Source organism: Toxorhynchites rutilus, chromosome 1, assembly GCF_029784135.1.
Source record: "Toxorhynchites rutilus septentrionalis strain SRP chromosome 1, ASM2978413v1, whole genome shotgun sequence".
Classification (NCBI taxonomy): domain Eukaryota; kingdom Metazoa; phylum Arthropoda; class Insecta; order Diptera; family Culicidae; genus Toxorhynchites; species Toxorhynchites rutilus.
The window spans coordinates 78,123,608-78,267,786 of record NC_073744.1 but is presented as its reverse complement, the minus strand read 5'-3'; the positions used below and the strand labels follow the sequence as shown (position 1 = coordinate 78,267,786).

The 144,179-nt window shown below is 39.9% G+C and overlaps 8 protein-coding genes across 8 annotated transcripts; 6 read left to right on the top strand and 2 right to left on the bottom strand.

Annotated features, from left to right (window-relative positions):
• The first annotated feature begins 10,978 nt into the window (after positions 1-10,978).
• On the top strand, positions 10,979-11,815 carry LOC129761091 (omega-amidase NIT2-like). The gene has a single exon (XM_055758794.1). The coding sequence runs from the start codon at positions 10,979-10,981 to the stop codon at positions 11,813-11,815; it is 837 nt and encodes a 278-aa protein (XP_055614769.1).
• A 20,333-nt stretch (positions 11,816-32,148) lies between these two features.
• Positions 32,149-32,985, top strand: LOC129761090 (omega-amidase NIT2-like). Its single transcript, XM_055758793.1, has one exon. The coding sequence runs from the start codon at positions 32,149-32,151 to the stop codon at positions 32,983-32,985; it is 837 nt and encodes a 278-aa protein (XP_055614768.1).
• An 11,587-nt stretch (positions 32,986-44,572) lies between these two features.
• LOC129761089 (uncharacterized) lies at positions 44,573-46,321 on the bottom strand. Its single transcript, XM_055758792.1, has one exon. The coding sequence runs from the start codon at positions 46,319-46,321 to the stop codon at positions 44,573-44,575; it is 1,749 nt and encodes a 582-aa protein (XP_055614767.1).
• A 24,525-nt stretch (positions 46,322-70,846) lies between these two features.
• LOC129762033 (omega-amidase NIT2-like) lies at positions 70,847-71,810 on the top strand. Its single transcript, XM_055760001.1, has one exon. The coding sequence runs from the start codon at positions 71,206-71,208 to the stop codon at positions 71,695-71,697; it is 492 nt and encodes a 163-aa protein (XP_055615976.1). The 5' UTR covers positions 70,847-71,205; the 3' UTR covers positions 71,698-71,810.
• Positions 71,811-72,684: 874 nt separating this feature from the next.
• Positions 72,685-73,665, top strand: LOC129761751 (omega-amidase NIT2-like). The gene has a single exon (XM_055759501.1). It carries the CDS (start codon positions 72,734-72,736, stop codon positions 73,568-73,570), a length of 837 nt encoding a protein of 278 aa, XP_055615476.1. The 5' UTR covers positions 72,685-72,733; the 3' UTR covers positions 73,571-73,665.
• Positions 73,666-102,479: 28,814 nt separating this feature from the next.
• Positions 102,480-103,316, top strand: LOC129761088 (omega-amidase NIT2-like). The gene has a single exon (XM_055758791.1). The coding sequence runs from the start codon at positions 102,480-102,482 to the stop codon at positions 103,314-103,316; it is 837 nt and encodes a 278-aa protein (XP_055614766.1).
• A 6,493-nt stretch (positions 103,317-109,809) lies between these two features.
• Positions 109,810-111,097, top strand: LOC129777067 (omega-amidase NIT2-like). Its single transcript, XM_055783133.1, has 2 exons — positions 109,810-109,833; positions 110,167-111,097. Exon 2 carries the CDS (start codon positions 110,180-110,182, stop codon positions 111,014-111,016), a length of 837 nt encoding a protein of 278 aa, XP_055639108.1. The 5' UTR covers positions 109,810-109,833; positions 110,167-110,179; the 3' UTR covers positions 111,017-111,097.
• Positions 111,098-111,445: 348 nt separating this feature from the next.
• LOC129777060 (phytanoyl-CoA dioxygenase domain-containing protein 1 homolog) lies at positions 111,446-136,920 on the bottom strand. Its single transcript, XM_055783120.1, has 3 exons — positions 136,654-136,920; positions 126,725-127,278; positions 111,446-111,870 (listed from the first exon to the last, which is right to left on the bottom strand). The coding sequence occupies exons 1-3, from the start codon at positions 136,675-136,677 to the stop codon at positions 111,588-111,590; spliced, it is 861 nt and encodes a 286-aa protein (XP_055639095.1). The 5' UTR covers positions 136,678-136,920; the 3' UTR covers positions 111,446-111,587.
• Between the last annotated feature and the right edge of the window lie 7,259 nt (positions 136,921-144,179).

Here is a 144,179-nt window from a genome sequence, read left to right as displayed (position 1 = left end):
GTATTTACAATTTAACTTATTCTAATGTTAGTAGGAAGGGAACCGATAGCTCGCGAAGGACGAAAAGGAGGGGAATAGGATGTATGAACAATCACACTCGAAGATCGATAGCTTTAAGGAAAACATGTATTTGGGACATGTAATCAAGGTCTAACCGAGCCAACACATCTCTCACCGGCACATTGGACTGCTTTCCTCCAGCCCGAAGGGAGTTTTCTAAATTCGATCTGGCGACAAGATACAACTCGCACGACCAAACAACGTGTTCGATGTCGTGGTAACCATGGCCACAACCGCAGAGATTGCTGTCGGCAAGATTAAAACGAAAAAGCAGCGCGTCTAACGAACAGTGATTGGACATGAGTCGGGAGAAGGTGCGAATAAAGTCCCGACTCAAGTCCAGACTTTTGAACCACGGATTGAGGCTAACCTTAGGGATAATTGAGTGGAGCCACCGGCCCAATTCATCTTCGTTCCATTTGCGTTGCCAGTTAACGATGGTATTTTTACGAACTAAAGAATAAAATTCATTGAAGGCGATTTGACGCTGATAAATTTCGCCTTCAATTGCACCTACCTTTGCTAATGGGTCAGCCCTCTCATTACCCGGAATTGAGCAATGTGAAGGGACCCAGACAAAGGTATTGACATAACAGCGTCTGGTTAAAGCACTCAAAATTTTTCGTATTCTCTCAAGGAAGTACGGCGAGTGCTTTTCCGGCCTCACTGAACGGATAGCTTCGACAGAGCTAAGACTATCCGTTACAATGTAATAGTGTTCAACAGGTCGTGAGGCGACGCTGTCCAGCGCCCAGTGTATTGCTGCCAATTCAGCAATATACACTGAGCAAGGATACTGAAGACTGTGTGAGGTGCTAAAAATTTTTTTGAACACTCCAAATCCTGTGGACTCATTCATAGAGGACCCATCAGTAAAGTACATATTATCACAATTGACACGCCCATACTTTGCTTCGAAAATCGTAGGAACGGTCCCCGATCGATGATAATCTGGAATTCCATGGATATCCTGCTTCATGGACAGATCAAAATGCACAGAGGAATTGATGTAGTCAGGAAAACAAACACGGTTGGGAATATACGAAGAAGGATCAACCTGCATGGAGACGAATTCATGATATGAGCTCATGAATCCAGAATGAAAATTTAGCTCGATCAGCTGCTCAAAATTTCCGATCACCAATGGGTTCATAACCTTACACCGGATGAGGAACCGAAGAGATAATAAATTGAAGCGATCTTTTAGTGGGAGTACGCCTGCCAAAACCTCGAGGCTCATGGTATGCGTTGAGGGCATACATCCCAACGCAATACGGAGACAAAGATACTGAATTCGCTCGAGTTTGATGAGGTGTGTTTTGGCAGCTGAATATTCTAAAACTTGTGTGTTGAAGCTTAAAAATATTTTACATCTCATCTTCATGCATTAATTCTATGTACAAAAAAATTTGTTTTGTTTGTAATGATAAAAATCGACAATTACTTCACGGGCAACCTTATACACTGTGTTTCATAACTATATAACCACTCCATTTTTCCAGAGATAAGTAAGAAGTCGGTTGAATTGAAGTATATAGTGTAGGATATAATAACCATCTATAACTATAACGTCTATTTCACATGAATTACAATAAGTTTCTAATTCACAGGTCATCTTTAGTTTCCAATCAGTTCAAATAACCGATTCGGGGTGGTTTTAACCAAGCTGCGCCATGTTGTAGTGTGTATCTCGTTCTACACAAAGGATACTGCTCGTTTAAGCTTTTCACTGCTCGTAAACTGCATTTACTATTCGTACCATCACTCCTCATAAGTTCTTGTCAGGGTTTTGATTTGGTAAACAAGCTGACCAGTCCAGAATCTAAAGTCCCTATTCATTAAACTATGCCATGACCATCTGTATTTTATGAAACGATTATCACAGTGTTTTTGATGCAATAACAGAAGAAAATTATTCTGATGTACTTCATGGCACCTCTGACATTCTTGCTGGTGAAAAGTTATCTGAACCAGGCCTTTTCGAAAATATTTTCCTCAAACCATCATACTGTCGCCTACAAAGTTAAGAGGTAAAAAATTACATGACACGTTACATGACAAGTTCTTCCAGTAAGAAGAAATTCTATTGATTTCTTTTTATCAGAAAAGTTCTTCTGAAATATTGAAACCCATGGGATTAGCCTCCACGTTAGTTTTTGGACCCGCAGCTTTGGAGATGGAATTTGTATGGTTTGGGGAGAATTTTCTCAAAAATGCCTGGTTTAGATAGCTTACCATCAACACGGATGAACAGTTAGAAGTACAACAAAGTACAAGTCATTCACTGCTGTTTTTGCATCAAAAACACTGTGACAATTGAGTAATAGGACGAAATACACACTACAACATGGCACTGCTTAGTCGAAACCACCCCAAATTGGTTATTTGAACTGATTGAGAACTAAAGATGGCCTACGAATTAGAAACTTATTGTAATTCATGTGAAATTGACGTTAATTTTGTAAAGGAGTGAGACTTTCTCCATTTGGTTCTATAGTTATAAAACACTGGAAGTTCAGTTTTTTTTAGGGTTCTGGGATTGAACCCATGACCATTCGTTTGGTAACCGGACGCTCAGCCATATAGGCTACGAAGACCCCCTAGAATTAAATTGAGAATGAGATTTGTTCTATACTCGTTTGGTTAGCTACGATTCAATTTGAATTTCTTCTAATTTTTTTTCGTCAGAGAAATCTCCTTCGAGTTGCACTGTGGTCACGCGTACTCTAGAGCTTGCCCCTCGGAATACATTCAATGCGTGTTATTTGGCTTAAGAAATCTCAACTAAGTATTGATAAATGACGCTAGGTAATGCATACGTTGAGACGGCAAAAGTTCCACAGGGAACGTTAACGCCATTCAAGAAGATTTCGAACAGCATCTGAAGAAGCCACATGATATCTACGTTGGACTTTAAACTATACAAGCAGCATGAGAATGAATCCTAAAACCATCTGCTGAAATGAACCGTCAAACGGTTGAACAACTAATGTTCAAATATAGGTAAAAATATTGACTTATTCGTTGATATTGAGACAGGTTTTTTTGACGAAGGACTACGTCTTTCTTTTCTATACCGGGGTAAAAATTCAAAGTTTTGAAAACTAAAGCGTTACGCCGGAGAACGAGATTCTGAGCGTTAATAGCTCCTAAACAACTGAACGAAATGGTATGATAAACGCTTCATTCGAAAGATAAAATGTCTACGCGTTGTATCCGAGGGCGGTCCGATAAGTACTTAGCCTCATCGCCCGATGGTGTCAGTATCACAAGAGAGACTTATCGCGTAGTACATTTTTGTAAACGGCTACTGTAAAAGTTTCAGCCGAATCGGACTCGTAGTTCTGTTTTGACCGTGTGTGGAAGCGGGTGTGTACGCGGATTTTAGAAAAATGAAAAAAATGGAAATTCCGCATCGCTGGGTCAAGTGTATCAAGCTAAAAAGTTGTTGAAAAATAAAACGCCATTGTTGAAAAATAAAACGCCACTTTTCCAAAATTGTTTTGTTTTTTTTTCCAAAAATTTTGTAGGCTAAGTGCTTATCGGAGGTGAAGCTAAACTTATTGGGGTGAAGCTAATTTCGTTTATCATGGAAGCGCTGATGAACGGTGTCACTAAGAGCCTGTTCGTGCACCTTAGGCCAGAAGGGAATCCATCAGATGCCACTGAAAAGGCGACCAAGAAAGTACCAGCATCGAAAATTGGTTCCGCTTGAGGTTCCGCAACTCTTTTCGTTTGGTGGTTATCGAACATCGATAAGAATCCGGAAAGATGTCATCGTTGCTGAAAGTTCCTCTTGGAATTGAAAATTACATTCAAGCGAAAGAGTTTTCTATTCATATAATACTGCCATCAAATACATTTCGTTTTGTGATTTTTCAATCAAATGCAATTAACAGAAAAGCTTGTGAAGATTATTCTTCCCCATCAGTACAATATTTTCGTATCCAATTTGGATGTAAAAAACCATGTGCCTCCAACGTAACGCCCTCGTTTTCGAAGTCCTACCCCAAATATTAATTTATTCATTCATTCAGAATGGATACATAATCAACTTCGAACAAATGATCACTAAATCAACGATAGTCCTACGTCAACCTTGCGGTTATACCACAGATATTTTTTTTTCCTTTTTTTTGTTTTATTGTGACCTTATTACGCTACCTTTTAAGTCTTCACCACTATTTCATTCGTGTATGTGTCCCAGAATATGTTATAATGAGAGAATTTGAAGCTCAATGTATCATACCCCGGCAACTTCTGAACTTCCATTACACCTCAATGAAGCATTGCACAGTGTTTGCTGGCACTACATGAACACGATTAACAACGTCAAATCAATAATAACTATGCCAGACAATAATAATAAAGCTAAAATTATGGCTTATAAATTCAATACAGATATCACCACAGATTTTCTGGAAAAGAACTAAGATAAAAAGATTTTTTTTATCTCAAAAAAACACAGATTTTAATATGGCAATCCTGCAGTACCCCCAGAATAAGCTTTCATTTTTTTTTGGAAAATTAATATTTGTCGCATAACTTTTGAAAATGACCTATCTGCATGGATCTATTCTCTTCGTTAACATTTTCTTTCGTTAATAACTTAGCGGTAAAAGCTTTTCTTAACGTGTTCGATGATCAGGAGTGTAAGAGGAAACCTCGTTCAATAAACTATGTGGTAAAACTGGCCCAAAATCTGTTCAAACGTTTCGCGAAATTTCAATCATTTGAAGGTTCCCTGGATGGTCGGAATACATGCCGAAGCTTTATCACTGCTCTCAAGCACAAATCCAAAGCAAAAGAACGATATATGCAGGAGGAATAAAATGGAATCGTCATCATTATTTTTTTTTTCCCAAAATATATATTTTATTAAGGCACATGTGGCGTTAGCCTGACGGGGCCGGGAGTCCAATATTTTGACAATTTTTGTCTTACAACTATGTTAGTAATATGTAACCGATTACTCGCGGTTGGCTCGAGGTTAGTATTACAAGTGTTCTCATAATTGGTATGTTGCAGTCTTCGATGCTCTGTACGTGTGCCCGACACGGGATACTTCCTATTGGGATGCAGCTGACCATTAATCAGCAACGTCCCCTAGTCTGTACCCCATATCTAGCGTGGTGCGTCATTCTCGCCTCGAGGAATCCAGGATAGAATGGACACTAGCCGGCGCATTCATCAGCTCGTGTAGAGTTGTCATGAGCGGTACAACCTTTGGCTCTTGTTGAATGATCAGTGGACTGCACAACCTTTGGCCCGTGTATCTGTAAAGAGTGTGTGTATGTATTGCCGCGACTACGTAAAAGTTTATCGATCGGATAGGAGGGATATGAAACAGAGACACAACGAAGGAAACATCATTAAACGTTGACATCGGCGTTTCTGAGGAACAGGTATAGATGAAGCAGAAGATCAGGATCACGGTTACCTAAGATATCCCGGACGGGGATATCCGATTGTCTGCCTTGTGCTCTCAGTGCTCTAGAGAGCTGAGAGCGAGTAGCATGGAACCGGATACACGACCAGACAACATGCTCGATGTCGTGGTAGCCATCGCCACAATCACATAGATTGTTTGCTGCGAGCCCAATGCGATAGAGATGCGCGTTTAGGTTGTAGTGATTGGACATGAGCCGAGATATCACGCGAATGAAATCACGACCTACATTCAATCCCTTAAACTAAGCACTCGTCGAAACCTTAGGGATAATCGTGTGTAACCAACGACCGAACTCATCTTCACTCCACATGCGCTGCCAACTAACGAGTGTGTCTTGACGAGGAATGTGAAAAAATTCATTATAGGCAATTTGCCTTTCAAAAAGTGTGCCTTCTGAAGCGCCCACCTTAGCTAGCGAGTCCGCTTTCTCATTCCCCGGAATCGAGCAATGAGAGGGAACCCATGCTAAGGTAATCTTGAATAATTTTTCGACCAAAACACTCAATAGATGTCTTATTCTTGTTAGGAAATAAGATGAGCGTTTATCAACTTTCATTGAGCGGATTGCCTCTATTGAGCTGAGACTGTCTAAAAAAATAAAATAATGGTCGATGGGCAGTGTTTCAATGATCCCTAGAGCATAGTATATCGCACCCATTTTTGCGACATACACGGAACAAGGATCTTTGAGTTTGAAAGAGGCATTGGAATTTTCATTGAAGATGCCGAAGCCAGTGGACCCGTTTATGTATGAACCGTCAGTAAAGAACATTTTATCAGATCCAACTTTCCCATATTTTTCCGAAAATGTCGACGGAATAACATTGGAGCGTAGGTGATCTGGTATTCCATAGATTTTTCGTCGCATGGACAAATCAAAAATGACAGAGGAATTGCAAAAGTATGGGAAGCAAACTTGGTTGGAGATGCCTGGTGAAGGGTGCACGTCGTGGGTAAGGTACTCATGGTATAAAGACATAAAACTTGACTGAGGAGTCAGTTGTAGTAGATTTTCGAAGTTATCAATCACCAATGGATTCATGATCTTGCAACGGATGAGAAATCTGTAGGATAATTCTGTGAACCGAAGAGTAAGCGGGGGTACTCCTGCCAAAACTTCGAGACTCATCGTATGTGTCGAATGCAAACACCCCATGGCTATACGCAAGCAACGATATTGTATCCTCTCCAGCTTGAGAATATGAATCCTGGCAGCTGATCGGAAGCAAAAACTGCGATATTCTAACACTGACAATATCGTTGTTTTGTACAACTGAATGAGGTCTCCTGGATGGGCACCCCACCATGTTCCGGTTATTGTTTGGAGAAAATTGATTCTTTGCTGGCATCATTATACAGTGGTAGACATTCGTTTAGCCGCACTCTATTTTTCCTCAATATTTTTAAAACTAAGTCAATTCTTTGTACAGTTTTGCTCATAAAAGAGATGAATGTATCTTTCAATAAAATAAAATATAAAAATTGTTTATTTTCATCAAATACATTCTAAAAAAAGCATAAATTTACTTCTTGTTTTCTAAGTAATTCAAATATGTGGAATCAGGGTGGACATTCGTTTAGCCGCATACTAGAATTTCAATAAAAGAAAATTTGTGCGGCAAAACATCGGTAGCTAATATATAGTATGGCCACCTCCATTTCGGATCACTTTGAATACTCGATTTGGCATCGAGTCAGACGGCTTTTAAAGCGTTGCCATATTGATTATAGCCCAACATTCCTGAATTACTGCCTCGAGACTCGAAATGTCGTAAAATTGTCATCCGTTTGCATAGACCATCTCGGCCAGGATTCTCCATAGGATCTCTATGGGATTGCAATCGACTGCCACCAGGTCATTCAAGAAGCGGAATGTCCTTCTCGGCAAACCATGCTTCGATTGCTTGGAAACGTGGATCTATGCATAATCCTGCTGAAAAAACGACATCCTCGGCAGCGTTATTCTCAATATGGCCAATCAAAATGTCCTCCAGTAATTGAAGATACTTTTCGGAGTTCATTCGGGTGAAAATGAAACAAATGAGAAGCTTGCTATGATAGGAAACGGCTCCCACACTGTCAAACTTCCGCCCCCAAAGTTTCGCTTCGATCTCACGACATGCCGTTGACTTAAATTGTACCAATAGCAACTGTAACAGTCCGGACCATCCAAATTGAACTTTTTTCGCCGGAAAATACAACATTTCTCCATTCTAGTTTCCATTCCATGTATTGCCGGGTGAAAATGAGATGGTTCTGCTTATGGGTGGCGCCCAGTTTCGGCTTCCCTTGAGGTTTCTTCCACATGCGCAATATACCTCTTCGTTACTGGAACAACCGATTCTGCCTTAATGTATGAGCAGGACATCGTTTCCTGGTTGCTTCGTGTCTTATTCGACCTTTAAGACGCAAAGTAACTTTGATGTTCCCATTTGTTGGTGATTGTGACACACGTCCTTTCAATAAAAGAAACTTAAATATACTATCACTACACCAAATAAGTATCCCGGTAAAAAGAACTTTCCTAGTTGTTTTGTAAGTGTTTCAAGTTTTTTTTTTCAAGTGCGACTAAACGAATGTCTATCACTGTATTGACCCAACTTGCTTGTTTGGTTCTTTGTTTTCGAAAGGCTTTAAATTTTGAAGTTTACCCGCCGCCAAACCCACCTAAAAACATTTGGGCCTATATCAAAAACAGCTCGTGTTACAAATGTGATGTATTTGAATATTTTCCTAGAATATTTTGTTGAGTAGAATAGCATTCAAAAGTTATCCATAAAACCTGCGGCTTTCTACATTCCCACTTATTTACTCTGTATGCACCAACAAGCATATCCAGTACTCGAGAACAGTTGAGGTTCCACCGGGACAAAAAAAAACACCGTGCAATTATTCTAATGTAGTTTTCTTGTATTTGCCATTTTAACACGCTGCCCATCGTTTCACGATGCATGTTCCAGCTCATAACAATACTTGAATAATGTTTTTTTTTGCTTCGTTCCTACACCGGCGGATGATAATTGTCCAATTAAAATACTATTAGTTTCACTCGAGTGATACAATTGGATGTACAAAAAACAAAACTGATAGAATCCTACCAGAGCGAAAGGTTCGTTTTGCTGATCATGAGACTTGAAGTATAAATGTGAGATTTTTTGACGTGGAGCTACGTCTTTCAAAAAGGGTGCCAAATCAGAAAACAGGTCACGTCCTTATGAAATAAAGTTAACGTTAATAACTATTTGCACAGCGAATGAATTCTGATGATTTGCATACCAATCGTTTCGTAAAATTTCTAAGATTTGTTTGATACTTTGCAGTTACTCAATCCCTCGATGGTTGAAATTAATGAAAAGTAGAAGCATTACCATTTTTTCATACTTATTTTGCTGATTTGTGTACTTACTTAACCATACCATCAATAACGAGCAACTAATACATTCGTTTCTGCCTGTTTTCAACTTATTTGGTATAAATAAGCCATCCGCGACTTGTAACCACACGAGAGGCAAATGAACTGAAAAGTTTAAAGCCTCTATAATTCATCACGATCGTTCGTTGTAATCACACCACTTCTCGTTTGATGGTCGTCGAAGCGACATCTGCCGGCGAGCGTCGACATGTGAAGAAGGAGTATGGAGTAGAGTTCCTTTCCACAAGGGCCTTGAGGGGGGCTTGGAAGAATGAACGGAAGAGGTTTAAAGCCTTTAAAAAACGAAAATGGAATAGAAAGGAATGAAACCACAGTGGCGAGCGCTTTAGCAAGCCACCGAGCGGACATCATCGCACTCCTTCGCAGTCAAACAGTTAACATATTAAGGACCGCACGTTTTGGGGCAAACTTGAACGCTTCATTTGTTCGGATTCCACGAATGAGATCGTTTCCTTCGGTGTGGATGAGACGAAGGAGAGCCATCGGTAGTCCTTATTAGATTCTTGTCAGACCAAGGATTTAACCATCAAGTGTGGAATTTCGTAGTCTCGGACACAACCCTCTTTTTTCTATTTTTTTTAACTAACTCGGTCTCCTTCAGATCGAAAATATGTTTTGACATTTTCACCTAATGTCATCATTAAATATCCTTATTTAAATTCTTGCTAGAAAAATATGTTTTGGATCGAATGCTAGTGAAACCATTTGGCAAAATTATTAAGAACGTTGTTTTTGCCAGTAGTATCAATTTTTAAAATTAATTGATTACCATAGAGTTATTTTGTTGAAATTGAACGGAAAAATAGAATCCCGAAACTTCACACGGATTGACTACATATTCAATCTTAAATGATTCAGCCGAGAAGGTTCTGTTGTATTTATCGACATCAATCTTATTGACGGGACTATAAATTTTCCTCATTTGCACACTCTTTGAGCGCACACAAATCAACCTGAGCAACAAATATTCCTGATGTAGTAATGAAAATGATAATTCGAGACCTTGCACCCCTGCTGAAAAGTCTGTTGACTCTGAAAGGCTGATGCAATTCGTAGACTGTGTTGATAATAACCTGTGTAGACATTGTCATCACACTGTTGTGATTTTTTTAAAAGAAAGTTCACCGTTTCCCTTTTTTCCGGTGGGAATAATTCCTGGCGTAGAATTGGAGGATGCTGGAATGAAATGCTTCTTTTGCAATGCCTTGTAAGGTAGTGTGGTTCGATAGCATGGATATCGGAGGCAGCCACCTTAATATCTAGGTTAACTCGGTACGATTGCTGCTAACAACAACAAAAAACGCAGTATGAAAAACATTGATAATGAACTCACGGAAGCAAATTAATACTGATAAGGGTAATTCGCAACAACTCAAAAGATCTGTTTAGGATCGAATACAACATTGTAGCATATTCACATTCTACGGAGTATTGCAATGGAGCCAGTGAAATTTCGACAATTTTTTTTTAATTCTTCATTACAGAGACTTTCAGCCGTAGAAAATTTCGACTATTGTTGTTTATATCTAAATTAATGTTCTATATGGTCCGTGATCGGAATATCATAGGTGATGTTGTTTTTGTATTTTTGGCATGTTAGAGAGACTAGGGGAAAACAATCCGTCCTTTACCTACAAGTTCTATCCTCAAATATCGTCAAATGTGTAAATTTAATATTTTCAAAAACATTTGTTATTCTTGCGTGCTGTCTAGTGATTAGAACGGATGAAAATCAAAAGATACATTTGCTCTATAGGATCATGTCGTTGTGTGTCGTCTTCTCATTGTTTTGGAAATAAGAAAATGATAAAAAAGAAGAAGTATACCCGTATCAGCAGCCCATTAAAGCCAATTGATAGTTACACAATGTACTAAATTATATTACAACTGACCCATGTCGATAGTCCCTTGTTGAGGGAGACGCGCGGAGTCGCCCTATCGACGGTGATAAGCACACGTTTACCTATATAAGCAGCAGCACCTTCGAAAGGTCTTCACAGTTCTCGTCCTTTTCAAACCGCACACCGAACAAAATGGCTCATACGTTGAAGATCGCTGCTCTCCAGCTGGGAAACCACTCCAACAAGAGGGAAGCAATCAACAATGCAGTCAACCAGATCCACACGGCTGCAAAGGACCGGGGCGCCAAGTTGGTGATCCTGCCGGAGTGTTGGAATTCGCCGTACGACACTAAACAGTTTGCGCAGAATGCTGAGCATATTCCCAATGGAGAAACCAGCAAGGCTTTGGCGAAGGCAGCTGCTGACAATAATATTTACTTGGTTGGTGGAACGTATCCCGAAGAGGACGGCGGTAAAGTGTACAACACTTGTCCTGTGTGGGGACCGAAGGGCGAGTTCCTGGGAAAGTACCGGAAGATGCATCTGTTCGAGGTGAACATTCCCGGAAAGGTCAACTTCAATGAAAACAATGCTTTCACTCACGGAAATAATTTCTTGAACTTCAACATCGGTGATTTGAAGGCTGGCGTGGGTATTTGTTACGATCAGCGCTTTGCCGAATTCGCTGCTGCCCATCGCCAGCACGGTTGTGACTTGTTGATCTACCCGTCTCAGTTTGACACCTACACCGGTCCGATGCACTTCGAGGTGACTGGGCAGGCGAGAGCTCTGGACAACAGCATGTTCGTCGTGATGTGCTCTATGGCACGTGACACCTCGCAGGACTACGCCGCCTACGGGTACTCGGCCATCTGCGACCCTTGGGGCCGTGTAATGTGTCGCGCCAGAGAGGGCCCAGAGATGCTGATTGCTGACTTGGACTTGAGAATGCTGACGGATGTCAAGAAGCAGGTGCCGATTATCCACCAGAAGAGAAACGACATTTACGAGTTGAAGATCAAGAAGTGAGCAGCTTCGAGCGGTGAAACTAACAAACCAACGAACGAAATATGTGGCATAACGAATTATAAATTTGGAACAAATAAATTTTGATTGGAAACTAACGTGGTATTTGTTGATGATTCTTGAACATACGATTTCGGTTTTTTTTCTTTCTGCTTGCCTCAAAGATCAATCTTGTATTGACCATTTCCGCGTTCTTCGGAATACTTTGCTGAAGTCACAGCAAGGCTGTCCTTTGAGCATGGCTCTATTTAGTCTTTACGTCGTGTCATTGATTAAAATGACTTACTTGAACAATGATGGTTCCTCGTCGTCCCTCCCATACAAATGAAACACAAGTTTCTGCATAACTCGAGAACTAATCAAGCAAACGGAATCAAATTTGTCATGTGGAGGTTTTAGAGAGCACAATACGTTTCTATGGCACCAAATTTGGCATGTGAGGTTTTAAGGGGCAATAAATGTTTCAATGGTGGTTTGACACTCCTCCATCTCTCTAAAGTTGGGGGGAGGGTTGCCATACAAACGAAATACAAATTTCTGCATATCCCGCGAATTAATCAAGCCAAGGGGTAAGCGCAAAACTCGAGGAAAGAATCGTTCGATTTGAGATGTCATCATTTTATTATATTTTCTGTATCAAATATGTATTCCATGTGAGGGAGAAACATGTTATTTGCAAGTGATGACAAATCTTGAACGAGAATTTTGTCTGAAAATAATTTGATTTTACAATGACGAGTTTTGGTAGAAGTATAAGGAAATTTATAGTAAAAGGATTTTTTTTTACTTTATTTATTTAATTAGTCATCAAGCAGTACATTTTGAAACTATTTGAATATATTATAACTACATAATCATTAACTTAAGTCTAATTAGCTTAAACTACAGAACAATATAAAAAATATATAATTTATTTCTTCGTTGCCTCGTAGGTATTATCCTTGTCTGGAACAGTACCTGTGGTGGGTCGTAGCAACTACATCGCCAAGTCATGTAGCATTGGTATCCTTTGGTAGTGAGTGCCTCCTTGCTCCTGTAATGATCTCATCTCAATGGGTACTAAGTTCTGCTTATGTAATAGGAAAGGAAGAGAGAATGGACAAGTGGGAGTAGGAGATGCGACCTAAATAATAATATTAGCGCTTCTTACAAAGATTCCTACGAAGACATATATGGGGAACATAAAATTAAGGTCGCGAGTAGCTAAGATATCATATCGCGAACTGGCATGCGTGAGTGTACCCTTCGAGGCTCTAAATCGGCAACCAGATTGATTCATTCATTGCAAAATTCGTTACATGACCAAACAACGTGCTCGATGTCATGATATCCTTGACCACAATTGCATAAATTGTTAGTAGCAAGACCTATGCGGAAGAGATGCGCATTTAGCGCGGAATGATTGGACATCAATCTGGGCATAATTCTAATAAAATCTCTGTCAAGATCTAACCCTTTAAACCGGGCCTTCGTCGAAACTTTGGGGATAATAGACTATAGTCATCTTCCAAGCTCATTTCTGTTCCATTGGTTTTGCCAACTAGCGAGTGACTGCTGTCGGGAAATGGAGAAGAATTCCCGATACGCTAATTGTCTTTCAAAAACTGTGCCCTGCATACCTACCTATCTTTGCGAGTGTATCCGATTTCTCATTACCAGGAATAGAGCAATGGACAGGAATCCAATTGAAAGTGTTTCGAAAATTTCTATAAACAAGAAAATTCAATGCATCCCTAATTTTGATAAGAAAATATGATGCTCTTAAAGGAAATTATAAAGGGTTAATTAGAAGATCAATCAATGAACAGTTCTGCGATTCGACCCATAAGTGTTCACTTAGCAAGAAAACGTGAATGTTTGAAGTTATTGATAACAAAAAATCCATTATGGGTGGAACGAAGTTTGCCGGGTCAGCTTACATTCCGAGACGATCAAGTACAGGAGGAAGAAAGTAGTTAAGGTGAAGGTGGAAGGAAGCCACAAATGGCCGCCACAATGGCGCTCATTTCTTTCATCTGCCTCCCTCACCCCTCACCCAAAAATCAATAATTTTGCAAAACAGTGTGAAGAAAATGATCGTTTTCGCACACTAACCATCAAGTAAAAATAACCAAACTCTAATCGATTACTCACAAGATATTAAATTTTCATCTGCCGTCGCACTGTATAGTGAAAAACGTCGGAAAACTCGAGCTAGTGCTCTGAAAGTTAAATTTTAATTTCTCAATTTTCCGCAATGGTTTTGTTTGTATTGATGAAAGCATCGTTATTTTTTCGACACTGCACAATGGTCCAGGAGATGTATTTAAGTGGAAATTAGCGTTTAGAGCTCGACAGTTATTCTCTAGACAAAAACTGTCTTCGACAAAGTTGTTACGTATGATAAAGCGCTCATTTTCATGTTGCCAAAAATAGGGTGACCAACATTTTCGATGAAATAAAAATTCTAACTTTCTTATCTCTATAGATAGAGGTAAACATAGTTCGACAATATTGTAGTTCCAGCTATTTAACCCTCTACCGCCCAAGTTCTTTATTTATCTAAAAAACCTACTCCACTTTTATCTCGAATTTCCTACTTTCAACATAAAATACTCCTAGCAGAAAGCTGCCAGCATAAAAACAATGTGTATGTGTGATAGATGAAAAATTCTAAAGACGTTTTGGTGGGGGTGAACATTGAAAATAATGTCTGAATAATTTGAAAAAAGAATCCGTGAAGCCCGTCTAAAGGCGGGCTTGGGCTGTAGAGGGTTAAAACATCTACGTAGAAAAAAGTTTATATCTATCTCTTGCAATAATCGATATAGCGCCTTTTTCCTAATTTGCGTTGGGGTCACCATTAAAAAAATAGTTTTTCTGCTCTTACTTTTATATTTCAATTTCTACATACAAACTGTCTTCGAGTGGCTCTTAGATCATACTGTTACAAACATTTTGCGATACAGAACTTGTCAATATCTCAATTTCACTCAAAGTTATTAATATATCTTCCCAAAAAATACGCTCTATTAAATTGCTTGCCATTCTTTCTGGGGTAAACATAAAAAATGTTTGTTGACGGAATTCGACGGAATTCGTGATTTTCAAAGACATGTTATTTTTAGTATTTGAGTAAATTAAAATTGAAATCATGAGTTTTTGGGTGAAACCTCGTTAATAACTTTGAGCAGGATTAAGATATTGACGAATTATGCATCGACAAATGTTGGTATTGATAAACTCTAAAAGTCGTACGAAGACAATTTTGATGTAGAATTTCAAATTTAAAAGTTAGAGTAAAATAACCGGTTTTTAATGGTTATCCTAATGCAACTTAGTTAAAAAACAACTTTGTGGGAGATATTTATTCTTTAGACAAAAACTGTCTTCGACAAAGTTGTTACATATGATAGAGCGCTCATTTTTATGTTATCAAAAATAGGGTGACCGAAATTGTCGATGAAACAAATCTAACTTTCTTATCTCTATAGATAGAGATAAACATAGTTCGACAATAGTGTAGCCCCAATTATTTTAATTAACTTTGTAGAATAAAGCTTTTTTCTATCTTTTAATATAATCGATTTAGCGCTTTTTTCCTAAGTTGCATTAGGGTGACCATGCAAAAGCGGTTTTTTGCTCTAACGTTTATATTTCAAATTCTACATCAAAACTGTTTTCGTACGACTTTTAGAGCTTATGAAGACCAACCTTTTTCGGTGCAGAACTTGTCAATATCTTTTTTTTTTTTTTTTAATTCGTTTATTTTTACAGGCTCAGTTACTTAAGTTTAAAGGAGCCGAATTCTTAAATATATTTTTAAAACTATATATATATATAGAAACAATTTTCTTACATCTATGGTTAGTAAGGTGGAAACCCGATTACTCGCGGTGTACTCGAGTTTAGAAGGGTGACATATTTTTAGGAGAAGGATGGGATATAAGGAAATTGTAACAATGTTGATGAGCACTCAATTCTTAAATCTATTCGTATATCTATAGTTTATTTACATTTCAACTTATTCTACTATTTATAGCAAGGGGACGAATTACCCGCAAAGGAAGGAAAGGAGGGTATTAGGATGTAGGGACAATCACACACGAAGATCTATAGCTTTAAGGAAAACATATATATGGGACATGTAATCAAGGTCTAACCGAGCCAACACATCTCTCACCGGCACATTGGGCTGTCTTCCTCGGGCCCGAAGGGAGTTTTTTAAATTCGATCTGGCGACCAGATACACCTCGCACGACTAAACAATGTGCTCGATGTCGTGATAACCTTGGCCACAAACGCAGAGATTGCTGCTGGCAAGATTGAAACGAAAGAGTAGTGCATCTAACGAACAGTGATTGGACATGAGTCGGGAGAAGGTGCGGATAAAGTCCCGACTCAAGTCTAGACTTTTGAACCACGGTTTGAGGCTAACCTTAGGGATAATCGAGTGAAACCACCGGCCCAATTCATCTTCATTCCACTTGCGTTGCCAGTTAGCGATGGTATTTTTGCGAACTAAAGAATAAAATTCATTGAAGGCGATTTGACGCTGATAAATATCGCCTTCAATTGCACCTACCTTTGCCAATGAGTCAGCCCTCTCATTACCCGGAATTGAGCAATGTGAAGGGACCCAGACAAAGGTAATGACATAACAGCGTCTGGATAAAGCACTCAAAATTTCTCGTATTCTCTCAAGGAAGTACGGCGAGTGCTTTTCCGGCCTCACTGAACGGATAGCTTCGACAGAGCTAAGACTATCCGTTACAATGTAATAGTGTTCAACAGGTCGTGAGGCGACGCTGTCCAGCGCCCAGTATATCGCTGCCAATTCAGCAATATATACCGAGCAAGGATTCTGAAGACTGTGTGAGGTGCTAAAAAATACGTTGAACACTCCAAATCCTGTGGACTCATTCATAGAGGACCCATCAGTAAAGTATATATTATCACAATTGATACGCCCATACTTTGCATTGAAGATTGTAGGAACGAACCCCAATCTAAGATAATCTGGATTTTCATGGATTTTCTCCTTCATGAACAGATCGAAATGTACAGAGGAATTGATGTAGTCATGAAAACAAACACGGTTGGGAATATACGAAGAAGGAACAACCTGCATAGAGGTGAATTCATGATATGAATTCATGAATCCGGAATGAAAATTTAGCTCGATCAATTGCCAAAATTTCCGATCACCAATGGATTCATAACCTTACACCGGATGAGGAACCGAAGAGATAATAAATTGAAGCGATCTTTTAGTGGGAGTAGGCCTGCCAAAACCTCGAGACTCATGGTATGCGTTGAGGGCATACATCCCAACGCAATACGGAGACAAAGATACTGAATTCGCTCGAGTTTAATGAGGTGTGTTTTGGCAGCTGATTGAAAACAGAAACTGCCATACTCCATCACTGAGAGAATAGTTGTTCGATACAACATTATAAGATCTTCTGGGTGGGCTCCCCACCAGGTGCCGGTAATTGTACGGAGAAAGTTTATTCTTTGTTGGCATTTTTTACTCAGATACCTAATATGGGCCCCCCAAGTACATTTGGAGTCGAACCAGACCCCAAGATACTTGAATGACATAGCATGAGTGATCGGTTTACCCAAAAGTTGAAGCTTTGGTTTTGCTGGTCTATGCTTCCTAGAAAAAACCACCATCTCTGTTTTCTCCGTGGAGAATTCGATCCCTAGCCCAATGGCCCAGGTTGAAAAATTGTTCAAAGTATCTTGTAAGGGTCCTTGCAGGTCGGATTCGTTTGATCCTACGACAGACACCACTCCATCATCTGCAAGTTGTCTTAGGCTGCAATTTTGTGTAAGGCAATTGTCGATGTCGCTTACATAGAAGTTGTACAAAAGGGGGCTTAAACATGAGCCCTGGGGGAGGCCCATGTAAGAGACCCGACTTACTGCCGAATCTCCGTGAGAAAAGTTCAAATGCTTCTCACAAAGCAAGTTATATAACATATTATTCAATAGAGGTGGCAAACCCCGAGAGTGTAATTTGTCTGACAAAACCTCTATTGAAACAGAATCAAAGGCCCCCTTTATGTCCAAGAATACTGAAGCCATTTGTTTTTTTTCGGCGTAAGCCATTTGAATTTCTGAAGAAAGCAACGCAAGACAATCATTCGTCCCCTTGCCCCTGCGGAACCCATATTGTGTATCTGAGAGTAGGCCATTCGTTTCAACCCATCGATCAAGGCGAAACAAGATCATTTTCTCCAACAATTTCCGTATACAAGACAGCATTGCTATTGGGCGGTACGAATTGAAGTTGGACGCGGGTTTTCCGGGTTTTTGAATAGCTATAACTCGTACTTGTCTCCAATCATCTGGAACAATATTATGCTCCAGAAACCGATTGAATAAGTTCAACAAGCGATGTTTCGCTACATCAGGGAGATTTCTCAGCAAGTTGAACTTAATTCTATCCGATCCCAGAGCAGAATTGTTACATGAAAGGAGAGCAAGAGAGAATTCTACCATCGAAAACTCGGAATCAAGATCGCACCTATCTTGTGGTATATCTCGAACAATTTTTTGCACAGGAGCGGAATCAGGACAAACCTTCCGTGCAAAATTCAAAATCCATCGATGTGAATATTCTTTGCTTTCATTCGTTGAAGAGCGATTTCTCATGTTTCGAGCCACTTTCCATAATTTTTTCATTGACGTTTCTCGTGACAAACCTCCCACGAAATTTCGCCAATAAGCACGTTTTTTCCCTTTGATCAAGTTTTTAAATTGATTTTCAAGGTCCAAATACGTCTGAAAATTTTCAGGGGTTCCACGTTTCCGAAAAGCTTTAAATGCATTCGATTTTTCTACATAAAGCTTGGAACATATGCTATCCCACCATAGATTGGGAGGCCTTCGACGAATAGTGGAACCTGGGATGGGTTTCGTTTGAGCGCGAACCGCGCTGTCATAGATCAAACGAGAAAGGAAGTTATACTCCTCCAATGGAGGTAAACCATCTCTGGAATTGATGGCTAGAGCAACCGCGTCCGCATATTTTTTCCAGTCAATGTGTCTTGTGAGGTCATATGCCTTGTTTATAGATTCAGAAGAATTCGACCCAATGGTGATGGAAATTTTGATTGGCAAGTGATCACTACCGATGGGGTCCTGGATTACATTCCACTTGCAATCTAACGATAGTGAATTCGAGCAAAGCGAGAGGTCAAGAGCACTTGGGTTAGCAGGAGGTTTAGGCACACGTGTTGTTTCCCCAGTGTTCAAAACGGTCATATTGAAGTTGTTACAAAGGTCATATATCAACAATGAACGATTGTCGTCGTACTGTTCCCCCCAGGCAGTTCCATGAGAGTTGAAGTCTCCCAAGATCAATCGTGGCTCAGGAAGGAGTGAGCACATGTCATCAAGTTGTTTGCGGCTAACCGCAGCTCTCGGAGGCCAATACAAGCTGACAATACAGAGGTCTTTGCCTCTGATGTTTGCATGACAATTCGGTCAATTCGAAAAAATGAGTGGCACTTATTGATCCCCAAAAGCACCCCTCCGTATCTATCATCACGGTCCAAGCGTATAATATTAAAATCGTGGAAAGAGATATCATCTCGCGAAGAAAGCCAAGTTTCGGACAGAGCAAAAACATCACAATTGAAGTTATGAATTAAAAATTTGAATGTATCCAATTTAGGGATAAGACTACGACAATTCCACTGAAAAACAGTGATATCTCCGACCTCTCTATCTAAATTAGACATCAAGAGAGATAATCATTGCAAGGAGGGGCCATGTTTGCATCAATTGCTGTAAAATTGTCTTAAATACTGGAAGCATTGAGATGACAAGGGTTCTGATGGAGTCGGAAACATTAAAACACTTGAAGATTTGATCCAAAAGGTCAGACAACTTTATAAATCCTTGTCAATATCTTAATCCTACTCAAAGTTATTGATGGTTTTTCACAAAAAACTCATGATTTCAATTTTGATTTACTCAAACACGAAAAATAACATAGTTTTGAAAATCACACAGTATGTGGAGTGAACTCTGTTCTTTCAAATGCCGCCAATAAACTTTGAAAATCAACAAAATAAAATTGTGTTGATATCAATACAATTATCATTTTTACGTTTAATTAGTCTATAATGTATGGTTTAGGTTAAGAAAATTGTATTGCAGAGCTCGGAACCCTGCCACGGCTCCCTATGCTGTCAAAAATAGGAAACGGAAAAGAATTACATTCAATCAAAATGCCTCGGCCAACGAAGAGAAGAGTTACGGCTCTCCAACGTGAATATGCGAAAACAATACGATCAATGAAGGAAAATATTAAGGAATATTCAACATTGAGTTACTGTGCGGAAGAACTTGTTAATACCAAAAGAGCCCCAATTCCCATGTGTTAGTCAGCCGGTTAGTCAGCCGACTATCCTCAGTTGACTATCTGATTGACAATATCCATAGTCAGTTAGTAATGACTTTTGGTTTCTTCACGCAGTTTCTCCGCCAAAACGACTGAACAGTCAGTCGGACGTTTAGTCGCTATCTCTCTCTACCGACTCGACTATATCAATTCATTCTTCCCAGTCAAATTGTCCTCATTGCATTTTGAAATGACTTCCCCCAAAACGAATTCGTTCTTCTCTCTCTCTCTCTCTCTCTCTCTCTCTCTCCCTCTCTCTCTCTCTCTCTCTCTCTCTCTCTTTTTTTTATAGAGGTGAGGAACGCTCTTCCAGCCTTATCTGGGAAGGGATAACCCAGACGTCGGGTGAGGATCGCACCCACAAAAACCAAGCCCCCTCTACTCGTAGCCTCATTTCCCCCGGGACCACATCTAGGCGACTACTTCAGGGGGCGGCTGTGCTCATGCACTTCGCGAGTTTTCAACGCAAACTAGCGTTGATCCTTCCCTTTTTCTCTATATTCTTATTCACCATTCGTTGCTCTCCACTGCGCTTATGACCATTTTGCAGGCATCCATTTACCCGCCGAGACGTGCACCGATTAGGAAGCGCCCTCCAACTTAACGCGCGCCCCGTCACAGTCACCCTCGCAGGATTTCTCTTCCCAGCGGAGCGCCGATTAGGTAGTGCCCTCCAACATAACGCGCACTCCGTCACGGCCGCTCTCGTGGGGTACTCCGGTGCTTCAGATCTCACTGTGGTTCATCTTTTATAGTCAGGCGTTATCCGCACGCTGGTCGGTCCTCCACTTCCGCTGTAGCTCGGACATGACATGATGTGGATTGCACTGTTCACTGCGTTCCAGGTGCCCTCGTCACGACACATTTCCTCTACGATGTTCCCAGCATGAAGGGTAGGCAGCCCCTCGCGCCTTGTGGTGAATCTTGGAAATACAAATACGACGTGTTCCGGTGTTTCCTCCACATCTCCACACTCCGGACAAAGAGGCGATCTTGCTTGTCCAAACCGGTGCAGATACTGCCTGAAGCAGCCATGCCCAGACAAAAACTGCGTTAGGTGAAAATTCACCTCTCCATGTTTCCTGTTTACCCAGCCCATTAGTGTCGGTATGAGCCTGTGCGTCCATCTGCCGTTTTGAGCCGCACTCCACTATTGCTGCCACCTAGCCATCGACTCTGCCCTCATTAGCTTCCGGATTCCTCTGGTTCCCCTCCTCATATAGCACTCGCTGTCTTCCGCCAAGATGATGTTGATAGGGACCAACCTGGCTATGACGCAGACCGCTTCTGTTGATATGGTTCTGTACGCACTCGCGACTCGCATCGCCATGAGCCGGTACGTACTATTCAGCCTCCTCGTGTTCCGCTGAGTTTCTAACGCCGCGATCCAGGCTGGACCCCCGTATCGTAATGTCGATGAGGAGACACTAGCCAAAAGGTGCCTCTTGCTGCTGCTTGGGCCAAAGTTGTTGGACATGATTCGTGTCAGTGCATTGATTGTCTTCGTTGCTTTTTTACAAGCGTAGTCGACGTGACTGTTGAAGTTCAGTCGATCATCGATCTGCACCCCCAGGTATTTTAAATCTCGCTTCGAAGTTATCAAGTGCTCTCCGATGGTGATTTCTGCACGTTGCACCGCCCTGCGGTTGCTGACAATCAACATTTCCGTCTTGTGGTGGGCTATCTGCAGTTTCACACTTTGCATCCACCTTCCGATCATGTCTATCGACTCGGTCGCGAGCATTTCTACCCATTCCAAGGATTCTCCGGTCACGAGAATAACAATGTCATCCGCGAAGCCAATGATATCCACACCTCTGGGCAGATTCAGTTTTAGTACGCCATCGTACATACTGTTCCAGAGCGATGGACCCAGGATAGAGCCCTGTGGAACTCCAGCCGTAGTTTTAATCTGCGCCTGGCCCGTGTTTGTCTCGTACACCAGCACACGGTTCTCGAAGTAGCTCCTAAGTATTCTACACAGGTAGTCAGGGACTCTCATCGTGTGGAGCGCAGTCGCGATGGCCTTCCAGCTGGCACTATTGAACGCGTTCTTAACGTCGATCGTTATCACTGCGCAGTATCGATTTCCTCTGAGCTTCTGTTTGGATGCTCTGTTTGCTCTTTCGACCACTATGCGAATGGCATCTACCGTGGATTTCCCTTTCCGAAATCCGAATTGACTATCGGACAGTCCACGAACTCCCTCCGTGCATTCCGTCAGCCTATTGAGGATGATTCACTCCAAAAGTTTCCCCAGAGTGTCCAACAGGCATATGGGTCTATACGATGCTGGATCACCCGGCGTCTTTCCTGGTTTCGGCAGTAGTACTAGCTTTTGTACCTTCCATCGATCCGGAAAGTAGCATTCGTCTAGACACTTCTGCATTGCTGTCCTGAACATATCAGGTAATGCTAGGACTGCTGCTTTTAAAGCTACGTTGGGTATTCCATCTGGGCCAGGCGCTTTCTTCGTTTTGAGGCGTTTCATAGCTGCAACTAGCTCGTCGTTCGTCACCTCTCTGCGTTCGATGCTATCCTCATCCTCTCCATATGGCGTGGGTGGTCAGGTCGTTGGGTCGTGCTGCGGAAATAACCCTTCCACGATAGTTTTTAATTTTTCGGGACACATTTCGGAAGGTGTCGTTGGGCCCCTGAGCTTCGCCATCACCACTCGGTAAGCATTGCCCCATGGATTGACGTCCACGTCCCGACATAACTCCCTGAAGCAATTAGATTTGCTCCGCTTAATCGCCCGTTTAAGAGTGGATCTAGCCTCTCTAAATTCCACTCTCCGCTCTTCTCTGGTGTCTATGCTTGACCGTTGGAAGCGTCTTCTGGCGCTGAGGCAGTTGGCCCGAAGCACGCCAAGTGTCTCACTCCACCAGTAGGCTGGAGGTCGCTTATACCTGGGTTCACTTTTTCTTGGCATTGTTATATCGCATGCTTTGGCTAGCGTTTCCGTCAGTTCATCCGCGTTCATGTTCAAGACGCCGCTCTCCACGCGTAGTGCTTCGATGAAAAGATCCTTGTCAAAGGTTTTTGTCTTCCACCTGCGTGGGCATGTCCTAGTTATCCGTACTGCCACGGAGTGTCGTTGGCCAATGGTATAACGGATGGCTTGATGATCACTGTGGGTGTATCCTTCGCATACCCATCTCATTTTTGTCATTAACGACGAACTGCAGAAAGTCAAGTCGATGATGGACTCTCGGCCATCTCGTCGGAAGGTACTAGTGGTACCCTCGTTGCACACGAAACCCTCGCGAGCCCTCGACACTACCTCCTGAATGGGATATCGGCCCATGACCTGGATGGCGCTTTATCCGTCACCCAATTACCGTTACCGGGGGGAATGCGATACAGCTCCGCGATAATTGTGACATAACATTTTGTTTCTGTCGTTGACTGCCACAACAGTTGCTGTGCGGTGTCACAATGGTTAAGATTTATTTGGATTATCTCCATCACTGTTCGCTTGCCCTCGCCTGTTTGTACACAGGGCAATTAAAGCCTCCCGTCGTATGGTCATTACTGTCCTCGCAGAGCATACACCTTGGCTTTCCCTTGCAGTCGCTGGCAAAGTGTCCCTCTATTCCGCATTTCCTGCACAGTTTGGATTTATCTGACCCCAAGCAGCCTTTCGCCAGATGGCCGAAGTTTAAACACTTGAAACATCGCTCCAATTGCTTTGGAACAGGCGGAACGATTCTAAAATGACCCACAGCCCAGCAGACGTTTATACTCTCTAGCTTCAGCAACTTGTTCGCTGCGTCCGTTGGGAGACGAATCGTTGCGGTCTGCGTCCCGCGATACGCATTCCTTAATCGGATTTTCATCGGAACTTTGCCCACGATGTTTTCCTCCTCCAACTTCTGACGCAGGTCCATCTCGGTAGTGAACAGACTGAGGTTCCTGCATTCAATCGATGACTCGGAGGATAAGGCCCTTACGTTCGCTCCGTCACCGAGAGCCCTTTCGACAAGATCCTTAAATGCAGAGCTCCTGATTTCTGGGTCTCTCTTCAGCTCGAACAGCATTTCGCCATTCTGGGTGCGCCTAGACTTCACCACGCTCTCCTCCAGTTTCTTGAGGCCAGGGTCCTCTCGCATTTTTTTGAAGAGGTCAGCATATGATACGTCGCCCTTGGCTTCGACGATGAGTGCATCGCCTTTGCCTCTCGCCCACCGAGGATTAGGCTTCTTGTCCTTTGGCCCCTGTTTCTTTTCATCCTCTTTCTTCTTTTTTTTTACCGTTTTCTCTTTTCTCTCCCTCTCTTTTTGCTCGTTCACTAATTTTTTCTTGTTTCTTCTCGTGACCGTGCTCCAGTCGTTTCTTTTGCTATCGGTGCCGCTCTGGTCGTCGCTGTCACCCAGCTCTTCGCTGTCGCCCTGGGCGGCACTATCACCTTGATCGTCGTTGTCGTGGTCGTCCTTGCGTTTTGACGTGGGACTACGTCTAACCGGAGTATATGGGAGTAAAATGAAAACCTAAACACAGAACATGTAGGAAAAAATGAAAGATTCCGAATGCTTATAACTCGAACATTTCTTACTGGACCGGAAAGATGTTTGCATCAATTGATAGGGAATATTTCTACGCTTCTATCGCAATTAATAGAATGTTATTTTTCATTAGATAAACAATTGAATAACTTGAAAATGTTAAGCGTTATCTAAACGCCCTAACTGCCTCATTTTGATTGGCCCGATCTACGGTTTCCCTAACACAGCCATCAAAACCAAGCAGCCTTGGGAAAATCGGCATTGCAAATACATGAAAGTATGGGGACTTTTTTTTCTCACCGAAATGTGTTCCCTAACACAGACTTCAAAACCAAGCAGCGTTGGAGAGATCGGCATTGGAAATACATGGAAATCGGGAGTATTTTTGTTCCGACTGAAATGTGTTTCCCTAATACAAACTTCAAATCCAAGGAGCGTGGGGAAATTGGCATTGTAAATACATGGAAGTCGGGGGTATTTTTGTTCCGACTGAAATGTGAAATCGGCTCAGCAAATAAATGCAAACTGCGAGTACTTTTGTACTCGCTTACCTTTGTGCAAACTAGAATATGTTTCCTCAAAACGGTCTTCCGGGGGTACTTCTGCACTCGCACGTTTTTTTGCACTCCGAAAAGTGTTATCCTAACACGGATTACAAAAGCGGGTACGAACACCACTCTTTGGTTCGGTTATTCAAGATTGCATTAAAGGATATGCCTTCATATCTTCTGCTCACTGAATTCCTACGCATATCATTTGATGATCAGGCAAGATGTTGATAACCAATTGCTGCGATGACGCCTATTGATTAAACAATATGCGTTCGACGTACCTGTCAAAATCGAAACTAAGTGCCTGAAGTTCATCAAATCATGCATCAAACTTGTAACGAAGAACATAATCTATCACAATGCATGAATTGACCTTATATGGAATCATACAATCTTTTTACTCACAAAGCAAATATATTGAATTCAATTGAATTCGGGAATTGTTTCATTCAATCAAAAGTTTAATCAATACAAACAAATGATTGTTACGCTAAGATAGTCCCACGCCAACCTTGCGGTTATATCATAGATATAACCCACCCATTTTTTGAGCATTTCTTCTTCTGCTGGTGAATCTTTTTTTCTTTTTTTCCGAACGGTTTCGAGGAATCTTTGGCGTCACCTGTCCAGCTGCAGCTTTTTGCAACGTTTCTGCGAGTGTTTTCTCGGCAGTTTTCGTCCTTTCGACGAGTCCATCGTGCTCCTTCATAGCTCGTCCCAAGAGAAATCTTATACCCGACACCCTGGTCTTGATCTCTTTATGCACGTTGGGTTTGTCCTGCACGAATGTGTCTAGTTCTTTGACCCTTATCATGATCGTGTTCAGAATGCTTTCTCCAGTCAACCCTCCTTCCTGGGTTAAACTACCGCTGGACTTTGGCAGGAACAGGGGATTGATCCCCCGACTTTGCTGGGTCTCGGGTATTCCTCCATTACTTGTTTCAGTATTGGCGATCGCAGCAGCTTTTTACTACTAGCGAACGCGTTGGCTTGGTCTCCTGTATCCATCATACTGTTTATTCGTTCTTCGTTGGTTTTGTTAGTTGTCTCCATTATGGTTGGGTCCCAACTCCGGGCCGCAATCTCCGCTCGTTGTACATAGTCGCCTTTTTGTGATCCCATGGTTATCTATGCAAGCAGTGAGGCCATGCAGGGGTTGACACGGTCCTTCATGGAGACCGTGTTCAGAGCCGGATCAGCGCAAGTCAGGAATGTGACATCTGATGCCTAGTACCTAGTGCCTGAGCCTAAACGAGCATCGAACGTACCCGAAGACTAGCCAAGTTGTTACCGGGACGGGGGCAACCGCACTACCCCACCCGCCGTTTCAAGAAGGTGTCACCCTTCCTTACTCAGGGAGCAGAATAGCACGACTGTCAGCCTTTAGTGTCGCATGTTGTCCGTTTCCATGTCATACCAGTGTGTCGTAATCAGGATTTTACTGGCGTCGATCCTGATGTGCTCGGCACTCCTCTCGCTGCTCCTGTACACGGTATTTCCTCCGTGCATTCTCCATAGGCTTTACCGCGCCCTTACTCGCGTTGTCACCCGATTAGTCGCCTTCTACGACAGGGACGGGGACCTCGACCCGAAGTGCTATTCTAGGCCGGCAGCTCCACGGCCACGGTCTCTCTATCTCTCTCTCTATCTATCTCTCTCTTTCTCTTTCTCTCTCTCTCTCTCTCTCTCTCTCTAGAGATATCTTACACGAAAATTACTTACACGATTAAAATAACATGCAGTGTGTGTGCGCTATTTTGCACGCCTAATACTAACTAATACTAACCCGAGAACCTATATAGCTTACATGATAAATGTCTAAGTTCGTTGGTTTGAGTTCACGATGGGTAGACAATAAACCGTCATTGATGGGGTAACTAGAGGTGTGCAATCCAGCTCATCATGATGAACAGCTCAGATCAGCTCAGCTCATCTAGAAGAGCTGTTCTTTATGAACAGCTCTTCAGCTCAGTTGTCAGAGTCGACATCTGGTGGCGACTTTCAATTTGGGTCCCAAACTCGATAGTGTAATCTTTATCAGATTAGAAGACGAAGCCAGTTTAAAATGTTAAAATTTAAATGAATTTTTGTCTATACATTTCCGATATTTTTACTGAGACTTTTCATTATAATATAAAATTGTCTTCAAGAAGAATTTTTTCACCGCCTACAATTTTTTCACCGCCTACAAACAAAGTGTTTTAGACTAATTTAATACACAGATTTTAATTTTCATTCATAATTTGAATTTTAAAAACGTGCTCATTCTGCCTGAAAGTCAATTATTATTTTTGGCGCCCCCTAAAACAAAGCCCAATTCCGTCAACCCGAATATAACAGTTGAAAAGACAAGGAACAAATGAAACTGAACTGATATCATAACACGGAGAGCGAGAGACGGTCAGTTCATTAGAATATTACAGCTCACACACTCTCTTCAATTCTACAGCTCTTTTCTCTCCTTCATCATCATCAAAGTGAGCTGAAGAGCTGTTTGATTTTTTTTGCGAGCTGTTCCGCGTCAACTCACTTCAAAGAGTCGATTCTTCGGAACAGCTCATGAGCGGATGGCACATCTCTAGGGGTAACTTCTTTTTTGCATCACAAATCATGTTTTCGTTCCTCTTTATATCTAGGTAGTGCGGACTGAATCAAAACGGCTGTCAAAAAAGATCCAATTGAAATGTCAAAAGAGATCCAACGATCAGGAGTGTTATTTTTCTTATGATAATCAACACTATAAAAGAGGTATTGTTGTCAAGGGCAAAAATAATTAAAATTATAAAATGAACGAACTACATTTTTCCGTTAATTGTTTAATTAACCATTGCATCTCTGAAAGAGCATCTCAGTCTTTCACTAAGCAACGCATTTTTAATGTCCCCTCTAACGTTTTTCCGAACGAAATAAAAACAAACGAAGCCAAAGTCACGTAAATGTTTACTCCTGCGATTTGAAAATATTCGATAAAAAGTGGAAGGAAGAGATGCCAGATGATTTAAAAAAAAAGTCTGTAAAAATATGTGAATGTCTGTTAAAAATGTGGAAAAGTCTGTAAAAGTGTGCAGATCTATAGAAATGTCTTTTAACGTTAATTTTCACATATTCATTAATACTTTGTACATCGCGATGCACGTAAGATTGTATTTTGTATACATATACAGCCATTCCATGCCAAACCAATATAGTGGTTCTCAGATCTTCGTCAAAAGTGGTAATTTTGTTCTTTATCGCAAAACATTAAACTCGTGTTTTTTTATTTTTTTCATTCGGGTGCCCATTTCCATTTTAGGGTGATCCAAAAAATTATTTTTTTCACTTTTCCCAAAATGACTTTTTTCAAAAATTAAATCGGTTAAGTGGTTCGAAAGTTATAAATTTGATCGACATATCAAACACATATCAAATGTGATCGACATATCAAATTGAAGCCAATGAGCTTTAATTGAGAAATATTGAACTTGCAGATAATATGGATCCTATTTTCGTAATTATTGATTGTAGTCGTTTTTTAATGTTTTCATGGCTTTGGACTTGGGGGCGCTATATTTTTTTATATGTTTTCTTGAAAGCTGAGAGTTTTTTACATAAAATATCTCAATATCAGAGATGCTATTTTTTTCGTTTTTGAAATATTCAGAACGAATCGATGGTTCGAAAAACAATTTTCCCCATTTTTCCCACTACAAAAAGTCATAACTTATGAACTATTGGACCGATTCATATCATCGACATATCAAATTGAAGCTGACGAGTTATTTTTCTTTGAAAAAATATTACTTTTGAGAAAAATTTAATTTTTGTTTTTGTAATTATTGATTGAGTTAGTTTTTCATAGTTTTCTCGGTTAAAGATAGGAGCGCTCTATTTTTTCTGATATTTTTTTATGGAAAGCTGAGGATTATTTACCAAACATATCTCGATATCAGAGATGCTACAATTATCGTTTTTAAGTTATAATTTTGTAAATTTAACATGTTTTAAGTCTTCGATCAATATTCATATGTGACTAAACTAGACCTATGCTACTAGAATCCAATCTTCCCGCAAGTGTGATATTTTTCAAATTATGCTTATTGGCTTCAATTTAATATATCGATCATCTAAATCGGTTCAGTAGTTCAGACGTTATGATTTTTTGCGGAAAGTTATTTTTGGACAAAGGGGGAAAATGATTTTTCGAACCACCGGTTAACTTTGAAAAAATCATATCTAAAAAACGAAGAAATAGCATCTCTGATATCGAGATATGATATGTAAAAAATCCTCAGCTTTCAAGAAAAAATATAAAAAAAATATAGCGCCCTCTAGTCCAGAGTCATAAAAAAATAAAAAACGACTACAATCAATAATTACTAAAATATAATAATTTTTTCGCAAGTTAAATATTTTCCAATAAAAGGCTTTGTCATTAGTTTCAATTTTATTTGTCGATCATCTAAATCGGTTCAGTGATTCAAAAGTTAATAATTTTCATTTGTCATTTTTGGGAAAATGTGAAAAGAAATTGATTTTTCGGACCACTTAATAACTTATGTGTTGTAAGTGTGTTTAAATATTTCAACGATCTACACATACATACGCGCTGTTAATTTTTATAAAAATCAGTATTTCTTCGTTGATATATTGGACATCCACCAAGGCTTGCGGTCTTTTCGTTGATGAAATTTATAAGAAAATGCAGTGTATATTTTCCATCCGCCATGCAAGGCTATACAAGTTTTAGATCACCACACGGCCATGAATCATGTCTGTGGTTACAATATCGAACAGTAACCCATATTTCGTCATAAGCAGACCCGAAAGCGAATGTAAGTTGTTGAAAATAGAATGAAAATTTTTATTCGATGTTGTTAAAATACTCAGAAGACATAGTCCTAACCCTAACTTAACTATTTTTCAATAAATCTCCTTGCATTTCAGCAAAACAATCTTATCTAGAACAGAATATAATTATCAGAGACAATTTTCGTTCAAGATTTTTCCTTACCTGCAGAGAATGAAATTTTTCATTAATTGTGAATAACCGTATACTCTCTTTCGTCTGCAATGATGTCAGGGCAAAAGTACTTATGTGTGTGAGTTCCAAACTAAACTATGGAAAAATGTCATATGGTGAGTGAAATATCTTTGATGTGATGAATAGAGCCTCTTATTTTTTCAAAAACCTGTGAAATATTGTTATATCCAAAAAGTCTACAACAAAAATAAGTGTTTTACAGATATGTCTGTAAATTTACAAACATGTTTGTAAATCTGGCATCCCTGGTGGTCTGAAAATTTATTGCAAGAAATCGCTTGAAAACATGCATGAATTTGCTTGAAAATGAAGTGGATTGAGTCCGCACCACTTAGCTTTATATGAACGTAAAAATAATATTGCGTACGCGAGTATGAATAAGTGTCAGAGGGAAATGGAAGTATGGATTGGAGTCAGTTAAATGAAGAGGCAGATTTGTATTCATTAGTCGAGTCAGTTAAAATAACCACTGACTGGACTAGTTCACCAGTCATCCTCGCTGGTCAACGCTAGTCAATTCATTTTCTAGTCAAGTCACTTTTTGTTGGCGGCCGCTGCCGAAGCAGTTCTAGTCGAAGCGTTTCAGCGTTTGTACAAATCACAAGGGAATCTTCTAGCAACAGCAGATGACCTCATTCTTGAGGAAAACCGAACTATAGCTACCAATAACCAACGAAAGTGTCACTTGCCAAAGGAACTGCTGCGACAGCGTTCGCTATGAATATTGTATTGCTGAATTGTTATAAACAATTATTTGAAAACTATAATTAGCTTCCGAGATTGAATTGCTCTAGTGAGAGCAAGAGTCGATCATCAATCCATCTTCAATTGTCTCTACGAAACCATTCGGGGATACATTTCGGGGTTACCGAAACTGTCCACAAAAAAGTAATTTAAAATGTTTCGATGCACTCTAAAATATTAGCCAAATTAATAAAAATCGAATTTATTCTCATAACTTTTTGCAATGAATGAGCATGTGCGAATTGAATAGTTTGTTCGCATTGTTTGAGACTTTTTTCCTATCGATAGTTTAATTTTCGTAAATTTGAGTTTTTTTTTTCTCGATTAAAATAGTGCGGCAAAGTGTAGTGTATGTAAAGAAGGTATTTTCCAGTAGTGAGAACTGTGTTTTTCAGGGGCAAACTGAAACTGGAGGTTTGTTCCGCAAGGGTTGTTGTTGCCGCCGTCGGCATCTCTTGTGAGTTGATTTGTGAATTTGCTCAAATTGGCCTTTCATGGCTTTGTGAATCGTTCGCGCCTCTCAGTGCAAGCACTAATTGCTAAGTTTATTCTCGCTGACAATAATTCGTCGACAATGCGATCGTGTCTTGAATAACACCCTTCTAATTTGTTATTGAAACTGAAAACATCTTCTTCCTTTAATCCGAATGTGGATGTTTTTTTTAAGAAAATTTGTGTATCCCTGTGTATACATTGTGTATACATTTGGGTCTACCACCGTATTTATTTTTGCAAAGTCATTAGCATGACATGTGTACTTATCAATTGTTCGGTTGCACATTTAAGTTCGGTGGAAAATGAACAGAGATATATACGAAAAATATGGTGATTTTAATAGTAGATATATTTTCTTCATTAATAATTCCAGAACTCCCTTCGTTTTGGTTGGAAATATGAACATAAAAATGAGGTGTAGAAAAAAGCTGCTCCTATCAGCACCCATAAAAGTAATCGATATTTACACAATGTATTACAATTCATAGCAATTGACCTCTGTCGATAGTCCCTAAATGTGGTAAACGAGCTGAGTTGATAAGCACAGTTTCACCTATATAAGATGCAGCACCTTTGTAAGACCTTCACAGTTCTCGTCCTTCTCAATCCGCACACCGAACAAGATGACTCAAACACTGAAGATCGCTGCTCTCCAGCTGGGAAGCCACTCCAACAAGAGAGAAGCCATTACCAATGCAGTCAATCAGATCAATACGGCTGCAAAGGAAAGGGGTGCCAAGTTGGTGATCCTGCCGGAGTGTTGGAATTCGCCGTACGACACCAATCAGTTTGCGCAAAATGCTGAGCATATTCCCAATGGAGAAACCAGCAAGGCTCTGGCGAAGGCTGCCGCTGATAATAATATTTATTTAGTGGGAGGAACGTATCCCGAAGAGGACGGCGGTAAAGTGTATAACACCTGTCCTGTGTGGGGACCGAAGGGCGAGTTTCTGGGAAAGTATCGCAAGATGCATCTGTTCGAGGTGAACATTCCGGGAAAGGTCAACTTCAATGAAAACAATGCTTTTACTCATGGTAATCATTTCTTGAACTTCAACATCGGTGATTTGAGGGCTGGTGTGGGCATCTGCTACGATCAACGTTTCGCCGAGTTCGCTGCCGCCCATCGTCAACTCGGCTGTGACTTGTTGATCTACCCGTCACAATTCGACACCTACACCGGTCCGATGCACTTCGAAGTGACTGGACAGGCGAGAGCTCTGGACAATAGCATGTTTGTCGTTATGTGCTCTAAGGCACGTGACAACTCGCAGCATTACGCCGCCTATGGATATTCGGCCGTTTGTGACCCTTGGGGCCGTGTAATGTGCCGTGCCAGAGAGGACCCAGAAATGCTGATTGCTGACTTGGACTTGAGAATGCTGACAGATGTCAAGAAGCAATTGCCAGTTATTCACCAGAAGAGAAACGATATTTACGAATTGAGAATCAAGAATTAGGTTTGAGCAGAGAAACAAACAAACAAACAAACGAACGAACGTACGAAATATATGGCATAATGGATTTTTAGTTTTGGATAATAATAAAATTGGAATGAATTTCGATTGCAGACTGGCATGGATCTTAATAATGATTCTAGCAAATTCTTATTTCTGTTACACCCTTTCCACACAGATCAGTGATTGACTAGTGATGTGTCTACATTCGTGAAGAAGCGGGCACATCATCTATTTCTACCTTGATCAATACACTGTCCTTACTCAATATTCTTATATGACTTTGTATTACATATCATTCTACTATGATGTCGCCCATCTCACTCGTTCATTACTTTATTAAAGAAATTATGATCTGTTGTATTTCAACTATAGTGTACTGGTAGATAGTGGCGTCAGTGGTAATTACAGATATCGTGGCAGGAGTACCGGTTTCAATTTTTGTGGAATCCGTCACATTTTTCGTTATGAATCACTAACGTATTTCTGAACAAGCCATAATGCAAATCAACTGTTTTATAAAACACTAGCTGACCTGGGAACTTCGTTACGCCCAAAATTGATTTTTTGATATGGATACTTTCAAACATTGCCGTTTTCTCACTAAGCAACATTCGTGGCTCCTATTGCAGAACATTTTTAGGTACATACGGTGAACCACATTGCAAACAAACAACTCAGGAAATCGTGGTAGATAGAATGTTCTTGTTCACGTTCACGTTCACATTGGAAGTTCGCCAGTAATCGTGAAGGAAATAAACAACGAGCTTCAATGAAGTAATTAGGATAAAGTATACAGATGTTCACGAAGCAACCCGAAGCAACTAAGCTTTTCGATTGAATGAAATTCCATCCATATGGAAATTTTCACTGAAAACTCGAAAATTCACACAGTTCACGGCGAAATAATTTTCAGAGTGCCTTGGGACATTCGAATATGAACATGAACGGGGAAAACATTTTGACGTCTATATTCACCACTGTTTTCGCGTTCACGTTCACCGAAGCGGGCGAACTATGATGAATTACCAACATCTCGATTCCACGGTGGAAATTCAGAACCGTAGTGAAATATTGAATTAATCCGTTTCTATCAGAATGAATTGTGTTTAAATATGTTTTTCAACTAGAAAATGTTCCATCTTATCGTATCAAGGTGTTTTCCTCGCGTTTTATATATGGCCTGATGAATTATTAACAAAAAAGTGTTTGTTCACGATCACGTTCACGAGGGCTCTAAATCAGCCTTTACATGGAATTACATGTTTGATACAGAAAATATAATATCATAAAATAAAGACAGCTCAAATCGGACGATTCCTTTCTCGAATTAGACCTTAGAAAGGGAGAAGAGTGTCGGACCATTATAGAAACAGCTTTTGCCCCCCAAATATCTCCAAATTTGGATCCATTTGCTTTATTAGTTCTCGAGTTATGCAATTATTGGTGTTTAATTTGTATGGTTGTTATCCTGAGCCGATTTCGAAGATTATTCCTGGTTTGATTATATTCGGTAAAAAATCGCTCGACAGTTGTGAGGAGTGAAAACATTAGGAGCAAGCAGGGAATCAATTTATCATTGTTTTTGCTTGAAAACAAGCGATAATATCACCGAATGATACAGTCGATATTTTCTTTCAGTGTCACAATCTCTTGTAGCTACTGTTTGTGTATCACAACAAAAAATTGAGAGAATCATCTAATGTTGCACCGGTGAGACGACAAAGACGTATCGCAGTGTGACATTGTTGTGATACACATTCAGACTGCAACAAATTCGTTTTTGTGTGGCTGTGACAAACGTTTTGTAATTGTTGCATTTCATGAACAACAAGGAAAGAAACTTTGTCATCAATATGAAACATTTGGGACAATTTTTCAACTCAATCGCATGTTTTTATGCCAAAGCAGCATTTCTTGTTTGAATAGGTAACGAAATGGGAACGTAAGCATTTTCAAATAAATTCCAAATAATTTTTTTCAATTTTTCTTATTTTGGGTACGAAAATATAAGTGGCAAGGATGATTGAATGGAACTGGAGGACACCTTTACAGGTATTTTTTTTTCGGAAACATGTGCTTTGTTTTCGATTTGGAAAAAGGTACTTTTGCCATTTTCCAAATCGAAAACATGCTGAATCAGCAGTTGGAAGCGATGATTATTGTGTTGATTCTATAACAAATACCCGAATTCTACATGTCCGAGAAACGTTTACCCAAATGTAAGACTTACCTGAAAAAAGTTTACCCGAACGAATTTTTACCCGAATGTAACAAATACTCGAATGATCAATTATCCGAATGCAACAAACACCCGAACGACAAAATACCCAGTATTATTCAGTCTCTCCAATGGTTGAGTGTTTTGTGTTACACTTATCATGATGAATGTTAAATAATTTTCATATAATTAAATTGTGATGAAATATTGAATTATTGTTTGTGTACAATGCACTTGTTTTGTTCTTGAAAATATTAAGAAATAAGAGTCTTCCAAACATTCAATAATTTCGACATAGAATAGTCAAAACCATAAATTTCGGATTAAGAATATTCATATTTAAATTAGCGAAAAATTCTTGTAAATCCAAACTGGTCATCTCTTTAAAATAGAGGTTTTAAAGAATCTCTTTCCACCCCACAATATGAGTATCAAATGAAAGGGCCTGACTAGTGGAATACTATAAACATAAATTCAAAATGACCACCATCATAAAATGTCGGAAGACAACAATCTATTTTCCAACCAGCACGATTTTTTTTCCAAAATATATATTTTATAAAGACACATGTGGCGTTAGCCTGACGGGGCCGGGAGTCCAATATTTTGACAATTTTTGTCTTACAACTATGTTAGTAATATGCAGTGTTGAAAAAAATCATCTTCGTTCAGCTCAAAAGCTTATATTTTCGGGCTAGGTTGCATCGAAAATCTATATACTCCAAACGAAAATCAAAATGACAGATCCAAGCAACCATTGAATATGAGCAAATGAACTTTTGTTCATCAATATGTTTTGATGTTTATTTTTCCACCCAATGTCATTTTCATCTTGATTATTCAGAATGCCAGAACAGAATTTCATTTTAACCAAATGAATATCAGCTGTTATTTACTTTTAACCAGAGGTAGCTGTGTGCGGCTGGATTTTATGTAGGTCGGATTGTACTGATGCTTAAGTCCTTCCAAATCAACGCAGGCAACAAGAAGATTATGATGTGTTGTAATCCATTTGACCATCGAGTCTAGGAGCAATTGTTATTCAATTGCAATACGGTGTTTAGGGATCGTTCGCGATGCCGTTGTTACCGTCTCGCCAAACAAAATCCTGCGCGATTTCTTGCAAAGATCGTTTCATTGAGCTCTGTTCTCTAAATGATCCAGCCTGACTAATTTTATTTTATTTTTGAATTTTGGCTCAAAATCAATGCCAGAACGAATATCGTTTCGAATGTGAGAAATATCAATTTGTTGTTTTTGATTTTCAAAGTATAAATAACAGCGAAGTTATGAACCCCACTCAATGCCGCATTCATTCATTATAGCAAATTTGTTCATGCATCAGCGATATGAACAAAATGAACTCGTTTGTTATTGTCATCAATATAATGAGGGCAATGTGTTTCGAGCTGAAAAAAAAAGTCATTTACACTGAAATAAATCATATTCGTTACTCGTGAATATTTGTTGATATTCTAAGACACTGGTAATATGTAACCGATTACTCGCGGTTGGCTCGAGGTTAGTATTACAAGGGTTCTCATAATTGGTATGTTGCAGTCTTCGATGCTCTGTACGTGTGCCCGACACGGGATACTTCCTATTGGGATGCAGCTGACCATTAATCAGCAACGCCCCCCTAGTCTGTACCCCATATCTAGCGTGGTGCGTCTTTCTCGACTCGAGGAATCCAACCAGCACGATATACCAGCACATACCAGCACGATATACGCATCAAATGAAATGTCTTGCTTAGTAGAACAAGAAAAACACAAATCCAAGATGGCCGCCATCACAAAATGACGGATGACAACTATCTTATTTCCAACCCACACAATATGGGTATCAAATGAAAGGGTTGGCTAGCGGAATAAGAAGAACACATATCCAAGATGACCGCCATCCCAAAATGGTGGATGACAACAATCTTATTTCTAACCCATACAATATGGGTATCAAATGAAAGGTCTTGGCTAACAGAACACGAAAAGCACATCCAAGATGGCCGCCTTCACTAAATGACGGATGACAACAATCTTATTTCCAACCCACACAATATGGGTATCAAATGGTCTTGACTAGTAGCATAAGAAAAACACATGGTCGTTATCACAAAATGGCGGATGACAATCTTATTTCCAACTCACACAATATGGGTATCAAATGAAAGATCCTGGTTAGCAGAATACGAAAAACACATCCAAGATGGCTTCCATCACAAAATGGCGGATGCAAACAATCTTATTTACAACCCACACAATATGGATATCAAAAGAAAGGTCTTGACTAGTAGAATACGAAACACACATATCGAAAATGGCCGCCATCACAAAATGGTGGATGACAACAATTTTATATCCAACCCATACAATGTGGGTATCAAATGAAAGGTCTTGGCTAGCAGAATACGAAAAACACATCCAAGATGGCCACCATCACAAAATGGCGGATGACAACAATCTTATTTCCAACCCACACAATGTGGGAATCAAATGAAAGGTCTTGACTAGCAGAATACGAAACACACATATCCAAAATGGCCGCCATGGCAAAATGGTGGATAACAACAATCTTATCCCCAATCCACACAATATGGGTATCAAATGAAAAGTATTGACTAGTAGAACACGAAAAAGGCATCCAAGGATAATATAATTCGGCAGAAATCAATTTGAAAGTTGCGGTTTCAATGCGATGTGAAGAGCGGGTTCAACAAGCGGGTTGTTCAATTTGATCTTCATAATATTTTCAACGTTTTCGCCCCCCAAACGATTTCTCTTGTTTGTAAAAATCCTGTTGTATGATGAAAAATCTCGCTCCACGTCTGACTGAGAAGATGCTGCAGCGAGGACAACTCGTGCTATCTCCCAGTACCGTTTATCTCGTATTCTTTGCGCGTACCAGTAGTGAACAACATTGAAATCCTCCGCCGAACTGACCCGATCTTGATACTGGATTTGCGATATTTTATCTTCCAAGGATGACTCAGATGGACGCGAGGATGTGCCTTCTCCAAAAAGTTGAGTGAAATAATGATCAATATCGAAAGAGTTGTTCGGTGACGATACGTTACAGTCGATATTTTCAGTTGTAGTATTAACTTTCGGACCATTGATATCGATTTTATTCCACAGTTTTACCAGATATTCATGTTGTTCATGAAAAAATAAGATCAGTTAAATACTTGAAAACGTAACGCATTTATAAGCAATGTGAGAGCAATCAAAAAGTTAACGTACTCATAAAGGTTAACGATATAACGTACCTCCAATCATAATTCTCTTAATAATTTTGGCGTAGAACTACGTCTTTGTTTCTAATACAGGGGGTGTAACTCCACGAAAGCGTGTAACTAAAAAAGTGATTTCAAACGCAAGGCACGCAAACAAGATATTGCGATGAATTTTATATTATATATCATTAGACGGGTGATCTATTCAGCAATTTTCAAAGTGAATAATAAAATTGGAAAAGTGAAAAATCAGATTATTAGGAAATTGGAAAATCAAGGGTTCTGAAAAATTTAAAAACTGGAAGAATGGATAATTAGAAAATCGAAGAAAATTGGAAATTTGATGAATCGCAAGTTGGAGAATGGAGAATTGTGAAACTGAAAAATTGAAAAAATCGGTAATCGGAGAAATGAGAATTGAGAAATTTGTGAATTGGGAATTGGAAAATTATATAGGTTGGATTGAAGAATTGGAACAAAGGAAGATTTTATATTCAGAAAATTGGAAAATTAGATTGGAACAATGAGAAATGGGAAAAAATTTAAATTAATATATTGGAAAATTTAAAAATTCAATGACTAGAAAACCGGAAAATTGAAGAATTGAAAGATTGTGAAGTTGAATATATAATTGGAAAACTGAATTGTTGAAAAATTGGAAAATCTAATAATTGAAAAATAAAATGAATAGAAGATTGGAACTTCGGTGAATTAAAAAAATGGTAAAATGGAAAACTGGTGAATTGGAAAATTGAAAAATTATATACGTAGCATTGAAGAATTAGGAATTTGGAATAATGTTTAGAAAATCGAAAAACAAAAAAACTGGAAAATTGAAAACATCTGAAATTAACGTATTGAAAATTTACATTAACAGAAAATCGGAAATTGAAAAACTGAAAAATTATGTAATTCATTAACTGGAATATTGGATTATAAAAAAAATTTAAAAATTGGAAAATTTTAAATTTGATAAACTTACAGAATGGAGAATTGACATATTAAAAAACAAAATAATAAAAAAAATTAAAAAATTTAAGTTTGGAAGATTGAAAAATAGGGGAACTAGAAAAAGAAAGAACAGCCAAAAAATTTGGAAATTGGAAAATTTCATGATTAGAAAATCGGAAAATTGAATAACTTGATAAATAAATAGAAAAATTTAATGTTAGGTAAATTAAAAAAAAATGAAAAATTGGTGAATTATGAAGAAGAAAAATAGATAAATATAATTTAAAATTTGGTAAATCGAAAAATTAGAAACTAAGAAAATTATAAAATTGAAAAATTTTAAAATCAAAAATTAAAAGAATGAATAACAGTGAAACTGAAAAATTGGAAAAATAGAATTGTGAAATATTATATTCAAAAATTGAAAAACTCGATAATTTTAGATTCGGAAAATTAAAGGTTTGGGAATTGGAAAAATGGAAAATTGTCAAATTGAATTATTTGAAAATAAGATCATTAGAAATTTGAAGAATTGGAAAATTGAAAGAATGGATAAAGTTGAACTGAAGAACTGAAAAATTAGAATTGTAAAAATTACCGTATTTACTCACGTATAAGCCGCACTTAATTCAGGCTTTTGAAAGCTTCAAAAACGGGATGCTGCTGATATGCTTATATGTGATTTACTGTAGAGCTGGAGTATTTTTTTTCTTTTCTCAACACTCCTGAAAATCGGGTGCGGCTTATACGCGAGTAAATACGGTAAATATTGGATAGTTGGAAAATTCGATAATTGGAAAATCGGAAAATTTAGTGAAAATTTTAAATTGAAAGAAAATTGAGAAAATGGAAAATTATGAAAAATTTGATAATTGGGAAATCGAAAAATTGAAAAATTGAAAAAATGGATATTAATAAAACTAAAAAAAGTGAAAAATCAGAAAATTGGATGAATAGAAGAATGGAAATGGGATGAATTGGAATGTATAAAAGATTAATGGTGACATATCATCATTGAAAATGTAACTTACCACTATCTCTGCTTTTTCTTCGCGTTTGAAAAGCTCGGAGCCATTGTACTGAAATCGTGGGTCTATATATAAAGCGGCTTTGTAAATGCAATTGTTCATAAGGGTTTTTTGTCTTTTTCCATCGTTTGCAAAATTTTATCGCGAAAACGATTCGATGGTAACGCTTTAATTTTCCCATACGCGTTAGCCACTCCAAATGAAATTCGCTAAGTGGACATCCTGTTTGCTGAGATTTCAAGGACGCTTCATACAGCGGCTGGAAAGCATCTTTGTATTCCTCCAGAAAAGGCCAGTACGTCGACAAGTCTACCAATGATGGGAAATGTGATCTCTTCGAAGTTCCAATCGCTAGACGATTACCGCAATCTAGGGCAAATCGGGACAACTGGGATGAATGATTTTCAGAATCTTCACGCTTAGTAATGTTTACATGGAATGTATTTCAGTTGTCACGATTCACCCCTGATTACGGTATAAATGCACTTTTTGAGAGTTACCCTAAAAATACTCACCAAGTTCTTTGTATTGGTTACTCAGCGTTGTAAAAAACTCTCGATATTTCAAAAGAACGCATGCCATCGCGTGATGATTATTCCAGCGAGTTTTGTTCGGGATCGGTGGGAGTTGTGTCTGGTGTATTTTAAAAGCTTGCTTATATTCAGCTTTACGATAATATTTCACAATTTTTACAATGTGCTTTAGTTGCTCATCTTGCCGCTCGGATGCAAGAGTTACATCGTTTACCACAAGATTTATAGTATGAGAACTTCAGTGAATGCACTCAATTTTCAGGTCATTGAGTGATTCTTCATACTCTTCCACAATTTGCACACAGTGGAAATATTCGTTATCATATTATGAATCATATGAAGCATCTGAAGCACTGTATATGTCAGCGTTAACGTTGTCCACATTCAGTTGTTCAGGACCGATGTCACTCAGGAGATCGACAGCTTTAGCCACTTTAACTTTAATTCCCATTATCCACCGTCACTGTGAATACTTGCCAGCGTTGTATTTCGAATTTCATCAAAAGCTCATTTACCTTCTCTTTTAGGTAAGCACTTGTATGCTTCTCGTGCAATTCGATAACTCCTATAACAAAGAAAACAGAAGGGATTCAAAAGTAAGTTCAAAATTGTTCAGTATGTTCATATGAACTCATACATACCGATAGAGCGACGGATTAGTTGAAGATCGCGGTAGAATTGAATGCTGACGGCCATAACGCTCCGGTTCATCTTGGATGTCGTATCTAGCATCATGCTAACTATATTATTTTTCGCGTCTTCTCTGATGAGGTCATCGATTCCAGCGCTGGTCGTTTTAATCAGTTTAGCAATATTCTGCTTGTTTATCGTCACGTTCATAGCATTCAGTAAGGGGTCCACAATGTCTCGAACTCCTTCCCATTCAACGGCACTGAACGGCGCATTATGGTATGTGACCATCTTAATTAGGCCGCCTACGACTTTTCCTTTTGTCACTCGGACAGTCACCATCTCTTCCTCCCTTGGCCGCTTTTTCCCACGAGCTGCAGCTTTCTCCGATGTTATTTCATGACAAAGTTTCAAAGCTATGGCGCAGGTCGGGTGTATATTCTTTACGTGCCGCAACAAGTTCGTCACAATAAAATTCTTCGGTTTATATGTGCAACCTTCTAAACTGCACTGCAGACTACCGTCCGACGCGTAGAAAATTCCTCTCAATTTTTGAGTCATATTCTCCTTTTGTTGATTCCGCACTACAGACACATTCATTTTCACACTTGACCGCGGTACACAAGAGCTGGGAAACCTGAATTTCGATAGAAGAAAGCGTTGCTATAAAAGATTAATTATCTTAACGCTTACTCAAAGAAACAAAATATAGGTGTTGTAATCAAGATACGACCGCATAGTTGACGTAGGACTACAGGAGATCCCGGGTCATGCTGGATGTTGCACATTGTAGAAACGCCTTGCGGAGTAATGAATTCAAACGTATTGTATTTGGAAAATCCAAGAAAAACAAGGTGTATGAGAACACCATCTACAACTGTGAACTTCGTATCACACCAAAATTAAATAACTTATAAAGAACTCAATTGATACAAGAAATAATTCAAAACCAAAACGTAGAGGGATCTATACCTAGAGGAACAAACGGAAACTTGGCGTAGGACTGTGATGGGAACAACTACTATTAATTTTGATTCTTTGGATTTCTGAAAATCCGCAATTTCAACATTCTGAACAGTGGTCATACAATAGATCATTTGTTATATGAATTAGTGTGCTTCAAAGTAATTGTATTGATGGACAGAATCAACTATTATTGGGAACTAATTCTGCCTTAACTGTTGCTAAGATTTGTATTCCAGAAAAGTTTGTTATTTATTAGAACTTAGCTTGTGGGTTTTTCACTAATCACGTAATGGAATATGTAGGAAAGGAAGTATGTGGAAGTCTAATACAACATTACGTCAACTTTGAATTTTCACACAAAAAATCTTATTTAGAAGAGACGGTTTTTTTTCGTATGTGAAAAGTGAATAGTCCTTACGTTAAAATATGTGAACCCAACTGTCCAAAATTTCCAATTTTCCAATTCTGTTTTCCAACTTTCCAATTTTTCAATTTTCCAATTTTCCAAGTTTCCAATTCTCCAATTTCCCAGATTTCTAATTTTTCAATTTTCCAATCTTTCAATTCTACAATTTTTCAATTTTCCAATTTACCAATTTTTCGATTTTTCGATTTTTAAATTTTTAAATTTTAAAATTTTTCAATTTTTCAATTTTTCAATTTATTTATTTTTTTCGGTCAACTAATTGTAGCTGTAGCTAAATGTAGTGTAGTTAATTGACTCTCCCTCCAAAACCTGAATGGTTAAAATAATCTGAATTTATCATTTGAAGCAAGGTACATCAATGGGGGAAAAAGTTTGAACATATTAAAAAAGTGTACGCTATATCGAGGAAAAATGTTCGTTATATCGAATGACGCAATATCGAGGGTACGTTGAATCGAGGGTACGTTATATCGAAGTTTACTTGTATGTTCAAGAATCTCAAGCACCCGGAAACTTAATTCCTCGAAAACACAATCGTCTATGATCCAATCATACGAAGATTTAATAAATTTCGCTACCACACTCGAATCAAGCAGAAAAACAGTCCTGTCGGTGTGCTGTTCACACTAACCACACACGCAAACACTATGAAAGCAACGGTAGTAGCAGCAGCGGAATTGAACATCATCGAAAATAAACAACAAGAAAATAAACATCAAACCTCCGATAATCGCACTCAACAATTTTTCTCAATATTTTTTATTCCTTGTGCCACGAAGCAACCGACCGAACATCACTTTTTATCCATTCTAACTAAACCTACGTTGCTAGCGATTTTCTTCGAACAGCACAATTTTAACCGGACACTTTCGCTGCTTGCTCATAATTTGTTTTTATTTTTCAAATATGTGGCTGATTTTCTCTATTTGCACAAATTTGCACGTATTTCGCATGAAATATAAAAAATACTTCTACCGAACCGGCGATGTCGTAAGCATTTACACAATCTGTCAGAAAAGAATAGTCTGTCAAACAATGTATCACATATGTTCGGATGGGGTAAGAAAAACGTCCAGATAGCAGCTAACTCGCAGCTTCAAAGCTGTAATGTATTCGTGTATATTCATGGTTCACAATATACAAAGTTTTAACTTACATTTTCGTTTTGTTCTTCGTTTTATCCGAACACTTCTTTTGTAAATCCTCTTGATTAGTGACTACTAAATGACCGTACTATTAGTTATAAGTCTAGCTAAGTTTATAAATTCATTTACCTTTAAGTTCACTCTTGATTGTAGAAATAGGTTAAGATTTGTTGTAGGAATGTAAATGTAAATAGCTGTAAGAATAAGTTGTAAGTATAGTTGTAGAAATAGTGTATATTATAGAAGTAAGTTTTACTAACCGTAGGATATAGATATATTAGAAAAAGATTTTTATTCTAGGATAACTAATTATTTTTCTTCTCAACTCGTTTGCCACTCTTTTGCCGTATCACGTTAGATTGTTTTGTTTTTGCTACTGTGTTTTGCTGTCTGACGTTTCTCGTTATTTATTTGTTGTTTTTACGTTGGCTGCTACGGACGGGCTGAGCTCACCCTCCTACTGCACGAAACTGCCCTGTGGTTTCGTAACATCCCCCTGCCCGTGTAGTTCCGGACCGTCCCCAGGTTTCTGAAGATCCAGAAGTGCCAATTTCACTGCAGGTCTGTTGAGTATTCCGTTTTTAGTACGCACAACTGCTCGTCGAACTTGCCCATCCGCTGCCTTAACCACATCTAGAATTCTGCCTCTCAACCATCCGTTCCGTTTACTCTCTTCTACCACGAGTACCAGGTCCCCAACTTCCAACGGCTTAGCCGGTTCGAACCACTTGGTGCGTCTGGTTATAGTTGGATGGTACTCTCGAATCCAACGGTTCCAAAAATGATCCACCAGGCATTGCGCTAGACGCCAGCTGTCACGCAGGATTCCTCCTTCCAGCCTTGTCGACATCTCCGGCTGTGTGATACCCTTGGTGCCAAAGAGCAGGAAATGATTCGGCGTAAGCGACTCCTGCTCCATCGATTCCAAAGGGATGTAAGTTAGCGGCCTGGAGTTGACAACTGCCTCAGCCTCCAGCACTACCGTCTCCAGAACTTCATCGTTCGGATGATGTGGATGGTCCGCAATTGCTGACATGGCAGCCTTTACGGAGCGCACCATACGCTCCCATGAACCGCCCATATGAGGTGCTGATGGTGGATTGAAAATCCAGTTGGTCTTGCTGTTCGTAAACGTGACCGCACAGTCCTCATGGATATTCTGTATCTGATTTTTCAATATGTTGCTCGCTCCCAAGAAATTTGTGCCGTTGTCACTATAAAAATTCTCCGGGGAACCACGACGAGCCACAAAACGTCTGATGGCCATTATACATGACTGGGTGGACAGACTGTGCACCACTTCTAGATGTACAGCACGTATAGTCAAGCAGGTAAACAATGCCACCCACCTCTTTACTAAGCTGCGACCTTGCTTGACCTGTATTGGTCCTAGATAGTCCACTCCAGTGAACGTAAACGGTCTGATCATTCCTGTAACACGAACTGCAGGCAGAGCTGACATCAGAGGAGGATTTGGAACAACCTTTCGAATACGACACGTCACGCACTGCTTTGCCACCTGCCGAATCAGAATTCGAAGTCCGGGTACGAAGAATCGTTGACGCATTTCATTGCAGACTGTCTCCCCGTTCCTGTGAAGAAACCTCCGGTGATAGCTCTCCGTTAGAAGATAGACTGCATATTCTTTCCTTGGCAGCACAATCGGAAATTTCGTGTCATACGATACAGACGGCGAAGTAGATATTCTACTGTTCATTCGGACGACACCTCGTTCATCCAAGAATACCGAAAGTCGATACAGTGGACTAGATTTCGGGAATGGAGCTAAACTTGTGGGATTCGTCAGGTTACGCTCCAGAATCGCGTACTCGTCTGAATAGGTTCCAGCTTGCACCTGCTTCCATATTGCTATTTCCGCATCACACAACTCTTTTTGAGATAGAAAATCCGACTGGGACGCCGGTTCCCCTCTAAATCTGCGTACAGCACGCAAAGCGTAAGCGGTTGCCCTCAATAGACGATTCCAGTTTGAAAACCTGGAACAATCAACAACGGCTTTCGGCATCATGCCGTGGAATAAAAATCCAGAACGCAGTTCGACTTCTGTTTCTGCTTGTTTCCGCGGGGGTTCTGAAGGCCACTGATCCTGTTCTTGGTATAAAAATTCTGGAGCATTGTACCACGGACTGGTCGGATCGAAGCTTGGCCCCTCCTTCCATTTCGTGGCTGCGTCGGCTATGTTCATTTTTGATGGTACATAGTGCCATTCATCCACTGTAGTTGTTGAGAGGATCTCTCCTACACGAAAGGCAACAAATTGATGATACCGCCGGCTATCAGACCGCAACCAGCAGAGAACAGTTGAGGAATCTGTCCACAAGAAGCGTTTCTTTATTTGGACATCCAGGGATTTCAGGACGAAGTCCATCAACCTTGTTCCGATCATCGCTGCTTGAAGCTCAAGACGTGGAATGGAGAGAGGTTTTAGTGGGGCCACTTTAGTTTTAGCGGCTACCAGAGCACACCTGGGCTTACCGCTGTCGAGGACTCGGAGATAAAGAACCGCCGCACATGCCAATTCACTCGTACTCTCACTTCATCCAAACACTGCATGTATTGGCACCACTGCTTCCATTGATCCCACAATTCCTCCACAATGAGTTCGTCCCAGTCCGTTCCGGTTCTCCAAATCTGTTGCATGAGAATCTTCCCATGCACCACGAAGTGTGAAATGAGTCCCAATGGGTCAAATAGGGACATTACAGTTCGCAGAACCTGTCGTTTGCTAGGAATGGTTCTACTCTCGACAAGTTCCCTAATCTCCTCCTTCATATTGCTCAAGTCAAAGCTAAAGACATCGTCTGCTGGCCTCCAGATCAATCCCAGCACCCGTTCAGGCTCTGGTGATTTGTCCAGGTTCATGGATACCTGCTGGCGTTCTTCCGTTTCTCCGATTCTCGCTAGGACTTCGACTGAATTAGAGCAGAAGTTACGGATATCGAATCCTGCTTGAGAATGGACGAATTTCACTTCGTTAACCAACTGGACGGCCTCCTTTTCTGTGTCTACGCTGTCCAGAAAATCATCCACGTAGTGGTTATCTGTTATGGCTTTCACCGCTCTCGGAAATGATCTCGCGAACTCCGTTGCATTTTTGTTCTTTTCGTACTGTGCCAGACTCGGCGAGCATGTCGCTCCAAACGTCGCAACGTCCATAGTATATATCTGGGGTTCAGACCCAGGGCATGATCGATAAATGAATCGCTGGGCCTGCTTGTCTTCGTCTCGAATCCAAATCTGATGGAACATCTCTCTTATGTCGCCTACTATTGCGATGTTCCCTTGTCTGAACCGTAGTAATACCTCCATCAGGGCTACCAGCAGATCAGGACCTTTTAATAGCATGTCGTTGAACGACACTCCTCCTGCTCGTGCTTTAGCGTCCCATATCAACCGCAACTTATTCGGTTTCTTCGGGTTCTGTATGACTCCCAAAGGTAGATACCAGACCTTATTTGGGTTCGTAGATCTAAGTTCTTCTGGCGTAGTTCGATGAGCATAACCCTTCACTTCATATTCCATTATCTGGTTTCTCACCTTTGCTTCAAGAACTGGATCTCGACTTAGTCGTTTCACCAACGCATGCCATCGCCGCAATGCCATCGGATAGCTATCGGGAAAGCAGATGTTGTTGAACCTCCAAAGCAGCCCTGTCTCGAAACCACCTTTGACACGTCGTGTGGTTGCTTCCATTATTCTCCGCGCTCGTTTGTCTTCTTCCGGTTCGGGTTTAACCGTTACACTCGACTCTTCAACGGCAAAAAATTGCTTCATCCACTGATGCAGATCGCGATTTTGCACCTCACCAGCTAGATGTAGCTTGATGCCTAGAGCGGACGCGATTTTGTTTTCCAGAAGGGTAGAATTCGATCCATCGTCCAGGAACGCATAAGTACTGACATGTTTTCCATTTCCATGTATAGTAACTGGCAAATAACGGAATAAAGAATAAGACCTAGAGCGATGTAGATTTTGATGTACAACAGTGTCTGTATTCCCTGTAGTTCTCGCTGTGTTCGTCTTTTCCGAACTGCTCGTTGGATGTAGAAGACTGTTGTGATATATTCTACATCCGTTAATGCCACACTCCTTTCGGGTACGACATGGCCATTTGCGGTGTGGTACAAGGCAACTCCTACACAGGTTCTTTTCTTTAACTGCCTTCCACCTACCGTCAACATCGAGCGCTTTGAATTGGATGCAGTTCGCGATCTCGTGACGTTCTTTACCGCAATACACACAGGTCTTCTTTGGCTGTTCCATTGGCGTCTTCATTTTCTCGGCTAATTCAGAGTTCCTCTCCCGCTGATCCTCAGTATGCATGTACAGCTTCGGTTTTTCTTTAATCGATTTACCAGTCTTCGAGTTCAGTGCGAGGGCGTCCATCGGAAGCGTAACGTCAGAGGCCATCATCACAAGCTCGGACATGAAAGCACTAAAGGTCGTTAGGTTGACACAAGAGAATCTGCTCTTGTAGTAAGACCACTGCATCTTGATTTGAGGTGGCAATTTCTCTACCAATTCGTGGAGCAGCGTCGGATTCCACAGATGATCAGGAAGATTAGCGATAGTCATATGATCTACGACGTTTTGTACCGCGAGACCGAAGTTAATCTGCGACTGCAGGTTATCAAATTTTGGAGAAGGTACCGTTCGCAACTTTTGGAGGAGAGAATGTATTAAAATTTCAGGTCGACCATACAACCTTCTAAGTATATCGATAACGAAAAGCACAGACTGTGGCATCAGCAAACGACTCCGAACTGCTTCTAACGCACTACCCTTTAGACAACGCTGCAATCTCGCCAGGTTTTCCGAATCCGTATATCCACACGCTTCTGTGGAGTTGAAGAACGAGCTGTAGAACAACGGCCAGTCCTGCGGATCGCCAGAGAAGTTTGGCAACTCCCGTGGCATCACTTGCCTCGCCGCCATTTGTTCACTAGATGGCCCATTTCGGACTGGAGTAACGGATTGTTGCTGAGTCCCAAACTGGGGAAAGGTTACACTGGATGTAGGTGGCATCGATACATTGGTGAGTCCTGGAACTTCGCCGACACTGTTCAGAATCGACCTTCCCTGCGATGAAACCGGAATGTGCTTCATGGGGACCGACTCTATTCCACCGTTCGTCCCAGCGACGCTCGTACTGGTAATATTCGCGTTACTCCACGTTGGTTGACATCCGAAATTCAGCATAGATCGAGAAATTCCCATCGTTATTGATGAAGCAGGATTTTGTGAACTTACTGGATACCCGTTTGCCAAGCATCCAGCGCCCCCATTGAGAAACGACATTGTTGGATTAGTAGCGACGATGTTGTGGAAGTTTTGCATCAAACTGTTTGTGTTATAATTCTGACCCAGACTTGGATTGAAAGTTGAGAACATAGGGTTACAACTGGGCATAGGTATGTGACTGGGCCCATAGTAGAAGGGAAAAACTTCTGGTACACTTTTCTCTACTAATCTATCGTGTAACATTGGCCCTACACTAGTCGAAGACGCGATCACATTATCACATCCCGATGACCTCATATTTATTTGATTATTATTTTCTGGTAGACGATTGCGACCAGCTACAGAAGAAAAGTCGACAATCGAAGGTGGAGCACTTTTGACGTAGGACTACGTCTTTCATTTCTATACCGGGGTGTAAAATCAAAGTTTCGAAAACGAAAGCGTTACGCCGGACACCGAGATTTTGAGCGTTAATAGCTCTTAAACAACTGAACGAAATGGTATGATAAACACTTCATTCGAAAGATAAAATGTCTACGCGTTATATACTTGTTACTTTTTCATCTAAAAACTTGTTTCAATAGCCTTAAAATTGGTTTCAAAACAGGCTATTGAAATCACCAATCGGTATATAAGCGAGCGCCGCTCGTAAACCCACTCAGTTATAATTGAACAGCGATTGGAGCATGTTGTCGCTGTTGTTGTGAAGCTCTTCGTTTATCATGAAAGCGCTGATGAACGGTGTCACCAAGAGCCTGTTTGTGCACCTTAGGCCAGAAGGGAATCCACCAGAAGGAGAGTGATGCCACGGTTCCGCTTGAAACATCGGAGCAGCCGCCACACATACATACACGCGCGGAACCCTCGTTCCGCGTTCCGCGTACCAGTTCCCCTGGGAATTGAAAAATACATTCATGCGAAAGAGTTTATTTTAATGTTTTCTATTCATACAACACTGCAACCAAATACATTTGGTTTTGTGATTTTTCAATCAATCGCAATTGACAGGAAAGTTTCTGAATATTATTTTTCCCCATCAGTAGATAATTTTCGTATCCAATATTGGATGCATAACATGAAAAACGGAAAATGTTACACATCGCGAAAATCATGTCATTTTCGAGCGATTATTTGCATCCTACTCATATATTGCTGCGACCAAATACATTTCGTTTTGGATTTTTCAATCAATTGCGATCAACGTAAGACCACGTCTTTCGGCAATTTATTAGAGGTGCAATGAATCTTTAGGAATTCCCGCTCTACGCGCACTGGCAAACGATGTTTACTCAACAGTTTCTCAAACGAGAAATGGGTGTTGTGAGAAAGGATTAGCGAACGCAAAAACGACAAACGGGAGAAAGAGATGTTTGAAGGTTGAAGGAAATTAGCAGAAAACATCTTCATTTTATCTTCCGAATAATGTGATTATCATAGTACTTCCTTTTGCCGGAAACAGATTAATAACGCTCAAAGGAGGAATCGAATCCTCCGAGGAAATACCCAGCGCAAATTAGAATCGACTATAGATTGCGCCATTAGTACACAAATAACTTTATAATGCAGTTTCATCAAAGTGATTTCTTCGATATGGGGAAATATTCACTGCATCATGTCATGTATTTCATATTCTTCACTATCAAAATCCATATCCATGGCACCTATCGGTATCGAATTGTCATCGACAACACGATTTTCGCTAAATGCTCCCTTCAGTTCGGCCCGCAAAAAACTTTCCTGAACTCTAATACATCAAATTAGGAGCCCTGAAAAGGGCTGCTGATTATATGCTAAGCTAATAGCACGCTCTCCTCGGATACGATGGGCCAAGGACATCCTTGGGCATAATGTGACGCGCTTTGCGTGGATAGCACACAAATTGGTATCTTCGAATAGGCCTCCTGCAGTACCATAACCGCGAAGTTTGACGAGCAAGTCGGTTTTGAAGTTCCGGGCAATTCCACAAACCAAACGCTGCAAAGGTAGCTTGCGGATCAGCAGTTTGTTCGACCTCTGAAAGCGACGAATTTCACTTAAAGTTCCCGGTCGATAGCGATGTGGCTTCTTCACGCTTTCTGCGGCTGGTGCGCTTATCCGAGCTGCTTTCATGGTGCCTTACCACCGAAAGACTAACGAGCTGTCTTCTTGGTCCCAAACAAACAAGTCCTCACGGTGCGAGAGTAGAGTAAGAAATGAACGAAAGCAAAGGAAGCGTGATATTATATACCATAACAGACTTGAATGTAAACCCCACCCTCTTTATTATATTCTTAGCTTAGCCTGAGAGAGAAAAGAATAACATCGAAGTAATTATACAGTAATGTATTTGAATCCGGACACTTTGTGTTACATTCAATATCATACCGCAGACACAACATTTCGTGCATGCTGAATTAATACGATTGATTAGTAAGTATCAAGTAACTATCAGTAACTATATTAGTAACTATTAATCGCATAAATTGAACATGAAAAAAAATGTTATGGCTGTGGTATGATTTTGAATGAAATGCAGTGTCCGGATTCAAAAGCATTACTTCTTTTACAGTACAGTTAACTCAACTGAAAATTTTTCAGTTCGGCCTGCAAAAACGAAATTAATTGGAAGAGTACAGCATAATGCATAGACGTGAGTATGAGCTTCCCCATCTCACATTCCAATAGGATTAATGGGCTTCCAAGTGGGCGCGCTACATACGGATACGTATGATTTCAATAACCTGTTTTCGAAGCTATCATTAAGCTATTGAAACAATTTTTCGAGTCAATAAATAGCAATGATATAACTCTTGGACATTTTATCTTTTGTATGAAATGATTATCATACTGTTCCGTTGATCCGAAGCAGAATGAATCACGCTTAAAGAAGGAATGGAATGGAAAAATCTAATCGTTGCTGAAAAATAATCTGCCAGTTCCCGTAGGAATTGAAAAATACATTCATGCGAAAGAGTTTACTTTAATGTTTTCTATTCATGTAACACTGTGACCAAATATTGTTTAATCAAGTGCTATTAACAGGTGGTTATCGAGTTATCATTAACCACCGGTGGGCTTCAAGTATCGAGGAAAATCTGGAAAAATCTAATCGTTGCTGAAAAATAATCTGCCAGTTCCCCTGGGAATTAAAAAACTACATTCATGTGAAAGAGTTTATTTTAATGTTTTCTAACCATATAACACAGCGACCAAATACATTTGATTTTGTAATTTTTCAACCAAGTGTAATTAGCAGGAAAGCTTCTGAAGGTTATTCTTCCCCATCAGTAGGATATTTTCGTATCCAATATTGTATGCGTATGCAACGGAAAATGTTTCGTTTCGCGAAAATTATATAATTTTCAATCGATTATTGCTCAGTCTCCGAAAGTTTCAAACTCAGAGAGTTCATTCCCCTCTAGTTTGCCTTCCAAATTGCTATCGTAAACCATACCTTCTCTCGATTCAATCGCGCACAAAAAGCATTTATTCTGGTGGTGAAACGATATTCTGGTGGTGAAACGATATTCTGGTGGTGAAACGCATTCGATTAGAGGCGAATGAACTGAAAAGTTTAAAGCCTCTTTAATCCAACATCATCATCATGAAACGCATTCATTTTCCGTGAGGACATCGACAAGACAACATCGTTACTGAACGAGCTGAACTAGCTGGACGAGCTGAACGAGCTGAACGGCGAAGGATCGAGGGATCGAAGGATTCATTACCTGGCCTGACCTGACCTGAAACGCAATCAGTTTGTTTTAACTGTGAGGGAGCGCAGAAAAGCCGATCGATCAGAAGGAGAAGAGAAGGTGACCAGGAGAGTATCAGCATCGAAAAACGGTTCCCCGGGAAGACATCGAAGCAGCCGCCACACACACACATGCACGCGCGCAACTCTTTTCGTTTGCTGGTTATCGAGAAGAAACCTGGAAAGAAATGATCGTTGCTGAAAAATAATCTGCCAGTTCCCCTTGGAATTGAGAATTACATTCAAGCGAAAGAGTTTATTTTAATGTTTTCTATTCATATGATGCTGCGACCAAATACAATTGGTTTTGTGAGTTTTCAATCAAGTGAAGTTAGCAGGAAATCTTCTGAAGATTATCCTTGTGAAGAACCTTGTGCCTCCAACGAAACGCTCTCGTTTTCGAAGTCCCCCAAATATTCATTTACACATTCATTCAGAATGGATTTAGATTCAACTTCAAACAAATGATCTCTAAATCAACGATAGTCCTACGTCACCCTTGCGGTTATACCATAGATATAACCCACTTCCTGTTTTATTTAGTGGAGCCATTTCTTCATCCATTGGCCCGCGGGAGTTGATCCCGATAGAAGAGAAGCATCTAGTCATCGACGAACTTACTTGCGATCGAGGGGTAGTTTCGATGTGTTGTCTTGACATCACCGGAGTTTGCACTTGAGGAACGATTGTTCCATCAGCACACTCGACGCTCCTGGAAACGTCCATCGAAATTGGCGTAGAAGTTGACGCTGGGACAGAAGTTGCCGAAACAGGGATGTTCGACACGATGGGACTTGAAGTAGCAGGAACAGGAACGATAGACTGCTGAGCTGCTTCTGAGACTACGACCGTTGGCATAATGCTACTGGATGGCACTACTTCCACTTTATGTGTTGTGCCGACTTCCTGGTTGCTCAGCCACGATTGGACCCTCTCCCGACTAGCTCGACTGCTCAGTCTCGATCTCCTACTGGCTCCATCCTCCGAATCCTTCGCCTCTGCTAGAAGAATCTCATACTTCTTCTTGAGAAACTTCTCCTCCTCCTCAGCTAACTTCTTCCTTGTAGCAGCCCGAGCTGCTTCTTCTTCCAGAATTCTCCTCATTCGCATGGCCTTTTGTTCCTCCATCATCCTCAGGTTGAGGTCTACCCTGGACGAGCGCTTGCTCGAGGTGGAACGAGCAACCGACCCTTGTGGTTGGATTATGGAATGCTCTGCACGACATTGATCGCATTTCCAACTGCGATTGACGATCGAATCGCTCACTTGTGCACATCCGAAGTGTACCCACGTCTCGCATGTATCGTACCCGACTAAGTTGTCGGCCGAGTCCGGTCGGTCACACTTAGCGCAATGACTCACGACCTGCATTTCTGGATTCATAGCACCGGAAAATCTTTGAAGAATGTTCGGATGGGGTAAGAAAAACGTCCAGATAGCAGCTAACTCGCAGCTTCAAAGCTGTAATGTATTCGTGTATATTCATGGTTCACAATATACAAAGTTTTAACTTACATTTTCGTTTTGTTCTTCGTTTTATCCGAACACTTCTTTTGTAAATCCTCTTGATTAGTGACTACTAAATGACCGTACTATTAGTTATAAGTCTAGCTAAGTTTATAAATTCATTTACCTTTAAGTTCACTCTTGATTGTAGAAATAGGTTAAGATTTGTTGTAGGAATGTAAATGTAAATAGCTGTAAGAATAAGTTGTAAGTATAGTTGTAGAAATAGTGTATATTATAGAAGTAAGTTTTACTAACCGTAGGATATAGATATATTAGAAAAAGATTTTTATTCTAGGATAACTAATTATTTTTCTTCTCAACTCGTTTGCCACTCTTTTGCCGTATCACGTTAGATTGTTTTGTTTTTGCTACTGTGTTTTGCTGTCTGACGTTTCTCGTTATTTATTTGTTGTTTTTACGTTGGCTGCTACGGACGGGCTGAGCTCACCCTCCTACTGCACGAAACTGCCCTGTGGTTTCGTAACATCTGGTGCCGTGACCAGGATAAGAGAGGGAAAGATATGTTCCTCTCTTTGGTAGGAATGTTGTGCGACAAACCTCTTGTTGCGAAAACTCATTTATTGGGACATATCGCATATCATGATATTTGCAAATAGGTACAATTGTGTGTTACTTTCGTAGCACAACAAACGGATGTGGTGATACAAATTTGTTCGCATTGAACTGAAACGTAATTTGTCATTCTCGTTTTGAGCATGCAACAATGCCAGAGATACATTTATTTTTATTGCAACACTGCGAACTAAGGACAATGTCGTTATTGTACAAAGGTTCGTGATTTTTGAATCCCTGGGAGCAAGGCATCGAGCCGTAGAAAATGCGAACGAAATGTCAATTCTTTTTAGGCATTCAATTTTTTTCACCAATCCTACACACACATGTTCGTTTTTTGAAACTCTGATTTCCTTCCAGAGCAATGTTTTCATTTAGGGTACGGAATTCGTTTTTTGTCTTTTAAACCTCCTGTACTCGCGTGCAAAATCATAACTCGTATACTCGCGCACGGCGTCACAGATTGAGAGTTGAACTTTTCTGTAATGTTGCTATTGTGTATTTTTTAGGTTCTATTGGTATTTATTTGAAGAAGAGGGAATAATTGAATGAAAAAACTCCAGAAAATATGTTCTCTCCGTCTTCATTCAGTTTTAATAGTCATTTAGTTCAGCCTTCTCAAAACAGAGTAATTGTTGATACTGCAACAGAAATAACGAAATTCGACTTTTTTCTGTTATTAACACGTTGAGTGCCACGAGGGTTTATAACGACTTTCGCGTCGGACCACGCGCTGATATCGTAGTACAGCAATGCGAAGCGCAATACCACAAAATTAGAATTTACTCGATGGAAAGTTTGGAACGATGGCCTAAATCATCGTTTCTTATCGTAAGATGATATTTCTGCTCGAAAGCAGTAAAATTTCTTCGAAAAAAATGAATAAATTTCTTCCTTTATCATCATATTTTATACTGCAGTCACTGGTGACTGACGCGGTCTGAACGGAAAGCTCGATGTCAGTCACAGGAAACAGGTCTCGTTTTTATGATATAAAGTTAACGTTAATAACTATTTTCACTGTGAACGAATTCTCATGATTTGCAGACCAATCGAATCGGAAATTCTCTAAGATTTGTTTGATATGCTATATATGACAATTCGCTAATTTCTAAACGATTTAAATTCATGAAAAATGGAAGAACTTCCTTTTTTCCCATACATTTGTTCTGCCGATTTGTGTGCTAGCCCAACTCGTATTTCGAATGCTTATAACTCGAAAATTTCTCAACAGACCGGAAAGATGTTTGCATCAATTGTTAGGAAATATTCCTACACGTCTATCACAATTAATAATATATTGTTTTTCATGAGATGAACAATTTTTTTTTTACATTTTATTATTTACACATACAATATACCTTACAAGGTTATACAATATTTCTATTCTGCTCTAAAATTTGTTTCTTGCACCATACTTCGCGCGGCAGTTATCCATTCTTTTGCGTTTCTAGTAAGACGACCGCTATTTTGGAAGGCCTTCAAACAATGTATCAATTGCGTTGGGAATCTGAACTTTTCAAGCACTTTCCACAGAAATGTGTGATTGACATTATCAAACGCCTTTTCAAGATCTACGCTGAGTAAAAATCTTTTGAACTGTTTTGACTCAATAGATCGTGTTACTAATCGCCTTATGTCCTTCAGATTATCAGTCCACGATCGGCCATCTACTGTAGCACTTTGTCCATAACCCAGTAATTTATCCAGTATGAAAGAAATTCGTTTCGCTAGAATTTTACAGAATAACTTGTAGTCTGTGTTCAGGAGACTTATTGGGCGATGGTCCTGAATTGTTGGTACCACTCCTTTCTTAGGAATCATGGTGATGATTCCAGCCGAAAAATCCTTGGGTGGCATTGTCTGCCCATTTAAATACGAATTGAACCGAGCTACAAGATCATGCTTAAGAAGATCGAAATGTTCTGTGTAAAATTCGTATGTCAATCCGTCAGGTCCAGGTGACTTCTTTTTAGAACACTGTTTAAGTGTTAGACTAATTTCTCGCTCGGTTATCGGTCGAACTAATCCAATCGCATCTTCTTCGTCGAGTGTATTGTTGATGTAGCTGATAGGATTTTCTAAGCTCTTTATCCCAGAGGACTCACTTTCTGCAAACAGGTCGCTGTAGTATTGGTGTACTTCCAGTAATGACGGACGATTGTTTGGCGGATAATTAGTTCCAGTTGACTGAATCACTGGCGTGAGATGGTTGTGTAAATGCTTCGATACCTGATAGACGTTCAATTTTTCACCCTCTAGCAATGATTTTTCTCCAATTCTAGACTCCAAACATTGCAGCCTTGCGTTTTCGTGTTCCATCAAAAGGTTTTTAACAATATTAATTTCATCGGTGACGTTTTCTCCATTAGATCTCCTGTTACACAATACATGGAATCGAGAATACAAAATATTCTTACTGTTCTGCACAGCCTGATAGCGGCGCCACGATTCAGCTTTGTAAAAGCTACGAACTTTAGCTTTGGACGCATAGTTCCACCATGAATTATGATCCATGTATTCCAATCTACCTCTTAGCAATTGTAATTGCTCTCTGAAGACTTGGCTAACCTCTGGTGATGATAACAGATTTGAATCAATTCTCCAGTATCCCCTTCCTCTTGTGTTGAGCTCGTGTCGTTTGACGGACAATTTCAAAATCACAGCATGATGATCTGAGCATGGAACCGCAATGATTTTCAAATATCGAACTCTGGCAACAAAAGCATCTGGCCCATAGAAGCGATCTAAACGGGATGCATAGTCACCTCGATAAAACGTAAACTTTTCCACATGCAGCTTTTTGGCAATATCTTGGAGTTGAAAAAGGTCGACTAAATTTCGGAGACCATTAGAAAAATTTCGGGCAGAGCTATTGCAGTCATTTGGATCCAGTATGCAGTTGAAATCTCCTACTAATACTGAATATTGACAATCAATCTTACTAATATGCACTGTCATTTGATTGAGAAATAGGTCATCTCTCTCCTTTTTCTTGTTGCTACCTGAGTGAGCATATATGTTGATGTAATTTATATCGTTTACTATCACTGATGTAATTCTACCAGAAGTATCGAGAATAGGAGAATTGTAATTTAAGTTTTTCTTCAACAGAATACCCGTGCCTTTCTTATCCTCACTTATGTTTATCAGAGCGTTATGTGAACTAAGAAACGAGAAGTTTTCGAATGTCACCTCTTGCAAAAATACTACATCAACATCGTAATTTTTTACAAAATCTTTGAAAACAGCCTTGTTAGAATCTGTATTGACACTATTTAAATTGAGCGTGGCAATATTAATAAAGTAATTCATTTCACAATTTAACAATACGAAGTTTACTTATCTTCCATCCGACGACTGCGCGACCGTGTACGCTGGGATTGATTTTCGAGCAATCGAATCTTTGAATTCCCCGAACTGTTGGATGCTCCTCGTTCATCCTTACGTGACGTACGTTCTCGTTTCTTCGCTGGAGTCCACTCGTGAGGGTCAGTCTGCTGCTCCTTTGCGTAATCAGTTGATTCCGTCTCCTTAGGACCGGTATGGGTTGCTAGCTCTTCATCTGGCGCTTGTTCGGTAGAACTACTGGTTCTCTGCAGGGATGTCGATTCAACAGCATCGGTTGTTGTCCTTGATGTAGCTGATGCCTCGTTTTGTAACGTAGCGTAGCTGGCATGGAAAATTCTACAACCATTTGCCCTTCGTTATTTGAGTTGACATCTTTTTCCTTGGTCGATTTATCCCGCAGACGTGGATGGCTTTGGAATGATCGGCATTCCTAATAATGCTCCAGCATAGGACGTGAATTCAGCATCATTTTGTCTCAAACGGAAAGAGACCGATTTTCTTTTCGGGCAACTCGCCTTGACGTGTTCCGGACTACCGCAGGCAAAACACTTGTTTTGCATACCTTCATAAAAGATGGGTGGGTAATGTCGGGGACATAACCGGAGTGACGTAGGATTATACAATGGGGACAGCTTTTGTTAAATATATATTTAAAATATATTGTTTTATTTTCTTCTCCTACGTGAATACCTACCTATCTACCTGAAAAATGGATTAGTTTACTGTTTACTCTTTATGAATATGTTGATGGTTCTGAAAAGAACCTTTCGTGTTGTGTTTTTGTTATCACTCGATATTCCCATCTTGTTCGGTTAAACCTTCCTGTTTAGCTATTGCGTTTGCCACTCGCCACAGCTTTCACAGATGGAAAATTTCTTCCCATCCAGCTTGTGACATGTTGTTCAGTAAATTACATTTAATGCGACGTGCCGGAGAAACACTTTGCCACTCACAGAAACTAATTGTTGCCTTGATGAGCACCGAACCGAAGCTGCTCTGTTCTTGATGCGGGTTTTCTGATTGTCGTGAGCAGCTTTGCAAGCCAACTCGAGCACTCCGACGGTCGAAACTCTATAATCGCTGTTAGGTATACTGGTGCTCCGGCACCAATCCGTTCGGCCTAGTTACCCTTGCGGAGCAATCAGTGAATGCGATCAACAGGGAACTGGAGACCTGCACGGTTCGAGTGAGACTTTGCCTTTCCCTTAACTTGTCCTCCTTTGTTACGTCCACGATGCCGATGCCGTACAACCACACTGGTTTACGGTTCGAAAGAAAATAAGATATTTTTTTGGGGTCCGCGTGTTTTATACTCTAGCGGTACACACTCACAGGATAGAGACAAATAGGCAGACTCAGCCAGAGGGGCGAGTCCAATGAGACGAACGATGAGCGTTAAAAGGGAGCGATGGCAAAAAAATACATTCATTACGATTTGTTCGCTCGTTGGATTCACATGCAGGCTAAAAAGGGTTCAGGATCACAAAATAATCTTCAATCTAAAGAGTTTATTGTTTTGTTATCACTCGATATCCCCATCTTGTTCGGCTAAACCTTTCTGTTTAGCGATTGCATTTGCCACTCGCCACAGCTTTCACAGTTGGAAAATTTCTTCCCATCCAGCTTATGACATATTTTACAGTAAATTACATTCAATGGCACGTCGCATTACCACCACTCAGTATCGGATTGGAGGTAATTTTAACCTGTAATTGAACATTTGCGATGACAGTGGTATAGTGTCGACTTTCAATGTAGGGTCATAATTTGGACCCCGAACTCTATGTTTACAAAAATGTCCAAATAAATATGTCGCATTACAGGTCCGTCCAATTAGCTAAATGTCGAGATAAGTGTAAATTACTGTACTTTCAATCTAGAAGCAATTTAAGAATTGGTGAAAATCAATAAGCTCAGAACAACTGCCAAATTCACATACTCATCATATCCTGGCAAACAAATTATGAAAAAATCAATTTGTGTTTTATTATTATTTTGGATATTGTTTTAGAAAGCATTGAACTGTATTTCCTAAACTCTTTTTTGGACAGTTAAATGGCCCTGAAAATCGCTTTCCTCCTTTACCATGTCCAGACATGGCTGCTTGGGTTGGTTTGTTGATGTGTTGTGATGCGTACCGATGTGGTGTACGGTTTGAATGAGAATGATCGTTACGGTGGTGGTGGTTTTGTATTATAGAGACTTTTTAGTTCATTCGTCTCTAGCCTTGAGAAAGGCCCTTTGAAAACTCTACTCTAACTCCTGCATTACACCTCCGCCCCCATTGCCTTGAGAAAGGCACTCGATCCCTCGCCGTCCAGCAACGATGTTGTCCAGTCGGTGTCCACACAAAGAATGATCGTTACGGAAGGAAGGAAGGTCTTGTATTATAGAGGCTTTAAATTTTTGCAGTTCATTCGTCTCTAGCCTTGAGAAAGGCCCTTTGAAAACTCTACTCTATTTACTACAGCGCTACCACCTCCACCCTCTTGCCTTGAGAAAGGCACTCGATCCCTCGCCGTCCAGCTCGTCCAGCAACGATGTTGTCCAGTCGGTGTCCACACAAAGAATGATCGTTACGGCAGCGGAGCGGGATTTCAAGCTGACTGGCTGGTTCGAGAATTACGCATGTGTGAGACTGCGACCAATGTTTCGTTCATTTTTTTCTTTTTCCTTTCCAATCGCGCTTCATTCTATTTCGCTGCTGCTCTGGTTGCCCGTTTTGGTCGGTACGATTTGAGGAGCACAAAATGGACCAATCAAAAATGGGCACATAGTGCATTTTGACAATGCTTGATATTTCACAATTATTCAATTATTTATCTCAAGAAAAATGAAATGTTATTCGTTATGATAGATGCGTAGATATATTTCCTATCAATTGATGCAAAAACCTTTGCGATCTATTGAGAAATGCTCGAGCTATAAGCGTTACAAATCTTGCATTTTTTTCTACTTGTTCAGTGCCTAGATTTCCATTTCACCCCCTATATCTTCCGGTTAGAAGTAGTCCTACGTCAAAATACACGAACTTGGAAGTGTTGCACGTGTAGCTGCGATGGAATATCAGTGGAAATCTCCATATGTACGCCACGCACTCCGTTGAGTATTGGATATTCTGTGTCTGCACCGAATCTCTCTAGAATCATGTGATGTATCTTCCCGTATTTCGATAGCACGGTGGCCACGTGCTTCTCGTCCACTTCGATTGGCACTCCAAATAGACGCACATATCGGAAGTTACCTCTGGCCGTTGCAAATGTTACTAGATCCGTCTGGTCATTATCATACGTGAATCTGACGCTCGGAGGACTTTTCAAGAGCGCCGCCTTCATCAAATCCCCGGACTGGAACTTGACATATACACTGTACTCCCTAGGCTCTCGGAACATGGCACATAGCGAATCAGAAGCCCATTCACGTTCTCGAACAAAAACAAAAATCTCCTTGTCCGTTGGCATTTTTGAGCTTGATCCGAACTGGATCTTCAAACAGTTAGCATGGACATTACGGGAATCCATCTCCTTTTTTGTATCAATACATGACACAGGGTCAATGAAACAATGGGCAACCGAACAAACAATGGACAGCTGACCAAACAATGGACAGCTGAACAATCAATGGACAGCCGAACGCCCATTCAGCAAACAACGGGTTTCAACTCTTATAACTCTTATATTGCAGCGAATGAAATGCTGGCGAAATTTTTACAACATTTCGCTTCGGCTACTGCGATTGAACTGGATTGAATAGCTGTAAAATGTCATCTTTGATGGAACCTAGGTTGAGTCCCAAAAGAAATTATGAAAAATTGTGCTAATGAAATTATTACATACAAACATATATTTACATACAATTTGCGACTTTTAAAGAAAAAGCGCCTTTTTATTCCCCAGTAATTGGAGAAAAAGTCCTATCTATGTAGGGTTCCACTTAAGTGAACGGCTAGCGACTGAATCGTTCATCAAAGTGAAATGCTTTCCCCATCTCTACTCCATGGTTTGGTTTCCTTATTTGTTCTCACATGTTTTTTCATGACGGACAAGGATTATTCTACATTTGCCTATGGTAAGCACTTATTAAAATCAAAGGAGAGAAGATGACTTGGAAGAAGACGACACCATATTATCCCCAAAGTAACGTTTCGAAATTTTTGGGATATCCTAACAAAAAGTACTAATGGTTTTATTTAGCCAGCCTCAATTTCCCAAATCCACTTGTCCATTCCACTTTCCTTTCCCTAAAAATAAACAGCACCCGTTGGAATCAGCTAACTACAGAATAATCACAAACATCACAAGGGACCACTCACGGTCATGAGATATCTAATCTACATCACCTGTCAATACAATTATTACGAGTCTCCACAGGAAATGTTTCAGACAAGGACAATATCACCGAGACATGCTGGTTATTTGAACATGAGCTTAATAATGCGCTGTAAGATGATGGTTTCTTCTTATATGCAGCTCAATTGAATAAACTAAAGAAAAAAGGCCGAACGATCAATATTTCTGTAGAAATAAAATTAATAAGGAATTTTATGTACATTTAAGAACATCGACACAAGAACAACGGTACAATATACAAGAAAAGAATGTCGAGTGTTTCGTGTAGATGTTGAAATATCTATTTATCTGATTTTTTCAACAGTTTACTATTGAAAACAGACAGGATTAATAATTAATGATTCCGGATTCTTTTTGCCACTACATCTCTTACAATCCGTTTGAAGTTCAGTTCAGTTCATATGACAAACGTTTTTTTTAGAGCTACGATTTGGAGTACTGAATAAATTAAATTTACGGATTTCTGAGCAGTTACAAAATCTCCTCGAAGTCCTTCATCAAGCCTGAGCCTCTAGGTTCAGACCCTCCTACTTTTTTCCATCACGTACCAGCTCACGCCAACACGTTTCACATCCCCTTATTCTCCAGACTTGGCTCACTCGCACTATTATTTGTTCCCCTATTTGAAGGAGGTGGTTGCAGGAACGAATAGCTATTTTTCAGACATGGACAAATCCTATTACAGTAATCGTTCGACAACTGCACCTTCATCTTCTTGAATGACGTTAACGTTCCCTGTGGAACTTTTGCCGTCTCAACGTATGCATTAACTAGCGTCATTTATTAATACTTAGTTGAGACTTCTTAAGCCAAATAACACGCCTTGAATGTATTCCGAGGGGCAAGCTCTAGATTACGCGTGATCACAGCGCAAGTCGAAGGAAATTTCTCTGACGAAGAATCCCCCGGCCAGAACGAAAAACGAACCCGAACACCCGGCATAATGATGTGAGACGCTAACCACTCGGCCACGGGTGCACCATAACTGGACCTGTTTTCACTGAACTGCTTTTTAACTGGACGAGCGTTAAAAAGCAGCAATGCGTAAACAGTTGACGTCAAATACAATTTCAAGATTTATTGATAGGGGCATTCGAATGTAATTTGAGATGTTGACAATCCATTGAAGTTCCACTAGATTCTATACGACGTGCTTCATGTCGGTCCAGTTAACAAGCGAGTGTTAACTCTCTTATATAATTTTCTTCGGTGTGTTGGCGACTTCGTTTTCTATAAGACGAAAAATTTAAGGCCGTCTAGCTTCACCGTAGATGATACCGGTGGAATTCGCATTAACGAGAGTGAAGTGATTCAAGAAGGAACTCCAGGAAAAAGTCCTAATCAGAATAAACAAGGTTATATAAAGATACATATGTGACGACTAAATAAAACAAGGCCGTCAATACGTTTGTAGTTCTTTAAAGTTTCGGGGTGCTGAAGTAAACAGGTTTAGAGGTTCACTAAGCACCGCATGTACCATCCAAAGCCATCCATAGAGAGATTTACCTCGCCACGTGTTGAAGGAGGAAGAGATGTCACTGTGAGAAGGAAAATATATCTTTTTTTTCCAATTGATTTATTCGTAAGGCTCAATCGCATAAGCTTTACGGAGCCGCCAATTCAAAATTTGTTTACAGAAAATTTCATCTTAATTCTATATTTAGTAGGATTCAACCGAATACTCGCGTTTTACTCGAGGCTAGAAGGGCTACAATTTTTGTGGGACTGGTCAGGTTTGGGATATGGAAATTGGGTAACGTTGGCTCAACTGAGAGTTGCCACATGCACAGTATCGTTGTGCATTAGGCCCAGGGATGGCATCTGGTGTTCGATTAGCTGTCGAGGGTGAGCGACGGTATGATGAGGGGACAAGACTAACAAACTAATAACGAAAAAGAAGAACATTAAATTCTCATACTAGGCAGTTTCACAAACACATAGATCGAGTGCATATAGCAGATGTCGAAAAATCCCAACACGTCTCTTATAGGAACATAGTTTTGTGTTTTCCTTGAGCCTCAAGGGTATTTAAAGGGTACTCTCGGGCTACGTAATTAATCGTGCATTGCCAAACTGCGTGATTGATGTCATCGTAACCGTTTCCACACCAGCAGACATTGCTTTGAACAAGATTTATTCTGTGGAGATGCACATTTTGCGAGTTGTGGTTGAACATAAGTCTACTCATCACACGAATGATGTCACGACCTACGTCCAAACCACTGAACCACGCTCTCGAAGAAATATTTGGTATAATTGAATATAACCACCGCCCAAGACTTCCAGTGTCCTAATCGGTTTGCCAACTCAAGAGGAAACTCTGACGTAAAATTTGGAAAAAAACATCTTATGAAATCTGTCTATCAAACAATTCGCCTTCCTGGGCATCCACCTTTGCGAGAGTGTCCGCCTGCTCAATAACAGGAATTGTGCAATGAGAAGGGACCCATACAAAGGTTATCTCATAAGCTCTTTCGATCAGTGCACTCATTTGCGGCCTCACTTTTGTGAGGAAATAAGATGGGTGCCTATTGGTTTTCACCGACTGGAGAGCCTCAAGTGGACTGAGACTGAGAATGAACCATTACGGTTTGCAGGCTTGTTGGAGATTTATGCCAGCTCAGCAACATAAACGGAACAAGGTTCCTGCAGTTTACGGAAGGCGCAATAATTTTCATTGAAAACACTAAAGCCAGTGGATCCATTGAGGCGAGGCCCATCAGTGAAGTATCTTTCTATGCAATTGGCTTTTCGGTACTTTCGATTAAAAATCTGGGGAATGAAAATTAGTCGAAGCTGATCTGGAATACCAAGAGTTGCTTGTTTCATCGACAAATCGTATTCAATTGAGTAACTGCTGATGGTGAAGTGTGCATTGTCTGGAGTAAACGATGGAAGACAAATATCTGATGAAATATAGTGATAGATAGATTTTTTTTAGGTTTTCAAGTGTGTTCGTGACACCGCATTTCACCAGTATTCTGTAGAGGTTTACTCCTGCCAGAACCTGGAGACTGTTATGCGTTGAGTGCATACAGCCGAGAGCTACACGCAGACGATGATATTGAATTCGTTCCAATTTTAGAAAGTAACTTTTAGCTGCTGGGCGAAAGCAGAAAGAGCTATACTCTAGAATAGACTGGATAGTTGTTTTATAAAGCATTGTGAGATCTCCAGGATGAACTCCCCACAACGTACCGCAAATCGAACGGAGCAAGCTGACCATCTTTTGACATTTTTGCTTCAAATACGTAATGTGGGTATTCTTAGTGCATTTTGAATCAAACCAGACTTGAAGGTCAATGATTGGGTAATGCTTCTGCCCAAGAGCTTAAGTTGCAATTGGGCTGGAAAACGCACCCGAGTAAACACCTAAGTTCCTTGCCCAAGGAGATAAGTTATCTAGAGAATTTTGCAATTGTTTTTGAAAGTTTTCGGCAAGTGAACCTGGCGGAAACCATACCATAATCTGCAATCTGTCTTAGCGTGCAGAATTTTGCCAAACAACTGTCAATATCTTTTACATAAAAATTATAAAGAAGGAGGCTGAGACACGAGCCTTGGGGTAAACCTGTATAACTATTTCTGGAAGTTGTCAGTTGTCCGAGGTTCATTTGCTTTTCTGACAACAAATTTTACAAGAAGTTATTTAAAACTCCAGGAAGTCCACATCTGTTCAGGTTGTCTGACAGAACTTCTATGGAAACCGAATCAAAAGTTTTCTTAATATCCGGGAATACTGAAACCTTGAGCGCAAAGGTCAGTTGATTATCTGTAGAAAGCAACCTAAGACAACCGTTTGTTCCTTTGCTCTTGCGAAACCAAAATTGTGTACTTGATAGCAAATTATTTGTCTCGATCCATTGCACATTGAAAATGCATCCAGGAGATGCATTTAAGTGGTAATTAGCATTTAGAGCTCGACAGTTATTCCCTAGACAAAAACTGTCTTCAACAAAGTTGTTACATATGATAGAGCTCTCATTTTCATGTTGCCAAAAATAGGGTGACCAACATTTACGGTGAAATAAAAATTCTAACTTTCTTATCTCTGTAGATAAGGGTAAACATAGTTCGACAATGTTGTAGTCCTTGTTATTTGAGACATCTTTGTATTTATGTTTCTTTTTTTCTATCTGTTGAAATACCTCCTGGACCATTGTGCATTAATCGAGTCCTCGAAGGATCATTTTCTCCAACACGTTTCTAATGCACGAGAGCATAGTAATCGGACGGTATGAGTTATGGTCAGACGCTGGTTTACTAGGCATTCGAAATGCTATTATTTTTACCTGTCTCCATTCGGGAGAATCAATCAATTTTTATCGAACACTTGGCTGGAGCGAGGTGTACTATTTTCTGAAGAAGAAAGGTTTATGGTAACTGTAGAGATGTCCGTTGTCGACAGTTGCAAAAAGTGTAATAAAACAATAAAGCTGACCCTAAAGTCGTCTGATATATTGATGCCCAAAACGGATCTATCTCGGAATCATTTCAAGAAAACAAAAAATATTACATACTTAAAATGAAGGTAATTTTTTGCACATTGGAGAAAAAAATTTCGAAAAAATTATGTCGATTTAATTTTGCAGAAATCTCGAACTTTCCTTCAACTTCCTACTATTCATCACATTTTGGACACTCTGTTGGAGAACCTGAGCGGCCATTTGGTTCCACCATCTATTCATCTCTATCGCATCCTGAGTTATCTTTCCACTCTTCTTTAATTTCTGTTGGAGAATTGCCCAATGTCTCTCAATTCGGCAGAATTGAGGGTAGTTGCGTGGATTGATGTCTTTTTCGAAGAAATCCACCCCGTATCACTGTAGTACTTCTCCGCTGTAGTGGCAGATTGTCAAGGCAGGCCAAAACTTTAGAGGTCCATTATGCTTAGAGATGGGCGAGCGCTCACGAGCCGCTCATTTGAGCCGGTACGTCAGAAAGAGTGTACGATCCACGGTTCTTTAAAAATGAGCCGCGGCTCTCAAATGAACGGCTCTTATATGTACGGCTCTTGAATGAACCACGGTTCAAAAAAGACCCACGGTTCTTTTATGAGCCGTGGCTCTTTTTGAACCGCGGTTCATTTAAGAGCCGTTCATTTGAGAACCACGGTTCATAAAAGAACTGCGGTTCATAAAAGAACCGTGTTTCTTTTGAGAGCTGGCTTATTGATAAAGAACCGTGAATCGTACGCTTGTTCTGACGAACCGTGGCTTGCGACAGTGCGGAAGGAATATATGTTTCCCATGCTGCTTTTCAAGCGGTTTCATTTATCTGTTTGTATGTTTGTAAATTTTGGCGGATTACATATTTTCTCGAAACCCTATCAATATGAGTATCTAATGAAAGGACTAGACTAGTAGGACACAGTTATTTATGTAAAATGGAAATCCAAGATGGCGGACGTTATAAAATGACAGACTACTAATTTCGTCAAAACCCCATCAATATGGGTATCAAATGAAAGGGTTTGCCTAGTAGATCACAGTTATTTATGAAAAATGTAAATTCAAAATGGCCGCCACCCCAAAACGGCGAAATATGATTTTTTCTTCCAAAACCCCCTCAATATGGGTATCTAATGAAATGATTTGACTAATATAATACAGTTAATCATGAAAATATTCCAATCGAAATATTTGAAAAACGTTTGGGATATAAAACGGGGGGAAAACTGTGTCGTTATCGAAAACTGCTATATTCTCCCGACTGATAATTCGACATGATCAACATTATATGGATCAAGTGAAATCAGTTCTAGTGATTATAAAAAAGATCTGTATAAATTGATTCCGGAGCTGGTAAAGCGATCTACAAATCTTGAGTCAGACGAATTAGTAGCCTAACAAATACTGTGAGATCCTCGCTTCAAGCAGCAAGGTTTTTGGGGATAACAGAAAGTACAACTATGCACACCAGTCGTTGATAAGGAAGCTAAAAATGACATTCATAGAACACACACCTACGAAACTACCACAAATCGTTGGTGATGAAGCGCTGTCATCTGTATGGGAGGAGTTTAATGCATTGGTTGGAAATCTTCGATCCTCACATGATCCAAAAGCTGTTGCAACATCTATTGTAGATAAACATTTAGCGGAACCACATTTGCTGAGACTAAGCGACCCTTCGTTTTGGTGGAATGAAAGGAAATTTATTTCTCCGCGGCTGTATCTTTTTTTTGAAAATATTATGTATTCCGGCGACTTCAGTACCATATGAGCGAGTTTTTCCGAAAGCAAGACATGTTTGCAGTGAAAGATGTAGTAGACTTCCATCATATAACATTGGAAAGATAATGTTTATAAATAAAAAAAATAAAGAATATCATTGTGATGGAAATATTTCAGAGAAAACCTTTAGTAAAGTAATATTTTTACTTTTCTCTGCACTGATTATTGTTTTAAACCTTATTTTTTACGTCTTCCATTCTTTACATATCCGAATAAACCAGTTCTTGAAAAGAGCCGTCGAGTCGCTCAAATGAGCCGGCTCTGTTCATTGAGCGCACGGCTCTGAGCCGCTCACTGAAATGAACCGTTTTGCCCCTCTCTACTCCTGCTTGTATATTTAGGAATCCATAGTCTTGTGTGTCACGAAAACTTGTTTTTTTTATTGTTCGTAGCTGCAAATACCTTGCTAGAACATAAGCTTTCTTGCGAATTTTTCGGCAAAAATGATTTTGAACTTGCTGGGGAAATCAACTTGACCAGTAGCTTTATAGAATTTTTCTTCTGGGAAGCTACCCATAATCCATCTCCGCGTACGTTTCATCGATCATGAGGATGCATGCTTCGTACTTCGTACTTCGTACTTTTGGACACTATGGATTCTGCTTCAGTGTCCTGTTTGAATGCTTACTGGCCCAAAAAGATCGAAATCTTTCTCGTAGATGCATCCTTCTGACGGCACTTTGACTGATACTGAATTTCTTGGTGATATCATAATCCGACAGCCCTGGTTTTGCCCTAATCGTTCTCATCATCTTCATATGTACCTTCCGATCATTAGTTCCACTAAGACGCTTGTTATGGAGCTGCTGATCGATAGTGTCCCTTAGGAGGCGATCTGACATAGTAATAACAGCCATACCTCTAACGCTTAGTACACCCGTGGCCGAGTGGTTAGCGTCCCATATTATCATGCCGGGTGTTCGGGTTCGATTCCCGTTCTGGCCGGGGGATTTTTCGTCAGAGAAATTTCCTTCGACTTGCACTGTGGTAACGCGTATTCTAGAGCTTGCCCCTCGGAATACATTCACGGCGTGTTAATTGGCTTAAGAAATCTCAGAAATCAACAAAGTATTAATACATGACGCTAGTAAATATATACGTTGAGACGGCAAAAGTTCCACAGGGAACGTTAACGCCATTCAAGAAGAAGAAGACCTCTAACGCTAAAGGTCACGAGTTCAATTCTCACTCCCGATACACTTCCAAAAACGGAAGTAAAACAGTGACGAACCCGCCAAATGTGTTGAAAGTAACTATAATACAGTCTCAGTCCATTGTGTCCCATCGCTGCGAATGCAATGGCTACGGAATCCAAAAAATGATCATTTCTTTTTGCAAAAGTAATTCAAACGAGTTGATCATCAATTTTACAATATTACACTCTTGCTGTGGTGAGCCGGACGTGATATAATAGCAATATGTTGAAAAAACCAAAACCATTTGTATCTCGGAATATAGTTGCTTCTTGAATATTCCTGCATTCGATATGTGTTGGAAATATATGAGAATGATAATGTTGCAAAACATAAACCACTCGTATCAGTAGCCCATAAATGCAATCGATAGTTGCACAATGTGTTACAATATATAACAATTGACCCCTGTCGATAGTCCCTTGATGTGATAAACGAGTCGAGTCACATTATTGGCGGTGATAAGCACACGTTTACCTATATAAGGTGCTGCACCTTCGTAAGTTCTTCATAGTTCTCGTCCTTTTCCAACCGCACACCGAACAAGATGACTCAAACACTGAAGATCGCTGCTCTCCAGCTGGGAAGCCACTCCAACAAGAGGGAAGCCATTACCAATGCAGTGAACCAGATCCGTACGGCTGCAAAGGACAGAGTTGGTGATCCTGCCGGAATGTTGGAATTCGCCGTACGACACCAATCAGTTTGCGCAGAATGCTGAGCAAATTCCCAATGGAGAAACCAGCAAGGCTTTGGCGAAGGCAGCCGCTGACAATAACATTTACCTGGTTGGTGGAACGTATCCCGAGGAAGACGGCGGCAAAGTGTACAACACCTGTCCTGTGTGGGGACCGAAGGGCGAGTTCCTGGGAAAGTATCGCAAGATGCATCTGTTCGAGGTGAACATTCCCGGAAAGGTCAACTTCAATGAAAATAATGCTTTTACTCACGGAAATCATTTCTTGAACTTCAACATCGGTGACTTGAGGGCTGGCGTGGGCATCTGCTACGATCAACGTTTCGCTGAATTCGCTGCCGCCCATCGTCAACTCGGCTGTGACTTGTTGATCTACCCGTCACAATTCGACACCTACACTGGTCCAATGCACTTCGAGGTCACTGGACAGGCAAGAGCGCTGGACAACAGTATGTTTGTCGTTATGTGCTCTAAGGCACGTGACAACTCGCAGCATTACGCCGCCTATGGATACTCCGCTGTTTGCGATCCTTGGGGTCGCGTAATGTGTCGCGCCAGAGAGGACCCGGAAATGTTGATCGCTGATTTGGACTTGAGAATGCTCAACGATGTCAAGAAGCAGGTGCCGGTTATTCACCAGAAGAGGAACGATATTTACGAGTTGAGGATCAAGCAGTGAGCAGTTGAGCTATGAGCGAAGAAACGCACAAACAAACAAAGGGACAATTGAAACAAATGGCACAACGAATTTTACATTTGGAAAAGATAATAAAATTTTATTGCAAACTGTTATGTGTATTGTTAATGCTTCTAACAGGAATAAGTCAGTCCGGTTTACAGTTAGAAATATTTTTCTTTTCCGTTAACAGTGTCAGGATGGTAGTAACGGAAAAATATTGACATTAAAAAATGATTAAGTATGAAATTGCTTTGACTACGGTCATACTGAATAAGCAGATGTCACATATTTTACGAACAAAATGTTCCTGATGTTGTTAAACTCAAATCAAATTGTTTTCGAGATTAATTTGCACTATTTTCGAAGAGTATTATCAAGTATGGAACACACAATACCGTGTTCTCGTACACATATAATCCTATGACATTGAGCTATTTAGAGTTAATGCTTTTCTCATATTAAATTGTGTCTCGATCATTCTTTACTCAGAACGAAGAAGTCTAGTGAAGTGAGGCGGCCTATGCAAGGCTGCCTAACACATAAGAACAATTTCAAAGTTGTGCAATTACCAATGCAAATTGCACGGTAAGCCTTTACGATAAAAAAAACGTTTTGAAGGGCACATTGTTATAATCAATTAGAAATGTTAATCAGCCGATGACTAATTGGTCATTGTTGTATTTCTGATAAGCTTAGCTTCATAAAACCAATTCCTATCCCGACTCAGAAAGTAAGACATTCTGTTTTGAATACTATTGATAGAATATTTAGCGTTGGTGGCAACCAACATGGATCAAGACTTGCTCAAATTACTATCTCACTCCTGGCCCGTAAAAGCCAATCAGAAGTACAATATTTACTTTCGGTGTGTTTAATTTCCATCAAATTGACCCCTACCGATAGCCACCAATCAGAGTTTGTGGGAGACGAGACGAGGCATATTGGCGATGATAAGCTCACGTGTTCTTATATAAGCTGCTGCACTTCTTTCGGACGTCCACAGTTCTCGTCCTCTTCAACCCACACGCTGACCACAATGGCCTCAACATTGAAAATCGCTGCTATCCAATTGGGAAGCTTCCCCAACAAGAAGGATGCGATTACCAATGCAGTTAACCAGATCCAAACGGCTGCTAAGGACAAAGGTGTCAAGTTGGTCATCCTGCCGGAATGTTGGAACTCACCGTATGACACCAAGCAGTTTGCGCATCATGCAGAGCAAATTCCCAATGGAGAAACCAGCAAAGCTCTGGCGAAGGCTGCTGCTGACAATGGTGTTTACTTGGTTGGTGGAACGTATCCCGAGGAGGATGGTGGCAAACTTTACAACACCTGTCCCGTGTGGGGACCAAAGGGCGAGTTCTTGGGAAAGTACCGCAAGGTGCATCTGTTCGAAATGAACATTCCCGGAAAAGTGAGCTTCAATGAAAATAGTGCCTTCACTCCCGGGAACCACTTCTTCACATTCAACATTGGAGACTTGAAGATTGGTGTGGGCATCTGTTACGATCAGCGCTTCGCCGAGTTCGCAGCTGCATACCGTCAGCTTGGCTGCGATATGCTGATCTATCCGTCCGCATTTGATACCTACACTGGTCCAATGCACTTTGAACTGATCGCCCAAGCGAGAGCTCTGGACAACAGTATGTTTGTGGTGTTGTGTTCCCCGGCACGTGACACTTCGCAGGAATACGTAGTGTACGGTTACTCGACGGTTTGTGACCCTTGGGGCCGCGTGATTTGCCATGCAGGGGAAACACCGCAGATGCTGTACGCCGATTTGGACCTAAGGATGCTGACGGACGTCCAGAAGCAGGTGCCTATTCTACACCAAAAGAGAAACGATGTTTACGAGCTGGTGGTCAAGAAGTAAGCGGTACGCGCGAGGAAACAAACAAACGAATAAGTAATTTAAAAATTATGAGGAATAAATTTAGACAGCTGATATTGGGTTTATTTATGTTCTCAGTTGATGCTATTTTTATTTAAATGTAGAGAATATTCATTCCCAGTCAATGATAGCAGGAAGCTTCTTATTCATATTTCAGTGCAGACTAGACGACGCAAAACCACTCTCAAAGCAGCGAAGCAATAAAATTTTGAAATTGCCACACATCATCCGTATTAATATGTACTGTTGATTGATCGCTGTCTAGAACGACAAATAAACATTGAACTTATTGAAAATTCAAATAGTTCTCCAGCATCTCTTAGAAAAATTACATCTCTGATGCACCCAAAACACATCATTCTCAAAAAATCCAAAAAGTATACTGTGCAAGACCTTTCGCAGAACGGCAACAAACAATCCTTTTTTTTTATTAATTCGTTTATTTTTACAGGCTCAGTTGCTTAAGTTTAAAGGAGCCGAATTCTTAAATATATTTTTAAAACTATATATATATATATATATATATATATATATATATATATATATAAACAATTTTCTTACATCTATGGTTAGTAAGGTGGAAAACCGATTACTCGCGGTGTGCTCGAGTTTAGAAGGGTGACATATTTTTAGGAGAAGGATGGGATATAAGGAAATTGTAACAATGTTGATGAGCACTCAATTCTTAAATCTATTCGTATATCTATAGTTTATTTACATTTCAACTTATTCTACTATTTATAGCAAGGGGACGAATTACCCGCAAAGGAAGGAAAGGAGGGTATAAGGATGTAGGGACAATCACACACGAAGATCTATAGCTTTAAGGAAAACATATATATGGGACATGTAATCAAGGTCTAACCGAGCCAACACATCTCTCACCGGCACATTGGGCTGTCTTCCTCGGGCCCGAAGGGAGTTTTCTAAATTCGATCTGGCGACCAGATACACCTCGCACGACCAAACAACGTGCTCGATGTCGTGATAACCTTGGCCACAAACGCAGAGATTGCTGCTGGCAAGATTGAAACGGAAGAGTAGTGCATCTAACGAACAGTGATTGGACATGAGTCGGGAGAAGGTGCGAATAAAGTCCCGACTCAAATCCAGACTTTTGAACCACGGTTTGAGGCTAACCTTTGGGATAATCGAGTGAAACCACCGGCCCAATTCATCTTCATTCCACTTGCGTTGCCAGTTAGCGATGGTATTTTTGCGAACTAAAGAATAAAATTCATTGAAGGCGATTTGACGCTGATATATATCGCCTTCAATTGCACCTACCTTTGCCAATGAGTCAGCCCTCTCATTACCCGGAATTGAGCAATGTGAAGGGACCCAGACAAAGGTAATGACATAACAGCGTCTGGATAAAGCACTCAAAATTTCTCGTATTCTCTCAAGGAAGTACGGCGAGTGCTTTTCCGGCCTCACTGAACGGATAGCTTCGACAGAGCTAAGACTATCCGTTACAATGTAATAGTGTTCAACAGGTCGTGAGGCGACGCTGTCCAGCGCCCAGTATATCGCTGCCAATTCAGCAATATATACCGAGCAAGGATTCTGAAGACTGTGTGAGGTGCTAAAAAATACGTTGAACACTCCAAATCCTGTGGACTCATTCATAGAGGACCCATCAGTAAAGTATATATTATCACAATTGATACGCCCATACTTTGCATTGAAGATTGTAGGAACGAACCCCAATCTAAGATAATCTGGATTTTCATGGATTTTCTCCTTCATGAACAGATCGAAATGTACAGAGGAATTGATGTAGTCAGGAAAACAAACACGGTTGGGAATATACGAAGAAGGAACAACCTGCATGGAGGTGAATTCATGATATGAACTCATGAATCTAGAATGAAAATTTAGCTCGATCAATTGCTCAAAATTTCCGATCACCAATGGGTTCATGACCTTACACCGGATGAAGAACCGAAGAGATAATAAATTGAAGCGATCTTTTAGTGGGAGCAGGCCTGCCAAAACCTCGAGACTCATGGTATGCGTTGAGGGCATACATCCCAACGCGATACGGAGACAAAGATACTGAATTCGCTCGAGTTTAATGAGGTGTGTTTTGGCAGCTGATTGAAAACAGAAACTGCCATACTCCATCACTGAGAGAATAGTTGTTCGATACAACATTATAAGATCTTCGGGATGGGCTCCCCACCAGGTGCCGGTAATTGTACGGAGAAAGTTTATTCTTTGTTGACATTTTTTACTCAGATACCTAATATGGGCCCCCCAAGTACATTTGGAGTCGAACCAGACCCCAAGATACTTGAATGACATAGCATGAGTGATCGGTTTACCCAAAAGTTGAAGCTTTGGTTTTGCTGGTCTATGCTTCCTAGAAAAAACCACCATCTCTGTTTTCTCCGTGGAGAATTCGATCCCAATGGCCCAGGTTGAAAAATTGTTCAAAGTATCTTGTAAGGGTCCTTGCAGGTCGGATTCGTTTGATCCTATGACAGACACCACTCCATCATCTGCAAGTTGTCTTAGGCTGCAATTTTGTGTAAGGCAATTGTCGATGTCGCTTACATAGAAGTTGTACAAAAGGGGGCTTAAACATGAGCCCTGGGGGAGGCCCATGTAAGAGACCCGACTTACTGCCGAATCTCCGTGAGAAAAGTTCAAATGTTTCTCACAAAGCAAGTTATATAACATATTATTCAATTGACGTTTCCGAAAAGCTTTAAATGCATTCGATTTTTCTACATAAAGCTTGGAACATATGCTATCCCACCATAGATTGGGAGGCCTTCGACGAATAGTGGAGCCTGGGATGGGTTTCGTTTGAGCGCGAACCGCGCTGTCATAGATCAAACGAGAAAGGAAGTTATACTCCTCCAATGGAGGTAAACCATCTCTGGAATTGATGGCTAGAGCAATCGCGTCCGCATATTTTTTCCAGTCAATGTGTCTTGTGAGGTCATATGCCATGTTTATAGATTCAGAAGAATTCGACCCAATGGGGATGGAAATTTTGATTGGCAAGTGATCACTACCGTTGGGGTCCTGGATTACATTCCACTTGCAATCTAACGATAGTGAATTCGAGCAAAGCGAGAGGTCAAGAGCACTTGGGTTAGCAGGAGGTTTAGGCACACGTGTTGTTTCCCCAGTGTTCAAAACGGTCATATTGAAGTTGTTACAAAGGTCATATATCAACAATGAACGATTGTCGTCGTACTGTTCCCCCCAGGCAGTTCCGTGAGAGTTGAATTCTCCCAAGATCAATCGTGGCTCAGGAAGGAGTGAGCACATGTCATCAAGTTGTTTGCGGCTAACCGCAGCTCTCGGAGGCCAATACAAGCTGACAATACAGAGGTCTTTGCTTCTGATGTTTGCATGACAAGCAACAGCTTCGATCCCTCCAATAGGTGGAAGGTCAATTCGAAAAAATGAGTGGCACTTATTGATCCCCAATAGTACCCCTCCGTATCTGTCATCGCGGTCCAAGCGTATAATATTAAAATCGTGGAAAGAGATATCATCTCGCGAAGAAAGCCAAGTTTCGGACAGAGCAAAAACATCACAATTGAAGTTATGAGTTAAAAATTTGAATGTATCCAATTTAGGGATAAGACTACGACAATTCCACTGTAAAACAGTGATATCTCCGACCTCTCTATCTAAATTAGACATCAAGAGAGATAATCATTGCAAGGAGGGGCCATGTTTGCATCAATTGCTGTAAAATTGTCTTGATTACTGGAAGCATTGAGAAGACAAGGGTTCTGATGGAGTCGGAAACATTAAAACACTTGAAGATTTGATCCAAAAGGTCAGACAACTTTATAAATCCCGATTGGGAAGTTGAGCTGGACGGAAAAACAGGGACAGTTGGGGTTTTTGATGTCCCCTCGAGTGCTGGGTCGTTCGAAGGTGAACTATTCCCACGGAAGCCAGGAGGAACCTGATTTTGCTTGTTCGCTGCACTCGATTTTGACGTAGGACTACGTCTAACCGGAAGATATAGGGGGTGAAATGGAAATCTAGGCACTGAACAAGTAGGAAAAAATGCAAGATTTGGAACGCTTATAACTCGAGCATTTCTCAATAGATCGCAAAGGTTTTTGCATCAATTGATAGGAAATATATCTACGCATCTATCATAACGAATAACATTTCATTTTTCTTGAGATAAATAATTGAATAATTGTGAAATATCAACCATTGTCCAAATACACTATGTGCCCATTTTTGATTGGTCCATTTTGTGCTCCTCAAATCGTACCGACCAAAACGGGCAACCAGAGCAGCAGCGAAATAGAATGAAGCACGATTGGAAAGGAAAAAGAAAAAAATGAGGGAAACATTGGTCGCAGTCTCACACATGCGTAATTCTCGAGCCAGCCAGTCAGCTTCAAAATCCCCTCTCCGCTGCCGTAACGATCATTCTCATCCGAACCGTACACCACATCGTTTCGCATCACCTCACATCAACAAACCAACACAAGCAGCCATGGTTGGATATGGCAAAGGAGGAAAAGTGAAGGGAAAGGCAAAATCCCGCTCGAACCTTGATCTGGAGTTCCCGCTCGTGTTGATCTGGAGTTCCCCGCAAGGGTAGCTAGGCCGAGCGCGTTAGTACCAGTGTACCAGTCCACCTAGCCGGCGTTATATAGCTTCGGCCGCCGAAGTGATCGAGTTAGCTGGCAAAGCTGTTCGCGACGATAAGAAAACCTGCATTCGGAACAGAACACATTCGGTTCGGTGAACATCAAGACAACAGGCAGTTGCAGCGAGGGGCGAGTGGCAAACGCAATCGCAAAACGGCATCAGGTAACAGAAGAAAAAAGTTTGTTCTTTATACAAACTGCTTTGGCGGCAAATCCAGAACAAGGCGGCATCGAGGGCGTTCGAAATGGTTTTTTTCAAAACCACGAGTACTAAGTTTTCTAAATTGGAACCATTCCATAAAACAAGGCGCTTTTCAGGGCCATTAAACCTTCCAAAAAAGAGTTTAGGAAATAAAGTTCAATGCTTTCTAAAACATTATCCAAAATAATAATAAAACACAAATTGATGTTTTCATAATTTGTTTGCCAGGATCTGATGAGTATGTGAATTTGGCAGTTGTTCTGAGCTTATTGATAGTTGGGGACTTTCCTGATTATTCAATTTTCACCAATTCTTAAATTGTTTCGAGATTGAAAGTACAGTAATCTACAATTAGTTCGACATTTAGCTAATTGGACGGACATGCGACTTATTTAGTTGGACATTTTTGTAAACATAGAGATCCAAATTATGATCCCACATTGAAAGTCGACACTGTACCACTGTCATCGCAAATGTTCAATTACAGGTTAAAATTACCTCCAATCCGGCACTGAGTAGTGGTAATGCGACGTGTCATTGAATGTAATTTACTGTAAAATATGTCACAAGCTGGATGGGAAGAAATTTTCCAACTGTGAAAGCTGTGGCGAGTGACAACAAATCGCTAAACAGGAAGGTTTAGCCGAACAAGATGGGGATATCGAGTGATAACAAAACAATAAACTCTTTAGACTTTTTGTGATCCTGAAAAGGACCCTTTTTAGTCTGTATGTGAATCCAACGAGCGAACAAATCGTAATGAATGTATTTTTTTGCCATCGCTCCCTTTTAACGCTCATTCGTTCGTCTCGTTGGACCCGCCCCTTTGGCTGAGTCTGCCGATTTGTCTCTATCCTGTGAGTGTGTACCGCTAGAGTATAAAACACGCGGACCCCAAAAAAATATCTTATTTTCCTTTAAACCGTAAACCCGTGTGGTTGTACGGCATCGGCATCGTGTACTCAACAAAGGAGGAAAAGAGAAGGGAAAGGCAAAATCCCGCTCGAACCGTGGTGGTCTGCAATTTCCCGTAGGTGTATCCGCCAATTGCACCGGAAAAGGTAGCTAGGTCGAGCGCGTTAGTACTTGTGTACCAGTCCATCTAGCCGGCGTTATATAGTTTCGGCCGCCGGAGTGATCGAGTTAGCTGGCAAAGCTGCTCGCGACGATAAGAAAACCTGCATTCGGAACATAACACATTCGGTTCGGTGGACATCAAGACAACAGGCAGTTGCAGCGAATGGCGAGTGGCAAACGCAATCGCAAAACGGCATCAGGTAGCAGAAGAAAAAAGTTTGTTTATACAAACTGCTTTGGTGGCAAATCCAGAACAAGGCGGCATCGAGGGCGTTCGAAATGGTTTTTTTCAAAACCACGAGTACTAAGTTTTCTAAATTGGAACCATTCCATAAAACAAGGCGCTTTTCAGAGCCATTAAACCTTCCAAAAAAGAGTTTAGGAAATAAAGTTCAATGCTTTCTAAAACATTATCCAAAATAATAATAAAACACAAATTGATGTTTTCATAATTTGTTTGCCAGGATTTGATGAGTATGTGAATTTGGCAGTTGTTCTGAGCTTATTGATAGTTGGGGACTTTCCTGATTATTCAATTTTCACCAATTCTTAAATTGTTTCCAGATTTAAAGTACAGTAATCTACAATTAGTTCGACATTTAGCTAATTGGACGGACATGTAATGCGACTTATTTAGTTGGACATTTTTGTAAACATAGAGATCCAAATTATGACCCCACATTGAAAGTCGACACTGTACCACTGTCATCGCAAATGTTCAATTACAGGTTAAAATTACCTCCAATCCGGCACTGAGTGGTGGTAATGCGACGTGCCATTGAATGTAATTTACTGTAAAATATGTCACAAGCTGGATGGGAAGAAATTTTCCAACTGTGAAAGCTGTGGCGAGTGACAACAAATCGCTAAACAGGAAGGTTTAGCCGAACGAGATGGGGATATCGAGTGATAACAAAACAATAAACTCTTTAGACTTTTTGTGATCCTGAAAAGGACCCTTTTTAGTCTGTATGTGAATCCAACGAGCGAACAAATCGTAATGAATGTATTTTTTTGCCATCGCTCCCTTTTAACGCTCATTCGTTCGTCTCGTTGGACCCGCCCCTTTGGCTGAGTCTGCCGATTTGTCTCTATCCTGTGAGTGTGTACCGCTAGAGTATAAAACACGCGGACCCCAAAAAAATATCTTATTTTCCTTTAAACCGTAAACCCGTGTGGTTGTACGGCATCGGCATCGTGTACTCAACAAAGGAGGAAAAGAGAAGGGAAAGGCAAAATCCCGCTCGAACCGTGGTGGTCTGCAATTTCCCGTAGGTGTATCCGCCAATTGCACCGGAAAAGGTAGCTAGGTCGAGCGCGTTAGTACTTGTGTACCAGTCCATCTAGCCGGCGTTATATAGTTTCGGCCGCCGGAGTGATCGAGTTAGCTGGCAAAGCTGCTCGCGACGATAAGAAAACCTGCATTCGGAACATAACACATTCGGTTCGGTGGACATCAAGACAACAGGCAGTTGCAGCGAATGGCGAGTGGCAAACGCAATCGCAAAACGGCATCAGGTAGCAGAAGAAAAAAGTTTGTTTATACAAACTGCTTTGGTGGCAAATCCAGAACAAGGCGGCATCGAGGGCGTTCGAAATGGTTTTTTTCAAAACCACGAGTACTAAGTTTTCTAAATTGGAACCATTCCATAAAACAAGGCGCTTTTCAGAGCCATTAAACCTTCCAAAAAAGAGTTTAGGAAATAAAGTTCAATGCTTTCTAAAACATTATCCAAAATAATAATAAAACACAAATTGATGTTTTCATAATTTGTTTGCCAGGATTTGATGAGTATGTGAATTTGGCAGTTGTTCTGAGCTTATTGATAGTTGGGGACTTTCCTGATTATTCAATTTTCACCAATTCTTAAATTGTTTCCAGATTTAAAGTACAGTAATCTACAATTAGTTCGACATTTAGCTAATTGGACGGACATGTAATGCGACTTATTTAGTTGGACATTTTTGTAAACATAGAGATCCAAATTATGACCCCACATTGAAAGTCGACACTGTACCACTGTCATCGCAAATGTTCAATTACAGGTTAAAATTACCTCCAATCCGGCACTGAGTGGTGGTAATGCGACGTGCCATTGAATGTAATTTACTGTAAAATATGTCACAAGCTGGATGGGAAGAAATTTTCCAACTGTGAAAGCTGTGGCGAGTGACAACAAATCGCTAAACAGGAAGGTTTAGCCGAACAAGATGGGGATATCGAGTGATAACAAAACAATAAACTCTTTAGACTTTTTGTGATCCTGAAAAGGACCCTTTTTAGTCTGTATGTGAATCCAACGAGCGAACAAATCGTAATGAATGTATTTTTTTGCCATCGCTCCCTTTTAACGCTCATTCGTTCGTCTCGTTGGACCCGCCCCTTTGGCTGAGTCTGCCGATTTGTCTCTATCCTGTGAGTGTGTACCGCTAGAGTATAAAACACGCGGACCCCAAAAAAATATCTTATTTTCCTTTAAACCGTAAACCCGTGTGGTTGTACGGCATCGGCATCGTGTACTCAACAAAGGAGGAAAAGAGAAGGGAAAGGCAAAATCCCGCTCGAACCGTGGTGGTCTGCAATTTCCCGTAGGTGTATCCGCCAATTGCACCGGAAAAGGTAGCTAGGTCGAGCGCGTTAGTACTTGTGTACCAGTCCATCTAGCCGGCGTTATATAGTTTCGGCCGCCGGAGTGATCGAGTTAGCTGGCAAAGCTGCTCGCGACGATAAGAAAACCTGCATTCGGAACATAACACATTCGGTTCGGTGGACATCAAGACAACAGGCAGTTGCAGCGAATGGCGAGTGGCAAACGCAATCGCAAAACGGCATCAGGTAGCAGAAGAAAAAAGTTTGTTTATACAAACTGCTTTGGTGGCAAATCCAGAACAAGGCGGCATCGAGGGCGTTCGAAATGGTTTTTTTCAAAACCACGAGTACTAAGTTTTCTAAATTGGAACCATTCCATAAAACAAGGCGCTTTTCAGAGCCATTAAACCTTCCAAAAAAGAGTTTAGGAAATAAAGTTCAATGCTTTCTAAAACATTATCCAAAATAATAATAAAACACAAATTGATGTTTTCATAATTTGTTTGCCAGGATTTGATGAGTATGTGAATTTGGCAGTTGTTCTGAGCTTATTGATAGTTGAGGACTTTCCTGATTATTCAATTTTCACCAATTCTTAAATTGTTTCCAGATTTAAAGTACAGTAATCTACAATTAGTTCGACATTTAGCTAATTGGACGGACATGTAATGCGACTTATTTAGTTGGACATTTTTGTAAACATAGAGATCCAAATTATGACCCCACATTGAAAGTCGACACTGTACCACTGTCATCGCAAATGTTCAATTACAGGTTAAAATTACCTCCAATCCGGCACTGAGTGGTGGTAATGCGACGTGCCATTGAATGTAATTTACTGTAAAATATGTCACAAGCTGGATGGGAAGAAATTTTCCAACTGTGAAAGCTGTGGCGAGTGACAACAAATCGCTAAACAGGAAGGTTTAGCCGAACAAGATGGGGATATCGAGTGATAACAAAACAATAAACTCTTTAGACTTTTTGTGATCCTGAAAAGGACCCTTTTTAGTCTGTATGTGAATCCAACGAGCGAACAAATCGTAATGAATGTATTTTTTTGCCATCGCTCCCTTTTAACGCTCATTCGTTCGTCTCGTTGGACCGCCCCTTTGGCTGAGTCTGCCGATTTGTCTCTATCCTGTGAGTGTGTACCGCTAGAGTATAAAACACGCGGACCCCAAAAAAATATCTTATTTTCCTTTAAACCGTAAACCCGTGTGGTTGTACGGCATCGGCATCGTGTACTCAACAAAGGAGGAAAAGAGAAGGGAAAGGCAAAATCCCGCTCGAACCGTGGTGGTCTGCAATTTCCCGTAGGTGTATCCGCCAATTGCACCGGAAAAGGTAGCTAGGTCGAGCGCGTTAGTACTTGTGTACCAGTCCATCTAGCCGGCGTTATATAGTTTCGGCCGCCGGAGTGATCGAGTTAGCTGGCAAAGCTGCTCGCGACGATAAGAAAACCTGCATTCGGAACATAACACATTCGGTTCGGTGGACATCAAGACAACAGGCAGTTGCAGCGAATGGCGAGTGGCAAACGCAATCGCAAAACGGCATCAGGTAGCAGAAGAAAAAAGTTTGTTTATACAAACTGCTTTGGTGGCAAATCCAGAACAAGGCGGCATCGAGGGCGTTCGAAATGGTTTTTTTTCAAAACCACGAGTACTAAGTTTTCTAAATTGGAACCATTCCATAAAACAAGGCGCTTTTCAGAGCCATTAAACCTTCCAAAAAAGAGTTTAGGAAATAAAGTTCAATGCTTTCTAAAACATTATCCAAAATAATAATAAAACACAAATTGATGTTTTCATAATTTGTTTGCCAGGATTTGATGAGTATGTGAATTTGGCAGTTGTTCTGAGCTTATTGATAGTTGGGGACTTTCCTGATTATTCAATTTTCACCAATTCTTAAATTGTTTCCAGATTTAAAGTACAGTAATCTACAATTAGTTCGACATTTAGCTAATTGGACGGACATGTAATGCGACTTATTTAGTTGGACATTTTTGTAAACATAGAGATCCAAATTATGACCCCACATTGAAAGTCGACACTGTACCACTGTCATCGCAAATGTTCAATTACAGGTTAAAATTACCTCCAATCCGGCACTGAGTGGTGGTAATGCGACGTGCCATTGAATGTAATTTACTGTAAAATATGTCACAAGCTGGATGGGAAGAAATTTTCCAACTGTGAAAGCTGTGGCGAGTGACAACAAATCGCCAAACAGGAAGGTTTAGCCGAACAAGATGGGAATATCGAGTGATAACAAAAACACAACACCAAAGGTTCTTTTCAGAACCATCAACATATTCATAAAGAGTAAACAGTAAACTAATCCATTTTTCAGGTAGATAGGTAGGTATTCACGTAGGTGAAGAAAATAAAACAATATATTTAAAATATATATTTAACAAAAGCTGTCCCCTTTGTATAGTCCTACGTCACTCCGGTTATGTCCCCGACATTACCCACCCGTCTTTTTTAGGCAAGCTAACTGGGGGTATCACCGGGGGGACTTGTTCTTGAACTTTGGGAGTGGTCACATTTTTGCGCCGGGGATTCCCTTTGAAAATAAACGGTGTGCCCCCGCTAGCTGTGTCCGCTTCCATTTCATCAACTGGCAACGTGGAAAAGGTATTGTGTGTTGAGATTGGTTGTTGTTGTTGTTGGGCCAGTGGAGAAGCGCCCTTTAAAATTTCCGCAAAAGTGCGCTTCGAGCGTTCGTTTAAAGAGCGCTTCTGTTTCTCCCAGCGACTCTTGTAAGTTTCACAAGCTGAGAGCGCGTGTGGGGATCCTCCGCAATATGGACACTTATGCTCAGTCGCACTGCAAGATTTCCCCTCATGTTGCTCTCCGCAAGTGGCACAGCGCTCCTTGTTGGCACAATAATCTGAAGTGTGACCAACTGACTTGCATTTGTTGCAAGTCATGGGCTTTGGCACGAAGAGTCGCACAGGTAATCTCAATTTGTCCACCATAACGTAGTCAGGGAGGGCGGCACCAGCAAAGGTGACTCGAAACGAGTCGGACGGCGTAAATTTCGTTTGGTCCCCATCATGGGAGAGTTTCCCGAGTTGGCGACAGTCCAAGATCTTTACTTCCATTGAGGGAAGCTTCTTGAACTTGCCTTTTCCTTCTTTTTTTATTTGTTCGCTCGTCAGACCCGTTTCAGTTATCACCCCCTCAATTTCTACGTTATGGGAGGGTATAAATGTTCTATATTCGAGAGTGAAGTGTTGGTCAGCAACAATCTCGTTTGCGTGTTTCCGTTCATTCACGACAACCCGCAATTTGTTCGGTCTAACCCTGCGAATTTCAGATACAGAAGTGTATCTGGCCAGATCTTTCATGATCTGAATCACGTTAAGGCTTTTTCCTTTTGGTTTTGGCCGGAGGAAAACAACCCACGGGCCAGTTCCAGGTGCATCTTCTGGATAAACTCTGACACGTGGAGCGGAAACAACAGAGGGAGAAGACGAGGACGAGGATTGGGTTGGATCGGAAACATCAGAAGGGGGAAGCGAAATCGATGATGGGAGAGGGGGAGTGGAAGTAACAGTCGGTTCAGAAGGGAGGCTTGCTATTTTCTTAGAGGGGGGCTTGGAAGGATGAGCAGATTCGTCCCCAGAAGAATTATCTTCTTTTTGAGGGACTCGTTTATGTTTTTTCCCAGATCTTAAATGGGATTCATTATCGGAGATCTCCATCTCTGGAGATCCTCCACTATCCTCCATTTTACAAAAATTTCTGTCTTATTTCTAATATATTATTGATTTTAACAATAATCTCGAAAAAAAAATAACAAAACAAAAATAAATTATGATAATAATATTAAACAATGAACAAATGAGTTGAATAATAATATTAATATTAAATAGGTGTACCTTAATATAAAAGTTGTTCCGATACTGCGCTCTACTGCCCTAACCAGCAACAAACAATCCTAAATCGATTGTGTTGTGGTGGTGGGGGAGGCTATAGCAACCACATGGAACAAATTTTCACCTTCACTTTTCAACCGAAGACCACATCTTTCACTGTTGGAAAATATCTTCTTCCCATCCGGATTGCAATGTGTTGTATCCTTACGCCACTTTTAACCTGGATGCAACGCGCGATTTCGCGAAGATTGAATGATCGATCGGAAAGCCATCAACCAATAAGTACAAAAGCTCTCTTAAATTCACACAAGCTCTCCCCTGGCCATCAAATTATAATTAATGATAGCTGCTGAGAGCAGTGATTTTTGTTTAACTTTATTGACTGGCTAGAGAACACAGGGGTGAGACTTGCGACGTAATGTTTCGCTTTATTGTGATAGACACGTAGAAATGATACCCTTCGATGTCAAGCTTGTCGAACGTTTCCACCCTTCCCTTGCGCTACCTTTTTGAACTTCCGTCTTATTCATTGATTTCGTATATAGTCACCACTGCCATAAATTATCAAAATTTATTCACGAATGGAGGAATTAGATTTTTCCCAGTATCGGGTGAATTCTCTTCTGTTAAAACTCAACTCCATATCTGGCATAATGAGTATAACACAAGAGTCGAGACGGGTGAACTTTGTCTGGTATATTGATCGAAAACAGCATGAACGAATTTCGAAAAGCCTGCATTCAGGCACTTTCGTTACTGTCAATAATTTCAGGTGACTATCACGAACGTTAAGTTGATCTTCATCACTTGCAGTGAATTTTTATTGAAAACGTGTTACCCATTGCACATGTAAATGGTGGTGTATGTCATTTCCGGGCAATCGTGAGTAGATTCATAAAACGTAGCCAGAGTTATTCTATACATTCTATTGCCGAAGTCGCCAAAAACAAGAATTTTGTGTGATGAATTGCCATCCTTTACCATTAATCGGTTTCACTCTCAATTGGTGACGCTGAATTTTATGCTTTGATTTTCACTAACACGCAATGATCTTCATATTCGACCTTACGAATACCATGACGAAAAAAAAGATGCAAATGAAAAATGAACTTCATGGCAAGCTGATGTTGATGTTCATTCCACTGGGGTTCATTGATAGTGTTGTTCCATATTTATCGACTCTCGCTTGAGCAGTAGGTTATCAATACAAGGAAGGCAGAAATTCGCCGAATTTGAATGTCGCGAATGTGAATATTTTCAGCACTGATTGTCACAATGATCAACAACAAATATCATCTCGCGATGTTTTTAACTTTAGCAGATCATTTCGATCTCATGAGAAATTCCAATTGAAATCGTCCGTCCAAGTTTAAAAAACATGGGAATTGGGTATATTTTGACTCAAGTATAACTTTTAATTGGGGCGTATCGATTTTAGTAAGAGAAATCTTTGATAATTTATATCTCAAAAGCTGTGAGTCGTACCGAAATAGTGTTTTAGGAAGAGTTATAGAGTACCGTTCCGAATCATATTTCGGACGCTTAAGGCATATGATGCAGAAAACAGATCTCAACTTTATGTACAGGTATTATTGGTTAGATATTTTCAATAAATTAGTTCAATATGCTTTCAAGCTTTCTACTTTGGTACTGTTAACAACGATGAGAACCGATGAAACACGGGAGAAATTTAAATATTTATGAACGGGTAAATTCTACGTGCTCACGCAAAACAAACGTCAAACACAAACGATAATGAGTGGTGCTGTTGGATTTTTTCCTATTATGTGATAGTTCAAATGTTATTCTCAAATGAAGTGATAGTGAAACCAAGGGATCACTCTGTGATATTAAATTTATAGTTATATCATCAGTGCATGAAGCATTTCAAGATATTAGAACAAAGTGTCCGAAATATGATTGAGAACGGTATTGATGTTAAACGTAAAGAAAATATACACTGAGAAGAAAAATCGTACTTTTTATTATTTACTAAGAAAAACTTAAATTTTCAATATCTAAAGTATGTATTTGTAGTTTTTTTTTTCAATTTTTTGTAAAATAAAATAGAAGTCGTGTGGAAAATTCAAAAAATAATTCCAAGATGGTAAAACTATCGGATTTTTCAATAAGAGCGCTACAAAAGTTTTTTCAATTATCTTTATTCATGTGAATGTACATTTGATGCCATTGTGTATGGAACTCGATTTCTTTTGCATGGCCACCACGATCACGCCTGCAGAAGTTCAGACGCTGAACCCAATTTTCGACGGTTTTCAAGCATAAATCGACCGATACTGCTGCAATTTCACGTTCGATATTCGTACGAAGTTCATCAATCGTCGCTGGCTTGTTGGCATAGATGATAGACTTCATGTAGCCCCACAGTAAATAATAATGTGGCGCCGTCCTGTTGGAACCATGTATTGTCCAAGTCCATATCATCCAATTCGGGCCATAAATATTCGGTTATCATTGAGCGGTAGCGATTCCTATTCATAGTAATGTGCCGGTCTTGATCATCACGGAAGAAGTGCGGCCCAATGACGCCGCCGGACCTTAAACCGCACCAAACAGTATTTTTTTCAGGATACAATGGTGACTCATGTAGTACGTGTGGATTGCTGCCAGACCAATAACGCATATTTTGCTTATTGACGAAGCCATTCAGCCAGAAATGAGCCTCATCGCTGAAGATGATTTTTCGATGAAAATCCGGATCATTTTCAAGTTGTTTCTCAGCCCAATTCACGAACATACGACGCTCGTGGTGGTCAAGCGGCTTCACTTCTTGCGTCAATTTGATCTTGTAAGGATGTCAAGAGAGCGAAAAAAAAATATGGCGTCGTTTGCTGTCCCTATCGGTCTACTTTTTTAGCGTCTCTATTGAAATACCCTATATTTTTCAGTCAACTGTCGTACATGGTCGAAACCGAAGTTGATGACATACGAACTAATATTCGTTTTAAAAACGTACTACAATAGTGAAAAAATATATTTTGAATTTTTCGATGTGCGGCTTTCAACATTTTTAACGTAAAAAGTTACAGAAAGGTTGTGTCCGAAATACGACCACATAGTTGACGTAGGATTGCGTTAAACTATTTGTATCATATTTATTTTGGATATTTTTGAAAAATGCATTATGCCGAAGTGGAATGAGATATATTGAAAACTATGTGGCTCTGGACGAGATGCCCCCTGCGTTCTGTATGCAGTGTTGCCACATTTTAATCTGTACCAAAGGGGTTGAAAATTTTATCCCTCTGTACTTTTTCTTCCAAAAATCTGTACCAAATATCTGTACCATCGAAAATATTCGTTGTAGAGAAAAATCTATTTTATTAGCATGAAATAATACTCATTTATTTATAACATATACATTTGCTAGTCATTCGTGTGTTTGATGATGCATATACATAGTTTTTTCTGAATCTAGATTGCATACTATCATTTATTAAAATGCTGTTGCCACGATGTTTAATGAAATATTTTGATCTCAAAACAGCGTTTATCGTATCGTTGTTGAGCCGATTTCCAAGCTTATTTCTGTTCTGATTATATTCTAATTTATAAACTGCGACAAATATCCTTAAAGGGTGTGTCACATCAAATTGCATCACGGAAAAAACGCTGTAGAAATTTAATTTTTAGGAATTATATCTTCAGCTTTCGCTTATAATCAGATAAGAGTATATAGATCACGTTGGCCATGCTTCACTATAAATTTTTCGTAAATTTGGAAAAATGTCGTCGAACGAAAAAGAGCGTCGTGAATTAATCCTGTGCACTCATTTCGAGAATCCGGAGTTGTCACATCGGGACATCGGTAAGATGCTGGGAATCGTCCAATCCACGGTCAGCAAAGTACTAAAACGATACTTCGAGAACCTAACCATCGACCGGAAGGTGAAGAACGGCAAAAATGGATGCTCCGTCAGTGAAAAAGATCACAAGCGCGTAGTTAAGCAGTTTAGACGTGATCCGAGAAGTTCGGTCCGGGATGTCGCCAATAAGCTGAATTTGTCAAGTTCATTCGTCCAGCGGACCAAGCAGCGGGAGGGCCTGCGTACATACAAGGTTCAGAAGGCTCCTAACCGCGACGAAAGGCAAAACATGGTGGGGAAGACGCGAGCCCGGAAGCTGTACACCGAAATGCTGACGAAGCCGCACGCCGGACGACGAAACCTACGTCAAAGCGGACTTTCGTCAGCTGCCGGACCTGTTGTTCTTCTCCGCAGAGGACAAATTCAGCGTTCCGGAGGAGATTCGCAAGCAGAAACTATCCAAGTTTGCCAAAAAGTACATGGTGTGGCAAGCGATCTGCTCTTGCGGAAAGCGGAGCGCCCCCTTCGTGATGACCGGCACGGTAAACGGGCAGGTTTACCTTAAGGAGTGCCTACAGAAGCGCTTACTACCACTATTGAAGCAGCACGAGGGTCCGACCATCTTCTGGCCGGATCTCGCTTCGTGCCACTATTCAAAGGACGTGTTGGAGTGGTACGAAGCCAACGGGGTCACCTTCGTGCCAATGGAAATGAACCCGCCCAACGCGCCGGAGCTTCGCCCAATAGAGAAATATTGGGCGATTATGAAGCAGGCCCTCCGGAAGAACCCAAAAGTTATCAAATCGGAGGCGAACTTCAAGAGAAAATGGATTTCTGTTTAAAAAAGACGGGTGGGTAATGTCGGGGACATAACCGGAGTGACGTAGGACTATACAAAGGGGACAGCTTTTGTTAAATATATATTTTAAATATATTGTTTTATTTTCTTCACCTACGTGAATACCTACCTATCTACCTGAAAAATGGATTAGTTTACTGTTTACTCTTTATGAATATGTTGATGGTTCTGAAAAGAACCTTTGGTGTTGTGTTTTTGTTATCACTCGATATTCCCATCTTGTTCGGCTAAACCTTCCTGTTTGGCGATTTGTTGTCACTCGCCACAGCTTTCACAGTTGGAAAATTTCTTCCCATCCAGCTTGTGACATATTTTACAGTAAATTACATTCAATGGCACGTCGCATTACCACCACTCAGTGCCGGATTGGAGGTAATTTTAACCTGTAATTGAACATTTGCGATGACAGTGGTACAGTGTCGACTTTCAATGTGGGGTCATAATTTGGATCTCTATGTTTACAAAAATGTCCAACTAAATAAGTCGCATTACATGTCCGTCCAATTAGCTAAATGTCGAACTAATTGTAGATTACTGTACTTTAAATCTGGAAACAATTTAAGAATTGGTGAAAATTGAATAATCAGGAAAGTCCCCAACTATCAATAAGCTCAGAACAACTGCCAAATTCACATACTCATCAAATCCTGGCAAACAAATTATGAAAACATCAATTTGTGTTTTATTATTATTTTGGATAATGTTTTAGAAAGCATTGAACTTTATTTCCTAAACTCTTTTTTGGAAGGTTTAATGGCTCTGAAAAGCGCCTTGTTTTATGGAATGGTTCCAATTTAGAAAACTTAGTACTCGTGGTTTTGAAAAAAACCATTTCGAACGCCCTCGATGCCGCCTTGTTCTGGATTTGCCACCAAAGCAGTTTGTATAAACAAACTTTTTTCTTCTGCTACCTGATGCCGTTTTGCGATTGCGTTTGCCACTCGCCATTCGCTGCAACTGCCTGTTGTCTTGATGTCCACCGAACCGAATGTGTTATGTTCCGAATGCAGGTTTTCTTATCGTCGCGAGCAGCTTTGCCAGCTAACTCGATCACTCCGGCGGCCGAAACTATATAACGCCGGCTAGATGGACTGGTACACAAGTACTAACGCGCTCGACCTAGCTACCTTTTCCGGTGCAATTGGCGGATACACCTACGGGAAATTGCAGACCACCACGGTTCGAGCGGGATTTTGCCTTTCCCTTCTCTTTTCCTCCTTTGTTGAGTACACGATGCCGATGCCGTACAACCACACGGGTTTACGGTTTAAAGGAAAATAAGATATTTTTTTGGGGTCCGCGTGTTTTATACTCTAGCGGTACACACTCACAGGATAGAGACAAATCGGCAGACTCAGCCAAAGGGGCGGTCCAACGAGACGAACGAATGAGCGTTAAAAGGGAGCGATGGCAAAAAAATACATTCATTACGATTTGTTCGCTCGTTGGATTCACATACAGACTAAAAAGGGTCCTTTTCAGGATCACAAAAAGTCTAAAGAGTTTATTGTTTTGTTATCACTCGATATCCCCATCTTGTTCGGCTAAACCTTCCTGTTTAGCGATTTGTTGTCACTCGCCACAGCTTTCACAGTTGGAAAATTTCTTCCCATCCAGCTTGTGACATATTTTACAGTAAATTACATTCAATGGCACGTCGCATTACCACCACTCAGTGCCGGATTGGAGGTAATTTTAACCTGTAATTGAACATTTGCGATGACAGTGGTACAGTGTCGACTTTCAATGTGGGGTCATAATTTGGATCTCTATGTTTACAAAAATGTCCAACTAAATAAGTCGCATTACATGTCCGTCCAATTAGCTAAATGTCGAACTAATTGTAGATTACTGTACTTTAAATCTGGAAACAATTTAAGAATTGGTGAAAATTGAATAATCAGGAAAGTCCTCAACTATCAATAAGCTCAGAACAACTGCCAAATTCACATACTCATCAAATCCTGGCAAACAAATTATGAAAACATCAATTTGTGTTTTATTATTATTTTGGATAATGTTTTAGAAAGCATTGAACTTTATTTCCTAAACTCTTTTTTGGAAGGTTTAATGGCTCTGAAAAGCGCCTTGTTTTATGGAATGGTTCCAATTTAGAAAACTTAGTACTCGTGGTTTTGAAAAAAACCATTTCGAACGCCCTCGATGCCGCCTTGTTCTGGATTTGCCACCAAAGCAGTTTGTATAAACAAACTTTTTTCTTCTGCTACCTGATGCCGTTTTGCGATTGCGTTTGCCACTCGCCATTCGCTGCAACTGCCTGTTGTCTTGATGTCCACCGAACCGAATGTGTTATGTTCCGAATGCAGGTTTTCTTATCGTCGCGAGCAGCTTTGCCAGCTAACTCGATCACTCCGGCGGCCGAAACTATATAACGCCGGCTAGATGGACTGGTACACAAGTACTAACGCGCTCGACCTAGCTACCTTTTCCGGTGCAATTGGCGGATACACCTACGGGAAATTGCAGACCACCACGGTTCGAGCGGGATTTTGCCTTTCCCTTCTCTTTTCCTCCTTTGTTGAGTACACGATGCCGATGCCGTACAACCACACGGGTTTACGGTTTAAAGGAAAATAAGATATTTTTTTGGGGTCCGCGTGTTTTATACTCTAGCGGTACACACTCACAGGATAGAGACAAATCGGCAGACTCAGCCAAAGGGGCGGGTCCAACGAGACGAACGAATGAGCGTTAAAAGGGAGCGATGGCAAAAAAATACATTCATTACGATTTGTTCGCTCGTTGGATTCACATACAGACTAAAAAGGGTCCTTTTCAGGATCACAAAAAGTCTAAAGAGTTTATTGTTTTGTTATCACTCGATATCCCCATCTTGTTCGGCTAAACCTTCCTGTTTAGCGATTTGTTGTCACTCGCCACAGCTTTCACAGTTGGAAAATTTCTTCCCATCCAGCTTGTGACATATTTTACAGTAAATTACATTCAATGGCACGTCGCATTACCACCACTCAGTGCCGGATTGGAGGTAATTTTAACCTGTAATTGAACATTTGCGATGACAGTGGTACAGTGTCGACTTTCAATGTGGGGTCATAATTTGGATCTCTATGTTTACAAAAATGTCCAACTAAATAAGTCGCATTACATGTCCGTCCAATTAGCTAAATGTCGAACTAATTGTAGATTACTGTACTTTAAATCTGGAAACAATTTAAGAATTGGTGAAAATTGAATAATCAGGAAAGTCCCCAACTATCAATAAGCTCAGAACAACTGCCAAATTCACATACTCATCAAATCCTGGCAAACAAATTATGAAAACATCAATTTGTGTTTTATTATTATTTTGGATAATGTTTTAGAAAGCATTGAACTTTATTTCCTAAACTCTTTTTTGGAAGGTTTAATGGCTCTGAAAAGCGCCTTGTTTTATGGAATGGTTCCAATTTAGAAAACTTAGTACTCGTGGTTTTGAAAAAAACCATTTCGAACGCCCTCGATGCCGCCTTGTTCTGGATTTGCCACCAAAGCAGTTTGTATAAACAAACTTTTTTCTTCTGCTACCTGATGCCGTTTTGCGATTGCGTTTGCCACTCGCCATTCGCTGCAACTGCCTGTTGTCTTGATGTCCACCGAACCGAATGTGTTATGTTCCGAATGCAGGTTTTCTTATCGTCGCGAGCAGCTTTGCCAGCTAACTCGATCACTCCGGCGGCCGAAACTATATAACGCCGGCTAGATGGACTGGTACACAAGTACTAACGCGCTCGACCTAGCTACCTTTTCCGGTGCAATTGGCGGATACACCTACGGGAAATTGCAGACCACCACGGTTCGAGCGGGATTTTGCCTTTCCCTTCTCTTTTCCTCCTTTGTTGAGTACACGATGCCGATGCCGTACAACCACACGGGTTTACGGTTTAAAGGAAAATAAGATATTTTTTTGGGGTCCGCGTGTTTTATACTCTAGCGGTACACACTCACAGGATAGAGACAAATCGGCAGACTCAGCCAAAGGGGCGGGTCCAACGAGACGAACGAATGAGCGTTAAAAGGGAGCGATGGCAAAAAAATACATTCATTACGATTTGTTCGCTCGTTGGATTCACATACAGACTAAAAAGGGTCCTTTTCAGGATCACAAAAAGTCTAAAGAGTTTATTGTTTTGTTATCACTCGATATCCCCATCTCGTTCGGCTAAACCTTCCTGTTTAGCGATTTGTTGTCACTCGCCACAGCTTTCACAGTTGGAAAATTTCTTCCCATCCAGCTTGTGACATATTTTACAGTAAATTACATTCAATGGCACGTCGCATTACCACCACTCAGTGCCGGATTGGAGGTAATTTTAACCTGTAATTGAACATTTGCGATGACAGTGGTACAGTGTCGACTTTCAATGTGGGGTCATAATTTGGATCTCTATGTTTACAAAAATGTCCAACTAAATAAGTCGCATTACATGTCCGTCCAATTAGCTAAATGTCGAACTAATTGTAGATTACTGTACTTTAAATCTGGAAACAATTTAAGAATTGGTGAAAATTGAATAATCAGGAAAGTCCCCAACTATCAATAAGCTCAGAACAACTGCCAAATTCACATACTCATCAAATCCTGGCAAACAAATTATGAAAACATCAATTTGTGTTTTATTATTATTTTGGATAATGTTTTAGAAAGCATTGAACTTTATTTCCTAAACTCTTTTTTGGAAGGTTTAATGGCTCTGAAAAGCGCCTTGTTTTATGGAATGGTTCCAATTTAGAAAACTTAGTACTCGTGGTTTTGAAAAAAACCATTTCGAACGCCCTCGATGCCGCCTTGTTCTGGATTTGCCACCAAAGCAGTTTGTATAAACAAACTTTTTTCTTCTGCTACCTGATGCCGTTTTGCGATTGCGTTTGCCACTCGCCATTCGCTGCAACTGCCTGTTGTCTTGATGTCCACCGAACCGAATGTGTTATGTTCCGAATGCAGGTTTTCTTATCGTCGCGAGCAGCTTTGCCAGCTAACTCGATCACTCCGGCGGCCGAAACTATATAACGCCGGCTAGATGGACTGGTACACAAGTACTAACGCGCTCGACCTAGCTACCTTTTCCGGTGCAATTGGCGGATACACCTACGGGAAATTGCAGACCACCACGGTTCGAGCGGGATTTTGCCTTTCCCTTCTCTTTTCCTCCTTTGTTGAGTACACGATGCCGATGCCGTACAACCACACGGGTTTACGGTTTAAAGGAAAATAAGATATTTTTTTGGGGTCCGCGTGTTTTATACTCTAGCGGTACACACTCACAGGATAGAGACAAATCGGCAGACTCAGCCAAAGGGGCGGGTCCAACGAGACGAACGAATGAGCGTTAAAAGGGAGCGATGGCAAAAAAATACATTCATTACGATTTGTTCGCTCGTTGGATTCACATACAGACTAAAAAGGGTCCTTTTCAGGATCACAAAAAGTCTAAAGAGTTTATTGTTTTGTTATCACTCGATATCCCCATCTTGTTCGGCTAAACCTTCCTGTTTAGCGATTTGTTGTCACTCGCCACAGCTTTCACAGTTGGAAAATTTCTTCCCATCCAGCTTGTGACATATTTTACAGTAAATTACATTCAATGACACGTCGCATTACCACTACTCAGTGCCGGATTGGAGGTAATTTTAACCTGTAATTGAACATTTGCGATGACAGTGGTACAGTGTCGACTTTCAATGTGGGATCATAATTTGGATCTCTATGTTTACAAAAATGTCCAACTAAATAAGTCGCATGTCCGTCCAATTAGCTAAATGTCGAACTAATTGTAGATTACTGTACTTTCAATCTCGAAACAATTTAAGAATTGGTGAAAATTGAATAATCAGGAAAGTCCCCAACTATCAATAAGCTCAGAACAACTGCCAAATTCACATACTCATCAGATCCTGGCAAACAAATTATGAAAACATCAATTTGTGTTTTATTATTATTTTGGATAATGTTTTAGAAAGCATTGAACTTTATTTCCTAAACTCTTTTTTGGAAGGTTTAATGGCCCTGAAAAGCGCCTTGTTTTATGGAATGGTTCCAATTTAGAAAACTTAGTACTCGTGGTTTTGAAAAAAACCATTTCGAACGCCCTCGATGCCGCCTTGTTCTGGATTTGCCGCCAAAGCAGTTTGTATAAAGAACAAACTTTTTTCTTCTGTTACCTGATGCCGTTTTGCGATTGCGTTTGCCACTCGCCCCTCGCTGCAACTGCCTGTTGTCTTGATGTTCACCGAACCGAATGTGTTCTGTTCCGAATGCAGGTTTTCTTATCGTCGCGAACAGCTTTGCCAGCTAACTCGATCACTTCGGCGGCCGAAGCTATATAACGCCGGCTAGGTGGACTGGTACACTGGTACTAACGCGCTCGGCCTAGCTACCCTTGCGGGGAACTCCAGATCAACACGAGCGGGAACTCCAGATCAAGGTTCGAGCGGGATTTTGCCTTTCCCTTCACTTTTCCTCCTTTGCCATATCCAACCATGGCTGCTTGTGTTGGTTTGTTGATGTGAGGTGATGCGAAACGATGTGGTGTACGGTTCGGATGAGAATGATCGTTACGGCAGCGGAGAGGGGATTTTGAAGCTGACTGGCTGGCTCGAGAATTACGCATGTGTGAGACTGCGACCAATGTTTCCCTCATTTTTTTCTTTTTCCTTTCCAATCGTGCTTCATTCTATTTCGCTGCTGCTCTGGTTGCCCGTTTTGGTCGGTACGATTTGAGGAGCACAAAATGGACCAATCAAAAATGGGCACATAGTGTATTTGGACAATGGTTGATATTTCACAATTATTCAATTATTTATCTCAAGAAAAATGAAATGTTATTCGTTATGATAGATGCGTAGATATATTTCCTATCAATTGATGCAAAAACCTTTGCGATCTATTGAGAAATGCTCGAGTTATAAGCGTTCCAAATCTTGCATTTTTTCCTACTTGTTCAGTGCCTAGATTTCCATTTCACCCCCTATATCTTCCGGTTAGACGTAGTCCTACGTCAAAAAACTACAACCTGACGTTGTACAGAACCTTATGGACGGGGTAAAGAGGAAGGTGCGAGCATACGGGCTTGGGCTCGAAGTATGAATAAAAAGAAAATGCCAAAAGTTGTTTAATAGTTTTTATTTTACTGTCTAAAATTTTCAAAAGGATCGGTCTACTGGGTGAATTTCTACAGCGTTTTTTCCGTGATGCAATTTGATGTGACACACCCTTTAAAAATGATCTGCCTTTCGCTGTCCATTGTTTTGATAGTTTCTTCTGCTGCTTTTCCAACCTAAAAATTCATGCCGCTTTTCAAATGATCTTCAAATTAGATAGCATTGGTCATTGGAACGACGTGAGATTCATATAAGGACAACATGTAAGGACAAGCAAGGTGAGAGTAGATATGAATGAGAATGATAAAATAAAAATCTTTCAACTCTTGATGTAGCATCGTGAATTCAGGTTTTCCAGCTTGGAACAAACTATTAACTCTGTTGATCTGGGACATACTCCAAAAAAGCAACAGAGGTTTTGTCATTAAATTTTCGGGGTCAGTGAATATTATGCAATCAGTCTGATTTTTATCACATTCATACTAAATGGTGAAAAACAAAATTAACTCTGAAAATCGCATAAAACAGGGGTTTTCAGTTTTGACGTAGGACTACGTCTTTCATTTCTATACCGGGGTGTAAAATCAAAGTTTCGAAAACGAAAGCGTTACGCCGGAGACCGAGATTTTGAGCGTTAATAGCTCTTAAACAACTGAACGAAACGGTATGATAAACACTTCATTCGAAAGATAAAATGTCTACGCGTTATATACTTGTTACTTTTTGATCCAAAAACTTGTTTCAATAGCCTTAAATTTGCTTTCAAAACAGGCTATTGAAATCACCAATCGGTATATAAGCGAGCGCCGCTCGGAAATCCACTCAGTTATAATTGAACATCGATTGGAGCATGTTGTCGCTGTTGTGGTGAAGCTCTTCGTTTATCATGAAAGCGCGGGTGAACGGTGCCACCAAGAGCCTGTTTGTGCACCTTAGGCCAGAAGGGAATCCATCAGGAGGAGAGTGATGCCACAAACGGTTCCCCGGGAAGAGTATGGAGCAGCCGCCACAGACACACATACACGTGCGGAACTCTTCGTTTGGATGGCATTCAGCATCGACAAAATTCCGGAAAGATTCAATCGTTGCTGAAAAATAATCTGCCAGTTCCTCTGGGAACTGAAAAATATAATACATTCATGCGAAAGAGTTCATTTTAATGTTTTCTATCCATGTAACACTGCGACCAAATATTTTTCAATTAAGTGCTATTGACAGGTGGTTATCTAGTTAGCATTAACCATTGGTGGGCTTAGAGTATCGAGGAAAATCTGGAAAGAACTAATCGTTGCTGAAAAATACCCTGCCAATTCCCCTGGGAATTGAGAAATACATTCATGCTAAAGAGTTTATTTTAATGTTTTCTAACATATAACACTGCGACCAAATACATTTGGTTTTGTGATTTTTCAATCAAGTACAATTAGCAGGAAAGCTTCTGAAGATTTTTCTTCCCCATCAGTAGGATATGTTCGTTTCCAATATTGGATGTGCGCGCAACGGAAAATGTTTCGCATCGCGGAAAACATAATTCTCAATCGATTATTGCTCAGTCGCTGAATGTTTCAAACTCAGAGAGTTCATTCGTCTCTAATTTCCCCTCCAAATTACTATCGTAAACCATACCTTCTCTCGATTCAATCACGGACAAAAAGCATACTTAAGCGATATTCTGGTGATGAAACGCTTTCTGTTAGAGGCGAATGAACTGAAAAGTTTAAAGCCTATTTAATTCAACATCATCATCATGAAACGCAATCATTTTTCGTGAGGACATCGACAAGAAAACATCGTTATTGAAAAAGCTGAACGTGCTGGACGAGCTGTACGGCGAGGGATCAAGAGATTCATTACCTGACATGAAACGCATTCAGTTAGTTTGGAACTGTGAGGGAGCGCAGAAAAACCGATCCATCAGAAGAAGAGAAGATGACCGAGAGAGTATCAGCACCGAAAAACGGTTCCGTTTGAGATATCAAAGCAGCCGACACACACACACACATATATACGTGCGGTACTTCTTTCGTTTAAACGCCATCCTGCATCGAGAAGATTCCGGAAGAATATTATCGTTGCTGAAAAATATTCTGCCAGTTCCCCTGAGAATTGATAAATTCATGCGAAAGAGTTTATTTTAATGTTTTCTAACCATATAACACTGCGACCAAATACATTTGTTTTTGTGATTTTTCAATCAAGTGCAATTATCAGAGTTTATTTTAACGTTTTCTATCCATATAATACTGCGACCAAATACAATTGGTTTAAAATACAATACAATTGGTTTTGTGATGTTTCAATCAAGTGCAATTAACTGGTGGTCATCGAGTTAGCATTAACCACTGGTGATGGACTTCGAGAAGAATCCGGAAAGATATCGCTGCTTCAAAATAATCTGCCAGTTCCCCTGGCTTTGAAAATAACATGCAAGCGAAAGAGTTTATTTTAATGTTTTCTAACCATATAACACTGCGACCAAATACATTTCGTTCTGTGATTTTTCAATCAAGGGCAATTAGCAGGAAAGCTTCTGAAGATTATTCTTCCTCATCAGTAGGATATTTTCGTATCCAATATTGGATGCATAAAACCTTGTACCTCTAACGTAACGCTCTCGTTTACGAAGTCCCTCGAATATTCATTTATTTTTCATTCAGAATGGATTCAGATTCAACTTCAAATAAATGATCACTGAATCAACGATAGTCCTACGTCACCATTGCGGTTATACCATAGATATAACCCACTTCCTGTTTTTTATGGTTAAGCTCTTTTTATAGTAAAAAACATTTGATGGAGCAACTGAATTTTTTTAATCATTAGAACAAATCTTAATTACATTGACATTTCCCAACTGGGAACAACTCTATTTTGGTTTCGCCACAGTTACACTATATTTGACCCGGAATAAACTAGAGAAATCACCATATTGTTAAATTAAATTAAAGGATGATTAAATGGGGCAAGAAACATGTCTAAGGTGGTTCAACACTCCAACCTTTCTAAGGGGGAGCTGTCATAGAAATGAAACTCAAATTTCTGCATAACTCGAGAACTAATCAAGCAAATGGAATCAAATTTGGCATATGGAGGGTTTTTGGGTTCGAGAAATGTTTCTATGATGGTATGATACCCCTTTCTTCTCTGGAAAGGATAGGCGATCCCATAAAAATAATGCAAATATTTCAACCAAAATTGAAGATTGAATTTTTTTTGGAAAACTCTGAAGGAAAATGGGACAATTCGAAAAATTCAATTCGCATGTGCTCTACAATTACATATTGACAAGCGTTGTTAGCCCATTTGATGTTTGTGGTGACGAAATTGATCTTCGTTCGAAAGTGCAAATGAATTTTAATGTGATAAAACGCACTCCTACATCGTCTTCTATCTATATGAATAAAAATGGATCGCCGATAACGTTGATAAGCGCAAAACTCGAGGTAGGAATTGTCCGATTTAGGGCTGTCTTCATTATATCATATTCTCTGGATCAAATTTTTATTCCATGTAACGGAGAAATATGTTATTTGCAAGTGGATGAAAAATCTTGCACGAGAATTGTGTCTGAAAATATTTATATTATAATGTCGAGTTTTGGTAGAAGTACTGAATTTTATAGTAAAAAAATAATTTTCAAGGGTAGACTAGGGGGGCGTTGCTGATTAATAGTCAGCTGCATCCCAATAGGAAGTAGCCCGTGTCGGGCACACGCATAGAGCATCGAAGACTGCAACATACCAATTATGAGAACACTTGTAATACTAACCTCGAGCCAACCGCGAGTAATCGGTTACATATTACTAACATAGTTGTAAGACAAAAATTGTCAAAATATTGGACCCCCGGCCCCGTCAGGCTAACGCCACATGTGCCTTAATAAAAAATATATTTTGGGAAAGAAAAAAAAAAAGGGTAGATTAGAAGATCAATCAATGAACAGTTCTGCGATTGGACCCATGAACGTGCACTTAGTAAGAAAACGTGGATGTGATAACGAAAAATAAATTTTGAGCGAGACGAAGTTTGCCGGGTCAGCTAGTTTAACATAAAAAGTTAAATTTCGACGGAAGTAAACACATCCAAATTTATGCTTTCTCATGGTACTTTCACATAGATACGCACGAAGTTCTCATTATCCCGAAAACAGTGTGAAGGAATAAGTCCCAAGCAAAACCAAGAATAACATGTTCTCAAGGGCACATTGCCTGGTACAAGGAAATAAGTTCTAACAAGCTGATTAACAGATGATTAACAGCTTCTACTTTATTGTATAACTGAGACTCTTTTATATTTGCCTTTCGCTCAACTGATAAGTGCGAAGAAGTTTTCTCCAAGTCAAGGCTTCTAGAACTATATCAATGGTCTTTATTCAGAAAAAAATATTATGTTACCAATTGCAGCGATTCAATCGAATTCGATTATTTAACGTTTCCTCCACCAGGATCAAGACTTGCACAATACACTATCTCATTTCTGGCATGTTGAAGGAAATCAAATATTATACAATAAGATTGTATTCCCACCATATTGACCCCTGCCGATAGTCCTTATCAATGTTGTGGGAGACGAGTCGAGTCACCCTATCGGCCGTGATAAGCTTCGGCTTTGCTATATAAGCTGCTGCACCTTCGCCAGATGTCCACAGTACTCGTCCTTTTCAAACCGCACATCGCACCAGAATGGCTCATACATTGAAGATCGCTGCTCTCCAACTTGGTAGCTTCTCTACCAAGAAGGAAGCAATTGCCAACGCAAACAACCAGATTCGGATGGCTGCAAAGGACAAGGGCGCTAAGTTGGTAATTCTGCCGGAATGTTGGAACTCACCCTTCAACACTAAGGATTTTGGTCGTAATGCTGAGCAAATTCCCAATGGAGAAACCAGCAAGGCTATGGCAAAGGCCGCCGCTGACAATAATATTTACCTGGTGGGAGGAACCTATCCCGAGGAGGATGGCGGCAAACTCTACAACACCTGTCCTGTGTGGGGACCAAAGGGCGAGTTCCTGGGAAAGTACCGCAAGATGCATCTGTTCGAGGCGAACATTCCCGGAAAGGTCAAATACAACGAACCGAGTGTGAATACTCCCGGGAACCAGTTCCTTACATTCAACATCGGCGACTTGAAGGTTGGCGTGGGCATCTGTTACGATCAGCGCTTCGCCGAATTCGCAGGCGCATACCGCCAGCTCGGCTGCGATATGTTGGTGTATCCGTCGGCGTTTGACACCTACACTGGTCCGTTGCACTTCGAGTTGACTGCCCAATCGAGAGCCCTGGACAACAGTATGTTCGTGGTGCTGTGTTCACAGGCACGCGATAATTCGCAGGAGTTTGTCTCGTACGGTTACTCGACCGTTTGCGATCCTTGGGGCCGAGTGATGTGTCGCGCAGGAGAGGAACCGGAAATGCTGATAGCCGATTTGGACCTGAGAATGCTGACGGATGTCAAGAAGCAATTACCAATTCTACATCAGAAGAGAAACGACATTTATGAGCTGAAGGTCAAGAAGTAATCAGTTTCGAACGGAGAACAGTTTAGACAGTTAATATTTTTGGAAAAATAAATGAGGAATCAATTTTGATAGCAATTGTTGGCCTTGTTGATAACACGAGCAATATGAGCTGTGAAGTGGAATAGATTTTAAATATGATACATCGTCTCAGTTTGAAGTTATCTTCATCAAAACACTCCGTTGAATCGATAATCTGAACATCGTTTCGTTTCATTGCCGCAAACCAAATCACCAGTTCTATGGAAAATATTGTCTAGGGTACCAAATAAGAAAATTTGACTGTTCTTTTGAACCCCTATGTGGTTTACCATAGGATCTTGCACGCATTTCTCAATAGCTTCGAGATGAAAATTCGAAAAAAATACTGAAAGTGTATCTAACTACCATGAATCGCGATATATTTTCATCAAAAATTCAAGTACCAAATGGAATTTCGAAAAAATATTTTTTGGGATTCAAAGATTCAGTATGGGGGGTCTCCGTAGCCACATTGGTTGCGCGTTCGCTTAGTAAGCGATCGATCGTGAGTTCAAAACTCAGGGCCCTCATTGACCATCTTTGTGTTGTTACAGAATAGCTACGTCCACGCAACAATCATCAGCGATGGAGATCGATCCACGGTCGAAATAAGATCGATTCATCCATACAACTGCTCTGCTCTGCCAGACACATCGGGCTACTGTTCTATAAAGAACTCAATAATGATCAATCAACTGTCTCCGCTGTCCGGTGGTCCAACTGGATAATGGAAGAACAGAAAGAATACCCTTACGCCTAAATGGCTACTGTGTGAATGTACCATATGTAATGGTATAGAAGGTATACTGGCGAATGGCAAGTTCATTTTTTTGTGTTTCGAAATTTTTTTTTTAACTTTCATATTCACTTAAACTCGGCTGTACGTGTCTTGATGTGTTCTTTTCAGGTTTTCAGAGTATTTCTTTTTTTTTTAATTTTAATTCGAAATAAAGAAATTTTTAAATTAAGATCAATACTGGGTCCAAGCACTGCTGTTCTATATGTTTCTTGAATGTATAATTTTTTTTTCATAATATTTTGAGGATTCATCGTATTTTTGTTTGCTATTTTTCACTGTCCGCATTTTTTCATGAAATCGATGATTATATATGAGGGGCTTAGAATGAATCGATTTCTTTACATCGACTCTCTTTTTTGGCTTAGCTGCAAATACATTCCGTACTGTATTTGGCAATGTGGAAGATAGGTCAGAACCTCATCTATCGGACTCTATAGCAAACTTAAATTGGAACGTTTTTGCAGTTGAGTTATTAACTAAAGAAAAAGGTGATGAAGAGAAATCGATCAAGTCACTTACACCCCTTGCATTCTAAGCCCCTCATATGTTTGTGGATTTAAAATTTTAAGACTCAACATATTGACATCTGATCTATTTGTAGATTTATTTTTTATTTTTTGGCATTTTTCTGGTTAGAGTTTTTTATTTTTAAATTGCGATGCAATCCGTTCATTTTGTCTTGCGAATCTGCTAAGGCGAGGGACGTCTATGTGTGAGAGAGAAAGATCTACAGCAAAGTTCAATATGTGTAATATAAAAAAACAAATATACGATAAAATTAAGAAAAAAAAATATATATACAGCCATTCCATGTCAAACCGATGTAGTGGTTCTCCGATTCTCGTGAGAAGTGGTAGTGTAGTTCTTCATCGCAAAACATTAAACCCATATTTTTTGACGTAGAGGTCTTTGAGGAAGGGTGCCAAATCAGAAAACAGGTCACGTTTTTGTGAAATAAAGTTAACGTTAATAACTATTTTCACAGCGAACAAATTCTGATACTTTGCACATCAATGGAATCGGAAATTCTCTAAGATTTGTTTGATATACTATACAGTACAGTCCACTAATGCCTAAACAGTTTAAATTAATGAAAACTGGAAGCATTTTCATTTTCCCATACATTTGTTCTGCCGATTTGTGTACATTCCCGAACAAAGCTGTCAATAACGAGCAACTGATACATTCGTTTCTGCCCGTTATCAACATATTGGGTTTAAAGAAGCCATCCGCGATTTAAAGCCACACCACTTCTCGTTTGGTGGTCATCGAAGCAACATGGTTGCCGCAGAGCGTCGAGCGGGAGAGGATTGTTTTCTTGACTAGTGAAGGAAGAGTATGAAATAGAGTTTCTTTCCACAAGGGCCCTTCTCAGGGCTAGAGGCGGAAACCAATAATATAATAGAATGAAAACACATATGCGAGTAAGCATAACACAACAAGCGGATATCATTCATGCCTAATGTTGATTTCACACACATACATACACAGTTCGATACAAGGAGAGGAAACCCTCTGCATCGAGGTGTGCTACGTCAAAGAAGTGCAGCATACGATAATTTTTTGTGCTAGTGCGGATATGGAAGAATATCCAGAATTTTGGAATATAGATATACACTGAATTTATTTAGATAAACGTATATTTCATGAAAGTATGCCATAAACCTTACTGTTGCATGTTGTGAGGTTCGATCACATCTCAAGACGGAATATAGGAGCAAATCGGTTCATAGTTTGTGATCGATATCTGAGTGGGAAGGATAATGATGCGAGTTGAACCAAATGAACGAGAAGTGCTGATAGCTTTCGACTCTACTCGACTCTTTCGAGTCTACTGAAGTAATAAAAAATTAAATAGCTAAAAAAATATTACAAAAATTTCGATGCATTCTAAAATAATATCCGAAGTGATAAACAAGTGGATTGAATAATCTAATTCCGTAGTTCTACGTCGAAAACTTCGGTCGTGTCCTAGATACAACCCATTACAATTTTTTATTTTTTTATTATGGTGCCCATTTCCATTCTAGGGTTTCCATTCCAAAAAATCAACTTCTTCCATTTTTTCCAAAAATGTTATATATTATATATATTTCAAAAAAATATAACTTTTGAACTACTAGACCGATTTAGATGATCAATAAATAAAATTAAATGCAACTAGTCTTCTTTGAAAAAATATTACACTTGCAAAAAAATGGATTCTATTTTCATAATTATTGATTGAATTTGTTTTTTATAGTTTAGGGGCGCCATATTTTTTTATATTTTTTCTTGAAAGCTGATTTTTTTTCACATAACATTTGTCGAAACCAGAGACGCGCTTTTTTCTTAAAAGTTAACCGATGGTCCAAGAAATGATTTTTCTTTTCAATAATGATTTTTTTTCAATAATGACTTTGTTCAAAAAGTTATTATTTTTTAACTACTGTACCGATTCAGATGATCGATATATCAAATTAAAACCGTTTAGCCAGCCTTTTTTGGAAAAAGGACACATTTGCCAATTATTTGAATTGCAGTCGGATACATCCAGTCTAGTCGCATAGAAATATTGAACAAAGAATGAAAACATGTTAACTTTGTAAAATCATAACTTAAAAACGAAAAATAACACAGGTGTACCGGTAAGTTTCATCGGTTTTACAACAGATGGCATAACTTGATTATTATTCCAGTGAATCAAATTTCCAGACATTCTTTGGACAGTGTCTTCTGGACGTCTTTTTCACTATTTGTCAAAAAGTTGAAGCTTAAACAACCTAGTTTTTTTGCCACTTCGAATATATCGAATTTCGTACCAACGAGAGTGTTTTTGCGGGGAGTGTTACTTCATTACTTCAATATGAAGATATGGTGACCATGCTCCAACTGAGCGAACGTATCAGACGTGGTTTGCACTGTTTAAAAGTGGTAATTTTGACTTGGAAGACATTCCGGACCGCCAAAAATGTTTAAAGATGAAGGCTTTGGAGGCTTTAATCGATCAAGATCTGTCACAAACGCAACAAGAGCTTGCAGATACACTTGGAGCAGTAAACAGTAAACAGTAAAATATCCGATCGTTTAAAAGCAATGGGAATGATCCGAAAGATAGGACAGTGGGTGCCATATGAATTGAAGCGGCGAGACGTCGAACGCCGTTTTTTTCACGTGCGAACAACTGCTACGGCATAAAAGAAAGAGTTTTTTTTTACTGGTTTTTTTTTATCGTTACTGGCGATGAAATGTGGGTCCATTACGACAATCCTAAACGTCGGGCAACGTATGGATACCTCGGCCATGCATCAACATCGATGGCCGTGTGGAATATTCACGGCCAGAAGACTATGCTGTCTATTTAGTGTGTGATGTGGTGTGGTGTACTATGCACTGCTAAAACCGAATGAAACCATTAGGGGGGACCTCTACCGACGACAATTGATGCGTTTGAGCCGTGTACTGAAGGAAAAACGGTCACAATACGAGCAAAGACACGATAAAGTTATTTTGCAGCACGACAATACCGCGAAATCGCGAAATCCCACCCGCCGTATTCTCCAGACATTGCTCCGTCCGATTACTACCTGTTTGACGTCGAACTACGTCTTTCATTAAGGGTGTCAAAATTTGGGTTGCGCTCGCCAGTATCAAAACTTTCTCCACTAAGGATGACAGCTGCGCTTATCTTGAGCATGAGAAAGTAATGCAATTTTTTTTCGAGGTAATATTAACATGTTTCATTAGAGAATAGCGCAAAATGATGAGAAGTGTTAATATTCCTTGTAGCTTCAAGCCAGCAATATATGGCTCTGTATGCATGCCATGGCGAACGCTTGTTTGGCGCTTGGTTTACGTTGTGCAAACGATGTCTAAAGGTGCGATTCCACTGAGGCAATACTAAAGATCATGTAGCATGATATTTGATACTTGCAAGTACTGCCATTGCTGTTGTTTCCATGTTGTGCCAAAGATATATTGATGTAGTTATGAGATGTGGAATAATGGTGCTGGTGCAACAAGTATATAATCGACTGTAGCCGAGTCTATGTCAATTGCGAAAAAGGCCACCGGAATAGCGCCCGAGGTAAATGTTCAATGCATTGACAAGAAACAAATTGCGTCATACGATCAGCTAGTGTATTGTATTTCGAGAGCAAGAATAAATCATCAATCAATTATCGTCAATTGATTCTACAATAAAAAAAACTTTTCAGGGCGATCAAAAATGTTTCTATGATGATATGACACCTCTCCCTCCTCTGGAATGGAGAGGGGGTCCCATGAAAATATTACACATATTTCAACCAAACACGTTCCAATTAAACATGACAATTAAAAATTTTCGGAAAATGAAAAATGGGAAAATTCGGAAAATTTTATTCCCATATGTTCTTAAATTACACAGTGACAAGCGTTGTTAGTCCATCTTTGTTCGAACGTGGAAATGAATTTTAATGTGATGAAACGCTCTACTATATCTTCTTCTATCTATATAAATAAAAATGGATCGCCGAATGTTTTGAATAGAGCAAAATTCGAGGAAGGAATTGTTCGATTTAGGGCTGTCTTTATACTATCATATGTTCTGTATCGAAATGTTCGATTCCATGTAACGGAGAAACATGTTATTTACAAGTGATTGGAATATCTTGAGGTGCTCCCGTGGCCGAGTGGTTAGCGTCAAACCTGACATGCCGGGGGCTCGGGTTCGTTTCCCGTTCTGGTCGGGGGAATTTTTCGTCAAAGAAATTTCCTTCGTCTTACACTGTAGTCACGCGTATTCTATAGCTTGCCACTCAGAATGCATTTAAGGCGTGTTATTTGGCATAGAAATCTCAACAAATTACTAATTAAAATGACGCAAGTAATACTACGTTGAGACGGCGAAGTTCCTCTATGAACGTTAGTGCCATTTAATAGAAGAGTGGAAAATCTTGAACGAGAATTGTGTCTAAAAATAATCTGATGTTTTAATGAGTTTTGGTAGAAGTAGCAGAAATTTTATAGTGAAAGGTAATTTTGAAGGGTCGATTAGAAGATCAATCGACGAACAGTTTTGCGATTGGACCCATGAACGTGCGCTTGGTAAGAAAACCTGAATGTTTGAATGTATTGATAACAAAACATAAATTTTGGGTGGGACAAACTTAGCCGGATCAGCTAGTAATATATAATGGAATAACGATTTTGCGTAATATGTATTTCAAATCCACAAATATTTCGTTACATGGCTCATTTTAAAATTCGTAGAGTGTAGAAAACATCTATATAAAAATAGAAAAAAACGGAAACCGGAATCACATGAACAATTGATATATTTTTGAAATGTAATAATTATAACAGGTGTTTTTGGTGGAACATGCTTGATCTGTTCCTTGAAATCTAGAATAACTGTTCCTTTTTTGACAACACTAACGTTCCTAGAGGAACTTCGCCGTCCCAGCATTATATAACTTGCATCATTTTTATTAGTACTTAGTTGAGAATTCTATTCCAAATAACACGTCTGGGATGTATTCTAAATGGGAATATAACCCGAACTCTGGGCATATGTGTGATGCAAGCCACTTGACCGCGGGAGCCATGAATATCAACTAACTACTAATTAAGAATGACCCAACTCGAGACGGCGTTAAGACTAAAACCGTTAGTGCCATAATATGTTCTGCCATAATAAGAAGACAAATTGTCAATCGATAGATCGAGAAAGAATAAAAGGTAAGCTTGCTTAGAATGTTTTCATCTGATATTGCGAAGAGCGACTGATATTCCAGTTCGATCAAGGATTCCGTTCCGGGAAATAAAATTTCCTGTTACCCTCCACATGGTAAGAATCGTGATCATAGCACAGCATCTTATTCAGGGACCCATACTCTAAGCAAAAGTTATGCATAGTGCACACTTACTTCTATTCAATTGAGCCCCTGTCGGAGATCTCCTATTAGTCGTTGTGAGCGATCAAACGAGTAGCCTTATCGCAGTTGATCGGCTATATAAGCAACAGCGTTAGAAGATCGTTTGATATTGAAAGTTTTTGTCTCTTCCAAGCAGCACACCGACCCCAATGACTTCTTCATTGAAAATAGCTGTCATCCAGTTGGGAAGCTTCTCCAATAAGAAGGATGCAATTACCAATGCAGTCAACCAGATCAGTACGGCCGTGAAGGACAGAGGAGCCAAGTTAGTCATCCTGCCGGAGTGTTGGAATTCGCCGTATGACACCAAGCAGTTTGCGCATCATGCAGAGCAAATTCCCAATGGAGAAACCAGCAAGGCTCTGGCGAAGGCTGCTGCTGACAATGGTGTTTACTTAGTGGGAGGAACGTATCCCGAGGTAGATGGCGGCAAAGTGTACAACACCTGTCCTGTATGGGGACCAAAAGGGGAGTTCTTAGGAAAGTATCGCAAAATGCATCTGTTCGAAATGACCATCCCCGGAAAAGTGAGCTTTAATGAAAACAGTGCCTTCACGCCCGGAAACCAGTTCCTCACATTCAACATCGGATCCTTGAAGATTGGTGTAGGCATCTGTTACGATCAGCGCTTCGCCGAGTTTGCAGCCGCATACCGTCAGCTCGGCTGTGATATGCTGATCTATCCGTCGGCATTTGACACCTACACCGGACCAATGCATTTTGAGCTGATCGCCCAAGCCAGAGCTCTGGACAACAGTTTGTTTGTGGTGTTGTGTTCCCCGGCACGTGACACTTCGCATGAGTACGTAGCATACGGATACTCGACCGTTTGCGACCCTTGGGGTCGTGTGATATGCCGTGCAAAAGAAGTACCGGAAACGTTGATCGCTGATTTGGATCTGCGGATGTTGACGCAGGTCAAACAACAGGTACCAGTTTTAAACCAAAAGAGGAATGATGTTTACGAGCTGAAGGTAGGGAAGTAAGTAGCCACGAGCCTATAAACGAACCAACGGAATATGTGACATAATAAAATGTTGATATAAATTTGTTTTTGAAAATTAAAATACGATAGTCTTTGTCAGTTTTTTGCCTGTAAATCCAGATCGAATCCACGTACAAAGGCACAGCGGGCAAAAAAATGATCCGATTCAGGGATGCATGAAATCAGCTGATCTTTTTTCCCACTGCTGGGCATCGCTCTCCAGTGTCATCTCAACTTGTATTATGACTACGTGCAATCGACTCTGATACGTTAGTAACTAGTTCGTCACGCAATATTTGCATGCAATAATTCATCGAAAGACGTGGTGAGAAAAGTGGGCATAAATTATAACCGCAAGTGAAGGCATTGCTCATGAATGCGATAATTGTTCGCGTTTGTTTTTATCTGCAACATTGAATAAACTAATAACTTGATAGAGATACATATATTTGCATATTAAAATACATGGGGAAAAATGTAAAAATAATCATCAACTATGGCACATTTTTTTGCTCTCCTCCTCTTCCGACCCGAGTCCGCTCACGCACGACATTTGCCTTATACTACACGCTTCAGTCTCTTTCGTATAACACCGGAAATGGTCTATCCTCGGGTGGCTGCAGCCAGTTGTCCTTGGCGTACTCACAGTTCTCGGTCTCGATCACGTGGAAGGTGTACGCGTGTCGACTGCGATCCGAGCGATTGGCATCGCTTCGGTGCACCGCCTGGCTGTGGATGAGTACCAGAGAGCCCGCCGACACCGGCACTGCTGTGAAATTTGACTGCGGATACAGAGGGGCTGGCCGGTCGTAGATCAGCAGTTCGTCCGAGGATTCATCCGGATTGCGAATGTATCTGGAATGGTAAACAGTGTTATTGGGTATTAGCTATTAGGTTATTAGGTATTGTGATGTTATGTCTTCTTGAAATGTTCAGGTTGTTCATAAAAACACACATCTCTCATTACGCGTTACAAATCACTCCAAATATTGCGAGAACAGATAAAAACAACACACCCGTAAGAAACTGGCAGTATAATTAACTATCCCTCTTTTCCTCCACAAATGTTCGGACACAACGATTTATGTTAAAGATAACCTTTTTATTTTCACAGAAGCATGCAATCAATGTAACGAGAACATATATTGCTAAGTTAAATCAGTAAAGAACACAATTATTCCGTGGCATTGAAGAAAATTCTCGAACTGAGAGGAACCAGTCGAGAATTGTTCTCAATGCCGCTTCAATAAATTCCCAATATGTATTCGCGTTGACGGCGAAATACTGTCAACATCTGAATACGACATTAGTTTGTATGAGGCCAACTATTCTCTATCAGATGAGTCGGCACTAAGGCAATTTTAAATTGCTAAAATTTGTATGAAATTTTTTTCCTGGCGTTATTTACCTACCAGAAGTACGTTGTTCTGACCCTAATTTAAACTATTTTATATGAATTTTAAGATATTCTCACCAAAACTTACCATTATAATATAAAATTATCTTTAGAAACGTTTTTTGTATGATATTTTTTGACTACTTGCAAGGAAAAGTGATTTTCATTTACATAGAGTACTAATTTGATTTGGGACAAACAGTTTTCAAGTGTCGTTATTGTGCGTTGCCACTTTTACTATTGTGCGATTGGTATAGTGTACGAGTGAAGGTCATTGCTGTCCGCTTTCGAATTGACCTTTTGTGAAGTGGAACAAAGGAAGCAGCGCTCTTACAGCTTGCAGCCCTTGGCGGCTGTTGAACATTGGCATAACGGGATCGCCATCGTGTGGCTGTCGTTAACGGGAATTATCATCACGTGACCATGTGAGCTATTCTTGCGCTATTGTGTTGATCCATAGCGCGTAGCCTCTGTCTCTCCCTGGTTAGGGCAGTAGAGGCAGTATCGGAACAACTTTTATATTAAGATTAGAAATAAGACAAAAAAATTTGTAAAATGGAGAATAGTGGAGGATCTCCAGAGATGGAGATCTCCGATAATGAATCCCATTCAAGATCTGGGAAAAAACATAAACGAGTCCCTCAAAAAGAAGATAATTCTTCAGAGTTTATCCAGAAGATGCACCTGGAACTGGCCCGTGGGTTGTTTTCCTCCGGCCAAAACCAAAAGGAAAAAGCCTTAACGTGATTCAGATCATGAAAGATCTGGCCAGATACCCTTCTGTATCTGAAATTCGCAGGGTTAGACCGAACAAATTGCGGGTTGTCGTGAATGAACGGAAACACGCAAACGAGATTGTTGCTGACCAACACTTCACTCTCGAATATAGAACATTTATACCCTCCCATAACGTAGAAATTGAGGGGGTGATAACTGAAACGGGTCTGACGAGCGAACAAATAAAAAAAGAAGGAAAAGGCAAGTTCAAGAAGCTTCCCTCAATGGAAGTAAAGATCTTGGACTGTCGCCAACTCGGGAAACTCTCCCATGATGGGGACCAAACTAAATTTACGCCGTCAGACTCGTTTCGAGTCACCTTTGCTGGTGCCGCCCTCCCTGACTACGTTATGGTGGACAAATTGAGACTACCTGTGCGACTCTTCGTGCCAAAGCCCATGACTTGCAACAAATGCAAGTCAGTTGGTCACACTTCAGATTATTGTGCCAACAAGGAGCGCTGTGCCACTTGCGGAGAGCAACATGAGGGGAAATCCTGCAGTGCGACTGAGCATAAGTGTCCATATTGCGGAGGATCCCCACACGCGCTCTCAGCTTGTGAAACTTACAAGAGTCGCTGGGAGAAACAGAAGCGCTCTTTAAAGGAACGCTCGAAGCGCACTTTTGCGGAAATTTTAAAGGGCGCTTCTCCACTGGCCCAACAACAACAACAACCAATCTCAACACACAATATCTTTTCCACGTTGCCAGTTGATGAAATGGAAGCGGACACAGCTAGCGGGGGCACACCGTTTATTTTCAAAGGGAATCCCCGGCGCAAAAATGTGACCACTCCCAAAGTTCAAGAACAAGTCCCCCCGGTGATACCCCCAGTTAGCTTGCCTAAAAAATCGAGTGCAGCGGACAAGCAAAATCAGGTTCCTCCTGGCTTCCGTTGGAAGAGTTCACCTTCGAACGACCAAGCACTCGAGGGGATATCAAAAACCCCAACTGTCCCTGTTTTTCCGTCCAGCTCAACTTCCCAATCGGGATTTATAAAGTTGTCTGACCTTTTGGATCAAATCTTCAAGTGTTTTAATGTTTCCGACTCCATCAGAACCCTTGTCATCTCAATGCTTCCAGTATTAAAGACAATTTTACAGCAATTGATGCAAACATGGCCCCTCCTTGCAATGATTATCTCTCTTGATGTCTAATTTAGATATAGAGGTCGGAGATATCACTGTTTTTCAGTGGAATTGTCGTAGTCTTATCCCTAAATTGGATACATTCAAATTTTTAATTCATAAGTTCAATTGTGATGTTTTTGCTCTGTCCGAAACTTGGCTTTCTTCGCGAGATGATATCTCTTTCCACGATTTTAATATTATACGCTTGGACCGTGATGATAGATACGGAGGGGTGCTTTTGGAGATCAATAAGTGCCACTCATTTTTTCGAATTGACCTTCCACCTATTGGAGGGATCGAAGCTGTTGCTTGTCATGCAAACATCAGAGGCAAAGACCTCTGTATTGTCAGCTTGTATTGGCCTCCGAGAGCTGCGGTTAGCCGCAAACAACTTGATGACATGTGCTCACTCCTTCCTGAGCCACGATTGATCTTGGGAGACTTCAACTCTCATGGAACTGCCTGGGGGGAACAGTACGACGACAATCGTTCATTGTTGATATATGACCTTTGTAACAACTTCAATATGACCGTTTTGAACACTGGGGAAACAACACGTGTGCCTAAACCTCCTGCTAACCCAAGTGCTCTTGTCATCTCGCTTTGCTCGAATTCACTATCGTTAGATTGCAAGTGGAATGTAATCCAGGACCCCAACGGTAGTGATCACTTGCCAATCAAGATTTCCATCCCCATTGGGTCGAATTCTTCTGAATCTATAAACATGGCATATGACCTCACAAGACACATTGACTGGAAAAAATATACGGACGCGATTGCTCTAGCCATCAATTCCAGAGATGGTTTACCTCCATTGGAGGAGTATAACTTCCTTTCTCGTTTGATCTATGACAGCGCGGTTCGCGCTCAAACCAAACCCATCCCAGGTTCCACTATTCGTCGAAGGCCTCCCAATCTATGGTGGGATAGCATATGTTCCAAGCTTTATGTAGAAAAATCGAATGCATTTAAAGCTTTTCGGAAACGTGGAACCCCTGAAATTTTTCAGACGTATTTGGACCTTGAAAATCAATTTAAAAACTTGATCAAAGGGAAAAAAACGTGCTTATTGGCGAAATTTCGTGGGAGGTTTGTCACGAGAAACGTCAATGAAAAAATTATGGAAAGTGGCTCGAAACATGAGAAATCGCTCTTCAACGAATGAAAGCGAAGAATATTCACATCGATGAATTTTGAATTTTGTACGGAAGGTTTGTCCTGATTCCGCTCCTGTGCAAAAAATTGTTCGAGATATACCACAAGATAGGTGCGATCTTGATTCCGAGTTTTCGATGGTAGAATTCTCTCTTGCTCTCCTTTCATGTAACAATTCTGCTCCAGGATCGGATAGAATTAAGTTCAACTTGCTGAAAAATCTTCCTGATGTGGCGAAACATCGCTTGTTGAACTTATTATATTGTTCCAGATGATTGGAGACAAGTACGAGTTATAGCTATTCAAAAACCCGGAAAACCCGCGTCCGACTTCAATTCGTACCGCCCAATAGCAATGATGTCTTGTATACGGAAATTGTTGGAGAAAATGATCTTGTTTCGCCTTGATCGATGGGTTGAAACGAATGGCCTACTCTCAGATACACAATATTGGTTCCGCAGGGACAATGGGACGAATGATTGTCTTGCGTTGCTATCTTCAGAAATTCAAATGGCTTACGCCGAAAAAAAACAAATGGCTTCAGTATTCTTGGACATAAAGGGGGCCTTTGATTCTGTTTCAATAGAGGTTTTGTCAGACAAATTACACTCTCGGGGTCTGCCGCCTCTATTGAATAATATGTTATATAACTTGCTTTGTGAGAAACATTTGAACTTTTCTCACGGAGATTCGGCAGTAAGTCGGGTCTCTTACATGGGCCTCCCCCAGGGCTCATGTTTAAGCCCCCTTTTGTACAACTTCTATGTAAGCGACATCGACAATTGCCTTACACAAAATTGCAGCCTAAGACAACTTGCAGATGATGGAGTGGTGTCTGTCGTAGGATCAAACGAATCCGACCTGCATGGACCCTTACAAGATACTTTGAACAATTTTTCAACCTGGGCCATTGGGCTAGGGATCGAATTCTCCACGGAGAAAACAGAGATGGTGGTTTTTTCTAGGAAGCATAGACCAGCAAAACCAAAGCTTCAACTTTTGGGTAAACCGATCACTCATGCTATGTCATTCAAGTATCTTGGGGTCTGGTTCGACTCCAAATGTACTTGGGGGGCCCATATTAGGTATCTGAGTAAAAAATGCCAACAAAGAATAAACTTTCTCCGTACAATTACCGGCACCTGGTGGGGAGCCCACCCAGAAGATCTTATAATGTTGTATCGAACAACTATTCTCTCAGTGATGGAGTATGGCAGTTTCTGTTTTCAATCAGCTGCCAAAACCAGTCTTCCATGTTTCACAAAAAACACTGCGTCCGGAATAAACATGTCCACGCTGCTGTTCACAGGTTGCATCTAAAACTAATTTTTGGGTATTTATTTTTTTGGTCAGCATTTGTACGACGTCGCCCGCTATGCAGTCGGCTCCCCAGACTTTAATTGCCAACATGCATGCAAAAAAAAATAGAAAGCTTCTTTCTATTCAGAGAATGTTTTCTTTGGACGAAACCAAGGATTATTTAATCAGACTTGCAAAATGTGTATGAACCGTCTATAAACTTTTACTTAGTCGCGGCAATACATACACACACTCTTTACAGATACACGGGCCGAAGGTTGTGCAGTCCACTGATCATTCAACAAGAGCCAAAGGTTGTACCGCTCATGACAACTCTACACGAGCTGATGATTGCGCCGGTTAGTGATCATTCTATTCTGGATTCCTCGAGTCGAAAAAGACGCACAACGCTAGATATGGGGTGCAGACTAGGGGGGCGTTGCTGATTAACGGTCAGCTGCATCCCAATAGGAAGTATCCCATGTCGGGCACACGTACAGAGCACTGAAGACTGCAACATCCCAATTATGAGAACACTTGTAATACTAACCTCGAGCCAACCGCGAGTAATCGGTTACATATTACTAACATAGCTGTAAGCAAACATTGTCAAAATATTGAACTCCCGGCCCCGCTAGGCTGACGCCATATGAGCCTTAATAAAAATATATATTTTGGTGCATGAACTTATAGCCTCTTAGTTCGTGCAATTTTTGAAATGCGAACTAAATTTCAAGTTCATTTCTGTGAAAAAGTATTCTACGAAGAAATGTTTTGGGATGAATAATTTCTTTCCGTGCATGAAAAGAAACGAAACGAAAGCAATGAATACTGCGACATCGGGTGATATGTTTGTACATGATGTTCTTGAATTATAAACATCGTGTTTGTTTTCACATGTCTATGTTTGTGTATCATTGTTCGTGTTGGGGATAGACACTCAACACTAGCGAGAATCATGTTCGAATTCAAACAAAAACATGGAATTTTCACATCGCGTGGACATGTGTAAGTGTTTTTCGGAAGACTGGCCAAAACACACCTCATTAAACTCGAGCGAATTCAGTATCTTTGTCTCCGTATTGCGTTGGGATGTATGCCCTCAACGCATACCATGAGTCTCGAGGTTTTGGCAGGCCTACTCCCACTAAAAGATCGCTTCAATTTATTATCTCTTCGGTTCCTCATCCGGTGTAAGGTTATGAATCCATTGGTGATCGGAAATTTTGAGCAATTGATCGAGCTAAATTTTCATTCTGGATTCATGAATTCATATCATGAATTCACCTCTATGCAGGTTGTTCCTTCTTCGTATATTCCCAACCGTGTTTGTTTTCCTGACTACATCAATTCCTCTGTACATTTCGATCTGTTCATGAAGGAGAAAATCCATGAAAATCCAAATTATCTTAGATTGGGGTTCGTTCCTACAATCTTCAATGCAAAGTATGGGCGTATCAATTGTGATAATATATACTTTACTGATGGGTCCTCTATGAATGAGTCCACAGGATTTGGAGTGTTCAACGTATTTTTTAGCACCTCACACAGTCTTCAGAATCCTTGCTCGGTATATATTGCTGAATTGGCAGCGATATACTGGGCGCTGGACAGCGTCGCCTCACGACCTGTTGAACACTATTACATTGTAACGGATAGTCTTAGCTCTGTCAAAGCTATCCGTTCAGTGAGGCCGGAAAAGCACTCGCCATACTTCCTTGAGAGAATACGAGAAATTTGGAGTGCTTTATCCAGACGCTGTTATGTCATTACCTCTGTCTGGGTCCCTTCACATTGCTCAATTCCGGGTAATGAGAGGGCTGACTCATTGGCAAAGGTAGGTGTAATTGAAGGCGATATTTATCAGCGTCAAATCGCCTTCAATGAATTTTATTCTTTAGTTCGCAAAAATACCATCGCTAACTGGCAACGCAAGTGGAATGAAGATGAATTGGGCCGGTGGTTTCACTCGATTATCCCTAAGGTTAGCCTCAAACCGTGGTTCAAAAGTCTAGACTTGAGTCGGGACTTTATCCGCACCTTCTCCCGACTCATGTCCAAACACTGTTCGTTAGATGCACTACTCTTTCGTTTCAATCTTGCCAGCAGCAATCTCTGCGTTTGTGGCCAAGGTTATCACGACATCGAGCACATTGTTTGGTCGTGCGAGGTGTATCTGGTCGCCAGATCGAATTTAGAAAACTCCCTTCGGGCCCGAGGAAGACAGCCCAATGTGCCGGTGAGAGATGTGTTGGCTCGGTTAGACCTTGATTACATATCCCATATATATGTTTTCCTTAAAGCTATAGATCTTCGTGTGTGATTGTCCCTACATCTTTATACCCTCCTTTCCTTCCTTTGCGGGTAATTCGTCCCCTTGCTACAAATAGTAGAATAAGTTGAAATGTAAATAAACTATAGATATACGAATAGATTTAAGAATTGAGTGCTCATCAACATTGTTACAATTTCCTTATATCCCATCCTTCTCCTAAAAATATGTCACCCTTCTAAACTCAAGTACACCGCGAGTAATCGGTTTTCCACCTTACTAACCATAGATGTAAGAAAATTGTTTCTATATATATATAGTTTTAAAAATATATTTAAGAATTCGGCTCCTTTAAACTTAAGTAACTGAGCCTGTAAAAATAAACGAATTAAAAAAAAAACAGTTTTCATTCATAATTTTTATTTTAAAAGTGTGTTCAATTCTTCTGCAAACTCATATTGTCATGCCTACTCTCCCATTTCGTAATATGAAGCTCAATGCCGTCAACGCGGATTGAACTACCAATTCGATCAATTTGAATCTAGATAACTAACAGTTCGACTGAAAAGTTCATAAGGTTGACGTCTAGATGGTGCCTCTCGCAAAAATCAACTTGACTATCACAAAGCACCATCTTTCAATGGATACGTGTCAAAATTTGGAAGAAATCGGTCGATTGGTTCGTGAGTTACAGCAGTAAGAATAAAGCATCTTTTGTTATTGTGAAAAAGATGGAAAATCCGATTTTTTTTTTGTGTTATTGCTTGAGTTAGACTTCGAACTGCTGTGTTACCTTATAAGCTTTTCAGCCGAATTGTTATATTAGCTTGGAGAGCTGGATAGTCTAGTAGTTATTTCATCTGTTTTCGAACAAACAATTTTGCACCCTCTGTCTTCCTGTCAGTGGTGTAGCGTAGCGATCGTTAACATACAAAAAATCCAAGTTTCGAAAATTCATAAAAAATCGTTGAAAATATTCTCGCCCGTTTACATCTATTTTCAGACGAATAAATCCACCTATAGCTAAAGATCTCCCTAATGCAAACCCGCCATAAGAGACTATTTCGGTACGCCTCATAGTTTTTGAGATATGAATTATCAATTATATCTCTTACTAAAATCGATACGACCTTTTCAAAAGTTAAACTTGAGTCAAAAAATTCCCAAATGCTGTGGAAAACTCATATTTCCTCTAACCCAAACGGAATACAAACTTTCATCCGAATCAAAAATACTCATGTTTCGTCATTTGTCGATTTCGTTTGGAATTGCTCTATACCGGAATTTTGTAATGTTTTAAACATTTTTGTTTTTTAAAGTTGTACCCGTTAATGGTTAATTTTGAGTGCGATCTGTTATTTAGTTTGTTTACGGCGATTTTTGATACAGATAATTCTATTGGTCGAAGATATTGTGTAATATTGATTGTTGCAAACAAAAATGTTTATGTGCCGGAATGCTGAAAGTGTTGCAGAATGTATTTGGAGACTCAACCATGTTGAAAACGCGGGTGTATGAATGGTATAAGAATGGTCAAAGAGGGCCGAGAAGAAAGTAACGATTTTCCAAGTCAAGGCCGACCATCAATTTACCAATCAATTAGGTGTAAGCTTAACTATATCAATTGGCAGGATATATTTAGAAGTGTGGAAAACATTGAAGTAGCAGTGACGACTGTTTTACTCGATGATCAATGAAATTATAGAGGAGGAGATACATACTAGACGAAAAAGAAGAAATATAAACATAAAGTATCCGATTGGATTTAATCAAAACATAAAGCATCTAAAAAATAAAAAAACAGAAGGCACATAAAATTTATAAGAAATACAAATCTGACGCTAATTTCGAAAAATATCTGAACATTTGCGAACAGCTCAACTCAACTGTTAAAATCGCTTTTGAAGATTACAACTTAAAAACAGAGTCGGACATAACGTCTACCCCGAAAAGTTTCTTTAATTACATAAAAACAAAATTAAAAAGCAATGGTTTTCCATCACGCATGCACCTTGACGATACCATGGGGAATGACCCAGAAAAAATTTTCAAACTCTTTGCAACATTTTTTCAAGAAGTTTATATTGAAACAGCTGAGGAGGGCCGAGATCATGACTTCTTTGCATTTCTTCCAGAATTTCCATGTGATGCTGGAATCAGAAAACTAACTTACATTAAAATTTTTGACGCATTTAATAATCTTGATGCCTCAAAAGGGCCAGGTCCTGACGGAATTCCACCGGTTTTTATAAAAAATTTGGCATCTGAATTAACTCATCCACTTTTATGGCTTTTCAATAAGCCTTGGAATCAGAAAGGTTCCCAAAAATATGGAAAAACTCTTTTCTTGTACCTATATTTAAATCCGGTGATAGATCCGATGTAAGAAATTATCGTGGAGTTGCAATTATTTCTTGCATTCCAAAACTCTTTGAAGCCATAATAAACCAAAAACATTTTCAACAACTAAAGACACGAATTACGAATAAGCAACACGGTTTTTTCAAAGGACGGTCAACAACAACAATTTTTCTGGAATTTGTCACATTAACTTTGAATGCAATGGACAATGGTAATCAAGTTGAAGCTCTATACACTGACTTTAGTAAGGCTTTTGATCGTGTTGATATACCATTACTGCTTCTTAAACTTCAAAAAATAGGGATAGAAGTCAAGCTATTGAAATGGCTAGAATCATATTTGACTGACCGCACGCAAATAGTAAGGTTTAATGGGAAAATTTCAAAACCAATATTTGTTACATCCGGAGTTCCTCAAGGCTCTCATTTGGGGCCACTTTTGTTCATTTTATTTGTTAATGACGTTTGCGTTTTTCTTTTTTAGTGTTAAGGCACTTATCTACGCAGATGATATGAAGCTGTACATGAAAATAAAGAATGAAGAATGAACTCTCAAACATTCCAAAACGAAGTTAACATAGTTTATAATTGGTGCACTAAGAGTTTATTACAGCTAATGTTAGGAAATGCACTTTGATGACTTTTACGAGAAGAAGAACACCATTGAACAATGGTGTTAAGCTGGGAAATCAACCCATCAGTAGATGCCAACGAGTAAGAGACTTAGGCGTGGTCTTAGATTCAAAACTAACCTTCGTTGACCATTATAATACAATCATCCATAGAGCAAATAATATATTGAGCTTCATCAAACGCTTTAGTTACCATTTCCACGATCCGTACACAATAAAAACATTGGATATAACATACGTCAGATCAATTCTCGAATACTGTAGTATTGTATGGTCCCCCTACATAACTTCACACGAAGACAGAATTGAATCTGTACAAACACAATTTCTATTATATGCACTTCGTAAACTAGGCTGGTCTTCATATCATCTCCCTCCATATGAATTATGCTAAATATAGTCCTATTAATCGTATGATGAGCCTCTGTAACGAACACAGTGAAATAATTGATGTAACCATGTCAAGGTCAATGCTCAAAGACTATTTGAATAGAATAAGATATAGTTAAATTTCACTGTAATATTTGGGCAGCATATTTAGTCTACGCTGGTTTGACGAAATAAATAAATAAATAAATAAATAAAAAAATTGTTGTTTAAATCGTCTTTTGAATTAAACGGATAAATTATCCAGCCAGCTCTCTTTACATTTTTTTTTTAGTTTTAAGTAAGTAGTTTTAAGTAGTATTAAGAATGTATTGGTCTACAATTTTGATTGACGACAATAAAATAATAATAATCTCTTCAAAAAAACACCGACAAAATAAAAGGAATGGTGCTCGGAAATCGTCATTTAAATTTGAGAGAACTAACCCGCGAGATAAATATCTCTCACGAGACCGTTCGTCATATTTTGGTTGATGTTTTGGGCATGAGAAAACCCGCAGCTTGACTTGTACCAAAGGAGCTCAATTTTCTTCAAAAATTTCATCTCAATTAAGTGGTCTAAGATATGTTTGAACTATAAAATTCTGATCCCACGTTCATCCAACGAGACATGGGTGAGACTTTTTGCTATTTCCGAAAATGAAATTATCGCTTCGTGGGACCCGCTTCGCTGGTGCTCCCTTGGCCGAGTGGTTAGCGTCATAACTAACATGCCGGGTGTTCGGGTTCGATTCCCGTTCTGGTCGGGGGAATTTTTCGTCAAAGAAATTTCCTCCGACTTGCACTGTGATCACGCGTATTCTAGAGCTTGCCACTCAGAATGCATTCAAGGCGTGTTATTTGGCATAGAAATCTCAACTAAGTACTAATAAAAATGACGCAAGTAATACTACGTTGAGACGGCGAAGTTCCTCTAGGAACGTTAGTGCCATTGAAGAAGAAGAAGAAGGGACCCGCTTTTACAGCATTGAGGACATAAAAACGAATTTGCTGCGTGAACCGAAGGCAATTTCTGTATACAGCTATAAAAAGTGTTTTGGTGATTGGATACTTTCGTTGGACAAAAGTGTATGACTTCAGGAGGCGATAATATAAATTTAGATGATAAATAAAGCATTTTTCTAAATTCAAATTCCCGGTATATATTTGACAGAATGTATGCACCTAAACCCTTAACGAGTAAGTTGTCAGTAGTTCTACTAGCTGTAGAAAAATGTCCCATATAGGACGAAGATTCGTCGTCCCTGTGTTTCCGAAAACAAGAGTTTGCTTAGTCAGGAACACTGTTATATCGCATAATCGATGCAATATATCATATCTATCTTTTGATTCCTTCTCCCACCGATCGGTCATATGTTGGTCGATGTTTGAATTAAGTTTAAGATAGGGAAACTGGGGGGAATGTGGTCACCCTAAGGAACATGCCCATTTCCCGTTCTTCGAAGAATATTGTAGCTCAACTTATTGTAGTTGAAGATAGTAAGCGGTTTTTATTAAGCAAATTGGAAATAGTACATTTTTTATTATTAGAACCTCACTAGAAAAATCGAACATTTTTTTAGTGAGGAGGAAAAGTGGTCACCTGTGGGGGCAAAGTGGTCACTCGCCCATATCACGCTAGAAGAGATAGATTTATACGTGTTTTGTTGGCCAAATTTGCTTAAATCATTATTGAAATAGTAGGTACATGTATGAAATGAGCTAGGCCTATTCACCTAGAATCGTAATTGAAATTTTCTCATACGTACAAAAACGTAGTAGGAAACACATAACGTCTTTCAAAATAAGAAAAAAAAAATGATATGATGCGCAACCGCACTCTCAAACGGCTTCGTCAAACACAGTATTCGACCGGTATTTAATTGAGTGGTTCTTCAGTAATTCTCACAGAAGTGTCATCTGGCTGTGAGATAGATCTCATAAGGTTTGAATCGCATGTACAGAGTTACTATGACTTAAGTTTTTCCAAATTTTACATCAGCGCTCCTCTTGAGTTAATTTTTTGAACAAAGCTATTGTTTACCCGTTATGCCCAGGAATTATAGAATCAACTTTGTTGTCGATACAATGTTTCTAGGTATTCCTGGGGAGTTTATTTTTCCACATTTTGATTTGTTTTCTGACCACTGTGTGCCATAGCAGTGATATCATGACCTAAGCTTTGATCACCTCGTTTTGACCAGGGATCATAAATCCAACTTTTCAGAAGACACCATATTTCGAAAAGGTTTTACCTTGATTTGATTATTTTTTATCACTTTGTGCCTTAGTGAACTTAACTATTGTCATCCCATTAAGGTCAGGTATCATAGGATCGACTTTGGATAAGACACAATGTTTCTAAAAATCATTTCTGAGAAGTTGTGATTTTTTTTCGTTTTGATTTTTCTTGACCACTATGTGCCCTAGTGGTGATATTATGTACTAAACCATTGTCATTCCGTTATAAACAGGGATCATAGGATCAATTTTGCTGAAGACACCTGCTTTTAGAAAGCATCTCATAGGAGCTATCAATTTTCCTGTGATTTGAGGACTTTCGAAGCACTCCGCAACCATAGCAGGACGAGATGAAAATACATGTAATACTGCTAACGCGATCAACATTCAACTCTGGAATACATTCTATGTAGCCGACAGAGGTGAAAGACTGAAGAAAGAACTTCTTCGAACTCAACTCATTTTAAGCCGGAGAACAACCTCAGTCTTTTGGATCATATCACTTTCCGATTGAAGAGAACAATGAGGGTCTACAGTTTTGATACAAGAGGTGGTGAAGTACCCGTCAGGCGCTGGAATACCTCCGGCAAGCGATTGCCATCGCCCTCGTGTCAATCCCGTCCTACAACATCAGTACCTCTCTCCAAATTGACAGCATCACGAAACATCTTAAGTGAAACATCTAAGCTACACATGCAACGTACCGTCACCGTGAAGTCAACATGAACGAATGAAATGTCAGATATTCTCCCATGGAAATCGTATGGTAGCCATTACATACAGTGACTCAAATCCGTAATCGTACTCCATCATGCAGATCTCTTTTCAGTTCTTTTGAAAGTCGAAAACAAGCTTTTGGAACATTCTACTTAGATAAAATTATAGTGTCATATGAGAGTCAAAAGGTTTGCTATCTGTTTTCAGAATAATGGTTTTTATTTCTCTAAAAATGGCGAATATATTTGCTAATGTATGAAAATTGACTCAAACTCATAATCGTACGCTAGATGAAATCTCAATGGTCAATTGGGTCAATTTCCTAATTCCATCATTATTATGGTATCCCTTGTTCATTGCAACTGTCTTTGGCTGTCTTTAGCTTTATCTACGAGTTTTTTGGTGTATTCGGAAGGTATATTTTTCAATTTTCTCATTAGGTGGGTTTTAAAATCGTTATTTTTAGAAATTTGATGGTTTCTAAATTTCCTTCACATATAACTTCCTTAGTTTTTTACTGGGATTGATGTCGGAAGATTGTGGAGGAATATCAATAACTTTTGAGTAATTGTAATGTAACCATTTGCGAACTTCATATGTCTTGAGCTCTGGGCCATTGTCTTGGCGAAACTTAAATCCTCGATTTCATCCCAATTTGTTGACACTGTGTTGACACACACAAAATACAAGGCGTGTGTTCATATTTCGTTCCTGCCTTATAATTTTTTTGCCATTACCCAAGAAGTTAAGTTTTCAGTTCATTTCAGAACTATTTAAAAAAAATTCCACTGTGGACCTGCAAGTTCAAGCGATCCAAAGCATGTTTCCACCGGAGAACGCTGTGCATGTTAGATCGATAGCACCGGAGCTATCGATCTAACATGCACAGCGATTTTCATGCCGTCTGGTCGAGATTACTTCTGAATTTTTTGATCTCACGAACACATTGTTGTTGTTTCCATGTGTTGCCAAAGGCAGATTGATATGGTTAAGAAATGTGAAATAATGGTGCAGGTGAAACAAAATATAATCGCTTGTGACCGAGTGTGTGTCAACTGCGAAAAAGACCACCGCGATAGCATTCGCGAAAAATACTCAGAGCAATGCGTACATTGACATAAGGAAACAAATGGCGACTGATAAGTTGGACCTAAACATTCAACTATGGTAGAACTACAACTACGAACTCGAAAAGCCACTGTACAGTAGTCGTTCGATAACTGGGCCTACTTCAACTGGACTTTTTTTACAGGGCCTGCGTTAACTAGGCTGCAGTTCATTTATGTATCAACTTTCTGTCGGTATAATCATTACAATCTATCACACGTGGTTTATCTATTCCTATAAGTAGCATCCGAACTCACCTCCTATGGACCCCACTTCGGTGGGAGCCTTTGATGAAATGCAGGCAACCATTCTGAAGTGTCGCATCCTCCAGCGGTATCCAGAATCCGATCGTTGAAGTTGGCTCAGTGTACAAATAGGTCGCATCCTGATGCGATTTAACCTCTCCACCGACGCCGGGATTTTTGAAAATGTACATACTCTGAGCGACGGCTGGCTTCTGGAATCCCAGCTGCCAGCACACCTCCTTCACCCGGTTAGAGCAGGTGATCGCGGAAAAGGTTGGATGATCGATGTGCAGCGCATGACCCACTTTGTTCAGCGCAACCGACGGGTCCACCTGGAGTTCACCGTTCTCACCGATGGCACCCTCCTCGAAAAAGTATCGAACTTTGTCACCGCTCTCGAGGAAGTAGCGATCCTTGCTTTGGGTTGATGTGGCGTTAACGGTGCTAAATACTTTGCGTTCCTCCTTCGGGGCGTCTTTGTGGAGGTTCTGACCTGCCTCGAGCAGTTCGGTGACCTCTTCCGGAGTGAGGAAGTCATCGAGGACGGCGTAGCCATCTTCCAGTATCTGGAGAAGAGATTTGAGAAGGAAAAAGATTCATATTCATATTCATATTCATATAATTATACGCTATTTTTGATAATCGAATATTTGATTTTTGCAATTTTTCGATTCGAGCATCTGTTTAATGTGTCATCAGCATTTTCAGAGCAGATCAATAGCGTCGCAGCGAAATTGCTCGAATTCCCAAGCTATTGCGCCCCAATGCCAATCATTCGCGATTACAGATGCTGCTCTCACGAGACACAAAAGAATGAAGATCATTATTTGGCCATCAGTCTGAGAAAGGCATATTTCCCTGTTTTTCGTTACCTACCGTTTTCCCGTTAGTCATTGTTGTTTCGCTTAACGTTTTCCTCTTCAAGTCGTGTTCCCCCGTCTATGGCAGATTTCTCCTCCGCGATGGAGATGAGCGAGCGAAGTTATTTTTAGAACGTATTCATTCATTTTCATTCTCAATTTTCTCACGAAACCACCGGAACTGACAAAGAAGAAAAATCGCATACTTTCGCGTTGCATCATTTGAGTGGAGTGGCCACCGTTGAGAAGAGTGCATCCGAAGCAAGCGTCGCCGGATGATGGCATGAGAAGACGAGAAATCACAAATGATTTATATTCACGTGATGGCGCATAGGTCGGCAATTGCCAGCGCGACTTTTTGAGTCATGAACGCAGAAAGTGCATTTGGCATCGTTTGCGCAGGTGATTCGGCGTAGCTGACTTTCGCTAGTTCTTGTTTTTGTGGGCCCGAACGAAACCTTGGACTCATAATTAAAAATGTCACTGTGGGAGATGAGCATCAATTAAAGCCGATTTCTTCATATTTAGATGGAATCGGTTACAACTTTTTCTTGTTTCAAATTTTCATGTCAAGTTCGTCCTACAAATTCACGGCGCCCACTCACAAGTGCCGGCGTTTCTACATAATGTGAGCCGTGTACAACCTAACCCCAAAACCAAACAGCTCACTGGTCGAGTTTAGTTTCCCATTTTTCAGATTCGAAACCGTGTAGGAATACGTTCGCGCTCGCAGCAGCAAAACAACCTGATTGCTGCTAACGAAGCGTTATGGACAGCATGGACCCTGGACGGTGATGAGATGGGTTTTTTGGTTCCTCAACAATTAAACAGCAGTTCTACTGGGTGGAAAGTGAGGGTGAGCGGACGCCGTTCAACTAGCAGTGTTGAGCGTAGCTAATTTGAAAGTCCAATTAGGCGACCGGTGGCATCAGAGCTTCTTGGTTGACTGGTCAGTGTGCTAGGGCTAGCTCCGATTGCTGGGAGCGTGCATGCAGAGACGAAGCGGGGTCAGGCTGTGAAGCGGTTGCCTTCTAGGGAAACCTGCCATCTATGGGCGTAGAGGAATGCCCAGGTGAGCGTCAGATTGACGGTTGAATGTGGTCTATCGAGCGAGAAGCGGTTATTCGGTTATTCGATTCTTGAGGTTTGCGATTGAGACAATACCACCGCCGCCGTTGATAGTAACCGTATGTATAGACATGCTTTCCGGTACATCTATTCCAAATTGGTTTATATTTATTGCCCTTATTTGGGATTGATGCTTTTATGATTGTTATGTGGCGTTATGCGCGTGCTGAAAGAGCTGGCGTAAGTGTTTTGTCACTTTGCTTTTAGTGTCCTTCGGTTTCTGTGCCGATTGGAACAACAATCGGATTGCGCCTTCGACATAAGGCTACTTTCATCATTTGTAGCAAGTGTTTTGTCAATCTGATTCAATTCAATTTATTAACATTTTGTAATAGTGAATATAGCTATACAAAAACACAGCTTAAAGTATTCATTTGTTAAATAGGGTTTGACTTGATTCATCATAAATATGTCTGGTGACATGTGAAAGTATTATTTCTCCTCTGCACGCTTGCGTAGCTCGAAGGCGTTGTTTTCATTCTGTCTGTTTTTAATAGTTGATTACCTTAAGGGTAATCATTAAATATCGGACAATGAGGCAGCTATCGCGTCCTGTGTTCGAAAACATTTATAACATTTCAATATTATAAAAGTATTTCAGGAAAAATTGGCTTTCCAGTATCTCTCAGTACCCAAATTGAGCATCAAATAGTAAGACCACTCATTAATTTTATCGGAAAACTAGAAGTGGGTTATATCTGTGATATAACCGCAAGATAGACGTAGTATCTGAACAACGCATTCGCACGCAAAACATACCTCTTTTGTTTGTTCAATTGCTCATTTGTTTTACTACTTCCACTGTAGATACCTCACGTGAAAAAATATCTGGATAAATTTGCCATCTAATGGGTTATATTATAACATAACAGTTTTGAAAAGTTTATAAGGTAACACAGTAAAACTATTCTTTTTTTTTCAAAATTGAATTTTATTATTCAACATAATTGCCTTCGAGGGCGATACAGCGGTTATAGCGATCTCGCAACTTTTCGGTACCATTTTTATAGTACTCTTTCGGGTTTTCCAAAATAGGCCTCAGTTTCGGTAATCACTTTATCATCAGTCTTGAATTTCTTGCCAGAGAGCATTCTCTTCAGGTCTGCGAACAGAAAATAGTCGCTGGGGGCCAGATCTGGAGAATACGGTGGATGCGGAAGCAATTCGAAGTCCAATGCATGCAATTTTGCCATCATTTTCATTGATTTGTCATTTTTTCATTTTTTCACAATAACAAAAGTTGCTTCACTCTCAATGCTGTAACTCACGAACCAATCGACCGATTGCTGTCAGATTTTGATACGCATCTATTGAAAGATGGTGCTTTGTTATAGTCAGGCGCCATCTAGACGTCAACTTTATGAACTTTTCAGACGAATTGTTATAACATAAGAACGATTCTGCGTAATGTGCATTTGAAATTTCTTAATTTTTCGTTACATTTACGTCGAGTGAAAAGTGTTTAAATGACTTCCAAAGAGCTCATAATGCATCATCACATCGGACAACCTCCGAATCAGCGGGGCAATTCTTCTTTTGAAGCAAAGCAACCGTGCTATGTTTTCGTGGTCTGTAAATTATATAGTTTTATTCTGATTATAACCTTAAATCGCGAGATCTCTTTTATATAAAAATAGAGCAATTCAACTTCATTGGTAGTCGCGATTGTTTTATATTCATTGATTTTATTTAAACTAACATTGCCCGTAGAGTGATTTACAAATTTACAATCTAAATTTATGTTGTCTTGATTTTTTGGTATCAAAACATCGCTCATACGCTTCGTTCAGATGACCAGATTTGCCACATGTATAGAATATTCTGTAGTGTACATATTTTTGCCAAATTTCAAATACAAAATCTGTATACACAGAAATACAGATTTTCAGCAAAGATAAAGAATTCACAGATTTAAATTGGAGGCGATCTGGCGTAGTGGTAACATCCATGCCTCTCACGCTAAAGGTCACGAGTTCAATTCTCACTCCCGACATTCTTCCAAAAATGGAAGTAAAAAGTGACGAACCAGCCAAATGAGTTGAAAATCACTATAATACAGATAATATATAATACAGATTTAAAAAAAAATCCATTTGGCAGAACGAAAGCAGCTTCTGCAATTTAATCTGTCGTTGCCATAACTCAACATGATGAAATAGTAGAGCGCATGAGAAACAATGACTTTACTATTTTTTGCTATCAATCAACCGTTGAAGATTCTTGACCATCAGCAACGAGGTGGTTTTCGGTGGAGGCAATTCTTAAGCAAAATCCGGTTATCAAAACTTCGGCCTTGATATGCCAAGCTACTAAACCCTAATGATTTTAAGCGCCAATTTCCCCAATACACAGTATGTTCAATTAATAAGGGGACTTTTTATATAACACGTTCGTCGCCCAACGCGACGTTTTTGAGTTTCTTGCAAGGCCCAACATTCGAATAAAATATTGAATGAAGGTCAAACTTAGCTTGTAGACAACTTTTACATGATCTAATAATATTTTTATTAATTTGAAGACGAATTGACAATAATAATACATGCCAAAGACATATTATATGGGTTTCGCAAAAAACTGTAGTACAAACCATCCGTATTATAAATTAATAAAAAGTATACTATGAACATTACAATAATATGATTATGATTTTATTATTTTTTTACACATCTCATAGTTACGTTTAGGTGCCTATTTTATCTAATTCCTTATAAAAAACTTATTCAATTTGAACGAGGAAAGTGTCACCCATATCTGGGTGACGGGGCGACGAAAGTGTTAAATCATGGAACACGTAACGCCATCTGTTGAACGTGGATAATATTAGAAAGGTAAAGGTCTCACCTTTCACACGCAGCCAACTTTATGTAAATCGGTCGACAGGTTAAAAAGTTATGTGCTTTTTAATGACAATATGTTTTGTACTTGTATAATAAAAATACGATGGAACGAAGAGCAAATATTAAATTTTGTTTCGACTTTTTGTTTTGACTTTTTCGTAAGTTCGTGAATTTTTGATGAAAAAACAGGTTTGTGTCATCGATTACAGTCAGTATTCTCCTGATCTATCACCATGCGACTATTTTCTGTTCTCAAAACCAAAAAACAAAATTTAATATTTGCTCTTTGTTCCATTGTATTTTTACGACACAAGCACAAAACATACTGTCATTAAAAAGCGTGTAATTTTTCAACCTGTCAACCGATTTACATAAAGTTGGCTGTTTTTGAAAGGTGAAACCTTTACCTTTATAATGTTATCAACGTTCAACAGATTGCGTTATGTGTTCCATGATTTGAATATTGTTTATTAAACATATTGTGTACGTTGAAGCTGGTAATACATAAGGCTTGGATAACGAATTCAAGCTACTCAAGACGAATCTTATGAAGCAAAAATCGAGTGACTTAGATATAACTTGGTCCCAGCTGTTGGATGTCAAAAGACGTGATCGGAATTTTTTGTATCCATTGCTGAGGTCGTTTGCAAGACACTTTTTGATAACTTTGCATTCATCAGTGTGTGTTGAGCAAATATTTTCGCTTTACAATGCCAACAAAACAAAGTCCAGAAATCGGTTAACTCCTAAAATGATCGGTTGACTCTATTTAAGAAGCGAAGAATTATGTATCGGCTCAAGGAGAAGCATCAAGGATGAAATTGATGGAAAATTCGAAGGCAAAGTCAAACAAAACCATGAATAAACATAATTCAATTAATAATTTATTTTGATGTATTGATACGACTTTAATAACCCATAAATAAGAAAAATGAATTCAATATTAAAATAAACCTTTCTTTTCATTTTTTTCCGTCCGTTTTTAATACAAACTTTATGTACAACTTTTTTGTGCCAAAAAACAGAAATACAGATTTAAAAACAATACAGAACTCAATTTAACAAACCTGCAGATGGCTATGAAGTAATAACGCACCAAATCAAACGGTTGCTGGCCAGATTTTTTCAAAAAATTATATATACACTGGAAACTTCCCAAATAACAATTCCCCTATAATGCGACTCAACCTAATTTTTAAAAGCGTCATTACTCTAGAGCAAACTATCTGATCAAAACAGAGTCTTTAACATAAACTTTGGAAAATAAAATAATATTCCAATGATAATTTAAGAAAATACTAAATAAAATCAAAGAAAGCTCACTTAAAAATTGAGTTTATTTTATATAAACTGTTTATATATTTTCATCAGAATACTGAAATCTCACAAGAACGTAAATAATTGTTTTTAAAATTAATGAATATCAATTCTGGTTCACAATCTTTCGAAAATTACGGAATGCGAACAGAGATGAGTGCACGTCGCAAAATCTGACATACAAATGATACACAAATTTCTGCATAACTCAAGAACTAATCAAGCAAACGGAACCAAATCTGACATGTAGGGGTTTTAGGAGGCAAGAAATGTTTTTACTGTGGTACGACATTTCTCCCCCTTCTCTAAGCGTTCCCTAAGGTGAGGGGGGGGGGGGTCTATCTTACAAATGAAACACAATAACTCAAGAACTAAGCAAACAAACGGAACCAAATTTGGCATGTGAAGGTTTTAGGGGGCAAGAAATGTTCTTATTGTGATTCGACACTCCTTCCCCCTCTTTAAGGGACGCTGCACTTCAAATAAAACACTAATCGAGCAAACGGAATTAAATTTGTCATGTAGAGGTTTCAGAGAGCACGATCTGTTTCTATGGTGCTTCGACACTCCATAGAGTTCACTTAACTCGAGAACTAATCAAGCAAATCGAACCAAATTTGGAATATGATGGTTCTAGAGGGCAATAAATGCAAATGTTCGACCGGGTAAGTCTCTCGACTACTCAATCCTTTCATTAACAAATACGAAGTACTCATGGTGGGCTGAAAATTTGATTTTTTCAAAATACAGAACATAATTATCTCATTTACAAATGTAGATGATCTTTTTGAAAAGTATTTTTTTAAGGGTTCACATGGACACTGTCTATACACTCTCCCCCCTCCCCGTGGACAAGCGTGGACATTTTTGTAACCCCTACCCCCCTTAAGTTGTCCACGTGGTATGTGGACAGCCCCTTGGTCGTTCATTGGTTTTTTTTTCATTTATTTACAATGACAACATCCCATTGAGAGACTAGATCTGATTCACAACTTTTCACCAATAAGCCCGATCCATGGCTGCAGTTCTCCAACTCACGGCTGTACCGATTCTTGTCAAATCCTGCTCCACCTGGTCCAATCACATCGCTTGATGGGCTCCTCTGCTTCTTGTTCCTACCGGATTCGATGCGAACACCATCTTTGCAGAGCTGCTGTCCGGTAATCTTGCCACATGGCCTGCCCATCGCACTCGTCCAGCATTGACGATTTTCTGTATGCTGGGATCGCCGTAGAGTTGAGCCAGTTTGTAGTTTATTCTTCTTCTACACACCATCCATCAAGCGATCCGCCTTTTGAAGGACTTTGGGAGGCAGCAGTGCGATCAACGATCGCGATCATTTATTGAGGGTAATTGGAGAAAATCCCGTTTGTATAGAAGACATGAAAACTTTGCTAGACTAGGTGGAAGCTTGTCTGAATTTCAGATCTATACTACCCTTCCAAACGGCCCATCCGATTTGCAGTCACTAACTCCTGCGCATATTCTTATCGGCTCTTCATTACAAGAATTGCCAGAACCAATTTTGCTAGAGATTCGAACCAATCGGCTGCGTTAGTGGCAGCTTATTCAACAAAATTTGCAAAAATTTTTGGAAAAGATGGCAGAGAGAGTATTTGTGCCAACTTTAAGGACACTCAAAACACTGAAAACCACCGATATCCGTTCAAATTGTCAAACTTTTCATAATAAAAGAAATAATATGCCTCCTCCTCGAAGAGGTACATCCGGGAAAGAATAGGACAGTGCGAGTTGTGACCTTGAAAACGGCCGCAGGTTCGCTACGCCGGTCTGACCCGGTCGAAAAAAAAAATGTTTTTTTTTTGCCAGAATTAACAGGAGGAAAGGATAAGGAACAACCCAATTTCAGAAACCATAACCAATCACCAATCCGTCCTACATGGTCGAAGAGGATATTCTATTTTTCAGAAATCGCCGCTATTTCTAGGTGGGTGAGAATATCTGGAAATATCATTTAGAGGCAACCTTGGACAGGAGATAGTTACTCTCCTTTTCGCATCGATATTCCGTGAAATTAGTAGAATGTAAACAAGAGATCGCTATAATAATTAAGTTCCAAACGGAGAGAAGAGAGATGACGTCATTCCCGTCGACGAAGAACGAAACATATATGTTTTGAAACGAGCAGCTATCATTGTAGTTTAGTTGGACCTAAGTATCCCAAATCCGTGATGAAATGAGCCCAAATGAGCGTGATTAATGAGATAAATGTATTGTAAATAAATTGTATATGTTGTGGAATGTTATATGAAGAACATGAAACTGTGTAATAAATTTATGGAGAAGAGTGCTATGTATTGAGTGTTATTCATTTCTATGTTGGAAGAATCAAACGGTGTACGCAGCAAGGAATAGGAGAGTTGCCGTCCAAATTATTCCTAACAATTTGTGAACCCCAACAGACTCTGTTGCCTTGAACTGGTTCTACATTCAAAAGTACGCTACGGAAGACGATTATGTTGCTCCCGTTTAAAAGATGAGAAAATTTAGTACAGGATATAACAGTGGAACATCTAAATTAGTGGATTTAAATAACATTTTAGAAGTAGAAACTTGAAAGTTAGGAATTTTTTACTGTTTTTTTAAAATTTTATCCTAAAAATTCATATTGAACTTTATTGTTTTTATCAATCAAATTAAAGCTACAGTATCAATATAAATAATTCCTGGTGAAAATTCAAACAAAATGTTCAAAAATCACGATTCTTAGCGCATTATAATTAGAATTACCACTCAAATTTCACTTAAAAGTTAAAAGGTTACATCTTTTCTTGAAATAAGTCATTTTTGAAAAGTAAAAAAAAAAAAATTCAAAATATATATAATCGAGTCTAAAATTGTATATAATCGAGTCTGTATATAATCGAGTCCGACCTGTATATACATTTTCCTTTTTTGGCCGATTACAGAATATAAATCCCAGCTTGGCAATAAATTTTAGCAGCGTGGAATGAGCTTGACGAAACACATCGTTGAGGATTCATTAATGCAGAATATCATCACCCGATTATTTATCGAAATATCACTGATTCATTGCGAGTACATTTTTTCGGCACCACTGAATAAAGCAATCTGAAAAATATTATTAGTGCGGATGACTAATTGCAAATTAAATACCCGTGTATACTGTGAGGCGAAATTTTCCACGAGAGAACCATCCTGATTCCATCAACGTTAACATCCAAACTCAAGTTATAACTTGTAGCATAGTGTTATTAATCTTTGTTTGTCATTCAAACACATTTTTCACTTCGCGATACCTTATCACATCTATAATTTTATTTTTCGTTCGTGCCGTTTGTCCATGTTGCTGAGTCCTAGTGTTATCAAGCAGGCATTCGAAACGTTCTGGGTTGTGGAACCAATCGAAAGCAATTTTCGATTGTCATTTTTGACCTTATTAACTGTACCACTACACGAAATCGCTCAGCCCAACCATTCACGTAAACATACCGGCCCAAGGTGTGCAAAATTTCAAAAGCCGCTGTAGATCCACACAGCCAAAAACGACGACAAACTAAAAATAGCGGCCGTACGTAACAAGCTGTTGATCATGCTGGTCGCAATGGAAAACGAGGAAATGTTTCTCACCCACTAATAACAGTTCCATTCCTTCCCGGACAGTTTGGCGAAAGCTGTAAACCACCAGAAAATCGCCATCAGTGTTTATTGCCTGAACCAAGCGGTAGAACCAATGAGAAGCGCCCGACGTGCGCGCTAGGTTGAGCTCCATGAACTAAGCCGGCTAAAAATACGACGGTGAATCTTCTTTGCTCACCTGATTGATCAGAAGGTTCCTCATGACCGGCTGAATATTCCAGAAGATTATTAATTTGGGTACGAATACACTTTCGATCGTCGATCGGTTATCACAGTCAACGGACCAGCGTGTCACTTATCAGCTGTAACTCGAACTGTCGTCGTTCGCTGGGGCTTATCACGGAGGTTTGCACTATACTCTGTTATGAATGGAAATGATGATACTTTGAAATTCTCCCTAAAAGCTGTACGCGTCAAAATCTTATAACAAACTACGCTTAGCTTAAGCGCAACGTTCGCTATTATACGGCCGAACTGAGAGAGATCCTGTTCCGCGCCAGAGAGCGTAAGCGCGTTGCATTAATTATGTGCACGTCGTTGCACATCGGAGCAGTGGTGCCAGGCTTGGAAAGGAATGGACTTAGGGGCTGAGTGATAAATATTGTACAAAGAGGATGTTTGATGGTAACAAATAAAGTCATAAAACTGATCAAACGCAGTAGAATGTCTAAACTCGAATGGCAACTTTGCCGACCGTGAATCATTGTCGTTCTCTCTCTTTGTTGATTTCATGAAATGTATATAACATTCTCTCTGCTCGTTTTGCGCTCTCGAATCACACCTATGAGGCACTCAAAATTTGAGTGGCTTTTTGTTTACATCATCTGTTCATTCACTGTGGACAGTGCGCAACTGACCGCAAGCACTCACACCGGTTGTTTGTGTTCACTTTGATATAATGCTGTTCTGAGTGCGTGACGCACAAGGCGTAATTATTTTCGTATCACTGTTAATTGTTTGCAGAGTTAAAGAATAATGCGAGGTGTGCTGCTAAACGTATGGGTAAATGCATGGTCCGGTACTAATTTGCATAAGACAGTTATTATCATTGATTGCTGGGTAGTCAAGCTTTACCGTGTGTCGATTCTGCTGATTGCAATGAAAGCTATATTTTCTTTTGTATATGAATGGATTTTCGATCAAAAAAATTGTTGACATAACAGGTCACATATATGAAAACAGATCACTGCTCAAACTGAACAACTCTGAGTGACTGCTTCAAGATTTATGAATTATGGTTTTTTTTATGAATTAGTAAAATAAAAAATTAAACCGACTTTTTTATAATAGTGACAATAAGTTTGATTTTTTCATTGAATGTTTATCTTATTCTATTTTCATAAATATGAGTTTTGATTCAAGAAACAAACACTGAACGTTGAAAATTCGCGAATACCATCATAAATCTGTTGAACCACTGTATAGTATTTTACAATCAGATTGAAACAAGCCAAACAACGTGAACAACTTAAAATCAATGTGGCAAGAGCTTAAATGTTTTCATGACCCATTCAGCCATATAGTATTGCCCATAACGCTATTGAGCTACACGGGTAAGGTGATGAAGAAAAATTGTCCCACTTCTTCAGGCATATTTTTAAATGATGCATTATTATCGGGACCAGTCATTCAGGAGGACTTACGATCAATTATTCTTCGTTCCCGAACAAAACAGAACATGTTGGTAGCCGATGCTGAAAAAATGTTTCGGAAAATTTACATCGTATCGGAGTAGAGGCCATTACAGTCTATACTTTGACGATTTTCTATATCAGACGATATAGAAATCTACGAGCTGAGTACGATAACACACGGAATCATACCCGGTCCATTCCTACCCCCCAAAATTGATTTTTAGCTCATGTTTGGCATCCCGATTTACTACATTAAGGGGGTATTCTAGTGTAGAGACACAAATTTCGGACGTTTTCTCGAGCTCCGTAAAAATAAAACAAAGAATATTTTTACTATCCATTATGTCATTTTTTGTTCATTTATCTTTTAACAATAAAATATAAATTGAACGGTGCAAAAATATTCATAACGAGAATAGTTAAAAGCTGATGAAGTGTGGGGGAGCAAAAAAAAGTTGAGCCATGGCGTACACGATTCCAACCCTTCTGGTTACCTGAAACAAAACAATCGAACAGATTCTGAATCTGGAATGATGCTGCTATCGCATGAATCTCGGACAAGTTAAAACCCATCTTTTTTTTTTGACAAAATGGCGGCCGTTTGAAAAACAAAATGCGGTTTAAAAGCTTTTTTCTTTCGTTTAACGGTTTTTTAAAAATATAATTTTTTAGAGGTTCATGCGATCGAGAGATGCCTGCAGATTGTATCCATATAAATTCGATATGAATCGGTTCAGTAGAACTTGAGATATCGTGTACGTCAGTTTGAAAAAAGTAGTTCCGAGAAAACCGCGTTTCAAGTTCATTGTTATTGTAATACCAGGTTAGATACCGCATCATTTAAATGGCTATAGATCGGTAAATAATAGGATTTTCGAAAAGTCTTTTCTAGAGTATATTCATGAATGCTTAAACTACAGAAATAGCAAGGAAAATTTTTTTGATTTTTTTTAAATTTCTAGACTAGAATACTGCCTTAACACTCCTATACTCGCGCATTGGTCTGTCAGACGGAGAAATCAATAATCCGTTCATTTCTCAGAAAGTATCAACACTATGACTTTGCAATTCTCTCTAGCTTCGTTATTCGTCGTTCGTCATTGTTTAGCGTATCGCATGTGTTGGTACAATAGGGACGTGTACCACTTTTTAATGCTTTCGGTGTGACACCCCGACGCGAGTATAGGTGTAACTTTTATGGACAAGAACCTTTTTTCCTATTTTAGAATATTGTTCAATGAAATGTATACATTAATGTTAGTGGCGTGGAATATTTATTGAATATAATGCATAAGATAATTACCGGACTATTCTCATTTGATTTCAGTTCCTCTTGTAACTAGATTGAACGGATCCATATATTAATTGTTCGTCGATGTATTCGTCGTTAGATTCATACGTTCAAAAGCAAACTATAAATGTTTGACTTTCGTATAGCTATTCACTAAATATAATGTTCATACATATACACACTTGTGAAAGAATATCACTTGTAGAAGAATTGTAAACAATAAACTATAAACTAATCGGTGGCTTATGGTAATTTTTAAAGTTTCGGGGATATTTTTTTTATAATGGACAATATCGACAAGAAAACAAGAAAAAGAAAAGGAATTTCCTAGAAATCCTTTTATGCCCCATCTAAAAAAAATATTAAATCTTAGTTTACCAAGAATACAGAGACAAAGAATATTAGAAATATGCAAACTTTATATTCCAGAACCTTTATCATCTGGTAATTGGTAACATCTGGTCTGATTCTTACTCCAATGAAACCACGATCGATTAATACGTTTTTATGTTGTTTAATAGCTCTTTATACTTCCATGAATTATATTCAGTTGCTTACTTTTGATTAATTACAGTGATAAATTATTTTCTTGGAGTATCAAAAATTACTCTGTTTTCAGGATGCTGATCTAATTTACTAATAAAACATAATAAAGATGAAGAAAACATATTTTTTGGAGTTTTTTCATTCAATCATACCCTCTTCTTTAAATAAATGCCAATAAAGCCAATACCCAATGGCAACATTACAGAGAAGTATAATTTTCGGTCTGTGACACCGTGCGCGAGTGTACGTTGGAAGTTCTCACCCTCGGAATGGGTAACGACCCTGTGAATCAATGGCCTACGTAGGCATTTTGCTGATAACTAAGAAATAATGTTCACACGATGGAGACCTGCATCAGCGATTATCGGCCCTCCGAGGCGTAATAAAACGCACTACGATGTATGGAACAGAGCGAGTTCCAAGAAATCATCCGTAATCCAAACACACAACAATGTTCGGCAGTGACAAAATTGAAAATTCAATCACCATGCACGATGTCGCGTCCTATTCTGTGGACGGCGCATTTATCGTGGCGATAATAATCGCCATCATCATCTACCATTGGCGGAGGAACGCCAAGCGACTACAACAACTGGAAGGGGCGCAGCGGAGAAACCGCCTGGACCATGCGAGCGCTGTTTGAGCGGACGGCGCGGGCCACCCATGCAGAGGAGCACATTTTGTGCTTACCAAGCACCAAGCATCAAATGCACACGAAGGCAAGAAAATCCAGACCATGCCAAACTCTGTAAATTTAAGAATTAAAATAGCAGTCTAGATTCAACCTCGGAAGTATAAACTTCATTTTATCCGAAATCCATGTCGGGCTCTTGCCCGACATTAGTGATTCATCAACATTTAGTTTTAATCAAAAACATACGTGTTATGATTTTGCACGCGAGTATAGGAGGGTTAAATGAGACATAACATAATAAAAAATGTCATGACTCTCGACTATTGGTAAGCATTTGTATAATATGTATAAGATTAATACGAACGAGCGGAAGAAAAGACAAATAAGCTTTCCGCATACTTTGCCACATGCACGGCCCAGACCGAGATAGATATTGCTCTCCTTCATGGGCTCCTTTATTACTCTTAGAAAACACTTTCTAACTTCATTTTATAATCAGGTGCAATATTACCACGTATTTGCTGCACAGCATCATTAGCCATGTGGATAGCATGGTCGTGTGAAACAGCCTTGCGCCCTAGTCGGCCTTGGTTCGATCCCCGTTGTCATCGATTGGACTTTTTTGTGGGTGCAATCCCGAAAAAGACAAAAAAAGAAAAAGAGATGTCCACTCCCACACATACAAACATTTAAAACCGTTGGGGCCAGATGACATTATTTGCCTATTTGACGCTTCAAGGCACGAAATGCCATGTTTTCTGTCGAAAATGAAATGCTTTCTGACAACGCTAGTTTGGATGCAGCAACGAGAACCCTCAATTCCCGCTTGTAGCAAGAGCAGTGTGTGAAGACACATACGAGGTCTGTTCAAAAAGTACCGCAACCTTCGAATTTACGCGGGATACGTATATTCGATTCTAGATTTTTCTTGTGGCATTATATTGGTACTCATGTCTCTCACTCTCACGGCTATTTTGAATGTTCAGTTAATTTTTGACAACTGCTTTCCTTTTGCCTATTGGAAAAAAGGATCTGTATCAAATTTTGTATGAAAAACAAAATGTTGATTGTAACATCTGGTGAACCTACCTTGGAGCGAAACAACGTTTATCGGAGTTCGAAAAAATGTGATGGTCGAAAGTGATGTAAAATGGATGGTCGAAAAGATGTAAACGACGCAAAGCGTGCCAGAAGCCCGAGCACATCAACAACTGAATTCGAATATAAGTAATCCGTGGGTATACAAAAATCGTAATACTTTGTGAACAGCTCTTGTAGATAGAGTGATCCACTGTATCCCATTCCATTAACCATTTCCATAACCAAAGCCGATTTTGCTTCAGCACTACGAAGGGATTTATCCAGAGATATGCAATAGGCAAAAATCGAAGAAACCAAAACACGTGTAAGAAAATCAGTTGTCAAAAATTAACTGAACATTCACAATAGCCGTACTTGTCAGCATAAGTGAGAGACATAATGCCAAAATAAAAACTAGAATCGAATATACGTAACCCGCGTAAATTCGAAAATCGCGATACTTTTTGAGCAGACCTCGTTTATAGACGATGTTATAACGGGAGCGGAACATCTTAAGGTGCAGTCAATTTAAGAACTCAATCGTGAGAAACGAAGGGGATTTCAAGTTGATGAAATGCGCGTCAAATAATTCAAAGATTCTTGAAGGGATTCCCGAGGGTAATTTGGAGTACGGGTGACCGAGGAAGTTGACCTCGATCCCGATCCGACTGTAAGTGTAAGTGGGCATATTTGGATGCCGAATTCAGATACACTGAAATTGAAATTTAATAATCCAACTGTGAACGACAACGAAACTCTAAAGAAACGTCGAGTTTTATCAATCATTGCTACATTATTCGACTCAATTAAACTTGTTGAGGCAACTATCGCAAAGGTTAAGATATTCATGCAGTTATTACGAACTATCGTAGATGAGACGGGTCAGGAAATTGGATGAGACCAACCATTCTCCGACGGTAGGTGAGCTTTGGCGAAAGCAACCTCCTCTATTACATTCGGATTGAACGTTACGCGATTATTCCACGAGCGTTTCATATGGAGATTCCCTTTTTTCCGACGCGTCAGAGAGAGCTTATGATGGCTGCTTGTATCTTCGTAGTCTGTATCCAACAGGAAATGTCATTATTCGTTTGTTAACCTCAAATCCCAAGTGGTACCCCTCAAATGCCACACTATTCCTCGGTTTGAGTTATGTGGAGCGTTTTGAGTGTCTTAATTGTCTGAGATGGTTAAAAGTGCTATAAAAATGAATATTGACTCTCACTTCTGGACAGATTCTACATGATATTCCAGAAGACATTGCAAATAATAAATTTTGTTGGAAATCCTGATAGAACTGGCATAGAAAAATGGCGAACAGTAGTTGCAAATCCGGTATCAAAACGGAATTCAATAAATTGTTTATTTCGAAGTTTTTTCGTCGTATGCTGATCTTTTGAGAAAGACATATATTTCGCTCCGGTTGATGAAGTTTCTGCAGTCAACCACAAGGCGAGAACATCGAATCACTTGATTTATATCTACCATGGAACTGGAACGGGCGAAATTGATATGGATCCGAAGGGTTCAGTAGATGGTTGTCCCGGAGGAGTTTAAGAGGAGTTTTTGAAGATCGAATGAGCTAATATTTTGCAAATGGTATATTATCGTGTAAATCAACATTTCACAGTAAATTCCGAATGAAAAATCGAGATAACTATTTTTATTAGTACCCGTATTCCGAAAAAAAACAATACTGTCCCATAAGTCCCAGTGTGTCGATTTTTGACAAAAAAAAATTTCGAAATGACACTAGATCTCGACGTTTCATGCAATTTTAAGACATTTGTCACCAAAAAAATTTTTGGAAACCCCCGATTTCCTTTACTCCCCCCTTGAGTGATTTGCGCCACGCTCCCTTAAGTCCGATTGAGCTAATATTTGGCATACGGTGTTTTTTCGAGGTGGTGAACATTTTTTATGAGGTAACTTTTTGAAATTATAGATGACCATTTTCATTGGCACCCTAACCTATACTTCCTGCCAATAATGAACACCTTTTGTAGTGTCGAGTGACTATTTTTGTATACCACCGCGAATAAGGCACACGTAAATCGGTCGCTGGAAATCCAAATGTAGAGAACAATTAGTGTAACATGTGAATGGACACTGTGAAGAGAGAGAGGAAATATTGAAATTTGGGCTCCGCCCGATGGCGCATTAATGAAACGGGCAGAGCGTACAAGCAGAGCATTTGCAATTTCAATTTCACACAGTTTTGCTCCTGTCAGCGAGCAGTCGTCATCAAATCTCGAAAGCTCCAAACGTACAAAGTATTCAATTTCTCCATGAGAAAATAAAGTACAAAATCGGTAAAATATATTTTCGTAGGTTTTATTAAGTTTTCAGGAAATAAGGAAAACAAATACAGAAAGAAAAGCCTGACGGGGCCGTGATTAATCGAACGGTGGCAGTCATAATTTTGCCTAACAATTAAGAATTTCCAATTTAGTTTGACATAGGTACGAAACCATGAAAACGATTAGCAAACACGGCTTATCGGTATTTTTTGAGTACCA

What these genes read in the sequence shown, in the direction of transcription:
- LOC129761091 (XM_055758794.1), top strand. Translation starts at nt 10,979, where the DNA reads ATGGCTCATACGTTGAAGATCGCTGCTCTCCAGCTGGGAAACCACTCC.
- LOC129761090 (XM_055758793.1), top strand. Translation starts at nt 32,149, where the DNA reads ATGACTCAAACACTGAAGATCGCTGCTCTCCAGCTGGGAAGCCACTCC.
- LOC129761089 (XM_055758792.1), bottom strand. Translation starts at nt 46,321, where the DNA reads ATGAACATAGCCGACGCAGCCACGAAATGGAAGGAGGGGCCAAGCTTC.
- LOC129762033 (XM_055760001.1), top strand. Translation starts at nt 71,206, where the DNA reads ATGCATCTGTTCGAGGTGAACATTCCCGGAAAGGTCAACTTCAATGAA.
- LOC129761751 (XM_055759501.1), top strand. Translation starts at nt 72,734, where the DNA reads ATGGCCTCAACATTGAAAATCGCTGCTATCCAATTGGGAAGCTTCCCC.
- LOC129761088 (XM_055758791.1), top strand. Translation starts at nt 102,480, where the DNA reads ATGGCTCATACATTGAAGATCGCTGCTCTCCAACTTGGTAGCTTCTCT.
- LOC129777067 (XM_055783133.1), top strand. Translation starts at nt 110,180, where the DNA reads ATGACTTCTTCATTGAAAATAGCTGTCATCCAGTTGGGAAGCTTCTCC.
- LOC129777060 (XM_055783120.1), bottom strand. Translation starts at nt 136,677, where the DNA reads ATGAGGAACCTTCTGATCAATCAG. An exon ending in GGAACCTTCTGATCAATCAG is followed by an intron (nt 127,279 to 136,653) that starts GTGAGCAAAGAA and finishes TCTCTTCTCCAG; the next exon opens with ATACTGGAAGATGGCTACGC. An exon ending in CGAAGTGGGGTCCATAGGAG is followed by an intron (nt 111,871 to 126,724) that starts GTGAGTTCGGAT and finishes TTACCATTCCAG; the next exon opens with ATACATTCGCAATCCGGATG.